Source organism: Streptopelia decaocto (assembly GCF_964273445.1).
Source record: "Streptopelia decaocto genome assembly, chromosome: Z".
In the NCBI taxonomy this organism is placed as follows: domain Eukaryota; kingdom Metazoa; phylum Chordata; class Aves; order Columbiformes; family Columbidae; genus Streptopelia; species Streptopelia decaocto.
In genome coordinates this window covers 38062292-38206470 of record NC_138657.1, presented here as the reverse complement: position 1 = coordinate 38206470, position 144179 = coordinate 38062292, and the positions used below count along the sequence as shown (strand labels likewise).

The 144179-nt window shown below is 40.8% G+C and overlaps 1 protein-coding gene across 4 annotated transcripts; it reads left to right on the top strand.

The window, feature by feature from the left end:
- The first annotated feature begins 34136 nt into the window (after positions 1 to 34136).
- Positions 34137 to 130511, top strand: ZNF462 (zinc finger protein 462). Of its 4 annotated transcripts, XM_082075103.1 has the most exons (13): positions 34137 to 34307; positions 76304 to 76555; positions 77147 to 82635; positions 83563 to 83727; positions 85526 to 85629; positions 88761 to 88879; positions 93124 to 93315; positions 108489 to 108753; positions 110939 to 111075; positions 116606 to 116829; positions 119184 to 119316; positions 124333 to 124447; positions 127746 to 130511. In XM_082075103.1, exons 2-13 carry the CDS (start codon positions 76336 to 76338, stop codon positions 127945 to 127947), a joined length of 7365 nt encoding a protein of 2454 aa, XP_081931229.1. In that variant the 5' UTR covers positions 34137 to 34307; positions 76304 to 76335; the 3' UTR covers positions 127948 to 130511. The 4 variants fall into 4 exon arrangements, with proteins under 4 accessions (XP_081931229.1, XP_081931226.1, XP_081931227.1 ...); XM_082075100.1 differs by lacking the exons at positions 34137 to 34307; positions 76304 to 76555 and having other exon boundaries at positions 77183 to 82635; positions 85355 to 85629; XM_082075101.1 differs by lacking the exons at positions 34137 to 34307; positions 76304 to 76555; positions 93124 to 93315 and having other exon boundaries at positions 77183 to 82635; positions 85355 to 85629.
- The last annotated feature ends 13668 nt before the right edge of the window (positions 130512 to 144179 follow it).

The window sequence follows — 144179 nt, the reverse complement described above, 5'->3', positions numbered from 1 at the left end:
GGGACAGAAATGGCAAATTCTTCAAATGGATCTGCAATTCCTGCAGTAAGTTTTTTTGTTTAACAGACGACTGTTCCAGCTCTCTGATGGCACACTCAGATGAATAATATTTCATGGGAAGCAAGCAGAAACAAATATACACTCATCTAGTCACTGGCTGCCAGTGAAACAGCATCTTCCACTCCTTGCCAGCCATGTCCCTGGTGTGCCTCAGCAGCTACATTCCTTGAGGAAACAGACAAAGAGGAAGGCAGGGAGGAGGATCCTCCCTGGTATAGTTTACAGTGATGCATGATTATGAAACTCTCCCGTCAGTGCCAGAAAAGTGACTTCAAGCTGGCCCTGACGGTTACTGAAATGTCGGCAGGGTGACCCTGCTCCCGTTGAGACTGAAAAGAGTTTTGACATATGCATGGAAAGAAAATAATAATCTCTTCATAAGAAAAGACATAGCCACATCTCTTTACAGAAGAGTCCTCTAGATGCAAGGCTGTCCTCTGTACCTCTAGGGTAGTGTTTACACGATAATTTGCTTCAGTCAATGGAAGTAGCTGCCATGCCCTGAATCCTTAGGTGTACAGACATCAGAAGAGGGGATATCTTTAGCTCACAGCAATATGTCCAAAATCTCTGGGGAACCACACTGGCTACTAAAGCTCATCAAATAATGGATGAGAAACCGGAGGGGAAAAGCTTTGGTACATGTACAATAGCTTTTTCTGACAACAAAACCAAATCCTCCCTCACCCATTCCCTAGCCAAACTCATTGTAACTGAATTTATATTCTGGTGACCTAAGCTGTAAATATTTATGGTTACATGAAAATTCCTAGTCTGGAAGGGAAATTTGCTGTTGGTTTAGGGCTCTCATCTCTGCTATCTCTCGCCTTTATCTTTTTTCTTGTTTCCGTTGTGTGAATTTTATAGGGAAAGTGGACACTGCATCTCAAGAAGAGGTGCTATGTGGTGGCATTTGAAATGGTGCTGCACTGTCTTGCCTGTCTATCAACAGTGCTTCTGCTGTGTGATCTGGACCTGCAAGTCTTGGGCCTAGCACTCCTTGCCTTGTTCACACACTAGGTCCAACCCACTCTCCAGGCTGGCAGTAATGGTGGGAAATGAGCTGTGGAGAGTAAAATGTTGCCAAAACCATTAAAAGGCAGGAAGAATTGGCTGACAAGTGAGGAGAGGCAGGCTTGGGCAGCTATTGAAAGAGGGCTTCATCTCCACTGCTTATACCTGGGGAGATTATGGAGAGGAGGGAAGAAGTGTTTTCTTAGGCTGTGAGAATCGGAACCAAGGGCATCAAAGCAACAGGGGAGCGAGAGCCAAATTTTCTTGGCAATCATCCTTCAGCTTTAAATTCACTGAGAATTATCATCCTCAGCATTTGTTGGCTTATTAATAGTCATCCTGTAGTTGGATTTAAATCTGCATCCTAGGTTATCAGGTCTGAATTAAAGAAGCAAGTGGAAGAGGAGAGATGGCTCATGATGGGCCCTGAGCCAGCTTGGAGGGATGCTGATGGGAGGTTTCATTGCCTCTAACATGAACTGGATCCTTTTGATTTGAGAAGCATCTGCCAAGAGTCAAACGGATTGGGCTCGGGATGTCTCTGTCTAAAAATAGCTGTCAATGAGCAGTTCATATCGGGGAAACTGCTCTTTGGTGAATTTTGTTTTCATCTGAATTTACTTCTTGGTTTTACTTACTCAGGAACAATTTCTGGTCATGTTTCAGCAGAGAGAGAGCAGACAATCAACCATCTGGGACATTTATGACATTTATTATATGTAGGAATAGAAATTGTTTAATAAATACCATCAGTTCTCTTATCTCTGCATCATCATTGTCAAGGGCCTTGTGTCATAGAATAAGGTATCTTAGACTACTTCCTAATTCACAGTAAAAAGACACCCATGCGTATGGGACTTAACCATCCATAAAAATTGTCCAGTGCTTGAACATAGCTGCATCATCATTGTCAAGGGCCTTGTGTCATAGAATAAGCTATCTTAGACTACTTCCTAATTCACAGTAAAAAGACACCCAAGCGTATGGGACTTAACCATCCATAAAAATTGTCCAGTGCTTGAACATAGCCCCACAGACTCAGGTGTTCAAGCCAGATTGTGAGCTTTGCAGCCCACTTGGTAGAGGGCACCAGGGATCTTTGTCCCTTAAATCTGCTAGGTAGGGAGAGAGGGAATGGCAGTAGCATCAGGAGACACATTGAAATGGTGCACACTGACAGAAACAGTACACTGTTTTCACTTAGAAGCCAGCCCTATGTTAAAAACTACAGTTTCCTTCTGATTCAGGGACAATGCAAAAGCCTTCCTCAGAGAGGTGTTTGAAAAGTCCTTGGAAAGCTTGTAACACAGTGACATTTAGAGGACATGTTTTAGTTTTGTAGGTAAAGAAAGAGAGACTGCTTAATTGCTAAGGCTCATGTCTTTGACTGAAAAAAAACTAAATAAACAAAATTTAAAAAACAAACAAACAAAAAAACAAACAAACAAACCACCTCCAAGCTAAACAACTTTCCAAGAAGTAAGGAGTAACCCAACACAATCAAATTAATTTGTTTGCATCTAGCAAAAAGGCAAAGTTTCATTCCTGACTAGCTGCATTCAGGATAAAATTACAAAGCATTGATCCTGCTAAAGAGATACTCCTGCTTTGGGAAGCATTGGAGGGAATGCCCATTGATTCAGGTGAAAAACTGACAGAATGACATTTCTTTCTTATCACAGCAGAGTTCCTTTGGAAGCCAAAAATTTTTGTTATGTTTGTGTGTTAGCACTGCAGGTTGGTCATTCCAGATGCATTTTGGTTAATTCAAAGCTACAGACTGCCAGGGTTCTGCTTCAGCTTTGTAATGTTAGACTTCTCTGACACAGGTGGGTATCAAACCTGACCTGAGTGATGTTCACTGAGCCAATAATTTTCACTCTGTGCTTGCACTCCATTTGATGGGACCTGGAGGAGTTCAGGGCAGGCAGGCTTGCTGAGCACAGAGTAGCTTATCTGTTTGATAGCATAGCTGCTTTTCAGTAACTCAAGAGAAAAAAAAAAAAAAAAAAAAAGAGAGAGAGAAAAAACTTCTCCAGGTTGAATGAAAAATTCTATTCAATCCAAAATATGTTACCTGAAATTTCAGAGTTTCTCTCACATTTGCCAAACCAAGAAAGAGTTGTTTGCTTGTTTTCACTTTGGGGCTATTTTTTCCGTGGGGTGCTTAGACTCAGGAGACTGAATGGAGGAATTACTGCTCCTGTAAATCTCTGGGACAGTGGTTTATCCACAGAGCTATAGGGTGCTTGAAGTGGAGCTGTCTGAAAACACAGTTCAATGAAGTTTTCTTTCAGTTCACCTTTCAGCTGCTCTCCTCTCCCTCCTAGCTGCTTCCACAGTTGTGCTATTACAATAGCTTGTGGGGTTAAGGGTAAAAAAAAATGAGTGGGGGTATTTTTAACTAAGACTGTTTTCCTCAGTCTGTTCAGCTGCAACAGTCTTGAGCTGGTACAACTGAGTAGGCAAGAGTAAGAGGTAAAAGATGAACTATGAACAAGTTGTCCTTTTTGGTAGGAGTATTCATGAAATTATGGCCTTAATTTTTTTCTGTTGAAGCTGTTCAGCAAATAGTTCACTGCATATGGGGACAAAAAGAGAGCGAAGTGCTTTGCAAGCTGGTGAGCAGGAAAAAAAGGTTCATTTTAAAGCCTTACTTGGCAAACCAGCAGAACAGGCACTTGACTGAAATGGTCTATTTCTGAGGAAGGAGTAACCTCTGGGACTCCTTTCCCTCTTCCCTGTGTCCAAGAAAGATAGAAATTTCCTGTGAGCAGCCAAAATAAATACATTGAGACAAACAGGTGTATGGAGACACAGATACCCAGAAGAAAGGCTGCATCATAACTTTTTCAGCCATGTGCAAAAGCAGGTAGGCAAGCCTGCAAGTCTCTCACCATCCAGTGGTTTCTGATGCTTTCTTTTACGTGGTAGAGAAGGCAAAAAGCAACGCTGAGTCAGTGGGATATGAAACTTGACAAAATTAGATGAGAAACATGGGAAAGGACATCAGTAGAATGACTGGTTTAGGAATTTGCTCATTTCTTCTTTCTCAAAATGTAATCTACAGTTCAAGTTATGGGTTTAATGGAGAGATGATTGGGATGGAGTCCTTGGATCACCTCAGGAGAAAGAAACAAAATAAGTGACTGCGCTTGTCCTTGTGTGCGATAACATCCATGAGAAGGGCAAATAAACAAATTCCTGAGAAAAAAAAAAGATTATTAAGAAAATCTTACCATTTTGCCAATGCTTTTTCTTGAAGCTCTTGGCACATATGTTTTCTGCTTATGCTTGACAACAACAGTGGAAACTCCAGGCAAGCTTATGCCTAAGGTATTGGGACTTTCTTGTTTCCACATGCATTTCAGTTCCTCCCTCTCAGCTACACTTCAGTAACCCATACTGCTGAATACCCAGAAAGCAAGTTTTTTGTTTTGTCTGGATATTTGAGTGGCCGAGGAGGATGGAGGAGGACAAGAAAGCCTTCTAGGGAGGAACTTGTGAAAGGTGGGTTACTCAGTCTGTCTAGAGGAGAGTTACTGGGTATATCTACTTAACAGACTGTAACAGCATGACAAGACCTCTGTGAAGATAACTGATACTAGAAAACAGAACTAGGCAAGGCCAGTGTGGGCGAGTTATATTTTAAAACATATGACAATTTAAGTAATCTTGGTGATACTGCTGATAGGAAATGTCTGATGATACCACTGATAGGGTATTTTAGTGGTCCTTGCCCAGGATGCAACTTTACCAGGTTAATGTTTGTAGCATCTACACAGTATCAAATGCAAACACAAAGAAAAGAAGCTGTCTCTTTGTGTCACAAGGGATTCATTTATGAAGAACTGCATTCCCCCCAAAAAACACATTGACAAGTGTATATTTCACTCTCATCTAGGAGTTTGCTTGCTTGTCCTTAAATGATACAGATAGATGTATTCAAAACTCCAGTTTCAGTTTTGAATTACTTGAAGCATATATTTATATTGTCTGACATTTCTGATGAATAATAAAATACAAAGCATAATATACTGATATATATTTATACAGTTGACACTGTAACGGAAAAAGTGTCTGATAAAGTGGTATATGATTATAAGCAATTATTAGTTACATGGTCATGTAACCAATGTAGTCAGTGAGGCTTTGTGGCTCACTGACTACAGTAACTCTGAAAGAATGAATATAAGAAGTCCATAGTGTCTGGAAGAGCTGGCAGAATATATAGGTAGAAGGACAGACCAAATGCAAGGCCTGTCCATGTGGGATATTTTGTTCCTGATTCCTGCACGACTTAAATAGGTGTCTATTAGACTGCTTTTACATGACCACAGATTTTTCAGGGAAGCTTACCTGTGAGCTGTGGGAGAAGCCACCCTGCCTGTGAGGTCCCTTTGTGTTGTGCCCACTTCTAGGCGCACCCTAGGAAAACAATGTACCTTTATCAACCACTTGAAGGAGAAGAAGTTATTCTGTGTAATTTGTGAGGGTCCTAATGCACAACAACCAAAGCATTACATTGGGGATTTTGACTGTCCCTTTTGTTTTTTGTTTTTTGGGTTTTTTCTACCACCTGAGGTCTTTGGTGGTGTGGGTCTGTGGGCAGGAGGACTCTCTAGAAGAAGAGTAGCTCAGTGGCAGTGACTGTTTGCTCTCTCTATTCATATCGGAGAGGATGAGGGATTTGCCTCTCACATTTTGTGGAACTCGGTGAAACACACAAGCCAGTCGCTTTGTTTTCACTGTTAGGAATGCCTTGCTGCTCTCAAAAGTTAAAGTAAACTATGAAAACGAGTGCTTATTCTGAATAAAAATGTTCCTGCATGGAGTTGACTTGGAAGAGTTGCATGCACAGAAGCTCTTAATAGCCTGAGGATACGAAGGAAAACAACCACTGGGAGGTGGTCTAATACACTCAAAAAAACTGTTTTTTCAGCAACACAACCAAAGAAAATAATTAAGTATCCTGACTTCCTGTCCACCTCCTAACTTCTAGCCCTCACTACCTTGTGGAATAATGAATCTCAAATGTTCATTTGCAAGAAGTTTTTATTAAAAAAAACAATATGGTTGTCCACAGTTGTCCTCCTGAGTAACATTAGATTATTTCAAATATGGATTCTTCTTTGAACCATGATGTCCCCACCTAAAAATGCACAGTTAACTGTGGCTGGAATTATATCCTGTCCTGACAGCAATCCCAAAGCTAACAGTCTAGCCAGCTCCATTCACTGCTTCTTTCACATCAGTAACTTCACAGTTAGCATGAGTAAGAATTCAGATATGGTCCCTCATAAAACCTATTGCAAGCAGTACAGAATGACTGATTTGCTCTGGATGTGGAGAGGAAGTAATTATAGTATCTTAGCAGCTCAAATTCTCATATTTACTGTCAGAAAACCTGGACTGAAAATAATTGGAAAAATATAAATAATAATTCTGCACCCAGGATAGGGGGTTGTTAACTCTGTAAGTTTTTTCTTGATTTTAAACAAGTGTTCTTTGCCCAATAAAGTCAACTGAAGTGTTTCTGTGGATTTTCCTGGGCTTTGCTCCGGACATCCTCTGAAAAATACTTCACTGGTACCATATCCCTGTGATATACAATGCTGTCCCTCCTAATATGTGATATTAACCTACTCTGTTGTAATACCAACTGGAAATCTCTGTTGGTGGGAATTGTTAATAGAACTGTGCCTGCAGACTGATTAGCTCTGTGAACAAACCCAAATCATGTACAATCTAAGAATTTGCCTGCTAAAAACAACACCATGAGATACAATTTGAGCATGAGGAACACAGCTCTGAAGGGACCCCTGATGAGTCCACTTGAAACAAATGATCTCTTGAGGCACTGTTGGGTTCTTTCCCCTGGTCTCTGGCAGGTAGTTTTGAGCTAAAAAGAAGGGATTTCATCTAATGCAAAAATTGATCTGTTCAAAATATTGGGTTTTCAAAACAGCATACTCCTTATATATTGTATACTAAGAAATCTCTGAGAATCCAAACCCATATGAAATTTATCAAACCAAATGAAAGAAATCATATAAAATACTGGTTCAACCCACAGAGCTTACCCATCTTAACAGTGGGGCAAAGAGGGAAGGATTATTTTATTTTAATTTTTGGGAAAGGGGTCTTCTTCTAAAAAGCAAGGAAACGTTAACAAACCTCAGTTAAAACTTCTTGGCTGGTCTCAGTGTGGGAAGAATTGTGGGCCTTTTCCTTTGGAGAAATTAAAACTTTCTATATGAAGCCAGGTGAGCTTGTTTTCCTCAAAGTAGCTTTATACCCCTCTGCTATTATAGGTGAATATTCTTACACATAGACAGAGCATTAGAGGGAGATGGCACACCAGGCTGTGAATGACAATAATTGCTGCAAACACTGCAGGACCAAAAGCAGGGATGATGGTGGTGTGGAAAGTCTCAGCATGGGGTGGAGGCTCTGCCACTCCTGGGTGCAGCTTTCCAAATCTCTGTTGCAGCAGGAGCAGCAGTGCTTTTTCCTGCCTGATGGCAAATGGAGAGGAAGATTTGATATCTCCTGGCATGTGTGCTTGAGGGATGGATTGCTGAGGAAGTAGCTACATCTTTGCCTTTACTTGATTTGGAGAGGCAACCATAAAAAAACAGTATTTGATCTTTTGAGTGATATCTTAAAACAAATACTTCCAGCCTTTGTGATTTTGCCTGTAAGTTCCTTGTTCCATTTCTCTGTCTAGGTTTCAGAGGCTCCTAGAGGTGGAGGTGAAGCATCCTGCAGATAACCTAATGGCCCTCTTAACAACCAGCCCCATCCTCTCTTGCCTCCAGATGGGTCATTCTTGATCCATTACTAAACTCATCCAGATGATTTTGTTTCACAGACCCACAGTGATGAAAACACAATACTTCCACAGTATTGCATTATTTCAGCTACACCAGGTATCACCACCCAGTAATCACCTTGGCCCTCTGATACTACAGAATGATTGGCTCATTATGGGAGCCAGTCTGGCATTCATTGTGAGAGAGAATTTGCAAAGCAGCCTAAGGGAATGTGGCGCCCCATTCGTATTGAATTACAATGGGATTTGGCCATTGAATTTCCTTAGTTAGTCCTTTTAAACTTCCTCTTCTTTTTAAAGTAATAAAGGTGGAGTTTTAATGAGGACTCTGTGTTGACTTAACTTTGCTTCTTTTGAAGTTGCTGGATATTTTACCACTTGATGATAACATCATTTGCCCAGTGCTATGTAATTTTAAAAAACTCACGGTGGAGGTTTTGAATTATTTGCTCCTAAATTTATGATGTAAAAGCTTTTCCAAAAGATTAATTTAGGAAAAAAAAAAGGGGGGGAAAAACAAAACAAAACAAAAAACTGAAGGGAGGAACTGAGCACACTGAAGAGAAGTGAACTTGATGAAATTAAATAAGTAAATTCCAAGGTGCTCTCTCCAAATGCAGCTTTGTCATCTCAGTCTCAAATAGCCTGGAAAGCCCTAATGTTTATTTAGCTATGGAACATATGAAGGGGTTTCCAAGATGCTTTCTAGCTATGGTACACCAGTATACTACAAAAACTGGCTTTGAAGACAGAGACCTAGTTAACTTTCTTCAAAATGGTTTATCAGCTTCATTTAGATATTTGTTAAAAACCTCTTTTAAACTACATATATAGATTATTACCCATTAGCTTAATTATGTGGCCTTTGGTAGACTCTGAAAACCAGAAGTCTACTGTGAACAAGAGTCTACTGGCACAGTTGTACATTTAGAAATATCTTGAACTTCTTATTAGTTCTGCTTGATAATGCAGGACTTTCTCTGGGAGACTGGAAACCCTGCTTTGCAAGTAGGCAGTTATCCCTCCTGGCCATGTCTTTACCACCATTTTGAACTGAAATTGCACAGGAGGATGACACATGATTAACAATGGGAGAACATTAACTTAAACATCTTCTGTTTATGTGAAAGAATTGGTAATGCAATGGCTGAGGCCGTGAGTCCATGCTGAGGGCAGGCTCCAGCCAGTGGAATTTTCCCGGAGCCAGAAAAAAGGAGACAGGTATCAATGCAGCCCTCTAAAAACAAGTAAGGGATGCAATGAAGGAGAGAAAGCTCCAAGATGAGGACCCCTGAGCAGGATGTACTTATTTGGCAGGTGTTTTTTGTTTACTTCCAGGATCAGCCAAGGAAGAAGAAAACTGGCTGGGCTGCAGAGAAGCTGCTGCACCATCCAGAGGAGGACTTGTGTGGAGGAAGAAACATCCTGAACTCCTTAATGGATGCCTAGGGCCAAAAAAGAACAAGAAGGGTGACACAACCAGGCATAACAGTGTTTGATTTGGTCTAAAGCTGTGTTTTCCTTCTATGAGATAAAGTGCTGGAACAGTGGCATGTAACTCCCAGAAAGAAGGTGTATCTCATTGACTCCAGTTATCTCTGGTTCTAAACAACACCACATGCTGGGAAGTCAGGACGACCAGCATTGCTCCAGGGCACCACTCTGGCTGGATTGTATCTCTCATTTTTATGGAGAGACAACATATGGAAAGCTTCAGCATTGTGCCAAGTAGAGGGGCCAAAGGACCATGTTGAAGCTCAGACCACTGTCATTTTATGAGATAAAAAGTCCAGCAATTCTATGAGCCCTAGGCAAGCAGCTTAATGAAATATCCAGCTCTGGAGAGTCCAACTGGGCTTCATTGATCAGTGTCTTCAATGATCAGAAAGTGAACTTGATGTCTAATATTGAAATAAACCCTCCTGCATCTATTCAATTAATTATTTTCTCTGAATCAGTTGTGGTTAGCATCAAAATGAACTGAGGCTCACACAGTGTCTTCCATTACATGTTCCTTCATAATTTGTATTCAGAAGTTATTGCTCTCAATTTTTTGAGTCCATTACCTCAGTGAACTATGGTCCTAGCTCTATCAGCAGATTGGGTTTCTGGTACAAGTAATGTTTGGAAACTGGACCAAAGCAGGAAAAAAAAAATCTACTTTCAGTATATGTGGAAATTTCTCTTCTTTGTAGTGGGCAGAAGCAGGCTCAATTCACAGAGAGGTGTTGTGTACGTTCCAGCAAATGCACTAAAAAAAAAAAAAAAAAAAAAAAGTGGATGTAAGTATTAATTGCAAAAAGATTCTCCAAAAAAGCTGAGATAAAAGGAGAAACCTTGAGAGGAAGAAGGAAAAACGTTTTAGGTGGGGTGAAGGAAGGCAAGAGAATGAGGTCTAATTTTATGCTTTTTCTTTCCTTAATTCCATGATGGTAAGATATATAGAAACAAACAAAAAAAAATATTTCAAGAGAATTTTAGAATTTAAATGTGGCGCCTCTCTTCAAGGCAACCCCTCAGTATTTAATGCTGCAAAAATATAGTCACGTGCAAACATAGCCAGAGGAAAAAGAACTTCGCACCTACTGGCTGCCTTTCAGCTAACACGATTTTGTTTATTAGACCCAGATGCATATATTTTCATCTCCTGTTTGGACTCAGCTCCAAAAGAGAATTTTCACACAGGGAGAAACTGCAATTCAAGCAGAGAACTCTGATTTGGCACTAGCAAACTCAGTTCTCTCTGTAGCTAGCACTGAGGCACATCCCTACTGAATGTGCGATATTACAGATTACACTGATAGCAGCTTTCTTCTTACATATTGCTAATATTCTCAGATGGGGATGCCTGAAATGAAGTAGTTGTGAATTGCACCCATCACTATGTGTAATTGTCTTATATTGCAAGTGTTGTGGCTTTATCTCTAGGTTTGTAAGAAATAAGACCAACTTTAGCTTTAGGAACAGTACTTGAAAAAAATTCCTTATGAACACTGACATTTGTAACTGCATATTAAGATGGAATAAGTCATCCTACCTTTGTGTGTGGAGTCCTGTCTACACTTCTTCTTTCTCCTCGAGGTTTCCAAAAGTCCTGATTTTAAGCCAGTAGTGAAAATGTTCACTCCTGTATCTGTGAGAACTTTCTACTGGAACTCTCCAATGGACTTTTCCATCAGTGGACAGCCACCATCCAGCCACTATTGAGAACCTGTTTTAATCCTCTTCGTATCACAACATCGTACCAAAGCTAGTTAGGGCAAACCTGGAACTTCCTCATGAGCAACCCTCCCTATGTGTTTCTAGACACAAAAAATAGACAAGCTAAAAGAGGGGAGGAGGACTACTGCATCATTGTCTAGTCCCTTTGATCCTTAGGTGTATTATGTGGCAGAAGATGTGCTTTTTAAAATGCTACTGCTTGCTCAAAAGGCAGCTGAAACCCATGTTGTCCTTTTAAGCATCTGTTGCAGCTTCTACTGTTCATCCTGTAGCTCATTTCCCCTACTTTCTTAAGAAATACATCATAAGCTTAACCCAACTCCTATTTCCAGACTCTAACCTTAAAGTTCAATGAGACTAGGCTCAGCAGCAAGGGAGGGCAGGTAAGCTGCACTATCGCTTTGAAGCCTTGCCCCTAGCACTCCACTTCCCATTCTTGCAGCACTACACCTTCTGGGGAAATGCCTTTCTAATGCTGCTGATTGTCTTTTAGGAGAGCAGACTTCATGGTGCCCCTCCTGAGCATCTGGAAGGGAAGAGCTGCAGCAGCAGCAGCCAGCATCTCCATCTGTAGCTCTCACCCAGGCCATGAAGCTCTCACTGTCCTGAGGTGGGACAGCACAGTATGGCATGGTGCTTGGGCAGAGAGCTGTCGCTGCATGCCCATAGACAGATGGAGCACTAAAGACAGAAGGTAAGACCTTTAAAGAAGTTGTGTTTTAGCACACTGCAGGGCTTGCCATCACCCTTCCTTAGTGCTGGCCCAAACCAACACACCTACATGATCCCTGTGTACTTAAAGATACACCAGTCAGGTGGATTATCCCATATGGTTAAGGGCAACAGTGCTCTTTGCCTGGTTTTGACATCCCAGTGTCATGGTGAGCACTGAAGTATGATGAGTAATGACTGTAGCTCACAGCCATAGGACTGCAGCAGACTGGGCGTATCACCAGCTACAGCTGAAATGTTAGCTGAAAGCTGGGTGAAAGGAATCTGTTTAACAGGTGTGCTAGGATTCTGGCATGGAGACTTGGGCTGGGGCCAGTACCACTGAGTATCTGCTGTGTTGATTCGCTATCTGGCTAGAGTTACAGCAGGGTGGAGGGACCTGAACACAAATGCTTCTTCGCCTGTAGCAGTTTCTCACTTGCTAGAAAATTCCCTTAGTTTTCCTGAGTCATCTACTGCTCAGGAGCTGCAGCCCTCTTTTTCTCTTGGTTTTCTTTTTACCTCCAAGAACGTATGCAGCTGTACTTTGCAAGGGGTTGCTCCTCTGCAGTCCCAGTTTAAAACCAGAAAACACAAAGCAGCAGGGAGCAACAGTCCTGAGATTTGACTGGCTCAGTGCAACCATCAAAATCTTTCAGATATGACTTTGACTAGTAACACTGGGCAGATTAATGTCTATTTGTTGGTGAGATAACCTCAGACTAGGGATTTATGAAGCAGATTCACCTCTCCTGTGTATTTACTCTTAGGATTGCCAGAACTACCTTAATCCTAGCAAGGAAATTACTCCAATTTCTAGACTGTCATTTCAAAGCTGCCAAGTCAGCCTTCTCACACTACAGCAGATAGTGATTGGAAGAGATCTAAGCAGGTTAGGTTTGATGGGTAGGGACCATTTTAGATAGCAAGCTGAGTAAGAGCTTTCTGAGCCAAAGCAGTATCCTCTGCACCCTCATGACTTCAGCCACATGTCAGTAGCTCTAATGTATGAATGTGCCTGACTTTGAGCCAGAAGGCTTCTTGATGCCCCATTGACCTCACTGGGAGTTTTGGGTGTGCATGACCAGGTAACAAAAGAAATGAGGGAGCTTTTTTTGATCTGGAGTTTTCAAACATGCCATTAACTATTTTTAAATAAAAGTTTGACTTTGTATGCCTGAGATAAATAGGAGCTTTTCTTCTGATCTCAATTAGCTTTTTGAAGAACATTGAATAATTTCTGTGCTCCTGTCCACCAATTACAACCACCACAGAAACTTTTTACCAAGTGTTAGCATTACATTGGGTAAAAAAAGAGAGAAACTAGAAAAGCAGAAGTTTGCTGTACAAATGGCCCAGTTGCCTCCAGAAAGAAGCCCTGAAATGGGAAGCAGAAAATACCCCAGTATGCATGAGTTTAGCTGATTATGGCTGGCCACAGTGTGATATATTCAGTCCGCTGAAAATCTTTGCAGGACAAGATCCATAATTGCTTCAACTCTATATGCTCTTACTCTCATTCTTACTATCCTGCTTCTTGACTGATATCCCAGAGTGATAAAGAGCAGCAGAATCTGTCCAGGAATTGTTCAAATAAAAGATAATTTTCCAGCACCTGAAAACCAGAAAAAATGGAACCAGAAACATAGGCTATACAGGTAAATGTTCCTAAATGAACCTCATTCCTTAATTCTTCATAACAGTAAGCATGCAATCAGGTTGGGTAACATTGCTAATCTGAAACAATAATTATTATTTCCCTTTTGTGATTTAGCAACTAATTAGCATATGACTAGTGAACATTAGGGTTATACAAGATTGCAAACCTGTAGTTCCAACCCCAGCTGGAAGCTCTGTTAGACTATACTACTGACATAAGTCTTAATAAGTAGATTGGTAATCTTTGTTAGGGGTTTCTTTCCTGTTCAGAGGGCAAGAAACTTCCCATTCCTCTAGGTCTGAAACACAATTAATTGATTGGTCTCATATGAACAAGAAAACCATTAAGAGCATGAAGGATGAAAAGCAATTCAAACTGCTTTACTACCATTTTCTAGTAAAGTACCAGTTTAGACTCTGGACCTACTGTGAAGCAGCAGGTTTCCAGATATTGACTGTGCTGGCATGTGCTTCTGGAAAAGAGGAAACAACTGATTCCTAAAAGCAGAAACATCTGCTCGAGCCATGAGCACACTCTCTGGCTGAGGCCAAACAGCAGGGTTGCTAAAGAAGTCCATGTGCTGCCAGCCCCATTGGCCAGAGTCACAGCAAAATGGTGGTGAACAGTGAAGCACATCAGCTCTTCCTATACCCTCAATACACTATTAGAGAAAAATTAGTTTTATGGGGCTCACTGTAGTCCTTACCATGATGACTTTTACAAGTAAGGCAAGGAGAGTCTTTTTTCTTGCCCTGGCATGGGTGGAGGAGCAGAACTGTTTGTCTGGGAGACTCATGAACTTCAGAGAGGCAAAACTGGCCTAGTTGCCAGCCTGGGCACTGCACCGGAAGAGACCATGTCTTTGCTTAGGGTGGTTCTCTTGCACCACGTTTTCATTTTATGGGCTGTTATATCCAGTTGTTTCTCCATTGAAACCAGTATGAATGAACTCTACTGAAGTCTCACTGATGGGATACTGTTACAAATAGAAGAGCATTTGGTCCAGTGAACACAACACTCATCTCAGAACTCTATTTAACGTGCTTTCATTGTCTGCACAGAGTTCAGTTTAATTGTCAGAATGATGGAAGTAAATAAGGAGAAGTGACCATTCTTACTCTGGAACACAGCTTTGCTCAAAGCAGCAGAGCTGCAAAAATCCGGATATAAATATCGAGATACTTTTAGTAGTTTAGAACCACTGGCAAGTGAATATGATTGAAAAACCTCACTAGCATTGGGATATCAGTCTGAGGATCTTAGTAGGAAAACTGTCCCCATCTTTTATTCTGAGTTAGGATGGTGGCTTTTTTCATTTGCATCAGAAGGAAAACATATTTAAAATCAAAAGAATGGTAGCAAAGTCTGAAGAAAAGGAAGTAGACAGTAAAATTCAACCCTGTATCAATAAGCAGTGTAAAAGCAGAGCGTAAGTTGAATTTTGAGCTGTGATTAGCTTTCCTACTGAAATCACCAGTTAGTGACCATAAGCATTTGCTGAAGTCCTTGCAGAATGAGGGTCACGGGATTGAATACAGCCCAGAGAGAAGAAAAGTGCACAGACAACCTGTGAGGCATGTTTTGCAGTTCCTAGTCCACCTTCCCTTACAAAGGATTTACCCTTGTTCTCTGTTTCACAGCATTATTTGGACATTTCCTGCTTCAGAGTTAATACTGCAGCCTTTGATCCTGCAGTGAGTCCTGCAAATGAGACCTACAGTAACTGGCTCTTTCTTCTTCTTGCTTCCAGCACGCATGAAACCATTTCTCCATCCACACTCCAGCAATGCACTCAAGCACGTGCTTAACATTAAGGTCATGCAGGACTTATGTATGTGATTAAAATTAAGCATGCATTTAAATGCTGTGTGGAACTGGGACCTCAATGAGGATGGCTGTTGGATCAACCTGCTATGACCTCTGCTGAGCTGATTATAACTCAGCCTTTGCAGCATTCTATTTTTCCCCAAAAGTCATACTTTATTCACTGTGTCTCTTAAGAGAAATTTAAATGGTATTTTTTTTTTCTATAACACTATGCAAATTACATGGATTTTTCTAGCCCTGTAAATATTTGAGATGATACAAAATACTTCCCACATCATCCCCCCCCACCAATTCTGTAACACCTTTTGTGCACCACCAAGGTATGTGAAGTGTAAAAATACTTCTGGTGCTCTTAGAGTTCTAGAAAAAAAAAAAATCAATTTCTGCAAAAATTTCAAATTTCTGCAGACCAAGTTTAAGAGGAAAAAGCTGGAAGCTGGGTTTGTGTCTGCAGCAGAACAAAGAAGAATAGCTAATCACCCAAGCCACAAAGATTCTTGTATTGTCTACCTTTTGGTCATTGAAAAATTTGGATGCATAAATTATGAAGCACATTTCCTTCACCTTTTCTTCTGAAGGAACATTCTTGCTGAAATCTCAGAGACAACTCTGAATATGCCCATAGGACTGAGAAGCAGAAGGAGATTTTTAATTTTTGTTCTGCAGATTCAGATGTATGGATTATGCCAGTCTGTTACCCCAAAGAAAAACAAACCAAACCCAAAACCAAACAAGCCATGAGATCATCTGCATCATTGCTGTAAACAGATTAGCCCCATGTCATGTGAAAACTCTTTATCACACAGCTGGGATTTAATGTATGAGGACTCACCCTTTACTGTGTGGCCCTGCATGTCCATTCACCCTGATGTTCCAACTGCAAAATATTTTTACAGTGCTTTTTCCAGTTTACCTATCACCCATATTGTGAACAGAGACAGCTGATCTTCCTTCTGATTTTTAATCCTTCCCCCTTTCTGTCCAGAAGGACTGCTTAACCTAAAACCTTAATCCTTAAGCTTGGAAAGTCTGTAGTCACTTGCCTTCATAACCATGTTAGCTTTATCACTGCATCATCAAAAGTACTTTTTTTTTTTTTTTTTTTTTTAACAGAAAAGTTGATGTGCTAAGACTCTCCTTCAGCATTGCAGCCTTCTGATATTTCATTCTGAGATAATACTAGCGTCTTTGCCCAGCCTCATAGCTGGGGCACTTTTTAATTTTAGATTATTTTAACTCATCCCCAGATAGTTGGAAAATGTTGGCTAATCAAGAAACAAAGGGCTATCAAACATCTAATATCTTACCCTGAAGGAAAAGAGAGAGGTGTTTACCTTAAGCAGACAATTAAAAATAGGGATGAAAGCTCAACATTCTAAAGGCAGTGAAATCTTTGCCGTTCACATCAGCAGGTCATAATTTTACCTGAGATGTTTTATTTGGTTCCTGAGTGTTCTTAGCTTTGGCTCTGCTCTGCTTCCATAGGCTTTAAAATACCTTCAGCCTTTTTTCTGCAGTAAGAAGCCATTCATATAACTGAGTGTATGATGCTTCCCTCCATTCTCCTTGAGAGTGGCTAATAACCTCACCCTTTATTAGAGATGGGGAAAAAAAAAAAAAAAACAACAAAAAAAAACAAAACAACCCACACAGGAAAGATATACTGAAAACCAAAATTCATTATTTCTGCCACTCATGGAGGACTTTTTTCTGTATAAAGTGAAATATCTTAAGGGCACAAGAGAGCTTTCAAATCCTTTTCCTCTGTTTCAGACTTCTGCTCTTATATCCTTTTGCCACTCCATCCCACAATGTCTCCTCTTACAGCACTTGCATTTCACTTTTCGGTCTTTCCATTCTGCCTCTCACAAACCCACCTCTCCACAGGACTGGTTCTTTTAAAGAGATACAGAACTTCTCTATGATCCACGATATGTCTCTGTTTATACATGATATGCAAAATATATGCTTCAATTTTTTTTATTCTCTGTTATCAAATTAAGTAATAAGAGGTTAAATCAAGTGGGAAACACAGGGATTTTCTTATTTAGCTCTGTGGTATTCATGCTAACAAAAAGCTGAAAACTCTTCTTTCCTCCCCGCCCCCCCCCCCAAATATTTATATTGCAGAACTTAAACGTATTTCTAGTATAACTGTTCAGAATTTTCATTCTTTCACTCAAGAAAAAAGCAATCACAGATGATATATTCCACTTGTTTTGAAAAATGTTGACTTTTCATTAAAACTAGAGGAAGTTTGGGATATAGCTAACAAAGAATGACGAGCTTAGATTTAAGCGGTTACTTCATGTGAACGACTTCATCTTGTAGAATTTCAATTTTTTAATTAAAAAGTCATGAGGGAAAATTATGGTCTAGTAGTTAGTATCTGACACCATAAATTTATCAAAAACCGAAGATGGGTCTATAAAAAATGGGGCTTTATCACAGGACTTCAATGAGAGAAGCAAGGTAGTTAGACGTCTGTCCTTGGCATCTAGAGTTTCGTGCCTAATCAATAAGGAAAGCATGCAAATACAGCCTTCATTTCATGGAATTTTTCTGGAATCACAAATTATCACGAATTGATGGCATAACTGCCTGTGTGCATCTGATTCCTGCAGCAGAACAGCTACTTTGTTGACCACTGCAATTAACCCAGCTCCATTGAAGGCAATGTTACCACATTGTTACATACTCGTCAAGGAAGTGGGAACATAAATGCAAATCTGCACATCATTGTTCCCCACAGCACTGCCAGTGTGCCCACAACAAACATGGGTGTCTCGTGTTTCCATCACAAGAATGCCTTGGATTCCTTCTCTGAAAGGATAACCAGCTTGTTAGCTGCCTGGTAAAACAACAACACAAGGCTCCTGTTAGCTCCTTGTTGACCTATATCTCAGCCTTAGCTAGAGATACAAAAGGACATGTTCTTTAGTTTTAAGAGTTTAAGAACAAAGAATTTAATCTGAAACGTAAGCACTCCTGATTAAGTAAATAACTAGGCATCAAAAAGCCTGTATAACTTCGATGTAAAAGTTGAGGCCTACTTTGGCTTAGTTTAATATATAGATCAGATTTGTGTCTCAGTTGTGCTCCTAATGCAGAAAATCCTGCTGTAGAAATGTTGTAGTGCCAAGACTCTGGATATAAGCTGGTGCCTTTTTCTTTACAAATATTATATTCTAGCAGCACCAAGCGAGATCAAGACTCCATCTTGCTTGACCATTCATCAAGTGAAAAAAAAAGAGAAAATATGCAATTAGCTAAGGTGCACAAGATTTGTCATGTTAGGACAGAGTGGTCCCATTTCTAAACATGAGCAATAGCAGACTCTTGAGGAAGGAATACGAGGCCAGAAGAGATACAGAGACATATTTTCCTGGTACAGTCTTCTAGATGATGAAAAAGACCCAAAAGATAAGCCTCTACAACCCTGAATGTATTACTATATGCTGTGAGAATTAAGTTGTGTATTTGGCGTGTGTCTGTATACTTAGTGTCATGTATGATTTTCTAGGAGGGGCATCCAGTCAATTTACTCAAGCCTTACACAGTAATTCCAACTAAAAATATCTGACATGCTACATCCCATAACAGAGCTTTGAAATGTAAGTATTTGAATTTGGTATCAGAGAATAGCACCTTGTGAATTCATTCATTCACATTTACTTGAACATAGCTCAAATTTTCAGCTCTGGCCAGACCAATTATATTTACCTCAGGAAGCTTGATCACCACCAAATCTCCTGGCCCCGCTCCCCCTCCCCCCATTTAATTGGGAATGAGCTAAAACTTACATCTAAACAAGAAAAGCAAAACCCACATGGAATCAGACTACTCATTGTGCAGTGGAAGATCTAAACACAGAGGAATCCGAGGGCCTCTGGGGGAGTTAACACCATGAGGATGACAGTCACTCTTAAACCCAAGTGTTACTAATATTCAACCCTGTGAGCTGTTTGGCCAAAATAGAACAGGCAATCCCTTCATTTCTGTAGAACAATCCACACTATATTGAGCTTGGATTGAGGAGCCAGGAGCTTGCCAAAACTTTGACTTTATCAAATGCTCTTTAGTAGCCCAGCCAAAATCAACTTACTTTGACTGGTTGAAGAGCTTTCTGTTCTTTTCTGCTTGGGGTTCATATAGCACATGGATCACTTGGGTCTCTGAGTATTTCCAGCAGGGTATAAAGCAAGCCAGCTGAGGTCTTTTACATGTCTGTTCTCTTATCCTCTTCCACAGGTTGGCTGGTCTTGCAGGTATACTGCTTACACAGCTATATGTGTTAGCATGCACACAGCCTTCACATGCACATATGCTTGTGGCTATGTATTTGCATCAGACAAACCAATTTGAAAGAAATAAGGTTTCCTTTTTATACAGTGGTGCAGTTTGCAATTGTCCTTATAAAGCCATTTCTGAGCATGGGCTCAAGCCCTGACAAGATCCTCTGTTCTTTCCAGCAGGCATTGGTTTTGCAGTGTGGGGATCCACTCTCCTACAGGAATGAAGGGCACTTCATTCAGTGGAAAATCTGATTGTGATCCCATGGGACATTGTTCCCTAGATCAAAATCCTTTCTGAACTTAGGGACTGATAGACTCTTTTATAAAAGAGCAAAGTGCAAGCGCTCCTAGGAGGAAGCATATTTTTTTCTCAGTTGGTCTAGAGTTATGGCAGGAAGGAGCTAATCTTTTGGAAAGAACCATCTGAAAATGCAAACAAAACTGTAACAAGTGCAACTGGCAGCTCATAAGCTCCTCTCATCCTGCTGCTTTGTGTGCTGAAGCATTCAATGGCTTGCCCTGCTAGGTGAGACTTGAAACAGGGTCATGGAGGAGAAGAGAGGGGAAGCATCCTGGCCCTGCTTGCTTTTGGCTTTAAGGCCAAAGAGGGCCATACTGCAAACCGGTAAGGATGCTGATCCCTCTCCACTCCACTCTCGAAGCAGGCTGTGCTTCCAGTCTACATGGCTGAAAGAGAAACAAGCCAGTGACGGGGCTGAGGAAAAGGTGGCAGAACCTGCAAGCAGGGACAGTGGGGCTACATCCAAGGTGGAGCACCACTCAGTGCAAGAGTTGATGCATCAGGACCTCAAGGTTTGAGTCAAAACTCATTTTGGTTGATGGAAAGCTTTCCATTTGTTTGAGTGGAGTAAATGAATGATTCACGGCATATGTTGTTTGGATGGTAGTGAGTGAGAAGTTCCCTAAGACAGGAATGAATCAGAAAGGTTCAAGCTCATGATGTGTATGAAGTGTTTTTAGATACAGATCGCACTACAGGAAGCCTTTGATCTTCAAGGAAAATCTTACTTTGCCTTCAGCAACATGGAATACCTGCACAATGCAGCAGGTATGCAGCAGCCATAGTTTCTGTTTTTACACTGACTTCAGTTCTGCAGCCACATGTGAGTGTCAAAATGGCAGGCCTGAAAAACGCTGAGTGGAAGGAGGTCAGGAGTGCAGGTCAGGACACTTTTATCTCTGAAACATGGCTTCCAGATTGATCAATTTGGAGTAGGATTCATTTTCTCACAAATTGTTTCCTATATTTGGCAATCCAATATCAGCAAGCATCCTGCACCCAATCCAACAAATTGCTAAAGGCCACAACTTGAAGGTACTTGGGTGTATGGGATTCATCAGGACCACGCATGTGTGAGAGGTAGCAACAGATAGAGTGCTTTGCAAAGTTGTACAGAAAGCAATGCAATTCCATTAGCAGCATGCAGATCAAGGATAGTTTGTGCCGCTCCTTGCTCCATGTAGTAAAAGTAAAGTGCTTACAGCTTCCAGAGGTAGAATAATTAGTGATTATTCGTTTCTTTATTCACTTAGCCAAATCTACCTGTGCTTTAAATTGAGTACAGACACTCTTTTCTGGCTAACTGCATGTTTCCTCAGGCAACAATGGTATTGAAAGGTTCAGTTTAGCTTCATGTTATTTCACCCTTATTCCAATTCAACTGCGGTCATTCAAGTTTTGGGTTGTTCACTTTCCTGTTTTTCTTTTCTCTTGTTATTTTCAATATACTAGTAAGCAATCTCATTTTGACAATGCTTGCCTGAGAAACTTGAGTTCAATGAGTATTAGTTTTCGGTATTTGCCACATCTACTTAATTTTTTAAGATGCTTCACTTTTATACTGAAGTTGTCATATAATGTAATAAAAATACTTGTACCAAATTTGCCATGAAATACAAATGCCATTTAAATTGTTCTGTAAATCTCATTTACTGTGGTTATAATTTTCCCAAATTCATAGAGTAAGGGATTAATCTGCTTAATAAATTGGGATGTTAATAACTTCTAAAGTGTCATGATAAAAGTGGTGTGCAAATATTCAGTCCATGTTTCTTAAAATTGCCACCTCTACATTCGCAAGAATTTTATAAAAAATGAAGATATTTCAATACAACAGTTCTTACATTCCAACCCCTGTTAGAGCTGACCATTTTTTTAAATTGATGTGGCTATCAGCAAGTTACTTGGATTCCATTTATATGTTGCTAATGAATTACTTTAAAAATTGGATCAGCTGGAATTATCACTAACTGCTAGACACATTCATAGATGCATACAAGAATTATTTAAATAACTTTTGAGTTAACAGTTTTCTTTGGAAAATATGGTTTTACCAAAATGTTAAGATTTTGGTTATTTTTAATCAGAAAATGGATCATTAAAATGAAATGTGTTGACATATTCATAAGAACTTTTGACTTCCTTTTCTGAATAAAACCAAAAAACAATTTAAAAATATATAAGCTCTCATGAAATCAAAGGTATGTTTTCCAGCCAACTTTACATAATGTTCATTAAACGTAACATAGCAATTTATGAAAGGTGCATTTTAAAGCCTTTCAAATAGGTTTAATTAGGTTTCATTGCATGGCTGAAGTGACCCAAAATATCCATGTTTCTCAGGAAGATCAATCGAAAGCCATGTCTTACATTTCTGAGGAAAGGAGAGCACAGAGATTTATTTTCCCAAGACCACAGAGAAAAGAGCCATTCTGCCAATGGAAGGGAATGGGATTAAATGGATTTCCGTCCTCACCTGCTAAAGTATTTCTTAATGAACCAAATAAAATGATGAACAGTATTCAAGTTTAGAAATTTTAAAGCTTTTTCACTTTTCATATGCACTTTGAGATAGGAAAGGGTTAGATTAACCTCTAGACATATAGTTCCTCATCTTTTTGTCATTTGGTTCCAACACTTTGTTCTAGGTAACTTTTTTGTCTTCAAGACCCTTTCCAGCCCTGACTTCAACCTCGAGTATCAGAGGATAAAAATAACCTGCCAAAGAACGGTTGGCAAAGCAGGATGAAAACTGTGGTTGGAAGCAGGAAGACACCACTTCCTTGACTTCAAACAGAGTGAGTCCCTCTTAGACCTTTGGGCTAGCCAGCCCTGTTTGAATGCAGTTCCTTATGAAGGGCAAGTGGAGGCTGCTCCTTGGTGTGATCCCCAAAGACTGGGACAAATAAGAAAGGAAGGACCTGGTTGGCAGCCCTAAGCCTGGTGGCAGTCATCTGTGGATCTTCAGGAGACTTTGGGGATGCAATGGAAGGGCCTGACAATAATATAACTTTGCATTACCTCGTAGAAATAAGGTTGAAATCGCGAGAAAAATAGCCAAGACTGTGTTCTTGATGTGGTAATTTTTTTTTTTTTTTTCCAGTGAAGGGACAAGCTGGCAGGCTATAGAAGTTACCACACTTAACTTTCTGAGAGAATTTGAGCAGTGGGTTTCTTTTGTTCTGTTGAATTTTACACAGCAAGAAGAATCACTGCTATGCAGTGGAAATTGTGTATCTATTGCAATCTCCTTTTTATAATGCATGTCCACAATGCTGAAATCTCCATTAAGCTTGCTCTTCTAGCTGGGAATCTAACAAAAAAAAAAATTAGGGATACAGTGTGAGACTAATTAAAACTGAGAGTTACACTTAGCCAATAAGAAAAATCCACTCACTCTTTGATGTGTACTTACATTTAGGTGTCTTCATAAGACACATCTATCTGCATCACTGCATATCTGTTAAGTATTTTGATGTTTTCTTCAAATAATTTAATAATGTAATGTGTAAAATAACCTAAAGCAAAAATAGTGGATTGTAGAAAACCACGAAATAAAGAGTGCAAAAGAAAGAATATAATCTTTGCCTGCGGTTTTCACAGAGGTAAGTTGATGAAATCAGCATCTGCTTTTTAAACTATGAACAAGATTAAAGAAGAATGATGGAATTTCTTGATTTCATCATGTAACAGTGGAGACAGTGGAGTGTATTGGTGCTTTTATATTGCATAACTCTCTCAGGAGCAGGGACCTCTATATCCATTGATGCAAAAGTTAGCAATGAGGAAAAGGAATAGACCTGTTCCACTTCAAACATGCGTTTTGGCCCCAAGCTGTCCATTGCACAGTTTGTTCATGTTTGAACAAGGTTAAATAACCACGGACAGAAGAAGAGAGACAGATTTTGAGCTTGGCAAAACCAGAAGCATCCTGGTGGCAGGATGTATGTGGCTTGGCTGAAGAGTCTTGTCTGATGGGCAAAAGATGTGGGATCAGATGGGTTCCAGGGCTGAAAAGGCAGGAAATCTTGAATGAAGTGGAAAGGTTCACCAGGCTTAATAATCTAGGAGTGGAATAAGACTCCAAAACATGTTCCAAGGTTTCTGCAACTGGGGCCATGGGTCAGGCAAGAAGATCAGTCTAAGAGCTTGTCTACAATGGACTTTTTTAATATTGAAATAATTATACTGCTATAGCTTGGCTGGTTAGTTTCGCAGTCTACTAAGCAAGTACTCAGCAAAGCAAAGAAATCCTTATGAGAAAGTAAAGATTTAAGGTTGTCTAGGCTTATCCATTAGTCTAAACTGTGACTATCTCAGAGATGGTTAGTTCAAAGATGGCTTTCAGTCCTGCTTGTTGGGGAAGATCAAGGAAAAAAACTTCTGACAGATGGACATGCTAGTGAGGAAACTGGAATACTTCTGGCTTGTGAACACTGAGACAAGAGCGGCACATTTCACAGGAATGGCAATGTCCATCTCCAGTGCCTCAGACTTCCTTTGCTTGTGTTCTTCAGTCTTCATGCTCAAGCAATGAAGAGCAAATGTTTAACTTGAAGGGAGAGAAGGATGATGTTTGAACAAACTTACAGAATGCTAAGGCAATTAGGTAGTGTCTGATGAAAGAAAACTGGTTAACACCAGCCCTCTAACCCAGAGAGTGTAAGATCAAGAGTGAGAAAGATATTTAGAGCTCTGAGCCTCCTCTCCAGCAAACCACACCTGAGTTGGTATGTCAAAGGATTCTTGTTGCCATGAAATAACATGGCAGCTTGATTTTACACTGAAGATATTGAAATCCATGATTAAGTAGCTATGAAGGCAATTAATCATTCAGTATCTTAATCCCAGGGACAATTAAGCAGGTAGGCAAACCAACTAATTTGTTAGAGTCCCTATGTTTTTTCTAGTATGCCAAGGGTTCTTGCACTGGCAATTCCCATCTGCAGCTTGAAAGTTGTCAAAAGGAAAACAGATATTACAGCTCTAGACTTTCTCACCTGGAGGCCACAAGAAACACTTTGAAATTAGGGAATAAAAACTTCAGAGGGCTTCTGTGAAACGATCAAAAGAGAAACAGTTAAAAATGTGGGGACAGTTCTGAAGCTGGTAATTTAAGTTAGAAGGTGAAGAATGACAATTTAAGAACACATTGAGATGAAAGAGAAGGTTCAAACCTCTTGGAGCTATTGCTCCAGGCTCTCTGCAGACTCGGAAGAAGTACCCGCATCGGCTGGTGTTCAAGGTACGTTTATCAGAATTTATGTTGCAGTCACAATGACTAGAAACACATTACACTACATGCACACCTGGACCTTGGAGAACAACTTAGCATCATGGAGAAGCTTCCATAGGCAACAGAACCTGCAGCAAAGATCACCTAAGAACAGAACAAGCAGAATGTGACAACTATGACAATACAGTCTAGAGTCAGGGAGTAATTTTCAGTGCAAATTCAACTGAACTGGGTCTAACTGGCTGCAGCATAGACCTTATTATATCCCCTGCACATGTAATACACCTACTTGTCTTTCTGAAGAGCTGCAAACTTACTGTTGCCCTTAACTTTTTATCTAAAACTTGAATCCTCACTGTTTTCCCTGAAGCTATTTTAATTTATTTGTGGCTGTTTTGCAAACCTTTGAGATTATTGCCTTTGTTACAGTCACTGTTCTGCTGGATTTCCTGATACCTGCTATTTCTCCTTTAATCTGTCCCAAATTCTACTGCCAAATATCAGCCTGTCATTACAGCTACCTCTCAGTGCTCTCCTAAATCCACTTCTTTGGTTAATACTTAAAATCACGTCAAATTTGAACCTTTATTCTTTCTGGTTTTTTTTCATTCCTTATTCCTTATTCCTTATTCCTTATTCCTTATTCCTCTCCTTCCTTCTTCTCTCCCCTCCCCTCTCCTCCCCTCCCCTCCCTTCCCCTCTTCCACCTCCTCCTGTCCCTTCCTGTTTCCCTTCCCCTTCTTCTTCTCCTTCTCCTTCCCCTTCCACTTTGCCTTCACTTTTGAACAGCACCCTGCTATTCTTTGGCACTTGTATGTTTTACCCCTGTCCTTCCCTTATTTTTAAGCCATGGTGGAACTACTCTCTGTTGCTTGCAGTACATCGCCAGAAGGACCAGGAAAGTGGAATTGGATCCTGTTGAACTATTAATAGCCACAGTACATATGTCATAACAACCTCTTCTATTTGGCTATCTAAAACAAGAGCATTCTCCCTACACTGGCCATATTTCCGTTGTGTTCCAAGTATTTGTGTGTATATATGTATGCACGTGAAGATTTCAAGACCCAGAGCAGAAATCATGCTAACATAACTAACATATCTGCTAAATCTCTGCTCAATCATGTAACTTCTCATTACATTCTATGTCAGGTTTTGATGCTCGGCATGTTTTACTATTAGAATAGTAAGTACCAGCTTGATTGCAGCAATATCTTTTGTAAGACTACACAGAAAAGAGTACCACCCACTTGCAGTTGTCAGATTTTCAGATAAATTAGTTCATTACTGAGGAAATTATGGCATTTTTCTGCCATCTTCTTTTGAAATTAATTCAAATATTAATATATTGATTGGACAGGTGGCATTTACATAGAGACTGATATGTATAAATAATTGTTAGCTTTCTGAAGACAGAATGGGATGATGAAATGTTTTTGTAATGATAGGTAAGGATTTTTGCAAGTGTACTTGTACTATTTATGGACTTCCTTTTGTGTTCTTTGCATCCTTCTTTTGTCCTACATTCTCCCTATTAATGGGATCTACCTAGTCATCTTGAAGGCTGACAGGTAGCCTGGGTTTCCATAAAAGAGCTTGAAAATTCTGATACTGAAATGATGCTGCCAAAAAATAAGCAAAATACATGAAGTCATTTGCACATGTTAGTGTGGTAACTTTGTTCTGGACAATCTCAAGACAGAGTGGCAATAGGTTATGAAATATATTTTGAAATGTACATTATAGCACCTGCCTTCTTACATATGTGGTTATCTTTTGTGACAATATGACTGCTCACCTCTGACTAGATCAGTATTTAACGGGCATTGTAAATATGAATTCACATTACAAATGGTGTCTCTTCAATTCTAGAGAACACAACAGCAAGTTGTAGAGATGGAAAGTGGCAAAAATGTCTTCAACACTAGTACAGATGAGATATAGAAGAAAGGCTCCTTTGAAACACAGCATATTGAAATAAATTAATGCAGAGAGAAACTCAACAAAATGCTAGTTTAAAATGTAGGTAGTCAAAGTGGGCATTAGGCAACTGAATAACTGAAGACATCAGAAAGGCTTGCAGAAAAGAAATATAAAGTTTAAAAACAGAATAACACTTCATGAGATACCAATGTATCGTAGTGAAAGCATCCATGGAGAAAAGCATGTAATTTCAGTATGTAACACCTACAACTGAAAGAGAAAAAGCTAAACTACTAAAAGTAATTGGTAAAGATTATTAACACAATTAGATGGAAGAATGAGCCAGGCAGAAGGTTTAAACTAGTGGTATATCCACCAGAGTCAATGAAGTCACACAAACTAGAGCACCTGAGGGTTTGACTGAGACATGAAACAGAAGAAAAAAAAATTTAAAAAGGCCATAAACACATGGGAGTAGAAAAAATACAGTCTTTTAACAGAAATAAATGGACAACAAATGGATAAGGAAGGCCTTCATTTTGTGTCGGTCACAAACTTAATATAATGGGAAAAGACTTCAACTACATTTGTCGAAACATCTTGAGACTAGCAGTAGCTCACAGGTAGGAGAGGTGTGACCAAAACAAATGACATTATTATAAGAACACAAGAGTTTTGGTGTGCACTTCAGCAGTGCTCAACTTTCTGCAGTGTGCATCATTGTGCTTACAGGGAAAATGAACTGGAATTGACCCATATGTACAACTGGGACTTCAGCAAAAGCTGCAGTAGAAACAACCTCATTAGGAAATAAACTGTAAAGTGAAGTAGTTCAAAAGTAGGAGATAAAATACATTGTTTCTTTTTTATATCTTCAAAGACATGCAAGATAGGAAATCAACTATGCCTGAAATGCTTCCACGGGAAATGAAAATACCTACAGGAGTTGCTTCAAAAAATGAAACTTGGGCTAAATTTGTAATGTATCAATAAAAATGTCATCAAACTGCATATACCAGACAGATTATTCAGCAGTACCAGACACTTCCCTACAAAGCCAGAGATGGCCTTGTTCAATTTTATGGTACGTCTAGAAAAATTAGATACCAGAAATACTGGCTGAGAAGTGGAACTCAAATCTGTTAGAGGCTGTATATTATACAGGTTGAATAGGACATACAGAATAAATATTATTTGTTTGGCATTTGAATGCTTAAGTTTTAAAAGTGCTGGAGTGCTAGAGAGAGAGATTAAGAGATGCACGTGTGGCAATTAGATCTTTAAAAAAGAAAAAGAGCAAAATGCATTTTTTCAAGGGTATACAAGTAAGAATAGCTTTGTATTGAATTGCATAAATCCAGTAAAATATAGAGGGTACAGGGACTGAAAAATGACTGGTATATACAGCCAGAGAGCAATCCGACCAATAAATTCAAAATCATTTCACAAATCACTCAGTACCTCTCTCTTCTGAAGACAAAATCAAACTGTTTCTCTCTTGCAGTCTTCTTAGTAGCGAGTATAATATAATGTTGTGACATAATGTTCCTGTACTAACCAGCATACAGTTGTCATGATCCAGAAGGTCATATGTTGTAAAGTGACTGTAGTTTCAATCTCATTGACTCCATCTAAAACCACACAGAAGTTAAATGAAATCCAGATGTGTCTTTGGAAGGACTGTGTTTAATAAAACTTAATTTGCACTTATAGCAAAGAATATTTTGCTTCTAAAGATTTCAAAAATGTAAAATGAATTTAATTAAGCTTCATGGTCACTGTTTTTTAACAGTAAGAAGTTAAGTCAGGATGTACCTTTAGTTGCTTTGCAAACCCTCGTCATAGTAATTACAGATTTCCCCAAAATCAGTTTGTTGTCTGTCTTCTGCCGGTGGATAAAACACCCTTTGGAATAGACTGCATTTTATTCTTCTGTTAAATCAAATCCATCATTGGAAAGAGGACATATACTGACAAATTACTTACTGAAGATCTAGGGCCATTTGTGATTCATGTTCAGTTACTAAGGATGTGCTTTGTTCTGTTACAACTCAGTTAATTTTAACACTGAAGGAATATTTTTAATTAACTCTACTGGGATCTTGACTGGGCTCTAAATACAAGGTTTGCCTGGACTTTTTAGGTATGTTCTCAGGCTGGAAAAGTGATGACCTGTGGTACTCACCAAATCTACCCTGAAGTCTACCATAGCCTTCCAACACCATATACCCATTATTCTTGGCTCACGCCTAAATTAAAAAGTTTGGAGCAGGTCTGGTTGTCTTTGTAAAGTGAAAACCTGGCTCCTAGTCCTGGTGTAAAGCTTCTGAGGAAGCTTGGGGACAGGTGTAAAACGTAACAATGAGTTTACCCAAATATCTGACTGCTGAAGATTCGTTTTTGTCAAAGGAGCAAAAATATAATTTCTAGCAGTCACAACCTAAATATCTGTCAGATAAGGAAGTGACTTCCAATATCCAACCTGTTCCTCACCAGTATACTTCTCTTAAGAATTACCAGCAACGTAAAAATATCTTTCCATGGGTCTTCAACACATGCACTACATTCTGAGGTGTCCTTGCAGATAGCAAAGTGATCTTATAGTGAAGAGATTGTTCTTGGATATTTCAATCTGAGCTCTGCCAGAAATAAAACATTCCGAATTTTATTAGCAGGCTGAAAGTTTTAGGTTTTAATAGAAGAATTTTCTGAAGGGTTCTTAAAAGCCTAGATCTGGGCTATTTACATGTAAACCCTGTTGAATCCACTGTCCTCTCTAAGAGTATTTGCTAAAATAAAATGTTGATGATTAGATACCCTTTGTCTTTCATGGACTGGAGTAGGATTTCTCTGCTTCCAACCAACCAGTTTCTCCTCAAAGTCCTTCACAATAAGGAAACCCATGGAGGTTAAAGAAATAAGAGTTGCCAGGGTAAAGGTCAGAACAGCACATTTCTAATCTTCTTAGATAGGAAAGTGAAATTCTCTCAATAGCTGCAGAACATAATATTCTAGAGAGAGAGTCATATTCAGTTCTCCAGTGAGCTGATACAATGCTTGCCTCTTGCAAAGGGACTGCAAACCTTGCTCTGGTAGGGTAAAATAGCCATGAAGAAGTGGAGAATAAATAGTAAGTTCACTCAAACTTGTTGCAAACTCTTCCAAATTTGGGGATTAAAAATAAATAAATAAATAAGCAGCCACTCTCAGTTCTGTAAGGGGACATTAACAACACTGCCTCACTGTTGATTATGTATAAAAGAGTGTGCTTTCAGTGTCTTATTTTGCACATTGCTTTCCTAATGTCTTCTGCTCACTAAGGCTATGCTCACTGCCCATGCTAAATGTACCAGTTTCCCATCCTGAGGAGCTCATTTGAGTCCATGGAGCAATGAGTTTGGCTGAAAAAATAAAAATTGGGAAGGCAAAATAGCACTGTCTTGAGCTTCCCATAGTCTGTTCGCCCCTCTGCCTGTGGCCTTGCCATCATGGGGCTCACTGTTCAACCCCATGGGCTCTCAGGGGCTGCAGGAGAGATGCAGATGTCAGGCAGGGCAGTGCAAACCTGAATCATCACATACCAGCAAAGACTTGGCCTGGGAATGAAAACATTTGGCCCTGTGTTGGTCAGATTTTCTGGGTGAGAGAAGATGTAGCCAGATCTGGGGCTAAAAAATTGTTTGTTTTTTTTTTCTTAGCCCCAGGCCCTCCTTCACCTGGCCACACGGTGAGACATCATCCATCTACCCCAGGTCGATGGATGTGTGTATGTGAGAATTTTTTCTTTAAAACCAAGAATACCCCTTCCCTGCGGCTTCAGCCAACACGGCGGTGGCACACAACCCCTGCTGGGAAGACGGAGAGAAGATGAAATCCCCTCTTGCCCCCCCCGATAGCACGGAGGGGGAGCGGTGTGCTAAGCCCCACCGTGGGCTCTGTCCCTGCTTCTCCGCCCCGGTCCGCAGCCGGGCTGCCTGGCAGAGGAGATGCCGGCGCCTTTGTCTACACCCCGACGTCCACATGCCAGCACCCAGAGAAGTGCAAACTATCTTCATTGACCTTAATGGGGCTGTTAACCCGCCAGGGTAATTAGGACCAGGGGGCTGTCAGCACTCTTAAACTCTCTTTTGCTGGGAACGGCACCGGTACGAGTCAGGGGGCTTGCCCTGCAGCTAAAACCCTCCCCTGCCCGCCCACCGCCCGTGAAGTATCTTGCACCCCCCGGACTTGCCCCCACCTCGCCTCCACTGGACTCGGCAACCAGAACCGCCAGTTCCTGCGCGAAACCAGCGGTCCGTGCACACGGCCGATTCCGTGGAGGTTTCCCTCTGTTTTCCCAGATGGCTGCTTCTTGGTGGGGGTCTCCCAGCCCAGCGTGTCCACCTGGTCGCTGGCTTTCCCTGGTGGCGCTCGGAGCACGGTGGAGATAGCAGAACGCCTGCAGGAGGAAGTTATGGACCACCCGACCTCTAGGGAGAAGTCTCCCGCCCCGTGGCCCCCCGGCAGTGCCCTGTGGCACCGGCATTCCGCTGGCCGCGCCGAGCTTCTTTCTGGGACCCAGGGTGGGTGCCTGGGCACCCGCGCTCCTTGCCGGAGCATGGGGGTGCCCCACGGCACCGGCACAGGAAGGACGCCCGCTCCGCCTCCCAACTCCAAAGGACGGGGGATAGGGCGTAAACACTTCCAAGCTATCTTCATGTCTATAAATTTTTTCTTTCTTCATCAACCCCTCCTCCCCCCGACGTTTGATGCCCACTCCTAAGAACCTTCATTTGAAGTGGGCTTGTTTTTTCCCTGGAGGGTGGCTGGTCAGAAGTCAGGTGTTTTGGGGTTTGTGACTGTGGGGTTTCTCTATCTAAAAAAAGAAGAAATTTTTTTTTTTTTTAATTTAAAATGTAATGCTGAGAGACAAAGAAGTAAATTGGCGTTGATGGTACGTCAAAGATTGCAAAGCCCAGGCACTCTCTTCCTGTGAAGAGGATGATTTATAGAAAATTGCAGGCAGAACACATGCACATTCTGGCAGCCGTAAAGACAGTCCCTCCCTTTTCCTTAATGTTCTTTTATCAGCTTCTTAGGAGGTGTCAGCTTCATTTGTCTGCATGAAACCAGTAGTCTTAGTAGGAATCCCCAGTTTTGATGTTTTTTCCCCTTTTCTTTAAGAAGGATTCTATAAATCCAACAGTGCTCCTTCTGCCCAGATATTATCCTTCCAAAGAGCCGAGAGGAGGAGGGAGAAGATCTTTCTCCTGTTTAGTGATTAACTTGCATGGCTCAAAGAAAGAGAAGATTTAATGGGAGAGATCCTGCCTGTGTCCTTTAGTCTCATGGCAGTCTTGTGGATTGGAAGACTGGAGAGTGCATCGGTTTAATATTTGACTACTACCTGGGCAACCGAATTTTCTTATTTTATTGCTATTGTTAGCATTTCTGCATTTGTTCTTCAGCTGAGCTGGGAGAGTTCAGACAATGAAGTTCTAACATGCCTGACTTCTCCTTAAGCCAGCAAAATCTGAACTCTTTTAAGAAGATCATCTCAGCTTCACCACTCACATAAAACTTCCTTGGAGCAGGGGAGGATTCTCCCGTCACCCGAACTGTGGTTCTAGCGTCTCTTCCACCCATGCAAACTGCAGTGCTTGAAGGCTTGAGAAACCCCAGTGATGTTCCAATACCAGCCATGCCCTTGTGCTCAAATTGATTTTGCCTCATTCCCGTCCCGTGTATTGATTTTCTGAGTCTGCATGTAACCCCTAATCCCCCCCCTCTACATACACTCCAGTGCTAGACATAACCCTAGAAAGAATCTGAACTGATGCTGTAGGAAGGTTGGGGGGGGGAGGGGGGGGCTGCTCTCGAGCAAAAGAAGTAGCTCAGCACAATGCTTAATAGAAACGAGTCTAAATAAAAATGCAGGCTACAGCCGCTTTGTCTTTGCCTGCTTGCCTTCATCACCAAGATACCTTTCTTTGTGAGCCTTGATCGTTAGTTTCCACGGTTTTAAATAATCAGTCACAAAGAAGCAGACAACGAGGTGTTGGAGGGCATAAAGTTATTTTAAGTAGAATTATTTATTTTATTTTGCAGCAAAAAACGTTTCACCAATGTAGGAAGTGATTTTGGTGCTCCGTAGTACAAGCTCTCTTTTCTCCTAAATGCTTGCGAGAAAAAAAAAAAACCTGGAGATGACTGTCTTTATTTCCGGGAGTAGACTTCAAAATACGTGCCAGAAATGGACAATTCGAGTCTCCTTTCTCCACATCAAATGCGAGCTGGAAGGGGGATTAAAAACCAACCACGTGGTAGATCTGGTTTTATACTTTGCAACCTCCAGCTCCATTTATGTTCTTTACCCTGCTCAGGGAAGATTAGCCTCTAGATGGATGTGTCTGAGGGATCACCTCAGGGGCAAATCTGCATGCAGAAACCGGTTTTTGCCATGGCTGGAAGAGAGCTATGACCTAGCAGAGTGCTCCATCCGATCGGCTCCCCGAGCATCGCAGGAGCTGCTGAGTACTCCTGAACAGGAAGCTTTGTGAAGGCAACAGCTTGGAAGGGGAAGCTCTTCAGATCTTTCCCCATTTTTCTCCTCCTCCCTGGCCTGTGAGTGATTCAGTGTCCCAAACCTTAACTTTTTGTTACCACCTTCCTTCTCTTAATCTCCTTCATCTTCGACACCTCCTCCTCTATCACTACCATCTTCTCCTCCATCTGCCTGCCTCCTGGATCTCTCTCTCGTTTGGTTGTTTTCCCCCCTCCTCTTCCACTTCCCTCCCTCTCTTTCTTCTTGCCTTTTCCTCTCTTTTCTTTCTCTTTTTCCTCCTCTTCCCCTACACGTTGTTGTTGTTGTTAGAAAGGATTCTTGCACCCCCTGGTGCTCTTGCGTTTTGTGTGGTAGGAGAGGAGATTGTCTTCTTTCTCTCTCTCCCTCTGGTTGCTCATTATTCAGAGAGAGACACAGAGGGTGAGTGAGAGAGAGAGAGAGAGACGGATATCTCAGGTCATCTGCAGCTGCAGCAAACCAGTGAAGGAGAGAGAGAGAGGGAGAGGGAGAGAGAGAGAGGGGGGGAAAAGCAGGGAAAGATGGCGATCCTCCATTGCTGAGACCTGGCAAGGAGCACATGAGACTCACAAAACAACTTCCACAACAATAACAAGAAGAAGAGCTAGGCAGAGAGGAAGAGAGGAGGCAGCAGCAAGAGCAGCAGTGCCGGGACGCTCCTGTAAGTTCTTGCAATTAACACCCATCTCCGGTTTGGCATTGGAGAGATCATCTCTCGTGTGTGTGTAAATATATATATTTTTTGTTTGGTCTTTTCTGTCTTTTTTTCTTGCCACCACCTTCCTCTGAAATCCATTCATTCGGTCAACGGAGGAAGGAGGAAGAAAAAAGGAAGGAAAAAAAAAGAGAAGAGGGGAGCGAGAGCGGGGTGTTTTGTTTGAGAGAGAAGTCTCTTGCATGGAGGAGGAGAAGAGGAGGAGGTGCTGGTGGTGGTGGTGGTGGGAGGAGGAGGAAGGCGGTTAATTAATTTTTTGTTGTTGCATTAAGGCGGGGGGGGGGGGGGGAAGGATATGGGGAGATAAGTGAGATATCAGCCGAGCTTTCGGGGTGGGGGGTGCCCAAGAGGAGATGTGTGTGTGTGCGTGGGGTCTGGATGGTGCTGTGCGTGTGGACTTGGATCAGAGACGGGAGAGACACGGAGGAGAGAAAAGCTCCGTGCTGGCACGACCCAGGCAATCGGGTGACCTCTTCCTTCTTTCCTTCCTTCCTTCCTTCCTTTCTTTCTTTTCTTTCTTTCTTTCTTTCTTTCTTTCTTTCTTTCTTTCTTTCTTTCTTTCTTTCTTTCTTTCTTTCTTTCTTTCTTTCTTTCTTTCTTTCTTTCACCCTCTTCCTCTTCTCTTTCTTGTCCCCTTTTGCTGCCCTCCTCCTTGTCGCTGGTGAGCCTGGTCCCTCACCCCGGCGGTGGTGCCCCCAGCGCGGCTCTCCAGGAGTTGGGATGCGGGGGTCCCCGGCGGCGTCGGGGCTGAGGGGCTGGTTGTGCCAGCAGGAGGTTGCTTGGAGGAGGACAGCGTTCAGCTGGAGAGCAGGAGCCATTACACACGCTTGTGCTCTCCTTTGAGAGAAAGAGAGCGAGAAGGGAAGAAAGGAAGGGGAAGGAGCCCACTTCTTCTTGCTCAGTTCTCCAATGTCCCTACCTTTAAACCAGGCGAGGGAGAAGGTGCTTTCTTCCTTGCCCCTTTCTCAATCACCCGGAGCAGCTTTCTTCCTATCTCTCCCCCTCTTTCCCTTTCTTTATCTCCCTGTCCTCCATTTGCAAGCTGTCTGCTTTGGTTCCAGTCCAGGCTCCACAACACAAAGCTTCTCCTCGCTCTCGCACACATGCATACACACACAGTCTACAGGCTCTTTATGTCTTCTGGAGTAACCTTCTTCTCACCCCCCCGTGCTCCTCTTAGCATTGTGGTTTCTATTCTCCACACAGAGAGATCCTCCTGGAGCTTCATGTAGTTGTGATCTGATAGGATTTCTCCCCCCCTCACCTCCCTCTTTTTTTGGGAGAAAAAGGAAAAGTTTCATTCGTTTTTCTGGTGTTTGGAAGGAGAAAGACCTTCAAGTTTGAGTGCTTTCTGCTACTGCTTTTGTGTGTGTGTCTGTGGGGGTCTGTTTGTCTCATGAAGCTGCTTGCATGTCTAAGAGGAAGTGACTAGTTTGGCGGAGAGCTGTGATCTGAGTCAGGTAAGCCATGTCATGTTCTCTAGCTCCACCAGAAAATGGAGGAGAGAGAGAGTAGACAAAGCTGAGATGGGAAGTGCTCCTAACATAGTGGATGTCTCTCCATGTTTTGAAGCTTTGCTGGCAGTAGCTGGTTTAATCATGATTTTTCCCCCTAAGGTTTCTTCAGTTTTTCAACATACAACATTGTGATGGGTCTTCTCTCTGACTTCATGCTATCAGGAAATGAGGATTGGAGGAAATTGCTCAGATTCTCCTTCACACAGAGAAACACATCCTCAGGCTTTTTTTTCTCTTATGCTATAATGCAAAGGTCACCTTTCTAGATATTTTTCTTCGGTTAAAGACCACAGAATTTAGGAGGTTGATCAGTTGGCCAAAGAAACAGTGTATATATGCATATATTTATAGATTTTTGAAAGCATTTGGAGGTAAGTGCATGCAGCTTGGTGCTGCTCAGGTTCTTCCAGAGAACATAATGAAATGTCATTTTTTTTCTAGGTGATGATGATGATGCCTGATTTTTGGGATTTTTAACATCTGATTTTCAAGAGCATTCCTTCTTTCAGATGTATTTTGAATTAAGATGGACTATATCTCCCCATTCACTACCTTGTATTAAAATGATACTGACAAGCATTTGTAGGTTTCTCAGAGCATCATAACATACACATTTTCTCTCGGAATAACAAAAACAGTTTTCACACCTGTCTTTGGTATCTTATTTTTTTTTTTTTTCTGAAAACTTAATGGCAACATTCTTGTTATTATTTTAATGTCATTATGGAAACCTAATATCTTTAAAGTGAGACAGCAGTTGAACAGGTATTTGTGTGCTTTTTCTTAATCCACCCTTGAATCTGAAATCATTTTGAGTGGAATCAATGTGGGCCTCACTTTTTTTCCACCAACTTAAATTTGCACATCAGTTGCACAGTAGATGCAGTTCCTCAAAAAATTCAAACTATGTGCTGAAATGGATGAGGGGGATACCAGAATGCAATCCTTCTGAACATTAAGTCATAGCTCCATAGAATGGTATTGATAATGTTAATACATAGGTTAGTCTGAAGAGTTTAAGAAGGAATGTGTTACATATGGGAGCTCTAAGTGACAGGATAGGGGACCAGTGAATCTGAATCAGAACAAGTTCCCAGACATGCAAAAAGAATAGAAAGATTTGAGGATTGCCATGACTAGCCATTAACTCGGGATCCAGCTGCTGCAAGGTTAAAATCAATGCCCTTGTTTTATTTTTCACTAGGAAGGAAATGGTTTAATATATAATCTAATATATATATCATCTGCATTCCTTAAGTTCTGGTTTCTGATGTGACACCAAATTACTGAGATACTGTGATTGTCTCCGTCTTTCAGAAGCAGGCCATGGAATGTACTGTTCAGCTATGTTCAGTCTTAGATTTTGACAATGTAAAGAGAGGAGTTAACTGTTTTTTGTTTGTTTGTTTTGTTTTTCCCTGAGGTCATGTTCCTTGATGGACTTTGCCATCTCTGCACAGGTCTAAATTGGCAGCCACTGAAGAAACTGAAAAAGCTCCCCACTGACCTTTTCTTGTTTGGGTCAGATCTTAAACATCCATCCCCTGTATAGGAAGACTGTATGTAGTCTTTTTAGGTATCTGCTTGATATCTCATAGCTCAGAATTGTGAATCTCCTCTTACTTCTTGAGAGGTCAACTCAGTGCTTGGACTACAATGTGCCCTACAGATACATTGCTTTTGAACATGGCATGTGCAATCCAAGAACAAGTTCGAGATTTAAGCTGAGGATCTTTATGGGAGGGTCTCTTAACTTCCTCCTGTGGTAACGGATACCTTAGAAAAACTAATGTCATTGCAATAGTTTGAGTTGGAGTCAGAGTGATGTTGTTTTTATGGGGCATTTCTTCACTATGAGACTGAAATCCCTTTAGAGAATGCTATTCTTGTTAATAATGTTCCTTGCTGTAGTTCTATCCAGACAGACTGAAATTCACGTTTCTGTTAAAATACCAGATGAGGGACTTCTTTTGTTTTTAAAAACAAACCAAACCAACCAACCAAATAAATAATTAAAAAAAACCCAAACAACCAAAACCAAACCCACACCCATATCAGTGAGTTTTAAAGGAGCTCTATAAAGATAATCTTAAGTCATGAGGTGGTGGTGACTAGCATGTTTCTTGTTATCAGGCACAAATTTCTTTATTCAGACAATGACTTTCAACTGCTCTTGGTTTGTGGGCACCCAGAACTTTTTCATGGTGAAAGCTCTAACAGAAACTGCATTCATAGCCTATTCTTCAGTATATAGACGTGCTTTCCATAGTCACTTTTCTCAACTCCATTAGACATAGCCTATGGACCACTGTTTTAAAAATGTTTAAACAGTGATTTATTTTCTGCATACATTTCAACTGGATTTATAATGGATTACACTGTTGAGAAATGTTGAATGTCACATGTAGGATTTCCTTCCATAATTTAAAAAGAAATATTTTGTTACAAAAGGAAAACTAAAAATATGTTGTGTATGCTCAGACTGTGAAGAATATAAGTACATAACTGGATGATGGAAAAGGACAGTAGAACAACTGCAAGTAGAAAAGGAGAAAAAAACTATTATAAATTTCACAGAATTGAAATTATAACAAATTCTTTAGTGTTGTGAACTTTGACTTAGAGGAGGATTGACTTTTTTGAAGACATGAGTGAATGAGAAGAGAGTTGATAAGTAGATAAATATTGGAGAAGAACTGTGTTCAACATAGATGTCTGGACATCTGGCAGATGTTACTCTGGGCCCCAAGGAATGGACAAGTTTAATTTTAGCTGTAAAGAAGAAATGGGAAGAACTGAAGTCTTACAATAGTACAACTTACAGTTTGAGGAAGGTTATTTCAGAAAAGCCCAAAGATGTCTCTTGAAATTTGAAACTCCCATAAACAAGTGTAAATTAGTTTTTCCTATTGAGTTTTCCTGTTACTCCACACAACATGTGTAGAGTTGCAATATAAATTGAGATTTCTCCAGCATGCTTTAACACTTTCTCTGTCTAGTGTTTTGGATATTTCTTAAATTGAGTGGAAGAACACATCTTTGTAGTAAGAAACTGCAGCAAAATGAGTCAAAAGTGTGAAACTGGTTAATATCTCTGTAGTATTAATTAACATTGCCCTGTTATGTAGGTAATCTCCTAAACTTAGGGATAAAACCTGTAGTATCAAAAAAACCTCAGTGAAATTCTGAAGAGTGATTTGAAGAAGCATACTGGTAGAGGAAGGAGATCCTGTTTTGACAGAGCTGGAAAGGTCTATGGAGGCCAATATGTCTTTGTGTGTCTTCATGTATTCTGTTTCCTTATCCTTTGTTATACTTCTAATCCATTGTAGTAGAAAAAGAATATAAATGCTCTCTTCACAGATATTTCTCTATTTTGAAATTAAATAGTATATTTTGTGAACTCGTCCTACATGAAAACAATCTACTACCAGTGCCAGAACTGTATGATTTGCTTAACTTACATACTTGATCAGGATTTGAGCAAGTATGAACTTCTAGTAGCTGGCTTCAGTAAAAATGTTGAACATCAGTCTGAATGCTTGCTTTTCACACAGTTGCTTCCTTCTAGAGTACCAAATAATCAAACAATCTCTCTGAAATGGTTTGTTTATTGGAAATCTTTCAGGTAGTCTTAAAATATAACATGGGCCCATAGGAGGTAAGCAGGAGGACTGTGAAGTATTAATTGAGGAAAGGACAAGAAATGCCATCTTTTTAAAGAGTGAGAATAATTTTGAAGGAAAAAAATATGATGAGTATGAAGGCTGCTTAAACATCTGCTAATGTCTCAGAGAGAGGAACTCAAATTTTTTAGTCAAGAGGTTATGGAGAAGGTGGTATGATGCAAGTCTTCAGCTGCTGGCAGAGACACAGTTAACATTGTAAATGGTTGAACTTCAGCATGGCACTTCTCCAAATGAGTTGACTGTTGAAAATAAAATGTTCCAGAAGAACTGGGAGAACAGGAAAGAAGTTAAAATAGCATGGTTTGTATGCCAGTGCTGAAAGAAGAAAAAGGGGGAGGAAGGGAGATAGCTCAACTTATGATAATTATCTTGTTGGTTGTAGTGGAAAGGCTTTAGTAGAAGTTTCCACATGAGGGGAATAGGTTTAATAAAATGCAGTCTTCATTTGTGTCCTGAGTTTTGGAAGTAGTAATCTGCTTTAAGCTTGTGTTTGGGAAGTTGAACATATAGGTACATAAAAAGTACGTGATATTGTTTTGGGTTTTGTTCCATTTTGTTCTTTTATCTTTAAAAACAACACCAAAGATCTAAAGTCTGCCCCTCATCTCTTTAGTTTAATGAAGCTGTGACAGATGTTGCAGTACAAACACAACTCTGAAGGGGTTTGAAAGAGGGGGTTTGAGAAAGGGAAAAGGGAGTCTTTATTTCTGATGTCTTATATTCAAAATACACAGTCTTATGTACTGTTTCAATTATTTCTGTGATCTCTTCAGGAATAGAAGATCTTGGTACAGTTGGTTTGTTCAGCTTGAGGCAGGATGTGTTACTGCATTAACTCAAAATACTCTTGCCTAGTCACTACTTGAAGGAACTTTTCCTTAGGAAGTGCTTGAAAAAGAGCCTTCCCTCACCATTGGTTGTGATTGCTCTGTAGCAATTTTTGAGACACTGGTTGTCAGAACATCAGTCCTGTACCTAGCAACAGTGTTATGACTCTTATTTCCACTTGATCTAAAAGCCTGTTCACTTTTGCCTTATCTATCCAATATAATGATGGACCTCCATGGCTGTTGTCTAGCTGGGGCTAACAGTAGCTTTTTGGGTAGAAGATGGTAAGATCCCTCAAGAAAAACAATTAGTTTATGTTTATTTGGTAATTTAAAGAAGATGGAAATGAGACATCTTGGGAAGTGCAGTCATTGTTCTTGAGTGGAGTCAAACGCAGTCACTTTAAAAATACACATTTATTAATGTCTGCATAAATAGCTGTAGGCACAGCATCAATGTAATGAGTGATTAAGATGGACCTTCTGAGAGATTATTGGGGTAGCAGTCATGGCAAGGCCAGTGTGTCAAGGAAAAATAATTGTGAGAAAACACTTGATTCACTGAAGTACCCCTGTTAGTTTTGAACTACTTAAATTAAGAATTCAGTTGTTGAAGTGTGTCACTTGTTACTTCGTGGTGGAAGATAAAACAGTTGAACTGGGATTATGCAGAAAATTGAAGAGTTGTTTCATGCCTCTGGGAGAAGCTAGGTGCTTTGCATTGTGTGCCTATGTTTTTCCTTCTTTCAGTGCCAGGAATATTCAATTAATAACTTGCTAGTGATTCAGATAATGGGTGGTCAGCAGCACTGGACAGTGTATTTGCAGCACTTGTTACAGGTAGAGGCTCTATGCTGACCTCAACATTAAGAAGTGAGATGTTCAGCAATGGCATTACTGTTGCTATTAAAAAGCTCTGGAAAGGGACCTGAGAACCCCAGCTGCCATCATGGTGAAGGAAGTCAGGCCTTCAAAGGATACAGGATTAGAGTGTCAGAAAAAGCAAATGGTAGCATCAGCACAAGTAGAAAATAGGCAGAGCTATTCAGCAAACAGAAAAGTAGGCTAAGGCATGCCATAATTATGTGTAGTGGAAACTTGCTGCTAATAGAGCAATTGCGTGGGGTAGAGAGGCAGGAGAACGATTTTTCAAGACAAAACAAAGCACACATTGCAGAGAATGATATAGGAAGACTGAGGATTCAGTGTGTTCGTGATAATGTGAAAGAAAATACTTTGTTTTGAAAGATGCTAAAAATGGAATCTTCTGATGTACATGTGGTCACTGTTTCCGTGGCCTGGTAGGACAATAGGGGCTTCTTTGCACTGCCTTAATGAGCAAACTCTTCCTTCCTGCTTGTGGTTCTGAAGGTTCAAATACTGCTGCTTCAGGGTGGTATCAGTGGTTGTGGAAAGAAGGCATCACAGGATATTCCTTTTGGAAAGAAGATAGGTCATACTGGATTGGATTGTTGTCATGCAAATGGATTGAAAATACAATTGCTACTTACCATGAGGCTCAGGCAAACACATTTCTCCTACACATTGTCCCTAGACCTCATTGCTGGCAAAGAGCAGAATGGGGGCATGTGGCACACAGAACTAGTGCTTCAGCAGCCCATACTTTGAATTTTCTTATTATTTATCAGAGAAACAAGGTAGCTAAGGGAAGACTACATGTCCTGGAAGATTTTGCCTATGGTTTGAAGGGATTGGTGAAGGTAGCTTATATGTGTGGTAGCTGTTTAACACCTTCCTCCCTTTTTTTTTTTTTTTTTTTTTGGTCTTTTTAGACAGAGTGGACACTCCAGTCTGGGCTAAACTTGTGAGGCAGCTTGAAGGAGTGCTGGTCTTGAGGTGGATGAAGTGACTCAGACGTGAGAGTTCATCTCTAGTTGAGCAAACTGCTTCTGGAGAGAATTTAGAACGGCCCCTGAATATTTATTTATTTTAATTCAGACTTGGATTCTTCAGTTGCAGTCAGACTCAGCTAGATTTGTGGGCTTGTGGCACTTTATAATGCATTTTAGGCCTCTGACCAAACACTATGGAGACCAAAGAATTAGTGTCCAGCCCTTGAAATCTTGTTCTTAGTTTTTTTAATTTCTTCAACCAGCCATCCCACTACCCAGTAAAATAGACATAATTAGGATTTAAGGAGAATATTGGAAATTAAGACCTTGATGCTTGATTCTGTTGCTGTCTATGTTGAAACAAACCAATATGTAGGTAACAAAATATCTCCTTTTGCACTGTTTCAGATGCGTTGCTGCTTGTGGTGAGTACGGAAGAAGAAACTGACTATATACACAGTATCCACTTAGTTTAGTTAGTAAGGCAGCGTCTGAAGGGCAATGGCCATAAGGAGTAATCCTGATTTCTTCTGTGTTGTGTGACAAGTGGTACTGTCAGAAAAATAAATAAATGTCAGTATGAACAAATTTGGAATGATTTCTCTCCTTATTTGATTGGAAGCTCTGATGCTGCATTTGAGTTTTTCCCTTCCTTGTCTACATCTGGGTGGCTCTGGCTGCAGGATATAGGACCTCCAGTAATGGTGGGCTCTGAAACTGTGCTTCTATCATTCTCAGCTAAATAACTTGACAAGTGTAAAAATGTTAACAATTTGGCTGATGGAAAATCGAGAGCACCCAGACAGCTTTCAGCCTGGTTAATTAGTTTCTTAACCGCTGAATTGTTCCTGCCCTCTCATATGGTTGTGTCTTTCAGCCCTACAAGAAAGCATTTGGGTTCCTGGCCAGGAGTGCATCCCAAAAGTTGAATTCATGTAACCTGAAGTCAGTGTAGTTTGGTTCCTTTTGGTCTAAATGACCTTTTATCTTTGTTGGGGGGAGGGCAGTGGGGAGAAAGCATATCAGCTTTCAGCTATGTCAGGTCATATAGAGGTCAAGTTCTCTTGTCTGTGACCAAGCATGTGATGTAAAACAGCCAAGTGTGCGAGAGCACCAAGACCTGGGGAGAAGAGGACTTTATCAGGCCTTATGGAGGTAAATATGATGGAAGGCCATGCTGTGAATCAGCATATATAATGGCTCTCAGATCAAGGCTTGCAGGATTTGTGTATTTAACACTTCAGTGGTGCTAGCTCCTGGTGTATTTCCAACCTGGTGGGTTGAGAAGAAGCTGTTGTTTCTCAAGAGCATGCAGATTTCTCTTGCCGTGTTATCCATGCATGTGTGAGACCTTCTGAAATCCCTGGCTCCAAGGGCATAACTGTATTACTCACTGGAGCTGCTGAAAGAGTGAGTCAATATGTTTGGGTCTCCCAGCTGCATGAATAAATGAGTAAACCTGAATTATTTTTAAATGATCAGATTACGGAGGTGATAACACACTACAATGAATTTTCTATTTCACGCCCTCTGCAAATGTGCTGCTCTCCTTCCACTGTGGAGCAGGAGAGGAATTCAAGATTTTCAGTATGTTGTTGTCCCAAGGAACCACATAAAAATTGCTGAAGTTGCACTCACAGAAAATGTCTTTCAGATCAAAAGCCTTGAATCAGGAGTTGTTTGGCAGGATGACAGACAGGTTGACCAAAGGTTGCATGTGGTGAGCTCTTGCAAAATGAACATGAAATGCTTGTTGCCCTCTATGGTTCTTCAGTGCTTCCACCAGTTCACCCATGTTACTTCAGTGGTGTACAGAAATATAATTTGCTTGCTGGTACTCTGGTCTTATCTCAGAAGATATTTATTTTAAGAATTCATGTCTACAGAGGTTTGTTAATACTGTACTGTAATATCAGATGGGCTGCTGAGACCTCAAAGGGGTGAGCAATCTATTTTTAGTGTGTTTGAAGGGTAGATGATGTTTCAGGTCATGGAATGACTTTCTGGGGGGCCTGTCACCATACACTGAAGTTTTGTATGTCATGGCAGTGGAGACCAGTCATATGATGATGAGGTAGTAACTTAAATGGGACATTAAAAAATCCTGCTCTTTGGGAAAATTTTAAAGATAGATGGAGCTAAAATGCCACACAGTCTGTTCTCATGCTTATTTCCTTGATGTGCTGAAGGCATCTAATCCTCTTTACAGGTGAAATAAGCAGCCTGCTTTATGAGCTGAAGGCAATGCCTGTTGATCTGTTGACATCCAGCTTGGAGGGTTATTCGTGTCTGAGTAAGAATTTTAGTAATGGGTGACCAAAAGACTATTGCCAAAGTGGTGTGAAGAAGATGGTTTGTGATCTCCTTCCACACTAGAAGTTGGGAAGTTGGATAACAGCAGTGCTGCCCTATTTAAACGTATTTGGCACCACAGCCTGCAGAGATTTGGAGCTTTAGTTTGAGAAGACTGCCTCAGACAAATGTGTGCATGCTGCAGTCTGAACAGTGAATCCAGCCTTGCTTTGGAAGCACTGCACTGTAGTGGTAGCCACGAGGAACATTTAAATGATTTATTATGGTTAGATTTTATGTGGATTGGCTTCCTCTTTTCATCAGAAGGCAGTAAAACTGAAACTTTTACAGGATCCTTCTTACGTTTCCAAGATTTTGTTTTGTGTGCAGGCATGTGTACTTTAATTATTTATTTAATAAACCCTTAGTGCTACTACTAGGAATATTAACAAATGCTTTTTAATAGGTCAGGCCTCAGCTATCACTGCATTTTCTCATAGCTGTAGTGCATTTGGCAGATAATAGAAGATGGAAGCTAAAGCCCTTATACTGTAAAAACTTATTCATGTGAATAGTTGCTGTGGACTGATTTTGAATTTGACTGTAGTTGCTCCTGTGAATAAATATTTGAAGATCAAGTCCTTAGCTACATAGACTAATTCATGTGGAGATTTCAAGGAGGCGTTTGGAAATTACATCTTGGATAGAAGATGCCCTTAGCTTTCAACAGCTACCACCCACATACATGAGATGTTCATTTGTGGTTTCAAGTGAGGGCATGGTTGTAGCTGACTTGGAAGAGCCAGTGGGAGCTTATGCATTAGATGATTCTTTCACTTTCATTCATGTGTGTCGTTCCTTTCATTCTTACTCTTTGTATTTTGACAGAGGGAGCATGTATGCTATAAATACTCAAATTTGACTTCAGTTAATGCTGGCATGTCCCTCAAATATGATTTCATATGAGTTTGTGTGTGTTATAGTGAGAACGTTCACGTTGTGTGCTGCCTGTGGATATTGTTAATGCATTCTGGAATGCCATCACTAACTGAGGTGGTTTTGAAAGCCACGTTTTTTTTCACACTTTTCTTTTTGATTAAGAGATTGGTTTGAATCAATACTAATATGGTGATTGCCTGTTCAAGACAGAGGTGCTTTGGATCAGGGGAAATGTAACCTAGGTCCTTTTACAATGACAGGAGTGTGTACCTTTGCATATATGTACATAATACAAGTTGCTGTACAAGTGGTTCATACTGCTCTCGTAGTTCATCTGGCAGAATATTTAAATATTTATTCCAAAAGACCTTGTTCTCTGCTGGTGTGAAGCTTCATTTCTAGTTATTTTTAGGTCCTTTTTACCTTAGCAACACTGTTGGAGATAAACCAGACACAAGTGCTGTAAACTGTTCCTATGTTTTGGTAGAAATTAATAAAATGGAGTTTAATGGTTTGCTCCCAAGGGGAGAACAGACCATTTGGTTAACAGAAGGTTAGGCCAAGTAACAGAGCTCTGAGAGTGCCACAGACCAACCCAGAATATCTGGTAGTGTGTCCAGTTGCTGCATGTATTAAGCATTGAAATGGTGCTTTCAGATCTGCAGAGCCAGCAGTTCTGTTACCACTGCTGTGACGCAGGAGATAATTCTGCTGGGCAAGCATCAGCATAGGGGTGGATCTACAGTACAGGATGTGTAATGTCAACATGAAGCATGGGAGCTGGCAGTAAGAAGGAAAGCAGCCATTTCATGCCAGTGCAGGAAGCCTAAATAGATATTTCCCTTCTGCACCTTGTCCTTTTATGCTGCTTTCATACTTAGTATTAAATGATTACCTTCTGCTTTGTCATCTGAAAACTTCAGCCCAGCAGGGTTTTAATTTCTTTCTCTTCTTGATTTTTTTTTTTTTTTTTTTTTTTTTTTTTTTTTTTTTATTAATGAAGAAGTGAAGTGCACTCCAAAAGCATGTCTGATGGATTAAAAAAGGCACTGGGGGGAGGCTGAAGGGCTAAGCAGATCTGGAGAAAAAGAACAGTTCTGTCATGTAGAAGTCCTGAGCTTCAGATGAAGTTTCATTGTAGAACGTTTTAGCTTTAGAGCAGAGGTTTGTTCAAAAGCTGTAACCATTTGAGAACATTGTACTTCAGCTGTGAAATGCAGAAAGGTATTAAATACCGCAAGTGCTACTGTGTAGACTTTGAAACTCTGTAATTACTAAGAAACTGTAGAAAGCTATTGTAATTGTTGCTGCTTTCTTTTTAGCAGGAATGTCCTACTAGAATTTATTTTCCTAGTTGGTTAAAGCTAGTGGCAAATTACCAAGATACTGCTTTTTAAAAGAGCCAAATACTGTTACATGGCTGTCTAAATCTGCTGAAAATTATTTTCTAAATAAGCTTGCTAGGCATTCTGTGGACTTAAAAATCCAATGATATGTCTTCTCTCAGCTCAGTCATAGACTGGTCAACTGGTTTGGGGTTTTATTTGTTGCTGGGTTTTTCCCCAAAACACATTTATAGATATCTTCCTGTGCCTGCAGCCTGGGAAGCTCTAGAATACCAGAACTTGTTTCCTGATGGGCATAGCAGAGTGGAACTTCATAATCAGAGCTCTCGTGGTTTCTGTTGCCTGTTCAGCAGGATTTTCAAAGAATAATATTACAGCTTCCCTTGAATGAATCCTTGTCTTAGATGCTGTTCTGTGGTAGCCCTGCAAAGGTATGACTTTCTTCATATGTCCCTAAGAACTGGAGTGGGAGTTGGGGAGTAGTCAACCCACAGGTATGTTTTCCCAGTTGCAATTTGGTGATGGGAGGAGGGGATGCATATAAAACGTGTCTTGTGTGTGAAGACTGACTGCTCTCTTTTGCAGTAACTGCATCCTTATGCAGCCTTCTTTGATCCATTTGCCTCATTCAGGAGATCTTTTGATTGAAGCTATGGAAGTCTAGCACTTCCGCATAGGGCAGTTGCAAAGAAATGGCACTGAAGATAATTCTATGTGAATTTGAAACTCAAACACCATCTCTCAGGGCAGAAATTTTTCTTGGTTTCATAGATAACTCCATGTCATGGTAGCTGTTTCAGCATCAGCAGTATTAAGGATGCAGGCAAATCAAGAGACTCTCTCTAAGGTGTGGTTGTTCTGTTGTGTCTGTCCATGTAATTTCTCCTGTAGGTTCTATTTTCTAGTAACTGGTGATCTTGTGGTTTTTCAAGTGATGTTTTTAGAACACACTGGAGAATATTCATCAGAGGTGTTTCTTCATATGCAAATGAATACTACTACATTTTGTCTGTACCTTTTCTCATAGAACATCTGTATGCTGCAAAGAAAATGCATTGTCCTTGACTTTTTCATACTGAAAAAGGTGCTACTTTCCGAACATAGTTTATTATAAATAACTACTAAGATGATAATCTCACCACAGCGTGCTTGGCAGTCTTCCACTGAGTTAGCCTGTTTCAGCAAGGAGCTGTCGCTTAAGATACAAAGCAATCTGCAGGGACATATGATCATACACACTGACTATTTTCTCTGTTATCATGGATGCCTCATCATTCCTTGTGTCTGATTAGGAAGTGGAATTACTATCTAGTAGACCAGCAGGATCTAGCAAGAAAAATGGACTTGAATTCCCATCTCATAAACATCAGGTTACAGAGAAGTTCTCAGTTATAGATGCACTAGTCAGAGAATGCCTGTTCGACATGGTTGTGGGGTTTCTTTGCTTGTTTTGTTTTTGATCTCACAAGGATAGATGTGAACTACCCAGGAAACTCTTTATATATATATATGTTTACAGCACACTTTCCCCTTAAAAATGGTGGAGAAACATAAGTCTATCACTGGCAGAGGTGTAGAGAGGATTTTTTTGGTGTTAGTTTTGTTTGGGTAAATAACAACTTCAAGATCTCCGAATATTTTGTTTTTTTTAGAAATATTGTCCAAAAGAAAGGCTATGATAAAAAGGTAAGAGGCTGTATCCATTTTTCCAAGGGTATTTGAAAACTGATTTGGTGGCTGGTCACAAGTAGTTTTCCCCAGGGCTCAGTATTGGGGCCAGTTCTGTTTAATCTCTTTATCAATGATCTGGATGAAAGGATACAGTCCTTCCTCAGTAAGTCTTCAGATGACACTGAATTGGGTGGGAGTGTTGATCTGCTGGAGGGTAGGAAGGCCATAAAGAGGGATCTGGACCTACTAGATCATTGGGCTGAGGTCAGTTGCATGAGGTTCAACAAGGCCAAGTGCCGGGTCCCGCACTTAGATCACAACAACCCCAAGCAACCTTACAGGCTTGGGGAAGAGTGGCTGGAAAGCTGCCTGGCAGAGAGGGATCTGAGGATGTTGGTCAACAGCTGGCTGAACATGAGCCAGCATTGTGCCCAGGTGGCCAAAAAGAGTTTCTTAGGGACATAGTTTAATGCTAGGGTTAGATTATGGTTGGACTAGATGATCTTGAGGGTCTCTTCCAACCAGAATGATTCTGTAATTCTATGATTTTATATATGTTTTATGTCGAGATTTGACTGTATTCACATAGCTGGATGGCATATTTTTGGAGTTTGAAAAGTTGATACAGCTTTGTGGTACATGGCTGTTGAGTTACCACGTTATTGCAAGAGTTATGTTATGGATATCACTGGCTGCTGGATCAAAATTATTTTCAAGTAGAGTACTGGCACGTGTTTGTGTTTTATTTGTTTAGAAACAATTTGATCAGGCCATCTCTACTGTTTTGTTAACAGTACAATGTAAGTCAGAACTTTTTCTAATCTCCATGTTACTCAGGGACCATGTTCCTTGGCACTTGATGCTTCTCAGAGTCCTAACAACTTACATTTCAAGTGTGGGGGGGTCTATGGTTGCTTAAAAGTATGGAATGGGATATGTAGTGGAAACAATTTTTAAGACTGAGATGGAACAAATTAAGGTATCAACAATGTTGTTGGAATTTTTTTTCTCCATGATTTGACACATCATGTTAAATCCTGTATGTATCTCAACAAGATCAAAGGGAAAACAGGCCATGAAGAATTTAGTCAGACACTGACTTGCAAACCTTAATACCAATCCTTATTTTCGAATCTTGTAATTGTTTGGAGTTGACTCTTAGCTGGGAAGTAATTTGCCATCCTCTAGAAGGAAAGCATGGAAAGAGGCAGAGAGATGGTAATTCTTATCTAGTGATGGTATACAAGCTATACAAAGGCAAATTCCTGTGTTCTTTGGTGAAATTGTGGGAATAGAGCAATGATGGGATTGGTTCTGGTCACTGATAAGATGAAGAAATCATTGGAACTGATTCCTGATGTTCAGTGATCCATGCATGATTGTTGAGTGTTCTTCATCTCTAAACATCTGACCTAGATGCCTTTACACTTCAGGATGGCTGTTCAGAGTCTGTCCTGTCCAGAAGCTACATAACTTGAGTGACCTTGTGGCTTTGAAAAAAAAATCCAGTGGAACTGTTAGTTTCCAGCTTACTGAAGGACACATTCTGAAGAGATAACTCATTAAGCAAGCTTTGAAGGGTGTGCTCTGCAGAGCAGCTTCCTGTTATTTCATTAATGGTTGACCTAGTTCTATTGCCATATGCCTCCTGGAACACATTCTAATATATTTGCTAAAGCAAGACTGGTATAATAGAAGGAAAGTCAAAGCCTTTATGAAACAGAAATCCTATGATGCTGTTGCAATTTGGAGGGTATTGTAGTTACTAAAAATGGCAATATCTACATGGAACTGTAGTGATTCTGATTACAAACTCAGGGGTGTTGCTCAGACCCATTTATGTATTTTTTTAAGACTGATCTTGTACAAAAGGTTTGTGTCACTAATTCCCTGTCCTCCTTAAGTAAAGCTGAAGTTAGGTAGTGGAGCACTCAGAGTGATATAATAGCTGTGAGGAAATATTAGATTAGATTTGGCTAAGGCAGGAGGACTTCTCCCCCATGGCAGGTGTTCTTTTTATTGCAAACCATGGATTAGTGATTATTTTCTCTATAAGTCCTGGCTAGAAGCCAGAAATGGGGATTCAAGTTTTACCTGGTATCAGAGATGACACAGCATACATATTTAGACAAAAATTTAAGAAAATTGGAGGTACCAGGTAAAGTTCAGCTTCCAAGCTGAGTAAGTACTTTCTGACCTGCTGAAGTTCTGAAGACCTAAAAGGCTGTGTTTTCTGCTTAATTTGATCTTCTGACCTAGGAAAAGGAAGGGTGTGTGATAACAACTGTTTTCATAAGTAGTGTGCATTATGGTGGAACAGGGAGAAGTGAAAATTAAAGCCATGCTTTGTAACCTTTTGAGAGCTCATGCCTCTATCAGTAGATGTTGTGATTTACAATTCTTCAGTCAGTTTGGGAAGCTGAACTGCTTACCAGACATACTGCTTTGAATATTCATATAACCTGGCAGTGGCTAACCTGTGTCTCTTCAGTTGCAGGTGCCTTGCAAGACGTCCAGGTGTAAATTCTGGGCAAAGGTACGTCATGACAGCAGTGGGGGTGGCTGGGGCCAGCCCAATTTGTCTGTGTGAGAAGTAAGCTGTCAGGACCTGTAAAGGCAGCTGTTGCTGATCAGCATGGGGAGTGCCTAACCTGCAGAAAAGTGGTGAGATGTCCTGGGAATCATAACCATCTTGTACCCTTGTAACTCCTTCAACTTGAGGCCCTTCATGTGCTTCTCACAACTCTGAGCTCACTTGGATAAGCTATGAATATTTTGGCTTGTTTGGCTAGGATACATGTAATGACAGCATTACACAGTTTACCCCTCTTCCTTAGTGCATAACACTGAATGATATTTTTGTATAACTCCTGGATGTTGGGGAAAACAAACTGCAACATTTTTAGTAGGACACAATGTGTTGCGTGAGCTGTAATCATATTGGTCATGAAAAAAATCTGCTCTGGGAACTGCCACAAGCACAGCTATTTGTGCAACCTGATCAGAACAAAGGATAATGCTTCTGCTGCAAGATCAGACAGATCTGACGCTCCAGCGGGCTGAGCAAATGAATGGAGGAAGTGGTCCGCCTCCTCTTATCCATTGTCTCAAAGATGCAGGCTCATAGAGAAGAAAGGGAGGTTGAATGGAGCTTCTGAAGGAATATGCTGCTTTGTGTTCTGTGGGAAGAGAGCAAGCAGGAGTTCTAGAAGTTCTCTGCACTGGTAGGCTGACAACCTTGTAATAGGAAAGTGTGGCAATGGACTGCTGGTATTGAACAAGTATTTTCTCTTCCGTAGCCTGCCTAGAAAATATTAACTGGTATTAGGAAGCTGATGAAATGTTCCAGGCTTGGAATATGGGACCAAGCCTGCCTTGAAGGAAGCTCCATGGGTGCAGAAATCCAACCAATTCTGACCTGCTAGTAAAGAATTAATTAGGACTTCTTCTGTACTTTAGCAAATTCAGAGCCTTTGCCTTTCCCCCTTTTGCCTTTCCCCCTTTTGCTTTCCCCCTTTCCCCTTTTCTCTTTTCCCTTTTGTTTCATTTTCTGTCTCCCCTGAATAACTTATCTGTGTGTTCTGGGACAAACTCAGTTGTATTCCTGATGGGATTTTTACCTAGGGAGAGTTTGTCTGATCAAATTACTGGGACAGTCAGAGTCACCTGCTTACGAGAATCCTTCTGCTTCTCTTGCCCCAATTGTCAAGCTGTCATAGCTAAATTAACCCAAGCAGGTTTTTAGTAGCAAGCTCCCCTTTTAAAGCCATAATGAGGTGAGAGATTGGGTGCAGGACAGGGATTTTTTATAAATTGGGCAGAATTGAGGGTTACTTCACATTCCAGAGCTATAATATTTGACTTCCAGCCCCAAGAGAGATTTCATCTGAGAAATGAATCCTTTAGAGGGAGGGGTGTAGAAGTTCTATCAGTTTCATAGCTCGTTAGATCTCTATGTATTGCGTTTTTGCATAGTCACTGAGAGTGGAAATTGATAGCCATTAGGTTTCTTATGATCAGGATACTTTCAGGTGGAATCAGTTTTCTTTAAAATCAAGCTTTTCTTGGCTCAGGGACCCATAGCTGTAATTTCTTTAGCAAGTATGCTATTTTTCTTTTTTTATGTTAATGGAGATTAGATTTGTGTCTGTGCCAACAGAACCAGTCTTGGTGATCCATGAGATCCCTTCCATCCTTTGTTCTCCCACATACAGTCTAGAAGGTTATATCAATCCAAAAGAGAGGTAATTTGTTCCACAGGATGCTGACAGAGTTCATCACTAGTGTTCAGTGGGGCTGAAGATGCTGCTTTAGGAGCTCGCTTATGAAAGCACATCAGAAAGTCATAAGACTCCTTGAGTGGAAGCCTGTATTGAAACTTTCAAATGTGTGGTGAATGGGCTGGCATGATTGGCATGTTTAGTATCCAAAAACAATTGTGAAAATTCCCTCTGTTTATTCACAGGAGAGGTTTAAAGCCCATCCTAGAGGATGTGCTATGCTTGATTTGACTTAACAGAACCCTAAGTCTGGGTTTCCAGCTGCTTTGATCTAGAGGGAGGGCTGGTAGTGAGAAGAAATAATTACACTAGTTGCATAGCGGCTGAACTCTAATGGCTACTTTGTCACTTTTATTTAACCATGGTTACACTATGTCTAAACTAATTGGTGTTATTTGGACAGGATGATCAAAAATGTGTGTATTCCAAAAATGTCTATTGGAAAATACTTCAGTGAGCTTTCAAACAATGCCTGGGTGTAAGGACAAGAGGAGAAGTCTCCAGGGTGGACATAAATCTCACAAATAAAGCAAGGAGCATTCTCCTAAGGGATAAAGATCTGTGTCCGAAAGCAACTGCTTTCTGAAAGAACAGTATCAGCCTGGTGCTAAGCAGAGACAGTCAACTGTCTATCAACGAAGGCTGCAAAGAATTTCTTATTATCTTTTGCTTACCTCTTCAGGAAACAGGAGGCACAGCAGATCTTGGCTAGTTTTGGAGATCTTCAGAAAAGCATCTTTTGAAGCTGTTATATTTCCCCAGCTTTATATTAAGCAGACCTTATCTTTGTTCCTGTGGGATGTTTTTACTATTTTCTTAATAATAGAAGTCTTTAAGGTATAAGACAGCTAGATCAATCTTCTGAAAAGTCAGAGCACTGTACCTATCATAAAGCTGATGTTTTTACAAAAAAATGCCATATCATGGTCTGGATAAGAGGAACCATGAAGGGCTGGCTTGCATGAAACTTTAAACCAGAGCAACGTGCTTGGTTTCTCAATCATCCATCAGATCAAGCACGATGGATATTTGAAGTTCTCGTGGCTGAATGTTGAATTTTGGAATTTACCCATTATACTTCAAAGACAACAGCAAATTTTAGGCTGTCATCAAATGTTCACAAAGGAGTTAATCTGAAGGAGGGAAATAATCAAAACATGTATTTGTACAACCTTTAGATCTAAATCTAACACATTTCATGCTTTTTTTTTTTTCCTAAGTAAAAGGGATTTAGAACTGGATCAGTTCCTCAGGGATCATCCAGATGGAGGCACCTGCTTTTGCAGCTCAAGGAGAAGGGGACTGTGGGATGAGAAAACCTCATGCAGAGAGTGCAGAGGTATCATAGATCTCATTGGCCATTGGCTTTTTTAGTGTATCAGAAAAGACTTTTGGGGCTTACCACAACCAAGGTAAATAACAACCTTGCTTTGATAGATTGAACAAATAACACTAGTGTTGTGCCATTGAGAGCCCTTGATCCCAAAGAGAAAAGTAAGGGTTTTCCTTTTTATTTTGGACCTGTTACACTGGAAGAAAAAAACAAAACAAACCAAACATCCCACAGGTCAGACAAGAAGGGTATCTGATTTCCGTCTGTTCTCTACACCAGTAGTTTGAATTTTAAAATATGTCAGACCTAAAAGGTCCTCATTCAGTCTATATCTGTAATGGATAGAGAATGTGGAACAGAAAATACTCTGTAAGAAAATACTTACTTGAGAAATGTCTTGACTTCATAGCCTATGTGGACTTTGAAAGTCCTGTCTTCCTTTTAAATCAGAAAACAGTGATCCTACAAAGAAATAATAATTCAAAATGGTTGGAGTGATAAGTGGTATAGCATTTAGATATATAAACACTGGAGATACTGTTGTACTTCTGCTGATCTGTGCAAGTACCACTCATGGAATACTAAATCCATTCCTGAAGTTGGCATGTCTGTAAAAACGAGTATGGAAATGCTTGGGATAGTAATGATTTGAACTCTGGAAAATTGTGCTTCACAGTGAGAGCTTTCAGATAGTCTGTTTCTCTCTTTCAGAGGTTTTCAGAAGTGACATTTAGAGGACTAAAAGCAGTTAATTTGGCAGGCTGTGTCCAATATTACAGGAATTTGGAATCTGTACCAAGCTGTAACAAGATGCAGTGGCTGGAATCTAAGACTAGAAAATGTTTGCTATATAAATAGTTCTTTATTTCTAATTTAATAGTGGAAAAGGATTAAGAGCTGTTGGAATGACTAATGGACTCTAGAAAGTCCTAAGGTGTCAAGCGCAAGTGTAGTTTCTCTTCAGATGCTGTGGTGGGAAACAGGCTTTAGACTGTTACCATTGAGCTGGATGTGGACAACCATCTAGTTGTGGATAGTGAACTTTCAGCAAGATGACTCCCACTGCCATTATCTCATGTTAGGTCAGAGATTAGTTGTCTTAACAGCTGGTGGGAGTGCTGTAACTTGGGAGGTGTAGAGTCTAAGAACTTGCAGGAAGACTCCTCACCTGGCAAAGAAAAGGGAAGCAAATAACCAAGTTAACTGAAATTATAAGGCTAACCTTGTCTGTAGTTAACAATTTAAGCTTGATTATCTGTAGCAGGTTTTCCTCCATTTCCCTGTCTTAGGCTTAAAACTATGGACGAAAGATTTGCATTTTGTTCTCAAAGTGCAATCTATATACAAGGTTGTTGGAAGCTGCCTTCCTCTTAAAAATTAGGTGTGTTTTCCTGTTTTCTTAGTAGAGGAAAGGGATAAATGGTATTGGGTTTCTGTAGTCCTGACAGAGCTACTGTAGACTTTAACATTGTGGTTTCTAAAGGACAATAAATGTTCCAAACAGAAGACTTCTGGTTTCCTCTGGACTCTACAACCCAGCACTTTGGTCACCCAGAACTTTAGTCCTGGTTTTACAGACAGGAACTAAAGACTTTGGTCCTGCAGCTACCACAGAAGTGGTTGTGGCATAAAAACCCAATCAGAATTTGTTAACATGTCAATTTCCTAGAGTAACCTAACTTTCTATTAGAGATATCTCAGCAATTATATTATGAAAGCATTTCAGTAGATTCAAGGGTCTCAACCCTCTGAGAAGAACCATTTCATTTTTTTCTTAGACACCTCTCAAAATTTTAAACTTTGGTCTGCTAGGATGATACATCTAGGAAACTTAGACATTAACTCTTTTTGTCTTCTGTGCTAATCAAAGATGTTAACAATAAGCACTACCCTCTCTCTTTGAAAACTGATGCACAAACAAATCAGTTTCTGAGGAAAATGGTATGTTATATTAGCTTGGTTTCGGAGGTCATGCTGCAGTAGAGGCCTCACTGTAAATGCTTTTTAACTTCATAAACCAGTAACTACAGCAGGATGAAGGAGAGTTTTGATTCCTTAATTGACAAATTGTTCTCAGTTCTTAATTTATAGTTTCAGTTTCGGAAGACTGCTTTCAGGATTCAGAATTCTGTATTGCAGTAGTCTATCTGAAGGAGCTAGAAAACAATTGGAGAACAAAGAGGTCAGGAATGAAGAATGTGAAAGAGACCTGAGCTGTTTCCTCTGTCTCTAGGTTTTGGAATGAGTGACTCTTTTAACCTGTAAATAATGCTGAGATTAGTGGCTGTCTTCCATCAGCAAATGCAAGTAGAGTTAAGAAGGTGACTTCCTCTTGGCAAAAACTGTTCGCTTTCCATTTATCTCCCATATTGTGTGTAAAATCTTTCTTCTCAGGCATTGATACAGAGGAGCCTTCTTGTCTTTAACTTGAATGTTTCCTTTCTTTTAGTAATCAAGCCTACAGATATAGTCCCTGTGTGCTCAGCTAAAAAGGAAACCACTTTTTTTTTTTTTTTTTTTTTTTTGACAGTGAAGCTTCACTGCCAGAATGATCTCGTACTGCAGGTGGCTAGAGGTATATGATACAAGTTAGTTTGTCAGCTTTGGAACACATCTGAAGGGCAGGCTCTTCAAGAAGGGTGAACTGTAGCATGAGTCCTATGATTAGCAAGTCTGGTTCTGCCTCCTTCAGCTTCTGAGACCTTGAAGATCCATTGCAGGTTCTGCTTTCAGGTAAGGAGAAACTTACTCCTGTTTTGACCCTCAACTTCATAATAAAAGGATTTTGTACTAAACCACATAAATGTCTGGTCTTCAGCCGAGAAAAACTGGCAGAACTCCAGCAAGTTTCTAGAAATAAAAACCTGGAGAAATCTCTGAAAGCACAGCAGTTACTGGGACTTGCACAATATTCTGCAGCTTGTAAGAATACAGGAGCAGGAAGTTGGAATGACATGGAAGACTTAATCTTTCTGTGATCTCTAGATTTCTTCTGAGGGAAAGAAAACCTTTAGGAGAGAACTTTGCTCCTGTTCTCTTGGTGGTATTGGCTTGCATGGCTTTGTTTTTCTTTGAAAACTGATAGCAGAAGACTATCCAGCCTTCAGGAGTGGAGCCATTATATGTGGGGCTGTGCAACAGGAGCCAAAGTTTAAAAATAAAATACCAGGCTGCCTTCCTGAGGATCCAGACATAGCATACACACATACATATGCAATATCTTGACTGACCACAGTTATATCAGTTACTGAGTTCAGAGCAATGGACAATGAGAACCGAAAAGGGAGTCTTGTTCCTCAAAAAGAAAGAGAAAGAAATGTAAGATGTCTGCAGCCTCAGATACCAGTTTCTGGATGGTATGGAAAGCTCCTCATCACCATTCAGGGCTGAGAGACAGTAAGACCAGATGACTGTCAGTCATTCCTGGTGGTCTCTGCTCCTGGTGGTGTCTGCCGTAGCCCCTTCACAGCCCTCCCTTTTCTCTCCCTCATTTTCTCTGCCCTACTAAGTAATGGTTCTGGGCAGAGCAGTCTTTTTTGTGAAAATGAGCTTTCATAAGAGATGAAAGCAGTGGCTTTTATTTCATACTGAGTGCTGAGGGACCAGCACATCAGACATCTTCAGAAGAAATGAAAGACCAACTCCATAGACTTCAGAGCTACTTTAAAGATAGACATCACCAGCATCGTTTTCTGCTAGGCTGCAGAAATATCAGATCATCTTTCTAGAAAAGTTGGAGAAGGAGGGACCTACAGAGGAGGTGGTAGACCAGGAAGGATTATTTATGGCAAAAAAGCAGGAATTTAAGGTTTAATGCCAGGAATACAGCTTGGAAAGTGAGCTAAGTTACAGTAGAAGGAATAATCTTTTCAAAGAAAAGGTGACACCACTCAGGCAGTCTAAGAAAATTACTAGATACAATTTTTGATTACTTGTGAAGATAAACAGGGGTGAAGAAGTTGAAAGGTTTAACAGTTTAACCCTTGTTTGCATGCTTCCTCAAAATGCTGATGTCATGTAAACTTCAAGACTTTGTTTGATAATTGTGAGCTGGGCTGACAAGGGTGAGCTGTCATGGTTCCTCCATTGGTTCAGTGTGAAGCAGAGGAGAGTGTGTTTCTCTCAGGTGACATAACACAAACTGTATGCAGGTAGCAGGTGTTCACAGTCTTACTTGCCTATAAGTTGCCTCAACCTAGTGTGCTAAAAGATGAAAGCCTATGCTTTTGACTGCATGGAGTGGAGAGATGCAGTTTCCAGGAAAACCTCTGATCCTCAGGTGCACCTCCCAGTAAATGCAAACCGGATTTTTAGCTAGGCTTCTTCCAGCAGCAGCTAGCATGTTTGCATAGCTCAGTTGACAGCTACCAGAAAACAACCAACAAAAAAACCAAAAAAAACCAAAAAAAACCCAAACATCAAACACACCCCCAAAAGAACCCCCCCAAAAACCCAAACCAACAATGAAAACCCAAACCAACTTCATATTACTGCCTAGGCAAAGTAACAGTCACAGCTGCCTATGACATACTTGGCTTTTGTCAGAGCTCAGGCTCTGCAGACATAGGATGAAGCACGCTCAGTATGCTTCCTTCAGCAGGAATGCCAACAGTGTCTTGGATTACTACAGAGGCTGCTCTGTGTCTGTGAGCAGCTGTGTCAGACTTTGAGTTCACATTAAACAGGATCAGGAACTGTTGGTAGCCTGTGCATGGCTCTTAGCACAGGCTCATCACCTTTTTTGGAAAGTTCTGTTTTCTTAGACATCCAGACTCTTAAACCGGAACACTGATTTTATTGAAGTTTTTCAGAAAAAAACATACTAGCGTTACAAACTAGTTGAACATACACTGAAGGGGATACTATATCCTAAAGGCTTTGTAGGACTTGATTCTCTTACAGTCTGAATGGGTTTTGGTCTTCTTTAAAAATCCATAGAGTATCTGGCTCTTGTTTGGGGTGATGTCCTAACAATGAAGGGTAGGTGCAACTGTCAGCACATGAAAACTAATTGCTCGGTTTGTTCTAATAAATTTTCTTAGCCAGGGTGGAGTGGAAGTGTGCACATGCTTTATGGCTCCAGCTTCCATGTGTGAAAGAGAGGTCTGATTAAATCAAACTTCCTCTTCTTTGGTCACGAATCTCTCTCCTGCTTACAGGAAACATTGAGGAAGAATTACAGTGTTCCTCTTAGACATATTTTGATAAAGGTACTATAAAGAAGATTCTCTTTGATGACTTCTAATCAGTTTTGATGTTTTTTTGTCCAGATATTTTCTAGAACTGAAGAATTATTAAAATGCTGCCCATTATTTAGAAGAGTTTGGGAAGAGAGTAGAAGGATTCAGCATTTGGGATAAAATTGTATTAAGAGAAAAGCCTCCCAGACCATGTAAGAATCTCAGTTTTTCTGGCAGTCAGTTCTTCAAAACTATTGCCTTCCTCACCCCCATATAAGGCTCCCTTTTTGGATGGCCACTCTTTTTCCCATCTCTCTCCTCCCACTGTGATCTCCAATGATATGAGGATTAGACTGTGTTCACCATCTCTAAACTCTCTCTCCCCTGGTATTCTTCTCTTCAGCTCTGTAGACATTTTGCTGAGTTGACCTAAATTCTTCAGCAAAAGGCCTGTATTCTGTGTAGACAGCTGGAAATAGCAACACCAGTTAAGAAGTAAATAGAAAGATAAATAAAGAGCATCAGTTAATATCCTTGTGTGTGGTGTATGATTTATACTTGCTCCTGAAATTTTAACTTCTGCTGTGCTGGAGAACCTTTCACTTGTTGTGGGAAATGAGCACTGTGATTTCAGGCACAGTGGCACAGTGGCTTCTGTATTTCCAGGTAAAGGAAGAAGGTTCTCCATGGTGAAGATTCACTTATCTTGTTTTTACACAGAGAGAGCCTGCAACAGTGTGACCTGAAGCTGCACAAGTCAAATAAATAGGCAGTAACTGCATGGAATAGAGTGTCAGTATTGCTACTTCACATATTTAATTTTGACTTTTCACAGAATCATATAATCGTTTCGGTTGGAAGAGACCCTCAGGACCATTGAGTCCAACCATAACCTAACTCTAGCACTAGACCATGTCCCTAAAACCTCATCTAAAAACCTTTTACATGCTTCCAGGGATGGTGACTCCACCACTTCCCTGAGTAACCTGTTCCAATGTCTGACAGCCCTTTCTGTTAATATTTATTCCCTAATATCCAATCTAAACCTCCCCTGGTGCAACTTGAGGCCATTGCCTCTTGTCCTATAACTTGGGAGAAAAGACCAATGTCCTCCATTGCTACAACCTCCTTTCAGGTAGTTGGAGACAGTGATAAGGTCTCCCCTCCGCTCCCCTTTCTCCAGGTTGTTTAGCCCCAGTTCCCTCAGCTGTTCCTCATCAGACTTGTGCTTCAGACCTCTCACCATCTTCATTGCCCTTCTCTGAACTCTCTCCAGCAACTCAATGCCTTTCCTGCAGGAAGGGGCCCAAAACTGAAGACAGGATTCAAGGTGGGTCCTCACCAACACCAAGTACAGTGGCACGATCACTTCCCTAGTCCTGCTGGACACTCTATTCCTGATAAAAGCCAGGATGCTCTTCTTATTGTTTTTTGTTCCTTACATACCACCTACAGGTTGCGAGTCTTCAGATTTTGTTCAATAATTTGAAGCTGTTTGAAAACCAAGGGAATACCTCAGTCTTTTCTCTCTCTGAGAGCCGGTCACTTTTGCTGACTTAAATCACTTGTTTGTGGTAAATCAATGAAAACCTGAAACATATGATATTGTCTTTTGTCTTGCTTGGTGTTCCATAAGCAGCAGAAGGAAAAAAATTCTTCAGGACTGATGATATACTTTAGGCATAGACTCTTCTATCAATGAAGACCTAAATTAATGTGAAACTTTCACTCTGTGTACATTCTTGCAAACAAGAACCCACACTTGAATGAATGCTTGTTGCAAGAGACAAAAAAATAAAAAAGCACCTTTTATTCAAATAAGCTTTAAAGGGAAGAAAAGTCTAGAGTGGACTACAAACCACATTTTTCTCTTCCATAGTGTTAAAGGTTGTTGGCTAACATAAATGAATTGCCTCAAAATACTCTTTGTATGTATTTTGGTGTCACATGCTTCATGAATGCCTCTTTTGAGATCAAAAAAGAGGGAGGAGATTCACCTGGCTGGCAAATGGTGTTGCTGAATGCTGTGTTCACTTACTGGGACTCTAACTAAAAAGAGATGTGTTGTTTATCTCTATGACTGTCCATGTCTCCTCTCCATGTGTAGCTGAAAAGATGCATTCTGTCCCTTTCAACCAGTATATATCTGAGGATGTACAATTTTATAACAGTTGAATCTATGGCCTTTGCAGTTTAGGGTTTTTTTCTCTTGCTTGTTTCCATCTTTGTTACCTCAATGAGAAGAAGAAAAAATAATTTCTTTATATGATTTGAATTTCTTTACTGTTTTGAAGTAATCCTGCTTTATTTTAAAACCTCATAAGCTGGAGGATTCAATGACACTTGTGTACCTCTTGGAAAAGCAATAAATTGGGAAGTTTGTAAGTCTCTTCCTTTTAAGTCAAACTTTGATTACTTCTAAAAGTAGTTCTATAATCATCAGTAAACCCAATTTCAATTATGTATGCCTTTTCTTTGGAACTGTAGAACAATGCAGTGTGTTTTTGTCATTACTGTCGCTGAATATTCTTCCCTTTGCTGAAAACATTGTGAGCCAGACTACCCTTCCTTTGCTTTCAGAACATTACTTCTGAAGTTTCCAGATTAATTAAATGGCATATTATATTACATAATTTTGTTATCAGGTTGAAAGTTCTGTTGGATGTTTTAAACCATCACAGGGCTTGAATCTTCTGCATTCTTTGGGGTATTTTTATTTTTTCTTTTTTTTTTTGGCCATCTTTGTTCACTTAAAATATATCTTATCCACTTCCATCTACTTTGCACACAGAGGAAATATCAAGGTTTGTCTATCCATGGAGTTATTTGGGCAGAGCTACTGCAGTTTAAAATAAAACCCCCATCAAGTCCAAAAGTATGTCCAAGTGTGGGTACAACCTCACTTTTGCTTCTTCTCACACACATGGCTTGGTGTGACATGCAGGATGACCTGGAGGCTTGATCACAGTATCACAGTATGTTTGGGATTGGAAGGGACCTCAAAAGATCATCTAGTCCAATCCCCCTGCTGGAGCAGGAACACCTAGGTGAGGTCGCACAGGAAGTGTTTGTAGGAATACAAGCTGAGGTCAGTTGCAGAGAGATTCTAGTGAGAACAGTAACACTAAGAGGATCCTTCAGAACAAAATGGATTTGCTCCATATGCAGATACACAACGACCTCATTGTATTTCTGTGTTCTGTATGTGGAACTGTTGGCAGTCAATATGTTCTGTTCCTTCCATTCCAGAAAGGGAATATCCCTAGAGCAGTTACTCTCTGCAGCTAAAGCAATGGCTAATTGCAGTGGGGAGAGAGGAGAACTACAGCTCAGACTGCTTTCCTAGAGCAAAACATGGATGGGATTTTGGTTGTAGCAGTCCTGAAGAGCTGCTGTCCCATGAATTTTTAATAACAAACCTGGATTTGCAATGAAGTAAAATCTTTTATGAGGACAAAGCTTATAAGAAGGCCATTTCTTGGCCATTTATCTGATGCTTCTCTTCAGGCTTCTCTTTGTCACTTCTTAGTATTTATGCAAAACTATAATCCTGAAGTCTAAGGTGCCACTAGGCTGCCTTTTCTTGAATTTGTCTAAGTATGTGTTTTTTTCAGGGCATTTTTTCCTATTTGGAGGAGGTCCTATTTTTGACTAGACACACACATGAACACTTTCTAAAACGTCCTTCCACCTTGAAATAACCCAAGAAGTCTCTTTTTCTAGGCCAGGAAAATCTCTTCCAGTGTTCAAGATGCTTTGGACAGAGTGCTTTCTGTGGACCTATGTATTCTACATACTTCCTCTTACAAAAATCAAGTATTTGGGTTTCATTTCTGGGTTACACTGGCTTCCAAACATTAAGGAAACTAATTTATCTGGAGACTTTCTCTGAATTGGACTGCTCTATGATCTTCCATAATTAAGATATGCCATTTTCTTTCAGATTGTTTGAATAAAACAAGATGGCCAGGTTTCAAATTGGTCATGACCTGAGGTAGTTAAAATCATTAAACTACCTGTAAATTATGATAGATTGATAGTTTAATTCACTGGGTTAATGAGAAGGAGTGGGTGACTGGGAAATACAAAAATATCGTGTTCATGGTCTTGCCCTTTTTTTTTTTTTTTTTCCCAAAGAGATACTTTTTATTTTGATTAACTGGTCTTAATCTGAACTTCCCTTAGGAGCAGAGACATTGTTTTCTTCATATGTAGTTTGCAAATTGTTTACATACTCTGGGATAAAGTTTTGGCAACTAGTTTCTCTTTTATCAAGTTTCACCCTTTACCTTTAGGCTAAAGCAAGAATGGTTCAACTTTCTTCAAAGTGAAAGTTATCTTATGACAATGGGAACTGATTGTTTTGTCCTAAAATTGGATTTTGTTACCTTGTTATTTAAAGTGCTTGATTTTTTTCATTGTTAAATAGTTAAATGTAAAGCATTTGCAACAGCAGAAAGAAACCAAGTTCTTGTTTAATGGATTTGCAGAAGAGAAAAAAGCTTCAATAGTTCTGTAATGTCTACATACTTGCAAGGATTGTAGTTTTTGAAGGACGCAGTTGGTTATAATCACAGCTGCTCTTAGCCATGGGGCTTATTACAAAGAAAGTCTTAGTTATTTTTTCTTCTTTATGATCCATTTCCTGTTTGGTTATTTCTTAGGAGGAATACCACTCAGCTTTAATAATACTTTTCTCCTTAATTTTAGTACGTGCAGAGTCATCAGGGGAAATGACTGTGTATTATTGGAAAGATGAGAAATAAGGATAACGAGAGGTTGTGGTGGTGTATATTTTGTGGGTTTGTTTTTGGGTTGGTGTTTTTGTTTTGTTTTGTTTTGTTTTATTTTGTTTTGTTTTGTTTTCTGATAGGGAGATTTTTCTTAATTATTACCTATATAACAATGTGTATTTCTTTTATAGACAGGGAATAGCAGATTTTTCCTGGTTTTAATGTAATACTTTCTAATGCTTCTTTGATCCAAACATTTTCTGGCTGGAGAACTTCCCTTAACCTTGGATTATTCATAGATATTTTGATCCATAATCCAAGGATCACCCTGAATTCTTTTCCCCCTCCCTACCCTTGAAGTGCATGGTAGATCACAGAATCACAGAATGGTTGGGGTTGGAAGGGACATCTGGAGATCATCTAGTCCAAGCCACCTGCTAAAGCAGGTTCACCCAGAGCAGATCACAAAGGAATGTGTCCAGGCGGCTTTTGAATGTCTCCGGAGAAGGAGACTCCACAATCTCTCTGGGCAGCTTATTCCAGTGCTCTGTCACATTCAAGGTAAAGAAGTTTCTCTTCACATTCAGATGGAACCTCCTGTGCTTCAGTCTGTGCCCACTGCCTCTCATCCTATTGTTGGTCACCACTGAAAGGAGTCTGGTCCCATCCTCTTGACCCCTACCCTTGAGATATTTATAAGCATTGATAAGGTCCCCTTGCAGCCTTCTCCAGGCTGAACAAACCCATCTCTCTCAGTCTCTCCTCATAAGAAAGGTGCCCTGGGCACCTAATAATCTTTGTAACCCACCACTGGACTCCCTCCAGTAATTGTCCTTCTTAGGCTGGGAAGCCAGAACTGGAAGCAGTACTCCAGATGTGGCCTCACCAGAGCAGAATAGAGGGGGAGGATAACCTCCCTCGACGTGCTGGTCACACTTTTCCTAATGCACCCCAGAATACCATTGGTCTTCTTGGCCACAAGGCCACATTGTTGACTCATGGTCAACCTGTTGTCAGCCAGAACTCCCAGGTCCTTCTCTGCAATGCTGCTTTCCAGCAGGTCATCCCCTAAGCTGTACTGGTGCCTGGGGCTATTCCTCCCCAGGTGCAGGACCCCACACTTGCCCTTGTTGAACTTCATCAGGTTCTTCTCTGCCCGGTCCTCCAGCCTGTCCAAGTCTCGCTGACAGCCTTCTGGTGTATCAGCCTTTCCTCCCAGTTTGGTATCAGCAGCAAACATGCTGAGGGTGCAACTCAGTCTCTTCATCCAGGTCACTGCTGAATAGGTTGCACAGAACTGGACGGAATACTGAGGAACTGCACTAACTACAGGCCTCCAACCAGACTGTGCACCATCGATCACAACCCTCTGAGCTCTGCTATCCAGCCAGTTCATGATCCATCTCACCTTGCATTCATCCAGCCCACACCTCCTGAGCTTGCCTATAAGGATGTTGTAAGAGACAGTGTCAAAAGCCTTGCAGAAGTCCAGGTGGAAAACATCCACTGCTCTTCCGTCTACCCAGCCATTCATACCATCATAGAAGGCTATCAGTTTGGTCAAACATGATTTCCCTTTGCTCAACCCATGTTGACTACTCCTGATAGCCCTCTTTTGCTGCACATGCTTGGAGATGATGTCCAGAATGAGCTGTTCCATCACCTTTCCAGGGATGGAAGTGAGGCCGATGTTCTACTTAATGTCTCCTAAGGACTCTCTGCTATCTGTGTATCACATAAATGATGGTGACTGAGACATTTTAAATACTTTGTACTTGAGCTTTACATATTACACCAACTGCAAAACCTTGTTTCCTGGAGGGAGCAAGTGGATACAGATGGAGATTGAAGGAGGAGTAAAAGAAGCAAGGTTCTCATTTGGACCCACGATATTGCATTCCAGTGTACATATAGTCCATTGCAACATGGAATCCAATGGAATATGTATTTTGGACAACATAAATGTTAGCTGCAACTTGTTGTTCCTCTTTTTCAACAGTACCACTTTTCAGACGTCAGTGATAAGACCAGCATCTTGCTGCCACCATCCCAAAAAGACAAAGGTCCCTCACTTCCACAGTTGGAAAAGATATTTTGGGAGGGGTAGCAGGAAGAAGGGTGGCAGCCTAGTGGTAACCAATAGTTTGAGATCTGTCAAATACTGGAAAAGTATACATATATATATATACTACCTGGGGCAGAGATGCTGGCTGCCGTACTTCAAGTGAGTCAGTAGACAAATAAAACTGTGTATTCTGTCTGGAATTGTAAATGGGTCAGTGATGGATTTGTATTACCTGAGGAAATGAACTGGCTGACAGAGAGGCTTCTGCTTGCTGCCCAGCAAATGTCAAATATAGCAGGAAGCTTGGGGGAAGGGGAGGGATAGCTGGAGACAAAGGCAGTGTTAAAATAGCTAGAATGTCAGTGGAACTCCTCAAAAGAGTGTTTCTGAGGAGCAGACTGGGACAGGAGACAATCTTAGATTTTGTTAATCAGTGTTTTCTTGTCCTCCAGTAGGGTTTCAGCCATGGATCCTGCTTTATAATTAGGGTTGTGCATGACGTGGGTTTGGGTCCGCATGAAGTGATGAGCTGTTCCATTCAGCTTTGTTTGGTGGTACAGATCATGACTTCTGGTGCTTTGGTTTTATGGGGTTAAACCCATTCATCTGAATGCCCTTTTTGTCTTCTCCACATGTCCTGTGCATGGAATTAACCCTTTAAAAGAGTACCTGTGGAGCATGTAAGATTTCTGGAGGGACTGAGTGAGGGTCCCAGGGTCCTTGCTAAGCTGAGCTTCTACTGGTTGCGAAAGGCAGGCAGTGGGCTTTGGTTCACTTGGATCTGAGCCATGAAACATCTCCCTTGTCCCTGACTACCCTGTGGATTTCTCTTACTCCTAAGCCTTGAATGTCTACCAAACTGCACACTGTATTATGGATATGATCTCTGGCTGAAAGATTACTCTTCTCACCAGCCAAGTTCAGTCTTTGTCACCATTGTTATGACATAGGTCCAGTCTCTGCACTTAAAGGAGGAACATGGGTCCAGCAAAGCATCTTTTCACATCCATCTTTCAAGATGGTGATAATCTGTCTTTATTTTGCCTTCTTGAAGACATTTTTCAATAGAAGTCCCAAAGCAGAGTTTTGCCATTAGGATTTGTGGTTTCTGAGTGCTAGTGACTTGTTTTCCACCTCTGTGACTACACTGAGAGTGCCTGCTTGTGTTTTAAACCAGCTGTGTTGGCTGGTCTAATCTCAGATCTCTAAGATTAAAATTCTGCGGTCCCTAAAATAATCCAACAATTCATGTGTTCCCATGGTTTAGCATGGTTTAGCTGTCGCCAGTTTATAAGCTGTATTTAGCCTCTGTAAGAACACCATGCTCCTTGCAAAGTAGCATTGGTCCTCTGTAAAGCATGCTTGCAACTCACCAGCTACAGCACTGTAAGTGACCATGGAATGGAGCAGGTACTTCAGGGCCAATCGCAAGACTGCTTTTAAAGGCACAACAGCCTGCACAAGTCTGTTTCAGGGTTCATTTAAGGGCAGATGGCCATCAGGAGATAATCTCTTCTGTCTTCTGTCCCAGTTTTGCTCTTTCCTACTTCATGGTGCAGCAGAGTATGTGGCTGAGTTTGTCATATCTGATTTGCTACTGGCATGACCCCCTTTAAAACAGCTCTGACTTTTCCTGGCAAGAAGGAGATCTTTGCTAGGGTTATGCCAGGCTTAGGAGCCTGCTCCTCCCCCTTTTCCTTTCAGGGTGAGGCTGGTAATGCATCCTTTGTGGAAAGAGCTCCTAGAAGATGTTATTTGCAATGTATGAGAAGGAATTAGGTTGTTTCTGGAGTACACAGGCAGAGTGCTGCTGTGTTCTTCAGCACCACCTACTGACATCTTCCTCTCCCAAGTCCATGTACATGGGGGTGTGCCCTTCTCTGAACTCACAGGAACTGGATTTCTTGAGGTAATTAACAATACACTCTTGGTTTGAAATTAGAAACCCCAGACCTGCTGCTTTCAGTTGCATTATGCCATATGGGGTGTGGTAAGGAGTAGGGTACAAAAGCCAAGTTTCTTGGCTCTGGTATCTGTTTTCCTAGTTTGGGCCAGCCCACTTGCCTCTTGAACATGTATGTCTGTGCAGAAGGGCATTGAGAGGTTGGGTTGTGTCAGTGAGGTGGATAACTTGGCTTGTTTCATGCGAACATACAGTATGAGAACCAAGTAGCAGACTACTATGCTGTTCCATCTTCCTCTTAAATCCTGGAAAGATTTAAACAGAATTTTCTTTTCAGATTTTGACTGTGAAAATGGTTTAGTGCTTTTGTGTGTGTGTTTTCGTTTTCTTTTTCTTCTTCAGCTTCTGGTACAAAAGGAAATTAAGTTTATTCTGTAAAATAAAGGAGCCCATATTATCAAAATGGGCTCCCCCTTCCTAGTAAAATGGTTGTTGCATCTTCTTGTTAACACACGGCCAAAGCAGTTTTCTGTTTATTGACTCTGGTGAACCACAGGACAGTTTGACAAAACTGTTAGCATATCTGTATTTGCACCTCCACAATTACTTATGTGCACTAAATTAAGCACTTGCCGTACTTAATAAGGGAAAAAGTTCTACTCCAACCATTTAGTTGTTCAGATTCTCACAATATTTAGAGTATTTTGATTTCTGTAGGAATTAATAATGTGCCATGAAAGTAATTCAGAAGATCAGAAAAACCCATCCTAGTCTTGCTTAGAGCAAAAGCATTTAACATTCGAGAGCCTTCTCACAGGTGAAGTTCTTCATCCTCAGACTAAGTTGCCCATGTTCTGTACCATGTAATGCCTCACATCCAGCCTTCTGGAAGGGAAGACAAAAAATGCCAGAATCATACTTTGTATGACTCTTTCTCAATTTGTCTTTTAATTAAGTTGTGGCATTTTATTTACAATCTTGCTTTTATTTTAGAAGTTTGAAGTTTGAAGCTATCCTTCAGGCATTTAGATGGCCTCTTCGTGTATTTTTTAAAAAAGAACAGATATGTATGTACACTCCAGGAGCCCAAAGAAAGAGGGAGAAACATTTGTGAGAAATGGAAAAGAAGTGGTTAGCATTTATGTAGCTTGAATCAATAAAGCCCCAACCTGATGCTCTTTGTAGTTTGGTTACTTATATCCGAATTGTCTTTGTTGATGTGATTTCCTTGCAAGTAATAAGTGGGTGTAAGACTATTCCATCTTGGATTTTTGTCTTCCTTGCTAGTGAAGTTTGGTTTTTCCTGCAGTGGGATAACTATCAGTTTGCGGTGTCTGCCTGAGGCTGCAGACTGCAGTCTTTTCTTCAAGATACCTCACAGAAGTTGACATTGTGCTCCTATCTGTGGTTCTCACTTCTTTCATACCACCTTGTAAAATCCACGGCGTGCCTTTATTTTGCTAGGGTCTTAAAGTGAGATGGCCAATATGCATTAATGTTCAGTAACTGAGCACCACGTGTTTTGGTGGTGGTGGGTTTTGCTTGTTTAGTGGGGGGGTTTGTGTGTGTTTTGTTGTTGGTTTTTGGTTTGTATTGTGTTTGTTTGCTTTGTTGTTTGCCTTTTTTTTTTTTTTTTCCCAATTTCTTGAAAAGTTGTAGTCCTGGAAAACCAGTTGAGCTAATAGCAATGTATCCATCACTTGGATCTGTTTCAGGTCCTTTATGTGTTTATGTATTTTAAATTCCCCAAAAGAAAAAACAAAAACAGATATTCTGTGAATCCTTGTTCTCTTCTTGAACTGAAAAACCCATCTATGCTTCTGGCAGCTCCTAGCATTATATAGCCTCTTCCACAAGTTTTAAGAGTAATATGGTTTATATTTCCTTTAAAGCACAGAAGATTTTGCAAGCTATGTGGTAGCTTTACAGTGATCCATAGTATGGTATCAGGTATGTTAAATGAATTCATGTATTCAGGGACATAAGTAAATAGTAACTGTATAGGGATCAAAAAAGCTGGTTGTCCTATTGTCCTTGACTGAGAGATTTCTGAAAAGTCTGGAATATAATGTACAAAGAATGTATACTAGGAAGACCTCCTTTTGTAGAATCTGACCAGGACCCCACTTCAGGTTCAGTCAGTCTTCCAGGTAGCTGAATAAGTACATTTTCAGGAAAACAAACAAACACACAAACAAACAAACAAACAAACAAACAAACAAAAACTTAACAAAAAAAGTAAGATCGTTCTTTTTACTGTGGAGTTGTAATGCATCTCTAATAGAAGTTATTTCCTGAAAATATCTCATGTTGTAATATATATTTCCATGTAGGTCAGCAGAAATATTTACTGGAAAAAATGGGCAACAGGATCACAGGATCAGCTAATGTGTTTCTCATGGATATAACTGTTGAGTTTCAAAATGTAATAAATTACCAAAATGGGACATCAGTATGGAGAACTTGATAGTAGAAGATATAACTGATGATAAAAGTTTACCTTAAGTCCTTTACATGAAAATATGAACCACAAAGTAGATATATCGAAATGGCCAGTTGCAACCCAACCCATGGAGTTTCATCAAAATGCAGTTCCACCCAGATTAAAAAAAAAAAAAAAGCTATTTCCTTTTAGTTTACTTTTATACCAGCTTGGAAAAGCAACTCCAAAGACCACCCTAAGACAATCAAGAATCTCAGTAGCTTGACTAGAATTTGGCCATTGAAAAAGACCCATGAGTTGTAGTTGAGACTTGAATTTATTCTCTGAATTCCTCATTAATTATGTTTGTGGGTTTTGTTTTGTTTAGTTTTTGTTTGTTTGTTTTGGATTGGATTGCTTTGGTGTTTTGTTTTGTTTTTTTAAATAAATGAAAGATGAGGCTGGCTTCCTCCAGTTAGAATAGCCTTCAGGTTTCCAGTCAAACGTATACATTTTTGTATTGCTCCTATCATTTTTACTTGTTCAGTCCTTGTTTTCCCTGTTGTGATCTTATGTTATAAAAAGTGTTTTTGTTTTTGTTTTGTTTTGTTTTGTTTTTTAAAAAAGGGGGCAAAACAACCCCAAACCCAAAGACATCAGAGTAGCATCCTTGTCGTACATGAGCAGAACCTGGCCAGGCGCCCCAGTGGCATGGCTGGAAGGTCCTCACTGCAGCTTCAGGCATTGGTGCCTCGTAAAACCCAGGCTTGTCTGGCAGAGAAAAATGTCTACGGTGTAACTTATGGGAATTTTGAAAACTTGTTCTGTCTGTAATTAGTTGTGTGTGGATCACATCATTCGGTAGCGTTCAGCAGTTTATTTTTGGTAGGTTTGTCTCCAACAGCAAGAAAAAGGCACTAGGGAGATCAAACCAACACTGAAGCTTCCTGTGTGTTTTGAAGGAGAAAGATGACTCTGGTGTGCGATTCCAGCCTCTGCTAAGACCTTTTGGTCGTACTGATCTGCTTTGACCCAAGGTGCCACATGAGGGCTGCTGGGGCTCCCCATGGAAAGGCAGGTCAGGGCCTGGTAGCTAGAGCCCATCCCGCCACCCCAGCGAGGGGCAGGGCAGGCCCAGGGGCAGCCTCAGCCATGGGCACTGGGAACCTCCGTGGGGTATGACTGGGCTGTGGGCTTGGTTCTGTGGGGCTCAGGGCATGGGTCTGTGGAGCTGGAGTCGGGCCTTGCTGTGGCAATGCTGAGGTGGGGACTGATGGTGCCGGGGGGGAAATGGGGTCCTGGCCTGGGGAGGAGCCCCAGGTGGGCTGTTCAGGAGGAGTGAGGCCCTGACATACTGCATCTCCAGGGGGACTTTGTGTCCAGTTGAGAGGGGCTTGTTTGGCAGTGTTTCTGCTGGTGTGATAGGGTGTGTAACATCATAGAATCATTGAGGTTGCAAGAAAACTTTAAGATCATCAAGTCCAACCATTAACCTAGCACTGGCAAGTCCACCTCTAAACTAGGTCCTTTAGTGCCACATCTGTACCTCCTTTAAATACCTCCAGGGATGGCAGCCTGTTCCAGTAACGTGGTAATCCTTTCTGTGAAGAAATTTCTTTCAGCTTCACCTTAGCACAGAGTAAAATGAAAGCTGTGTGTGTAACCTGCGTGTATGAGGTAGGGATGAAGATGCCTCTGATCATCTGACTGGAGGAAGGCTTGGAGAACTGGAGATTCCTTTGTTTGACATGCTAAGTTACTCTAATAATACTGAGCTGGAAGTTCACATAGTGTGTGTGGTCTGACTGACCTTTTCAGTTGTGGTTGTGCATATACATATTCTTAACTTCTAGAAGCTCTGCTGACTCACTCTCAAAATACAACGTATGGGTAGTCAAACCACAGAAACTCAATTTTGAGGTCAGTGCCTTGGGCTTCACAATTAATTTTGTAGTTTCAAGCTTTAAAACCAAACTTAATGATTTGTACTACTTTGACAGCTGCCAAATTCTGTAATGACTGTTGTTCAACAAGCACAATTATCTTTTTGTTTGGATTTTTAAAAACCTAGAAATTTAATGCAACTGATGTCTCTGATCTTCTCATACATTTATGAGTGTACAGGAGGATGTTGAAGACAATTGGAGATTTCACCTTGGGTCTTTAACACTGTGACTTTGAGAATCCCTTTTGCCCAACATTTTGGAAGCTTTCTGCTCATAAGGAAAATGAAAATACCTCTTCTCCATAACAAGCATTAAAGCCATATATTTTAATAAGAGGCTGTAAATGTAAATTAGTCAGACAATGGCCTTTTAATAATCTGTTTGGCGAGGTTAGCATCGCATTAATAAGACTATTTTAGAAGTCACATTATCTGTGGGTAATGTGGTCTCAAGAGACTGGTTGTATGTTGGAGGGCTTGTGGGATTTATGGATTTGTTTCATGGTGGTTGTGTCTGGTTGTTTTGAGTTTTTTTTCCACACTTCCTCTTCTCCTTTTGAGTTAGTGGATTTGGTAACTCTCCCCTTACTCCACCTCCATTCCCTTCTAAATTTTCTTATTGTGTTATTCAAAAATTTAAAGGATTATGGAATGTGTTGCCTTAAATAGTCATGATGGAAATCTTGTGCAAATCTTACTTTGTCTCCTTTGCTTGGGGTGTATGTGTTGCCAGTGTATTAACATCTGCACTTGAAAATGTTCTTTGCTGGTGGGTAGGTGGGTCTCAGTTCCATATCCCATGCTGACAAAAAGAGAGAAAGACACACATTGTGTTTCAGTTTCTTTTGATATATGAGTTCAAACTAGCAGTTTGTTTTTCTTCACCCTTTGTGCTATGCCTGAATTTTAAAGAAAAATGTGGAAATGGCAGAGCTGAATTCCTTACAAAATGCTTCATCCTGCTTACAGTGTGATGCATGGTGAAAACGTCCAATTGAAGTCCTTTCAGCTGCAACTGATATTTGTTCCTCATAGCTGCAGCAAGATTAACCTCTTTTCTGACTTGGTGCTGCCTTTGTGATATAGACCCTCCTGAGATTTAAGGTGGAACCCATTAGAAAGTCTCCATCAGTTTTTGTAATCGGCAGCTGTTCATGATCTCTTCAACTCTTCCTTCTGATTTGTAGCAGAAGCATACTGCTGGTTTAAGACTGCCTAGACAGCAACCAGCGTTCTTGAGGATACCCTCTCCAACCATCAGTGTATTGTGACTGCTAGAGATGCTGTTGTTGGTGGTTTTTACTTCCTGAAGCTGCCAGGATTATCTTGATTCAGAAGCTCAGGTTTGCACTCTCTTCTAGTTACCTATTTGTAAGCTGGTGTGAAGTTTCCAAAAAAGAGCGGAAAACGTTTTGCGGTGATGTTTCTAAAGGGTCTGAAGTTGGGGCGGGGGGGGGGGGAGGAGGAGCCTGAGGGGGGAAGAGCGCGATGTGTGTCTGTGTTGTTTTTCCTCTGTTCTACACAATGGAGCTTTGAGAGAACCTCTCTTAAAAGGCATAGCTACAGCCTTTGTGTGAAGGGTGTGTCTGCTGGCAGGGTTTGCTGATGCAGACAGGCTGGCTGGTGATTAACAAAGGTCATTAGACTTTGGAATCTGGCAGGGGAGTGGGGTTGTGTGTCTTCTGCACCAAGCAGGAGGGCTCCCCAGGGACACGGCAGGCTGGAGTCCCCCTGCCTGCCACCCCCCCTCCACTGCTGGGAGGCTCAGCTGTGTGTTGCCTTTGCCTGTAGGACAGCTTGGACCAGTGTCTTGATACTGTAATGCTTTGTTTCTGGATTGAACTGTCACATTTGTCATCAGTGGGACAGGGGAACCAAGCCTCAGAGATGTTTGCAGACGATCTGCTCAGAGAGGGAAGGTGCTGCTTGGGCAGTGCAGAGGGACAGCAGCCACATGACTTGTGGGGCAAGTCGTGCAGGAGAAGGGGAGATACGTTCTGGGGATGCTGATTTTTCAAGTGTCACCCAAGGAGGAGGTGGAGGAAAAAAGGGGGAAGAAAAAGCCTGGCGTGCTTGAGATGCAGCTAAGTGAGGCCATGTTGTGCACAGGCAAGAAGCTCAGAGCCTGAGTGCATAGTTGTCTGAGCTAAAATGGCTGCTCCCAAAGCTCAGAGGACTAGGGCAGCTTAGTGAGTCTTAAAGCTTCAGTGACGCAGGGGCTCATATCTCTTGAAAGTGTGATAAACACATTCAGCAGAGCTGTGGCTTGTTTGGCTGAGATGAAAGGACTAAGCTTGGGGGATGGGTAGTGAAAACTGGATGATCTGCTTTTCTGTGAAGTGCTCTAAATGCAGGAGTCGTCTGCTCCATGGAAAAATTCGTTTTCAGGTCTAATGGACTGTGCTAAAGGAGACGCGGGGTGGGGCTTCTCTCGCTGCTGTAATTTGATCCAAAGCAGATAGCAACCTCTTCCACACAATTTGGTCTGGTGCTTGCACATAAAAGCTTGAGTACCTCGATTATTTTAACTTTGTTAGCTGAAAAGAAGCTGGTGCAGCCTTCATTTTCTTTAGTGGTGGTGGGAATGAGGAGAAAGAAAGGAGACATTGCAGCCTGCAAAGTAATGTAGGTAAATATGGGGAGAGCCTGCTCATACTGTCCAGAATCGAACTTGCTAGAAGTTTATTTTACCAGGCTATCAAAAGAAGCATTCGTTCATATAAAATCCTGATGCAGTACCATCTCTTGTTTCTGCACCCTAATGTTTTGGAGCTTTCTCTGCTCTGTGGAAGTAGCTTCATACTCTACATACAATAAACATGGAATTTTCCGTGTGTTGGGCTGCCCTTGTGTCTAGGACCTCTGAAACACCCAGTTTATTATCCTTTCCCAGTGCAGCACATGGAAGCTTAAAGAAGTAATTCCTCTATTAACATAGGAAGGTTGCTCTTGTGCCTAAGTACTGCACAGGGTAGGCAGGTCTAAGGCTTTTGTCTTGCTTGTGCTTTGTGTGTCCTCTCCTTCATGGCAGTGCAGGAACATACAACTCTGTTGCAGGATTAATTGGTCACAAGCTGAACCACCATGCTTCATGTTACCGTATCTTATTTTGTTTTATACTTCAACAGTTTTTGGATAAATCAAGGAAGCCACAAGTCTTTTTTAACTACTGTTTCCATTGTGCTTTTGCAGTATCCCTATTCCCATTGCAGTCCCTCTTTTCCTCCAGCCCTTTCCATTCTCCAGACTAATGCACAAAGGTCATGTCCCCAGAACAGGCTAAAATGAAACTGTAGACATTCTAACAAATAATGGAAATGCTCATAGAAAGCTTGTAGGGCATAGAAAGAAGTAGGGCAGAGGGAAGCATTCTACCTTGGGCTCATGCAGCTGCATCTCATCTTGCAGTTATGTCTAGGTTTTCCAACAGCATCAAGACTGATAGGATGTTAAGAAGAAAGGCGAATTTCTTCCTGATCTATGGTAGTGAAACAAGCAGGATTTGGCAGCTTCCAAGGATGTTAGAGTGCTTCTCATAAAGGCAGAAGCTGCTGTCTTCTGGTTGTAAATTTCAGTGCATGACTGGGAGTAATATACTGTTTCTCTAGCATATGGGTTGTGGTCTTTGAAGAAGACAAACTTCTGAACAACAGCCTTATCCTGTGCAATGGAAGTGCCAAGAGGACAAAGTCCATTCAATCAATACTTGTCAGAAAGTTGACTGTTAGTAGTATTGAGTCAGCAACTTGTGAGCTACCTAGACTTTTTGTGAATCTGAATTGATGCCTTTTAATATGGTAAGCAAAGATTGAGTTTTACACTGCAGTATTTGTGGAACCTGTGGAAATTATTAACTCATCATAAACCTGATATTGCCTATTTTCAGGATTTGCTACAATGGCATTGCTGTGAAATGTATCTCCTCTTCTTCCCCTGTTTTCTTGCAGGATTTTCTAATGTAAATGATCATTCCTGAACCATGGAGGTGCTGCAGTGTGATGGCTGTGATTTTCGAGCTCCATCTTATGAAGATCTTAAAGCTCACATTCAAGATGTTCACACTGCTTTTCTGCAGCCAACTGATGTCTCTGAGGAAAGTCCTAACCAGCCAAGGTCTGGTTCCATGAATGCTAGCAACCAGACTGAGGTTGAGTTTTCTTCTGTAAAGGATGAATTTACAATTGCAGATGAAATAGCAGGTAAATCCCAACTCTAAGATTGAACTCAGCTCTTAACTCTCTATTTTACATGTGGCTTATTTCAGCGTGTTTTAGTTTGTACTTCTAATGTGATTTTAAAAACTTGCATTCTCTTTATTACTATGTCAACAAAGCAGATGTCTGGCTTCAGCCATATTGATTCTGACCACAGCTTCTTCTGTAAGTGCAAACATGGAGGATGATTTTATTTCCCAGCTGCTTTTCATGTATTTCTTCATATTGCTTTTTGATTTTCAGATTTTCATGGTTGTTCTTCGCTACCATGAACCACCTCCAAATTTTCAACTTTCCTAGTGTACTAGCTTTCTTTTTTCCTCAAGAAGATTATTTTGGAAATTGTCTATCCCAAACTGTACACCACAGTCACGTATATGTAGACACTATGCATAATAGCCATTTTTCTGACCACTGTCAGATATCTAGATCTCACCATAAGCAAGTAAGGGATTCCTGGTGTGATTATTATATATTCAGGATGTGGTTGCATTCTTATGCATACCGGGTGGTTGGAGAAAAAGCCTCTTTATTTGATTTTATTTATTTACATATACACCTTAATTCTCATTTTAGGGCAAAATGCAACAAGTCAGATGGGGACTGGAAGTTACTATAGCCAGAGCCAGACTTTCTATGGTCAGCACATGGCTCCAAATCCTAAACCAGCCAACAAGTTTTTCCAGTGCAAGTTCTGTGTGCGCTACTTCCGTTCTAAAAACCTCCTCATAGAGCACACACGCAAGGTTCATGGAGCACAGGCTGGGGGAAGCTCAGTGGGCCCACCAGCTGCTAGTTCCCTAAGTTACAACATCATGATGCATGAAGGGTTTGGCAAAGTTTTCAGTTGCCAGTTCTGCACCTACAAGTCACCCAGGCGTGCAAGGATTATTAAGCACCAGAAAATGTATCACAAGAACAACCTGAAAGAGAGTTCAACTCCTCCAGCTACTACTGCTGCTGCTATATCTGAATCAGCATCTGCTTCTGTGCCAGTGCAGGAACCATGCAAGGAGCTGCCTGCTGAGGTGGTGGAGCGGAGCATTTTGGAATCCATGGTCAAGCCTCTCACAAAGTCTAGGGGCAACTTTTGCTGTGAATGGTGCAGCTACCAGACACCTCGAAGGGAGCGCTGGTGTGACCACATGATGAAGAAGCACCGCAGTATGGTAAAAATACTGTCAAGCCTGAGGCAGCAGCAAGATGGAACTGGTGCACCTGATGTACAGAGTAAGAGTGCCCAGAGTACCTCTCCAAACTCTAATTATATCTCCATGAATACAACAGGACGTGAGATGTCAAATGCTAATGTCTCAAACTTCAGGAGCTCTATGAGCAATTCTCTTATCAGGCCCAACTCTTCTACATCTTCCAAGTTTTCTTCTGTGTCTTACCCTCAAATGAAGCCTAAGTCACCTCATAACTCAGGCATGGTTAATTTGTCTGACAGATCCCGCTATGGAATTGCTGATATGACAAATTCTTCTGCTGACCTGGAAACAAGCAGTATGCTAAATGACTCCAGCTCGGATGAAGAGCTAAATGAAATGGACAGCGAGAATGGCTTGAACTCCATGGATCACCAGACCTCAGGAATGTCTGCAGAGCAGCTGATGGGATCTGATGGCAACAAACTATTGGAAACAAAGGGGATTCCCTTTAGAAGATATATGAACAGGTTCCAGTGTCCTTTTTGCCCTTTCCTGACGATGCACCGCCGAAGCATTTCCCGTCACATTGAGAACATCCACCTATCTGGGAAGACCGCTGTGTACAAGTGTGATGAATGCCCTTTCACCTGCAAGAGTTCGTTAAAGCTTGGTGCCCACAAGCAGTGTCACACAGGAACAGCATCAGAATGGGACACTATGAACTCTCAGACTGAAAGCATCGCATCTTCTTTGAATGAAAGCACAGTGTCTTATGAGAGTGGAAATATAAATGGCAGGAAGTCAGGTGGGATGATGGAACCAGTGCAGCCTCAGCAGCAACAGCAACAGTCACCCCAGCCCCATTCACAGCATCCCTACAAGTGCACGATGTGCAACTATTCCACCACAACTTTGAAAGGCCTCAGAGTTCATCAGCAGCACAAGCATTCATTCTGTGACAACTTGCCAAAATATGATGGACCACCATCAAACGCACCACAAGAGAGTGAGGCAGATGCTCACCCTTCTGCCAGCACAGTGAAGAAGAGCCAGACCTCCATTCTTGGGCTCTCATCTAAAAATAACTTTATAGCAAAGGCCCCTCGGAAGGCGTCAAATGACTTCCCCTTAGATCTCTCTCCAGTGAAAAAGAGAACTAGAATTGATGAAATAGCGAGCAACCTGCAGAGCAAAATCAACCAAAACAAACAGCAAGAAGATGCTGTGATTAATGTAGAGGATGATGAGGAAGAAGAGGAGGACAATGAGGTGGAGATAGAAGTAGAGTTAGACAGAGAAGAGGAGCAAACAGAACCAATGATAGAGGTTTCCAGTTCTTATGCACCCCAGCAAATGTGGGGCAGAGAGGCTAGTGATTCCCAGAAGGAAACAAACTTCAGAAGCATGCAGCATGACTACAATTCCTCCAATGGAGCAGAGATTGAGCTCACTTTATCTGAAGATGAGGAAGACTATTATTCTTCTGTGAGCATGAAGGACCACCAGAGCCCTAATGCCTCTGTTCTGGGGAGCCAGTCAAACATGTATGGCACTGATCAGAACAATGAGAATTCAGAGTTTAATGACTCAGGCAGGCTTTACTATTGTAAACACTGTGATTTCAGCAACAAATCTGCCAGGAGTGTTAGCACCCACTACCAGCGAATGCATCCCTATATTAAATTCAGCTTTAGGTATATCCTGGATCCAAACGATCACAGTGCAGTGTACCGGTGTCTTGAGTGCTACATTGACTACACAAACTTTGAGGACCTGCAGCAGCATTATGGAGAGCATCATCCTGAAGCTATGAATGTACTGAACTTTGATCATTCTGATCTGATCTACCGCTGCCGCTTCTGCTCTTATACAAGCCCAAATGTTAGAAGCCTGATGCCACATTACCAAAGAATGCATCCCACAGTGAAAATTAACAATGCAATGATATTTTCAAGCTACGTTGTTGAGCAGCAAGAAGGGCTAAACACAGAATCTCAGACACTGAGAGAGATCTTGAATTCTGCTCCAAAAACTATGGCAACCTCCACCCCCATGGCTCGCGGGGCTGGTGTGCCAGCTGGTTTCAACAAAAGTGCCGCCAAGAGTTTTAGTCCTGAATGTGAAAATCAGAAGGAACCTTCAGTCAATAGTGTGGTTGTTTATGACTGTGACGTGTGTTCATTTGCGAGCCCTAACATGCATTCAGTCCTGGTGCATTATCAGAAAAAGCACCCCGAAGAAAAAGCATCATATTTCAGAATTCAGAAGACTATGCGTGTAGTCTCTGTTGACAGGGGCTCTGCCCTGGCTCAGATGTCTTTTGAGTTGGGGATGCCTGTCTCCCCAAAACTGTCCAACTTGGCTTCTCAACCTCCACCTCCCCCGCCACCACCCCCAGACCTTGCTTCTGAACTCTATTATTGCAAACACTGTTCATACAGCAACCGCTCAGTTGTGGGAGTGCTTGTCCACTACCAGAAAAGGCACCCAGAAATAAAGGTCACTGCCAAATATATCAGACAGGCACCCCCCACTGCAGCAATGGTGAGGGCTGGTGAGTTGTCACCTGGTATTCAGAGGCCACCAGTATCAATGCAGCAGTTGAGCCGGGGTGGATCTGACACCTCTGTGAATCCTCCGGAGAATGAAATGTTCTTTTGCCAACACTGTGATTATGGAAATCGGACCGTGAAAGGCGTGCTCATTCATTACCAAAAGAAGCATCGTGACTTCAAAGCTAACGCAGATGTGATTAGGCAGCATACAGCCACCATTAGAAGCCTTTGCGATCGCAGCCAGAAGAAATCAACTGGCAGCGTGCCTGCTCACACCTCCAGCACTGAACGGGACAAGTCAAAGCTGAGAGCCCTTAAATGCAGGCAGTGTAGCTACACATCACCTTACTTCTATGCATTGAGAAAGCATATTAAGAAAGATCACCCGAGTCTGAAGGCAACGGTCACATCCATTCTGAGGTGGGCATTTTTGGATGGCTTGATAGAAGCTGGTTATCACTGTGAATGGTGCATTTATTCACACACTGAGCCAAGTGGTTTGCTTGTGCATTACCAAAGGAGACATCCTGAACATTATGTTGACTACACATATATGGCAACTAAACTCTGGGCGGGTCCTGATCCTTCCCCTCCTGCTCTAGTGATGCCAACAGAGATGAAGAGCTATAAATGCAGAGACTGCATTTTTGAAGCATCTTCCATTTGGGATATTACTAATCACTACCAAGCATTTCACCCTTGGGCCATGAATGGAGATGAATCTGTGTTGTTAGATATCATTAAGGAGAAAGATGCTGCTGAGAAATCCCTCCCACAGGTTGATGAAGCTGCGGCCAGGATGGATTCTGAAGACCAGATAACAACATCACAGCTGGATCAGGATGCAGAGTGTGCAGAGGATCCCAGCCTTTCCCAGGAAAAAACTGTCCAGCTGGCTTCTGCAAACCCTGCTATCTCTTCCACTCCATATCAGTGTACAGTTTGCCAGTCTGAGTACAACAACTTACACGGTCTTCTGACACATTATGGCAAAAAGCATCCTGGCATGAAAGTGAAAGCTGCGGACTTTGCTCAGGATATAGACATTAACCCAGGGGCTGTATACAAGTGCAGACATTGCCCATACATTAATACACGTATTCATGGTGTTCTCACACACTACCAGAAACGACACCCATCAGTAAAGGTCACTGCTGAGGACTTTGTGCATGATGTGGAGCAGTCAAATGACATTTCTCAGAATGACGTGGAAGAGACTAGTAGGATTTTCAAGCAAGGCTTTGGTGCTTATCGGTGCAAACTCTGCCCTTACACCCATGGAACGCTTGAGAAGCTGAAAATTCACTATGAGAAATACCACAATCAGCCTGAATTTGACGTTTTTGCCCAGTCACCACCAAAGGTGTCTGCTTCAGTGGAGCCAGACATGGTGACTGAAATCAAGACCTCTCCAGAAATTGCTGCTGAGGATGTTGGAGAACTCTCTGTGCCAGCACCTCATTTCTCCAGTTCTCATTTAGTGTCTCACACAGTTTTCCGGTGTCAGCTCTGCAAATACTTCTGCTCCACCCGGAAGGGGATAGCAAGGCACTACCGCATCAAACATAACAACGTCCGGGCACAGCCAGAGGGCAAGAACAACCTCTTCAAATGCGCTTTGTGTTCGTACACCAACCCTATCCGTAAAGGGCTTGCGGCACACTACCAGAAAAGACATGACATTGATGCTTACTACACTCACTGCTTAGCAGCCTCCAGGACAGTAAGCGACAAACCCAATAAAGTGATCATTCCATCTCCTCCTAAGGATGATACTCCTCAGTTAAGCGAGGAGTTGAGGAGGGCTGTAGAGAAGAAGAAGTGTTCGCTTTGTTCCTTCCAGTCCTTCAGCAAAAAGGGTATTGTGTCCCACTATATGAAGCGTCACCCTGGTGTTTTCCCTAAGAAGCAGCATGCGAGCAAGCTGGGGGGTTACTTCACTGCTGTGTATGCCGATGAGCATGAAAAGCCAGCTCCAGCTGAGGAGAGGAATGACTTTGAAAAGCCTGAGGTGGAGACTGAGGCTCAGGAAATTGAGTGGCTTCCCTTCAGGTGCATAAAATGTTTCAAACTGTCTTTCAGCACAGCAGAGCTGCTGTGCATGCATTACACTGACCACCACAGCAAGGATTTGAAGAGGGACTTCGCCATACTGGGAAGTGGCACACGCTCTCAGAACCCTGTCTACCAGTGTAAGCACTGTGATATGAAGTTGCATAGCACGGCAGAGCTGACTGCACACTTGAATGGTCACAACGAGGAATTCCAGAAGCGTGCCAAACGTCAGGAGAGGAGGAAGCAGCTTTTGAGCAAGCAGAAATACGCAGATGGTGCTTTTGCAGATTTCAAACAGGAGAGGGTAAGGATTTGTGTGTCTGGTCTCTTTCCTTGCTCCTTGCTCCCTGCCAGGGGAGAGAAGCAAAAACACTACCTTTCTTTCTGTACCCCAAGAGGCTGCCTATTACTAATGCCCACTTGCATGTTCTCTTTGACGGTCAAATGATCACAGGCTAATCAATGACTCAGCGTGTCAGTGAGCTCCATAAGTCAATTCCACATTCCGCTTTAATTTTGTCACCCATCCTCCACCCATCGTTAGGTTCTGTAGGAAGCCCTGTTCCTTCTTACTCCTTCCTTGAGTATTTTGTCTTCTTTCCTTCCTCCCACCCTTCTGGAAGGCTAGCTGTATCTGACAGTTACTTGTTCTTTTGTGGCAAGGCTGCTATGTACTTCGTTGCAGATTCTTTAGGAAATGTGCCATCCCCCCTCTTCAATATACCTCTGAATAACAAAACAGTTTCATTCTCAACCTGTCTCTCTCTCAGTACTTTCTCTCATTAAGCACTCAATATTTACATTACATGAATCTATCTGTGACTGAAGCTTTGGGCAAGTGCCTCATAAGCACAAAACCAAACTTTGTTTTTTCTTGTCTGCTTACCCCCTTCCTTCTGCTTTAGTTTGAAATATACTTGCTGTGGACAAGCTGCACACAGCTGTTGGGGAAGTTGTGGTGTCATGAAAGAGCATAGTTTCAGGCCAAAATGAATGGTCTTCTAGAGGACCACTGTTCTGCAGAAACTGAACTTTTGTCCTGTCACAAATGCCTTGTCCACTTATTCTGGAGGCGTTAAGAGATGTCAACAAAAATTGACCTTGCAGTTCTGCAAAACAGGACATGTGTACATCAAGCATGATTTCCCTTCAGGTATAAAATCTGGTCTGTGTTCTTGAAAATGAGATAACAAAGCATACTTCAGTGATTTATGCTTGTGTACTCAAACAGGCTTTTGGACACTTGGAAGATGTTTCAAAACTTAAAGAGAGGAAGGTGGTTGGCTACAAATGCAAATTTTGCGTGGAAGTCCATCCAACACTTCGAGCCATCTGTAATCACCTCCGCAAGCATGTCCAGTATGGGAATGTCTCTTCTGTGTCAGCTACAGTAAAGGTAAGAATTTGAAAAAAATGACTAAAGGTGACTGCAACTTCTTGCATTGTTTAAAATAAAGGGCTCATTGAAAACCTATGGAGGCTTCTTGTGAAGTCGGATGGGTTTTGAACTGGGTATTCCAGTTCAGCATGATATTTTAATCTAACACTAAATTTCTGAAGTGCATTTGGTTTATTTTAAGATGTTTTAACTTTTTTCCACTCTTGATCCAGGGGCACGAAGACTATTTAATTCTCATTTCTTCTCAGCCACAGAGGAGTTGATGTCGTTGATGACCGAAAGACTTGGTTTATGAGCAGGAGGCTTTCTCTCAGCTATCTGGGCTACTTTTCTGCTTAGTTAAACCCTGAAAGGGCTGCTTGGTGGTGTTTTTTTTTCATTTTGTTTTGTTTGCTTGTTTTTTAAGAAGAGGATGCGTGCACATGCAAATGTGTGAAGTTGCTTGTGATATACCTTCCCGTATTAAATTTGCACACTGGATCCAAACAAACCATTCAATGACCATCTCAGCCAGTGGTCCTGTGCAGGTGATCAGATGTAAAAGTCTTGTTCCTTTCTCCCTGTGAAAGGAAACGCCTTCTGGGACATCTCCAAGGGTAGGCCATGCTCCAGAGCCCAGTTGCCAGGATAGCGACAGGGGTAGTGAAAGTAAAACAAGGCTGCAGGAACTAGCAGCGCTGCAGTAGGCTCTTGGCAAAGACTCCTGCTACAGGTCTCAGTGCCTGACTAAGGGTGTTGCTTTCATGACATCATCTGCTTTTGAGGAAGCCAAGTGCTTTGTAGCCTAAATTATGCTACCTGGGAGAGCTTTTGTTGCCCTGCCACTGACCTTCCTTTGCCTTACCAGGTACCACTTACTGACTGATTCAGAGGCTTCCTTCCCAGCAGACCATTTCACGCTCTCCCTGCTTCTCAAGTGAAGTTTATGTAGGGTCAGTGCATTATTTTGAGTAAATAGAAATATTGCAGCAAGAAACAAAAGACGAAATCTGTGGCCAAAAGAATGTGATGGAAATGCTTTTATAGGTTATATAATGTTGCTGCAAAAATGCATGCTCTGTTTAGAAAGGGAAACGAGGAAAGTTAGCAAAGGGAATTTTAAAAATTCTTTTTTGTTTGCTTTTTATTTTTAAAGAGGACTCTAGGGTCTTAGGGCACCATCTTTCTTATGAATTTGATGCTGATGGACAAGTATACTGTAGACTAGACTACTGATTTAGTCTGCAGAGTAGGTACACTATAAGGTAGAGCAAAATAAACTAATATGAACTTGCTCTATACCTTACTAATGTTTATCTGATCAAGTTTATAAGATTCATATCAAGGCAACTGGAAGATAGTTGATTCACTTTCTTGTCTTTTTGCATTATCTGACACAAATTAGATCAAGGAGTGAGATTCTTTTTTTTTACATATGCATGCATTTATATGTCAGATATAATTACATTTTTCCCTCTCAAGACTAGGCCCTTTTTCCAGAAAGCCATTGATGTGGAGTTCACATGGGGATATATTTAGACAAAAAATGCAGTGGGAAACCTAGGCATTATAATGAACACACTGGAAGACTGAGGGGCAGAAGGGAGAGAGAATTGATGGCTTTGGGGGGGTATGTGTTTTTTAGCAGGAAGCTGAAGATTCTTCAAACACAACTTTGATGGAGGGTTGTGAGGGAACCAAAGACCCTGGCATTGTGGAATTTACAGAAGCTGAATCTGGAGCATCCTTGGAAGATGAAACCAGGCCTGGGGGCTACCACTGCAGCCAGTGTGACCGGGTTTTGATGTCTATGCAGGGTCTGCGATCTCACGAGAGGAGTCACTTGGCACTGGCCATGTTTACCCGGGAAGACAAGTACAGCTGCCAGTATTGCTCCTTTGTCTCTGCTTTCAGGCACAAGTAAGTTGTGGCTTTTATTTTTGTTTTCAAAAGAAACACGAACTATCACTAGTGTTTTGTGGGTTGACACTGAAGAGCTCACTCAACTTGATCTTGAGCAACACTTTTCTCAGCATTTAGGTATTTGCCATGCTGCAAAATCTTTGGCTGTTAAGAGTGGCTATTTATAAAAGGTCCCATCTTTATATCCACTTGAATTTATTTCAGCCCTTTTTATCATGTAGGGGAAAAACATGTAAACAAAAGAATAAGACTTCTTCCAGTAGGCAAACAGTTGAGGCCACCACTTAAGCAACCTTGTCAAATGCATGAGACTTGCCAGCCAAGAAGAGGAGAGAAAAGTATTTTCTTTGTTAATTTTTCATATATAAGGAACTTCTGCTGCATATAACTACCTTGTTTATAATTACTACAACTCTTTGATGACTGAGTTTTCATTTCTGATGTTAAATAACTGTCATAAACTTGCATCAAAATTATATTTTTTTCTTAATTATGGTATGCAATTTCAGTCTACAAATATTTCAAGTTCACACCAGTGTGGCATACTAGTGACTCTTTCAGCCTGTTTCATTGTTTGATGTAGCATGTGAAACATACATAGTAATCATGAATAGTCACATTTCTTGTGATTTGTTTGCTTAAGGCTGACTTTACCTGAAGCTGTGTAGTTTTAAAAATATTTTAATCATAATCATTTATATATGGTGTGGGATGAGTTTGTGGGATATTTTCCACTAGCATCTTGGACTGGCTCACAGTTTCATGTTTCCTCTAATTTCTGGAGAGAGAGCTGCATTTTTACTGTTTTAACAAAAGAGAGATCCAGGTGCTCATTTGATTTAGGCATTCATAGCACTGTTGGTAGAGCTTTTTAATTTGGTGAAGATGTTCACTGTTTTCGAATCAAAAGCATGTGGGAAAGCATGATTGAAAGCCTTTTAAAAACTCTTTATGTTAAAAAGCGAGATTTCTGCTTTTCTGATTTCTAGTGCCACAGTGTTGCTAATTAATGACAGAGTTTCCTGTGCCTTGTTGAAAAGGTCCATGAGATTGAGCAGCCAACAACAAAAAAGGGACTGGGGAAAGGAAGGGTACTACTGGGCGTATCCCACCCTGCTTTGGCAAGGCTGACAGTGGGGGATGCCCCTACCTCACGTGGTTTACACAACCTGCTGGTTGCCTAGAAAGTTGGTTTGCTTCCAAAATCAGACTTGTGTTGAGTTTGGAATCCAGTTACTCTGTTTCCTATCTAGGAAATGAATGAAGTTGTATCCTACAAGTAGAAGGATGGTAAGTCAGAAAGTGGTGTATGACAGGGAAGAATACTACAAGTATCATCACCCAACTTGGTAATAGATGTTGTCGCTGTTGTTGAAGTTTTCTGTTTTATCTTTTATTTCTGTTTCTAATGCAATTACTCTCCTGGGAGAGTCTGTGAAAGAAACCAAATCAAACGCTTAAACAGTCCACTGTTCTCTCAAATGTGACCAAAACTTAGAAACCTGCCTTTAGAAGAATTTTTGTGGCCAAATATGTGGTTGTGAATATAGTTTTATTTATTACTGTGTAGAATACCTCGAGGTATATATTTATAATAGCTTGATATGTATTATATAAGTCTTTGGCAGTCTACTTTAATTGTTAATAAAGCTCATTCTCTGACAGCTATTTAAAAGAAATTTTGTTCTATGAAGTATTCACTGCAAGTGTGCAATGTGTTATTCATTTAGGAGACTTTTTCCCATTTGTTGGAGAAGCTGTACATTTTATCTTGCCATGAACTCCATTCTGGATTTCCATTAAATTGTGTCTGTATGAAATGGCCCTGAGAGGAGACATAAGCTCATTTTTTATTTTTTTGCTGCCATCAGATGTTTGAATACACAGACTTCAGTGTTAGCTCTTGTAAACAGGGATTTTCTGGCTCAGGCTCTTGTCAGTGTGGGACTAAAGATCCCGTGACAATCTTGTGTAGTGTGAGAGGGCTGGAACAACCACCACTTGATCTATGTGTTGATATTCAGTAAAAAAAAAAAAAAAAAAGACAATTTAGGAAACATAAAAGGAAACAAACCTCAAATATATCTAGAATTAAGGTGGCAGGTGGGGGTAGTTTTGGCAAGTTGCCAATCCTTCAGTATGTGGTGTCTGCCCTGTTGTTGTTCCATCACCATGCATAAAATGACTCAAACTAAGACTAGATCAAAAAGCATGCATGTGTCCAAAGAAGAGGCTGTACTGGAAATATTTACAACCCGAGCTGAAACTACCTGCTTTCCACATAGAGACTGTGAATTCATGATTGTCAGCCACTGTGTAGGAACTGCAGAGCTCTGCAGGAGTCACTCAAATAGAATTAATTTGATCTCCTGTTAGAAAATGTGGAAAACATCCCTTTTTCCCTTCCAATCTTTACTGAGCTTTTACAAGAAACTGTGGAGAGTGCAGGTTCTGTTTACCACCCGGTATTTAGTCTGTCAGTAGCTTATAGTTTTCCTGAGGAAAGTAGAATCTGGTCTTTGCCACCTCTTCTCTTGTTGAGCAGAATCTTCCACAATGTTGCTTCTGAAACTCTGCTGCCTTTTAATCCTGGAACTCATCAACTGTAGCCTGCTGGCATCCTCCCCAGAGCAGGATCTCTAATCTGTCTTTGCTGCTGTAACAAAAGAATGCTTCCTCAGTAGAGGTGCTCAAAACCAGTTTTGTTTTGTTGTGTTTTGTTTTTTTCTCGCATCATCAGCAGGACAAAAAGGGGCATATTTTCACAACAGTGTTGACCAGGAGAAAAATTCTGTTATGATAATTTTACTGTTCTTGTTTCTTCAACTGGTCCTTCAAGTCTGGATCAGGTATAATTTGATTTGTACTTATCTTGCCCTATAAGTTTATTTAAGTGGCTTGCTTTCTGCATAACAAAATTGGTGTCAGCTCCTTTTCCTCAGATTAGATTCTATTTATTCTGTAAGAAGACCTATTGAATTTTAAGAGAGTATGAGAAAGGATAGTGGAGCCTGGTCTGCCTCTTATTTAGTTTATTGTTACTTTTAAGTGTTTTGCCTCAAAACTGAAGGAATAGTTGAAATTATTTACTTTTTTGTATATCCTTTTTCTGTCTTTCTCTTTCCAAGTCTGGATCGTCATATGCAGACCCATCATGGACACCATAAGCCGTTCCGTTGCAAACTGTGCCCATTCAAGTCCTCTTACAATAGCCGCCTGAAAACTCATATACTCAAGGCTCATGCTGGTAAGTTTTCTGTCTCGGTTTTGCAGTGCAGCAACCCAAATGGCCCATGTGTTCTTGTGGCTGATCAGAGATGCTGGTTTGAATCACATGTTTTGTCAACAAATTTGGGTAAGGTTTTCAAAGGCAAGTCACCGTTGGCCAGCCTACACACTTGTTGTAATCAGTGAGAGCATGCATAGCATTATTGGAAGGACAAGAGTTTAAAACTGTGATGAGTACTTCAATAGCTTCTTCCTTTCTTGTATTCTTTTATTTGAACGAATTATTATTATTATTATTATTATTATTATTATTATTATTATTATTATTATTAATGCTTGTTTCCAAGAGAATTTAATCAGTTCATTTGTACCATTAGTGTCTTAATGGATTGGTGCTAAGCTTTGCTTTGCTATGTTTCTATTTATGTTTGTGCTTTAGGTGACTCTGGGAAAAGAATTGTGGATTGCACCTTGTTTTTTGTATAGTCTTACACTGGCTTTTATGTTAAAACCAAACAATGCAAACTTTGGGAGTCAAGTCTGTGTCCAGCAGACTGAGAATGGCATGATTCTATTATTATACACGGAAAATTTTCTTGCAAATTTCTGTATTGCAGTACAGAATTCTTACAAGCAAGCAAGCAGACATGCTTCTGATGAACAGGAATTGGGAAGGTGGTGTGTCATACAGGATAAGTCAACTTATCGTGTTGCACCTTTGAATATTAAAAAGTATGAGACTCAGAATTTCCTGATCTCTAGTTCTTCGCCCGAGACTTTTGACACCATCACTCCCTAGGCCTTGAAAGGTTGTCAGAAGACTGGAATCAAAACCTATTGCTCTGTTGGCTAGAGTTGCATCTTTGTGGTTAAAAGGACAAAAAAGTAGCCCTGGAACCACAGTCCAAACATGCACTCTAATGCAAATAACAGAACATTGACCAATCTAAAAAACTGCAAACTAGTCCAGGTGTTAAAACTTGCAAGCAGAAACTCCTGGAACATGTGACAAAAAGGTTCCTTTATTATTTGTTTACACATTCACATTTGTCATATACTGAGGTTAGGGTGGAGGAGGCTGATGGGAAGATGGGGAGAAAAGGCAGGATGAATTTATAGCTGTCTGCAGATTTTAAAAAAAAAAAAAAAAAAAAAGGTAATTGTCAACATTAATCCAAAGGGACTTTTCATCTACAAAAATATAGGAGGGATTGATGGTCTCTTGAACTTAATTTCCTGTATTGATTTCAGATTTCGCAGAGCTTATGCCAGGACCTTTTTCTGTACTTGGATGGGTATTGCAGATTAGCATAACTTTTGCCAACTTCCTGTTGTATGGGACCATGGCATTGTGTCCCTTCTGGGAAATCCAACTGTATGCAGCAGTTCGTGTTTACAGAGTCACAGACCCTGTGTGCCCTGTATGGAGGTTACATGGTTCTTCATCTTCACCAAACATAAAGTAATGTTTTCTTTATGCTATTGTACAGTTGGGCTACTTTGTGTTACCTTGTTTGATCCTGCCAGATTTTTAAAGCCAAAGTTAGCATGCAGCTAATATTTACTTCACACTCCTTTTCATGTAAATCATCGATTTATTTATTATGAGTTCACGCTCTTGAACTTGATTAGTGGACACTTCTTGAAGGACTGTGTTTTGCATCATACAAAACCACAATTTTATGTTTGCCTAGATAGTGCTTGCACAATGGCTTGTGTAATAGGGTTTCCAAAGGCTGATGGTATTTCTGCCTCAGCCCATTTCTACCAAATGAATATTCACATCACAGAAAAATTGGTTATATGTTTTTCAGTCAGAGCTTTGCTGTGTTTTGAGTAAATCCTGCAGAAATATATACTACTGAATAGAGATGATATGAAGACTTATCCTCAGACTCCCAGATTTTCAACACTGTGGTTCTCTGAACTTCTCTTTTGTTACCATTTTTTTGTCTCTTGTCGTTCAGCCTATTTAGAAGTGGAAACTTCAGTCGCCCCTGAATTTTTCTAACGTCCCCCGGAGATCTTTACAATTCAATACAATCCTGAATTCAGTTTGCATCTCTCCCTTGTTTTCTGGAGATGGGTCAGAATTCAGTGGGCTATAAAATGCATTCTTGCCTAATAGCTGGTACCAGTCAGTGTTTCTAGCATTTGTTTTTCACCCAGTATGTGCCTTTGGCATGGAGCATAACAGTTTGTAGTACCTCTAAATGGGCTGTCTGTTGTTTTCATCTGGACTTTTTCACCTGTTCTTTTTTTTGTTTTTTATATTTTTGAGGGGCCGTTGTTAGCATTTTCTAGTGTCCTTGCTTTATTAGTCATGACATTGGATGTGCTGCATGCACAAGTGGATGGTTGTAAGACAGAGTATTGTCCCTGCTTAGTTTCTGTGTAATCTGGAACATAATGCTTTGAGTACATATTGGGTGTTGAGACACACCACATAATTTTTTTTATTTTTTTATTTGTAGGTGTTTTAGTATAACTGTTTTATGAAATGCAAAACTGGCAGTCAAAAATGTACAGAAGACCTCTGTTAAGCCAAACTGTAGCATCTCCTCTGCAGTCAAACACATTCGTTCATGCTGATGTCCACCTGAACTGATATGGCTGAATAGTGTGTATATTTATTAGTTGTGTCTAGAATGCTTAATATGTAATTGTCCTTTATTTGTTTTAATGTCTTGTGGTGCTTTTAAGTTAACAGTTGTTCAGTGCCTACTGTGGTCCAGGAATCTCTTATACTGACAAACCATGAAGGTCTATATCTGTATCTCACTGGTATCTTTTACACTGGAGTTTCCTTTGTCCTTATACTATCCTGTTCCATTGAACAACTTGTACGTGCCGTACAAAAAAAATCTTTTATTTCTATTTGTAAAAAGGTAATATGTAACTGATAAAATATGCAGGTGAGGAATTCCATATGAAAAAACATATGGGACAGTTTCATGTTTCACCATTCCAGACTCTTCAGTGATCTGTTCTTTTTCAGATGTACCAAAAGGAGGGGTTTTCAGAGTTTGTACTTTCTCCCCATGATTAGCATAGTTTTTCTGGAGGAGAGGGGTTGGAGTTATTTTTTATGTAGGATGATTACTACTCTTTTGAGATGTGCTTACTCTAACTTGCTGCAATACATGTGTTTTCACATTCTCTTTTGGTACACTTATTTCCAGTGTTGGAAACAATGCTGTTTGAGAACCTTGTTTGCTAAATTTGTTGAGAGATGGAAAACATGTTATACCTCGTTCGTTACCAGAACTCTTGCGCTTCTGTTACTGTTCATGAGTATTTCACTCTTCCATTAGTTTTGGCACTTTATGTACAACTCATATGTGGCCAGTGTTACTCTTGTACCTGGAAATGGCACTTCTAAAACAATAACTTGGCACCTGCATAATATCATATTGTTTATGTTGGGATAGTTTCACTTTATGTTCCAGTTGCCTCTGTGCTTGATGTAAAACAAATCTTGTTTCAGGATTTGTTTCCCCTTGTTTGCTGTCTCTATGGCTTGAAATGTATTCACAATTAAATTACCTACTGTTCATTATTTCTATTCTTTCACTTCTTTTGGTGCTTTTTTATGATGCACTTTCACATAGCCTTGCAGATATGCACTGTTCTTGGTATTGCCATGTTCACTTCTTGTAGTAAACCAACCCTGACTTGGTTACCAGTTCTATGAAGATTACCCCTGCCCATTGGTAGGTTTTTCATAATGAAAATGCGACCTTCCCCATACGTAAATGTTCGCCCTGCTCTTTTTTTCTTTTCTTTTTTTTTTTTTTTTTTTGAGGAGCCTTTATTAGCATTTCGTAGTGTCCTTCTTTCTTCATTAATAGTGATGCTGGATGTGCTGCATGCAGAAACAGATTACTTCACCCTCTCTGGTTGCTGTGTTCCCAAATAAATTTGGAAGTGCTATGGTTAAATGACACCATTTTCATCCCTGAGTCTGTTTTCTTCTCATACCATGCAACACAGGCATGCTAAAAGTCTGGTCTCATTTTTTGGCATTGGTCACTTTACAAGGATCTGCAGTTGTCAGGAGGCAATACTTTGGTCCAAAGCAGGTGTCTGTACCCGCAGACTCCAGGCTGCTCCAACAAGGAGACACACATAGCTTGTTCTCTTTGGGATCAGTCTGTCACTGAAGAGCCCATGGGAGTTTTACTGCCAAGTTCAGTAGAAGTATGGGAACCCCATTTTGTTTCTTTTGTGAGCTGATGACTTGCCTGTATTTCGCTCACCCAGGTGAACATGCCTACAAATGTTCCTCCTGCTCATTTTCCACCATGACAATCAGCCAGCTGAAAGAGCACTCCTTGAAAGTGCATGGGAAAGCACTGACACTACCAAGACCCCGCATTGTCAACCTTGCAGCCTCACACGCCCACCACACCTCCAAGAACCACACTCCTGCTGAAGAAGTGGAGGACTCTAATGGTAAGAGGTGCCTCAGAGCAAGAATTTCACTGTCTAAGGTGCCACTTAAAATTTTTGTTACAAAAAACGTTACAGCAGGTAACTTGCCCAAAAAGCAGCTTCATTTGATCATTAAGAAAAGCTAGAAGTTGCATCAAAACCAAGAGTAAACATGGTATTGTAGAAAGTGACCTGCTTTAAATCCTCACCAGTTCATACTACATTAATTTGTCCTGTCACCAGTTGACTTTGGATTATGTCAGTGCTGGCTTCTTAGCAGAGATTTAAATTGTAGAAAATTTTCAAAGTCAGAGCTGCTATTGATAGCAAGTTGGGAAAGGGATTATCTAATTCATCTGTGCTCCTGAAAAACACCCTTTTACAGTGAAACCACATGATTAAGCTTAAAATATGAACCTGTAATGATAGTAAAAGTAATTATTCTTCTTGTCCTTGCTACGAAGGACACCAAAAGTACCTTCAGATACTAAGCTCCATCTGCAGGAAGGAGAATCTGAGAACCATTTTCTTTTCCATGCTTTCTTTGAAAACTGTTAAGCCCTTTGTGCTGGAGGGGTATGAAGAAGATATTTGGAAAGCAGCAGAGAAAGGGACACTGTTAACAGAGAAAGTGCAGACTCATGGGAGAGGGGTTGTGTGGTATCACAGCAAGTGTTAAGGCTTTTTAAATGATAGCTTATGAGAGCTGTTTTAGGTGTCACTTCCTGCCGATTAAGAGAAGACCTGGTGTTTGGGAAGAAAAATATTAATTCCTGGATGAGTTGCATCAACACAGGAGAATGTAGGTGACTATAAATAAAAGGTTCAGACCTGCAGATGTTCAAGGAGCTGGGAGGGATGAAGTGGCTATTAAAAGAGGGAAAAAATACCTTTTATTTCAGAACTGTGGGAGGTTCTTAGTGTTTTTGTTTTGCTTGGGTTACAGGCAAACTGATGATGCAGGTAAATATTATCAGTAATCATTTTGCAACATTTTTGGTCTCCCCTCTTCCTTTCTTCCCTTTCTTACCAGAAAAGATGTGTGAAATGAGAGTGAAAGATAAGAAATAAGTTCAAAAAATGGCAGAAAGTAATTTAAAGAAAAAAACTAATCAGCATAGAAATACTTTACTGAAGGCAAAGAGAGTCATGAATAATATTTTTGTCATTCCACAAGTCACTCCTGGGGTCAGATTCAGAATCTTATCAAAAGATTTTTACTAGCTGCTCTCAGACTACCTTTTGTCAAATGGTTGTCTGGAACAGTGCAATGAAGACATACTCTCTGAACTTTTATTTTTGCTAATGCTATCTTAAACTAATACAACAAGCATAGTACATCTTGTATTCTGCTGATTTTTAATTGCTTTGTTAAAAAAATATCCTGTTACTGACTAAGAAGTGGAGAATAATTTTTGCTAGTCTTTCCTGTGTGTTAACAATCTTTTCGTAGCAATGGTGTGTTGAGAGATACAGAACAATATTTGAATTTGGGAAGGGTGGTTCATTTACTTGTTTTTTTAATTATCCCAGGAGCTCAGAGACATGGTTATTGAAGTTAAAATTTGGGTGCAGATTTCTTTGAAGATAATTTTACAGCCTTTAGGAACTCTTCCTAAAAAGATGTAATATCACACTCTGTTAACGTTTCATGAGGCTCACTCTGTTACCTAGATCAGTATTGCAGCCTGAAATCAAGGCAGAATTTGTCCCAATTAGCTTGTTCATCTTTAAACAGGGTTAATAGTTAAGTCACTTTGACAATAATAGAAGCCACCCACTGGGGAGCTAGTCAGACAAGTACATGTGTTAAAATAATTGTGTTAATGTTTTCAGCATTGCTTGAGGAAGGATAACGCATTTTTAGTAATTTTTTTACATTATGAAGTTGGTTGCAGATCAGATTTATGACAGGTGCTCTTATGACATAATTTATTTTTGATTTTTAGAAGGGAACTGTCAATGTCTCTGTGGCTTAGGCCTGCAAGTTGCAGGTGATATGCAGGACTAGAAAAAGCTTCATGTCAAGAATAGAAAATGCAACTCTGTACAGGCACTGTTATATTCAACTGGAGCCAATGTTAAGTGGGGCTCACATGTTGTAGAGTAGTTGGATTTTGTCTGTATTAGTGTGTATAAATAACATAGATTGCAGGTTATGATCAAGTTAATTCACTGGGGATGCAAAATTGAAATAGGGCTCGGGTAAAAGGCAGACAAAAGGTTGCCTCACATTGCTACTAGCTTGTTTTGTAGGTTGGTATGTATCCAGCAGGCTAGTATAATTGAAATGGTTGCAGAAAGGGTCTGTTCTTGTCTGTAGATTAGTATTGTGGTTGGAATAGGAAACAGAACAGTATGACTTGTGGAGAATTGGGGAATTAGCAGAACTCATCTTGCCAATTTTTGAGCCCTGTAAAAATGGAGACAAGGGTAATGAATTGTTATAGCAGAGTGCATGTCTGAATAGAACTGTTCTGGGACAACAGCCCAGTGGAACTTCTGCTGATTTTTTGGTGGTGTTTGTGTTTGGTTTGGTTTGATTTGGTTTGGTTTGGTTTCCTGCAGAGATTTTTCCTTGAGAGGCCTTGCTTAGAACATTTCTTGTATTATTTTAGATTTATCCATTCATTAAAAGATGAGAATAAATTCCTGTGACTCATCTCTTTTTAATTCTGTGTTGGTGGCAGCAAGCATATCTAAAGTGTTCAACTGTATATCCTGGAGATGTTTCGGGTGCATGATATGCCTTTAATGGGAGTCGATTTGAAGTGGAGTAGGTGCTGAACATTTTAGGTAGCCCCATCCCTGGCAACTACATCATCATTAGAACGCATAACAACTGATTCCGTGCTTGTATACCTCTCTTGGGGCAGTAGTGTAAGAAGGTGATTGTGTGAGTTAGCAGAGATTACTTTCTTACAGAGGCATTGCAAGATGCTGCTTCTTGTATTTTATCTCTCCTTGCATGTTGGGTGATATTTTGCTGTGCAAGGAACCTGTTTTCATTGTATCCTAATCTAACTAGAGATAAAGCACCAGTTTTTGGGGGGGCTGGGGTGATGGGTTTTTGGGAGGTGTTTTTCTTACAAACAGCCACAAAAAAACAGTGCAAGATTTTTCTGTTTGTTTTGCATAGCACAGGGACACTGAACGATTTGTGGTATCCAGGTCTTTTAGAAACGGTAGGATTACCATTGTGGTAAAATATTCTTTTGCTCTTCCAATTGTTTACAAGTATTTTTCCTCTTGGAAGAAAGAAATTGAGGTGTTGGACTATTCATTTCCATATGTGTGACTGGCTTTTTTGTTTGTTTGGATTTACCTACTTATTTGCCCTTCACACTGAAGTGTGGCTTAACCCTTTTGAGAACTTAAATGGTAAGAATGCCATGTAAATTGAAATATTACAAACTGCTAGGAGGATTGGTTGAATCCCCTAACAGGATCTGTTACTGTGTTTTTTTCAGAGTCTTTGTGAGAACCAGAACTTATATTGATGTTAATCTCTGCCTAGAAGGGTTGTATGGATTTATTGATGATACTGTTATCCTATGGGGCTGTATGTGTCACAGATAGGGGTTTCAAGTGTTGAATTGTGCAGGGTCAGCTATGTTCCTGTTGACTTAAGTGCAAGGCAATGGAATCCTACAGTCTACATTGTCAAGGCATAATATTAGAAGACTACCATCTCTTTCAATAAGGAAGCATTGGAAGCAAGGCAGAGACACAAAAAAAGTGTCACTGAACACTACAAAACAGGAATAGGAACAATAGCAACAGGTATTATCTGTAACATGATCATCAGCTAAGGAGAAAGCACATGGCAACAGACACTGCTTGTGTACATACTGGTGGACTGCCTTTTTTCTTATAAACTGGAGAAATCAGTGAGTGCAACCTATTGTCCAAAAGCCCATGAAGTAGAATGACTCAGTAGATTGATAAATAGTTTCATGTTTTGCCTTCATCCTCAGCAGAAGCTTCTTGGGAGCATGTAAAATACTTGCCCTAAATTGTCCTGGCTAGTACTGCTGCTGTTCTTAGTAGGTCTTTATTTTGTGAAAACAACCCCTTTGGCTTAACTACTTTGTAGAGCAAAGTAGTACCCTTTATTCATATGGCTGGCAGATTTGGAGCCTCATAAATTTGTTTGTATCATGACTGTATGCAGTAGTTCAAAATAATAGTTTCTAAATTTTATTAAGAGTATTAAATTAGCAAAATAAAGTATTAAAGTGAAAGTGATAAACCAGACAGATCTGGATGTGGCTTCTACTGTCTGCTCAGTCATTTTGCTATTGTACAAGATCATTCCTTTTTAGTGGCAACCAGTTCTTGAAGTGTAGAAAGCAACAGGCTTTCTGTGTGCCCTTGGAGCTCAATAATCATGCTTTTCACTGTTGTGCAAACCAAGTGGGATCTATCATTAATACCAGCACACTTCACAAAACACATGCAGGGTCAGAACTTGAAGATTTTTTTTGAGTTTCCTAGTACTTGATATGTCAACATCTTGATTAAATTTAATTACTTGCAGCAGGAAATGCGTTTAAAACTGCTAAATGAAACAGCCAGTGCCCTGTTCCATCTTATTCTGAACTTTAGCCTTTGCCAGTGGAAAAGAACTTGGCCTCATCTAGAGACTGAAATATAAATACATTTGTTTGCTTTGCCAGAGCTAGGCCAGGTACAAAGCTGCTTTACTAAGACCAGTTTCTGGGATTGTTGCTTAAGAACTGTGAATCCCTTCCCATTTCTGTATGGTTTTTCAAAGTGGATAATGCATAATCAGGATGTGTGTCTTCTACGCTACTTGACAAATGAAATCCTGAGGGTGCAGAGGGCCTTTAGCAGGTTTGCTAAAGCAATTTCATATACTCCTATGATGAGAGGAGAGCAGTGGGAAGCAAGGAGCCTTTTCAACAAAATTGTCTGGGCTGATGCCAAGAAGGTAGGATTGTTACAATGATTCACTCAGCCCTAGAGTCACGTATCTCTGTCTTCCTTCTACCTTTCAGAACAGAGGCAAGCCTTCCATATCCTCAGACATACTACCTTTGATTTTTTTTTTTAAATCCATACCATAGTTTGTAGCTGATTTGTTTATTTCTATTCACATACACTGCTGCTTTCAATAAGGGATATTTTTCTGACTTTCCAATCAGGGCAGAAGGTTCCTGTCACTCTTCATCTTTGGTGCTGTTTCTCTCTCGTTGTTGCTACAGTGTCTTGGTGGTTTATGGCTGCTGCTGTTTTGGGAAGACCACAAAAGTCAGAGTCCTAACAGCCTGGAAACCTTGTATTGGAGCAGAATACCCTTTTCTTTGTATTTAGTTCGGGATTTGTGTTCTTTCAGGGGGACAGGCTTAGACGCCTCAGTTTTAAAGTTTGAGACCTTTTTATTTGACTTTTGTTTGACTGGGGAGGCAAAGGGCCAGTAGTGACTACAGAGCACAGTCAGGCAAAGCAGCTTCAATACATAATTGCTTTAATTGCAAGATGAGTTGGAAGGATAGCATCCATGTTAAGGATGGAAGATGGTGATCTGCTTATTGCAGAACAGAAGATGTGTCTGCATTTGTAGTTACAGTCAGACTCGTCCTGTGTGCTGTAGGTGCCCTGTAGGAGTGATGCTGCATGTATCTTCTCACTCTGAAGTATCAGATTAACCCTTCTTCCTTGCAGGCTGCTTTTTTTCCCCAGCCGTGTTCCTTCTTTCTCTAAGCTAGACCAAGTTCCTGCTTTACCCTCAAACTTTGCCTGTCTTTCCTTCCCTGAGGTGCTGCCAGTGGCCACACTGCCTGTTGGTGCTTGTTAAAAATCTCCAATACTTGTTGGTGTGCCTTACTTCTTGTGGTCAGTGTTAAACTAATTATCAGAGGTTAGATGACACTGGAATTTTTCTCCTGCATCAGATCGGCAGGGACTGCTGGAACAAGTGCAGGACTTGTTCACCTCCAGGTTTACTGATCATATTCCTCACTGTTTTAAGGACCTAGGGCACTGGGGATGATGTTGTTCTCTGCAGCTATCTTCCACTGGTGTATAGCTGTTTGGCGTCAGGCCTTTTCCTACAGCGTGTTGAGAACATCTTTGTGGCTAGTGAAACAGAGGAAGATGTTTATTCTGTCACTGGCTGTGATCAAGGGGGTGTCAACTTGCTGCTCATTGTGCTCATTTCTGGTCCTGAGCTTTTTGTGCTTGAACTGAATAGGTAAAGACAAAAATTGAGATTCCACGCGATGGAGAAAGGAACTCATGCACTGGGAGAAACTTGCTGCCAGTCTTTGTATGGATTTGGCCAGCCTGCTCTGATAGAATTGATGCCATACTGAAAGACTTGCCTAGGGCAGACAGAATACAGAATAAGTTGTTTGGGTGGATCAAGTAATAAATGAAGGAAGAAACATCTTCTGGATTTCTTCTGGACAGACAGAAATGACCTGATTGCACCCATGGGGGAAAGAAAGAAGCATACCTAGACTTCTGTTTTTTTTGTTTGTTTGTTTGGGGTTTTGTTTGTTTGTTTGTTTTGTTTGATTTTGTTTGGCTGGTGTGGGGTTTTTTGTTTATTTTGTTTTTTGGGGGGTTGTTTGTGTTTTGTTTGGTTTTGGGGGGGAGGTGTGTGGGGGTTTTTTTGCTTGTTTGTTTTGTTGATTTTCTTTTTTTTTTTTTTGTTTTGTTTTACCCTGACGATTTTACTTTCTTTTGACTCTGATTTGTATGTTCAGGATAGGGGACAAAGTGGTAGGGGATGCTCTCTTAGCTGTCACATACTTTGGCTGTCCCTGGAATTTGTGATCAACTCTACGCAAAGTAAAAAGGATGCTATTGCTGGAAGGGATATGTAGTACGTCTTGACCAACGCTATGCAAGACAGCATTCCTGTAGGCTGCCATTCCCATGTGTTACTAGCCTTCTTCTTTAAGTTAACTGATACTGTTCTTGTCCCCTGAGACTCCAGTTGCTTTCTATTGATCTAAAACCTGCTAGAGGGATTTGGTGCTTGACAGAGAAGTAAAACTCCTTTGCTGGTTTAGCTCTGTTGAAATTGACATATGTCATCATCATACCTGATGGCCTGAAGTTAGATGTATAAGTAGCTGGTTTTATTTCTTCTTTAAGGGACATTGTTACTACATTTTGGTACCAATATTTGAAAATACTGCCCGAAGTGATCTGAGATCACTCAGAGCTGGTGATAGAAATTCAGTCTGTTGGCAATAATAATGATAATGTCAAAGTGCATGCTGAAGGTCTCCAGAACAAATTCCAAGTTTCCAAGCTTTATACTTAGAACAGGTCCTCAGTATCCATATATTGTCCCTGTAATTTTAGGACTAGTTTTAAAGGAGAATGCAAAAATGTAGCAGTTTATGAAGCTGGTTTTCTTTCCTCTCTTCATTTCAAGCTTAGAGGCAAGCGAGCATTTAGGCAACAGCAGCATGTGTGTTTGTGGTTATGTGTTTGTATTAATACAGATACTTAAAAGGACAGAAAAATATAGAAGGAAGTGTTGCATGCTCCTGAAAAATATCTGATCAATTGCCCTTAAAATTGAGAAGGAAATCATGGAGCGTAATAGCATGAGGTTGGTTTGGTTACTGGTGCCAAAAAAAAAAAAAAAAAAAAAAGCTCAGTAGATTATTGTCTGGAAGAAGAATCAATTGAAGTAGGAAATCTCTGTAAATTCAGAACATAACTTGTGACCAGTAAATCCTTTTGGCAGATGGGTTAAATCAACATCTTGTTTAAAGCTCTTCACAGGTCTGTTTGTGTTCCCCTCTTCTGTAAGTGTGCTTTAAGTGTGCTTCCATTTATGAGTTTGAGTTTAGCTCAACAGAATAAGGAATAGCTAGAGAACTTTCTGGGGATAGGTAAGCACATGAAGATCCCAATGTTTGACATGTAGCACAATTCTTGGTTTTTTTGTGCCACCTATTAGACAATGGAAATTTATTCCTTGAATAACAACTGATAAGAATATACAGTTGAAACATGACCAGCAGTTTAAACTGTTCACCATTTATAAGCCAGTGGCAGCAGATTATCAGCCTGCAACATTCTTGAAACAGAAGGCATGGGCAAACAGAGGTAAAATAACATGAATGGCAGAGGAAGGGAAACAGGATGCACTTCATTGCATTATCTCTGTGTTGTAAGCAAAAATGGCAATGGGCAAAGCAACCAGTGGGGTTCAAATGCTGTAGTAGCTGGCACTGATGTTGCAGAGGTTGCAAGTGGTAGAGCAGCTACTGAAAAGAGGCTGGTTTATAATGAGAGGGTTGTGTGCAGCCTGAATGTGAATAGTAAGTGGCCAGGTCACCTAAAAAACTGCAGGAAAGTTAAATTGACATGAAGCCAGGAAAAATTATGTTGTGGGGAGGATGGATGAAAAGAAGGGATAACTAGTAATTAAACAGCTATTATGATGAAGTGTTTCCTGACCCCTGAAATGGATCCTTCCAAATCACAGCATTAGCAGGGCAGGGTAATGATTCAGGCAGTGTTCATGATCATGTTGTACCTGTCTTGAACAGTGATGCTTATAGGAATTCCTGGAAGTGTTGAATACTCAAAAACAGGAGGGCATAGGAAGATATTTCACTGATCCTTCTCTTCTGATGGACATAATATGGTATAACTTACTTCATCAATTATGTTACTTCTTCCTAAGTCCTGTAGAATTCCTACTGCTTTTATTTGCATCATCTTATACAGAGAATTATAGACATTCTGCCATTGCATAGCGTGTATCCTGTCTCAGTTCTATTCAGAGATAGATATGCACATAACTCAAAAGGGAATTTGAAGTTATAAAGAAACATAGATATAGTTTTTCACCTCTTTTGAATAAACAAGATTACATAGTCCATGTATCTTTCTGGTTATCCTTTTCTGAGCCTTAGACATATGTGTAATAGCTTTCTCACAAAAGCTGGTCCAAAATTATCCAAGAAGTAACCTTTACAGATAATGATGAAATAAATTCCTCTAACAAGGTTTGGTATTGGTGTCTTTTGTTGTTGTTGGGGGTTTTTTTGGCATAAATCCTTCGAATGGCAATTTTATTCCAGGATTTTTATTTTCTTTCTTCTGTGATTACTCTTTTCTTTTGTGTTTGGGAGTGTGTGAACAAGGACACAAATTTTGTTTCTGTTACATCTCATTCACAACATTTAGCAATGTAAGGGTTCTTCAGTAAAAATCAGAATTTAGTTAGAAGATTAGGTTCATATTCGGTTATTAAACATGCAGTGATTAAAATTTCCTTGCACTGTATGGTTCCCTGAGCTTCTTCATGAATGCTTTGTTGCATCCCTCTGAATCTTAATCTCTTCGATCTTCCCCTCCCCTAGTTAATTTATTGCCAGAACATTTCACCCTCCCACATATTCTTCCTTCCAGGTCAGTGCTGCATGGCATGAAGTGAACAAATGTGTGTAGTCTTGACAATTTTTGTATGACACCATGATTTGCCACCTTCCCACTTCTCAAGCTGTTGCAATTCATTACTATATGCTATCCTACCACCCAGTGAGCTGCTAATTTTGAGTCCCATCAAATTTCAGAAGGGATTATGTTTCTAAATCTCATAAATTCCACTCTTAGCCTTATCTTATGCCTTTAAAAATAATTACTAGTTCTATCCTCCATGCTTTTGTCCATACATTTTGTGTTTGTTGATATTTGTTGGTATATTTTTTGGCATCTTCATTTGGTTTCACAAATATATTTCTATCCAGAGGAAACGATTTATCTGCTGCTTAATTCCTTGAAATTTATCTGTCATTCTTCGTAGAAATCTTCTCTTTATGTGAATGAATTCAGAGAAAAATAGCATTCCAAATATTTTCCTTCTAGTTTATTTAGGACTTTGTTTTGCAGATCCATAATGTCCTAGGCCTGTGTTGTTACAATGTTACTTCAAAAAAAAAAAAATTTTTTTAAAGCATTTTTTGTTATTTATACATTCTCTTTCTTCCCCCCCCACCACCCCTGCTCTCAGGAGCCAAACGCTCCCTTCCCCAGTTTCATTTGTCATACAAATGCTGATCTCTTTTGACTTTGGTTGATGTTTATCCCTTGATTTATCAGAAAAGCATTGTGAATTCATTTTTATCTCCCACTGCCTTCTTCTGGTCATTGAGCTGTTCAATTATTAGTAGTTTGCAAATACAACAAGCTTTCCTGCCAATGTACTCACACAGTTGCTTTTCCTGAACAGTGTTTTTCCCTCCATCTCTATCCCTCATTGTGCAGACATGCAGATACTTCTATTAGGTGTGTCTAGTTCTTTAAAAGGATGAAGCAATGGTTTGATTTTGTTCCCCTAACAGACAGTTTTCCTCTGGTTTCTTGGGTGCTGTTCAGTGTCTCTTACTTAGAATGTCCCGGTGTTTTTCTGGTCTACTCTTGTTTAAGGTCTCTTGTTTTAGTGTGTTTTGCTGTTGCGTATGCGTTCACCAGTAGCTCTGAGAATACCTACAAATAACTAAAACATCGTTTAGTATCTGAGTAAATTTCTGTATCTGGGTCAGAATCTCTAGTTAATATTTTCTTCTGAAAAGATGCCAAGTTTTCCTGTTTTTAGGTGTCTGAAACATGTTACATGCTGCAGATGATCCATGAAAACTTGGATTTTCATTTTGCTTCTGTGGTGTGTTTTCATTGTATATTTTTCCCCAGTGTATGATCCCAGGCTAATGCAGGTGTGTATCAAGCTGCGTTTTCATGATTGCATTGCATTGTAGTGGAGACTGTGAATGCTTTTTTGAATGAGGTAGTAACTTTCAGTATTGTTGATAGACTCTGTGCCATTCTTTGTGCCTGTACTCTGAATAAAGTTTTGAGGTGGCAACATCACTTACTGGGCATTTAAGTTGTTTAGGCACTGTGGAAATGCTTTCTGTCTTCACCCCGTGGAGAGACACTATGAGACTTACGTATGTATTATTACCAACACACAGTAGTTATTTAGATATGGCTGTGTAGATGGGGCACCATGTGGACAGTCATTTCTACTGCTTTCCTTTCAACTAGTCATTTCTGCATTTGGTTATGAGAATACTGTTGTGTACTGAGGGTAGATTCTGTGGTCTTTTAGATCCATAGGTGCTGGCAAGGATTACAGTACTTGCTAACCTTGTTATTCTTCCTGCACGGGTAGTCTGGAGGTAGATGTGATATGTGAAATCTCAAAATTGAGATTTGCAGCATCGCTGCTGTTCTTCCATTTTTTACTGCATCAATTACTGTTAATTTTTGCCTCTTAGCACCATTGTAGGTGTCCTTCCTTTTATGTCAGATCATCCCATGCTGTTACCTTGCTTTTGGAGTTCCATAGCAAAGTCCTTCCATTCAGTTTGGATAAAATTACTGTTAAAAATGGACCTCAGTGTTTTTGGTGTGGGCTTTTTATGTTTGATTGTTTTAAATCAGTCAGGGCTAAATATTCAGTTTTCTTTCATCGCATTGCATATATGAACATCCTGTGTTTTCTTGTGCTACCTCAGGGCTGTTCAAAGAAAAAAATCCCAATTTTTTTGCTTAAACTTATAAGGAATACTTCCCAGTTTACATTTTTCTTAATTTTTTTCCCTTTTGTGTTTTTTCTTTGTCTTCGTGTTTTACATTGCTTAATACAGATTCGCTAACTCTTCCCTTTGCTTATTTTAATGTCTTTCATCTGCTTTGTGACTTTGATGTGGGCTTCTCGTGCTATTTTACTTTTTTCAGGCATGGATGGCTAGACCCTCTTCCTGCTACAGGCCAAGGTTGTTAGCACTTTCCTAGAGTGCTCCCAATCCTTTGCGTGTGGGGTGCAGGAAAAAGACTGAGGTGGAACTTGCATGGTGTACAGCCATGACTCAATTGTTGGTCAGTTCTGAGGGAAAAGCTCTGCTCTCATCTTCATTCTCCACTCTTACATCCAGGCATCCTGTTGTTGTGCCAACACCACCAAAGGGTGTCCAGCCTTTTGGTGCACAACAGCTTGAGGCTTGTGTAAATGCTAAGGACTTGATCAACATCTTAAGTCAGCCCAGCACTGGAGTACATGCAGAGCTGTTTGGAACATCAGCCTGCTCTTCCAGGAGAAACAGAGAAGGTGCCTATGTAGAATTGCTCTGCCAGTTTAAGGCAGTGCTTTTGCTCCTTGGCTGTGGGTTTGCCTCCATAGTCCTTCTCTTGGGTACTGCTTTTGAAAGGTAAATAAAAGTCCGAAACCTCAACCCCATCACCTGTTTCTTATTTGCTGGCAGTTCATTCTGTGCTGTGTGCTAAAACACATGTTTGGAAACAAACTCAAGTCACTTGCTGTCTTTCCACTGTCTTCACTGGTTTTAGAGTGAACATGAAAAAGAGTGGTTCCCTGAAGCTGGTGGAAAACCTTCCATGCTGTTAGTCAGCTTTGGACTCTGTCCGAAGTGTTCCTGGTGGAGCTGGATTGCACTGGCATGCTAGGGTAACTGTCTGGCAAGCAAATTCTCAGAAACCAACAGAAGCACTATATACATGTTAATCCTGGGTGTTTTTCTTCACGAAGTGCTAAACCTTGCACTCCAGAAGGACTGCAAAATAATGAAAGCATTTGGCAAGGGAAAAGGGGAAGAATACACAGGCAGAACTAGGGACATGCATGCTACCATTGTTCAAGTGTAAGACTCTCCATATAAACTCTTTGGATGGCTTTTTTTTCTGTAAATATCATAACTATCTTAATTGTAACAGAACAATATGCTAAAAATTGTAAGATTGCCAGCATGAATCCTAGTTGAAAGAAAGTAAGGATTCTAATATTATAGGCAGAATTTGCTTTTGGCTATTGCTGATGACAAGAAAAGCTACTTTGTGTAGTTTTCTTCTGTGGGAATAGACATGTACATGTCTACTTTTGCAGTTTTCACACACCAGATTCCACGAAAGTATGTATATGTCCAATTGAAAGTTCAAAAGCTGGAATAATTGACACTAGATGACAGTGGAAGTAAAAACTTCTGGAGTACAGTAGATCTTACAAGCAACAACAAAACCTCCTTCTTCTGAAAAGAACAGTTTTTAAAACTTAGCAGTGGATATCACTGAGGCTTTAGCTAAGAACCTTGATGATGTGGTGGAATTGCTTGATTTTTTCTTCCTGATGGAAGGAACACTAAGCTACAAACTAGACTGTAATCAGTACCCTACAGTTAGTTTGGCTAGTAGATCTGTTTCCAGTGCTATGAACTTTTTTTTTTTCTTGTCAGGAAATCTGTCTAACTGTGTTTTGAGCTTTTAGAAGCATTGAACAGAGTATCCTAGACACCAGGCTGCAGGTATGCTCTGAACCATGCATCCTTTTGGAACTCATGGCCTGTTCTAAAAGAAGGCAAGCATGTTGTTGCTGCCTTTGAAGAAGAGACTTATGCAGAGGTTTGCAGCTGCTCAGGCCTGTCCTGTGCCAAAGTAAAAGAAGCAGGGAGCCTGTTTCAAATGCAAGGAAAAGAAATCCTTGACATATGAATGGGTGGAGCTCACTATGAGCCCTCATGGTGGGCAAACCTGCTGTAGAAGAGGTGGAAACAAGAGATGGTAAATGCAGCATTGTAATCCAGCCTCGGTTCACAAGGCTCAGATAGGAAAAACAAAAAAGTAGTTCATTCTTTTTACCAGAATCTTTCATGTCTCTGTCTTTGTCTTTGCTGTACACCTGGTGATGAAGCCTGGAGACATTTATCTCTTGCTTTGCTTTTGTTTTTGTGTTTGTTTTTTTTGGTGGTTGATAGTTTATTTTACGTTTCTCAGGCATGTATAACCCCTTTTTGTGGCAGTGAAAAAAGAAAGCAAGTATTTTACTCTTTTAAAGACAGGTGGAGAAGTCCCCACACTGAGTGCTCTATAGGCCTGCTTGCCTTTTGTTTCTCCATACTAATTGGCTAGAATGTATGGTGTTAAGTTCCCACAAGTGTCTCTGTTAGAGAATTCCTACATATCCAGCCTCGGGGAATTAAGCTTTGGAAAATGAAGTGCCCATCAAAGCAGGAGGTGGCTGGTACAGTTTGTATCCCACTTCTCCCCCTCCTCCACCCCCCCGCCCCCACCTTGCTTTTTTTTCCTTTTTCCAGAAAGCTTAAGAAAAGAGCCTTTTGTCTTCTTTCCTGAAAAGTTACACTGAAATTCATCTGTGCTTTATTCATCTGCTTTCATTTGTGCCATTCATGGGCAGCTGCGTGTTATATAGGACAAAGCAGATGAATTCCTAACCTCCATTCAAGCAGTGTATTGGGAAAGTTTCACCATCACTCTCCCCTGCCTTGTTTTTTGTGGGGGTCCAACTAAGTATTATAGCTTTCAGTTTAAGTACTGAGACATCTCTGGACTGTGTTTCTCCACATGCCATTAAAACAGTGTGACAGAGTTCTGCTGCATTGTAAAAGGAATGCATACATACAGATGTATCTATGTAAAGATATCCCTTTCTCAGTATAGCAAAATTTAGCAGCCTCTAAGGAAATGTGATTTAGAAGTTTACTGAAATTTATGAATAAATATATCTTCTTCCAATGATAACTTCATTTCAGGCATCATCAACTAGGAAAACTTGAATTTACCTTTTGTGAAGACGGTTTCAAATGTGACAGAATTGTATCATTTCACCAAAGTTTACTTTTGATGTGTAGTTCTTAAATAATTCCATGAATGAGGAGAAAAGAGTACCCATTTATTTATGTGCCTCCTTTTTTTTTTTTTTTTTTTTTAATATAAGCTATTTACATGTATCTTGTGCCAGATCTTCGTCTGGTGTAAAGTAACAGAAGATATTTGAAAGGATCTGGTTTGATTTATGCACCAAACACATAAACACTTGACACTATGATTTATGTGCTCTACCTCCACAAATTAAAAGTGTCTTAAACCAGACTTCTTTTTAGACTGCTTTTCAATCAAATCTGTCACTGCTTCCCTTTCCAAATCAAGATCTAAAAAGCATAATTTATACTGATTACCTTAAAGTTGTAGAATACATATTAGATATGATTAAGAAGTGCTACACCTCTTTTACTTAATTTCTTCAGAAAGATATCAACGGATTTCATTTCCAACATCTTTATCAACCCACTCTGAAAGCCAATAGGTGCTGGAGCAGACCTCAAACCTTTCTAGATTTGTTGATCCACCTGGAATAACAAGTTCCCTCTTTTTCTCTGCAGACTCTTCGTACTCTGAGCCTCCTGATGTTCAGCAGCAGTTGAACCACTACCAGTCTGCAGCTTTGGCCAGGAACAACAACAACATCAGCCCAATCCCACTTTCTGGGAGTGCTGCAGGAGTGGAAAAAACGGAAGCCATCCTTAACTGTGAATTTTGTGAATTCTCCTCGGGTTACATACAGAGCATTCGGCGTCATTACCGTGACAAGCATGGAGGGAAAAAACTCTTCAAGTGCAAAGATTGTTCCTTTTATACAGGCTTTAAGTAAGTACTGTGCAAAAGAGATAAACTGAACTCATAAGGGGGTTATTATTATAGCACTTGAAAAGACTTCTGAGATCTTTGAGAGCTGGCTGTAGCTATCAGTAACGTGGCCACCGCTGACCAGGGAGAGGAGCATAGGAAATGCCATGCCAGATCACAGTAGCATCCATGTAATCCATTTTCCTCTCTTCTAAAACAGCTGGTACCATCTGCTGCAGACAAAAGCTCAATAAGACCTTGCAGCAGGTTTTACTTGCTGCAGGAAATGGTACAGGTAGTACTTTTTCCTCAGCCTAGGCATTTAGAGGGCTATCCTTATCCTTAAGTGTGAAAGTTTGCTCTGCAAAAATAAGGTCATTTCCTGGTGCCACCAGCATGAAGCGTGGGATAATGAAGTGTCCTAGGGAGACAAGAGAATTTTTATTACCTTTCTGAAGAAACCTCTCTCATGTAATTTTATTTCTCCTGCCATCTGTCTAGCTGAAAGGCAAAGCATTCTCCAGCATATCTGTTAGCATATAGAGACATTTCAGAAAATCCAGTTAGATGTGCAAAATTTAAAAACTTGGTGTTGCATGTGCTTCTGTGTGTGTTTTTAGCTGCTGTTCCATAAGGGGAAAAAAAAAGGCCTGTGTACCTGTATTGTTCATCATTTCCTCCTGGTATGCTGGACCCTTGAGCATAACACCCTTAGCTGACGTTTGAGGTCTCAAACTTGTTCAGTTCATAGGAGACTGGTGACAATGAGCAGTATGACTTGATAAAGGGGATGAGTTTTGTGGAAGTACAAGCCTGAGAAAATCCATACGAGAGCAAGCTCTAGTTACATGTCTCTAGCTTCTGTTGCTTCAGCCCCTTGCTGCCTCTCTGGTATAATTTGCTGCTTGTGCTTTATATCCTGATTGCTGTCTGTCTTAAAGATTACCAGCCATTGCCAGGTCCACTCGGTCTGTTTGTATCTTGCGACTGCTATTTTCTTCTACCTGTATGAAATGAAATCATATTAAATCAAGCAGGATTTAAACACATTCATAGTTGCATAAGGGAGTAGTGTATTTTCATATGGTGTCACAAACCATCAGGGATTTAGTCCTTAGAAGCACAGCATATTTTTTGTCTTTTTCTAAAAAAATGGGGGTGTCAAAAAAATACCACACAAATCTTGTCTTCAACTCACCGTAGAAAATTAAATGCATGTAAGCACTCACTGGAGTTGCTAGAAATACACCTGTAGAATTCAGTGATCCCTGGGTTGGGCCTGAAGCCAATTTTGTTGGTAAGCTGCTTTGTCTTCAAGCTAAGAGTCTTGAAGAACTTCAGTGAAACTTCTAACTCTGGTTCAATGTGGCAAGCTCCTTAGCTTTTGCTAGCTTTACCGTTGCTTTAGGAAAAAATGACCAAGTGCCCTAAGTTTACACATGCCTCTAATTTCAGTGGTTGAGCTTATGGTTTGGTAGGTGTACAGTTAAATTCCTCTGTGTGCATGTCTCTTGCAACTTTTGAGTGTGCAGCCAGTATAATGCCAACATGATTTTTTCTGTTCTGAAGTACTGTGGAGTATTCATTCATTCCTCCACATTAATAAGTAGAGTATTCTTAGTCTTGGGTTTTCAGGTCCTTGTAGCTGATGCTTTAAAACTTAACGATACAATGCCAGCTCATTTTGAACACAAGTCTGGTTTGAATCCTGAATCTAAACATTTTAGTTGGTTCTGGGCTTGTCCTAGAAAGACAGAGCTGCTTACGGACGTTATCTGCCTCCAGAAATAAGTCTGTCCTCACCTCTGCAAGTTCAGAACAGTTGATAGATTTTGTTCAACTTGCTAAAAATTTAATCTTTGCCAGAGGAGGTACACTGAATTTTTCAGCCTGAAGACAAATTAGCATGAAAGATGGGAATTCTTTTACTACCTGCCCTATAGCAATGTAACTATAGAGCAATGCATGCAAAATAATATCTTGTCAGAATGAGTGTTTTGTTACTTGAGGATACAAGCCTGCAAATACCTCTCCTCATGTGTTACTCATGTGAGTAGCCCCACTGAAATGCCATGTGGCACTGTGAAGACAAGGCTGAGTGGTATCTGTACCATTTTACACAACGCATCCCTTATAGAGCTGTGACACTTCATCATTCCCTGCACACCTCTTCTGACTGCTTCCATCTCTCCCTCCCGTCTCACAGATCTGCTTTTACTATGCACGTGGAAGCTGGGCATTCGGCAGTTCCTGAGGAAGGACCCAAAGACCTTCGCTGTCCTCTTTGCCTCTATCACACCAAATATAAACGCAACATGATTGACCATATAGTTCTGCACAGAGGTAACAATATCCCTGTATGTGTCTGTATCTGATGAGGGGAATGCTGAACAATGCCCTTCTCTTTTAGACTGGTTTCATTAATTTTTTCCATCTCTGTACATCATTACATTTCCCCCTCTCTGTACCCGAGGACAAGTATGGTGAATAAGTCATCAGCCCTTGAGTATCTTTTTTTTTCATTTCTAATTGATGCATCTTATTTGTTTCCTGTAAAATTCAAAGTTACCGTGTGCTGAAACAGGGCAGATTTAAAATTGTTTAAGCTTTTCCTCTAGAGAGGTTAACAGTGATCAAACACCTGTTTAGTGAGAGTTGCCCTAATTTACAGCTCTAATCTAGGCAAGAGTTGTTTCCTGCTTATGTCCTTGTTATCATAAAGTTGTTGCTATCATCAGCTCCGTGGCAGGGTGTATCAACTGACTAGAGAGGCCCCAAAATATCCTTTGATTACTTGCTTGAGTTTTTTCTCTTTAGCATTCTTAGGATGAAAATACGAATGTTCATATTTTTGTTTTTCTTTAAGTCTCCTTTTCTATCTCCATCTCTCACTACTTTTTTTTTTTTTTTTTTTTTAAAGCCAGCTAAGAGTGGGATTAGGGATTTCTATATTCTATTAACTTCAGGCTTGCTAGCTCAGAAGACACAGCTGTTTGGGCTCTCTGGGCTGGGATTCCTGCCCATAGCTATCACACTTGATGCTTGTAGATGGTCTGTTGGCTGCCGAAATCCAAACCCATGTGTCGGAATGGCACTCTGCCTACTTGAAGGTTGGGCAGAGTTTCACAGTAGGGTGTTGGTGGTGAGAAAACAAAAGTTTTGCATGCCATCTTTTTCCTGGAGCAGATCCTGGTGTGACAAGCACTGTCATAATTCCTTGTAACATACCACTTTTCAGTGTTGGTAGCTTAAAGTCCTTCTTGCACAAATTTCTGTCTGCTAACAGGGGAACATCTGGGAAAAATGACCTGCCAGTGATTCAGAAAGCCTGTTACAAAGCTGCCTTAATTGGTTGTAAGAGTTTGGCAGATGCTTTAGCTTTTAGTTTTTGTCTTTGAAGGTGTTTTTCAGCTTCAGGGCATACTCCAGAATTAGCTCTCTTTAGGGGAGGGCAGGGTTTAGTTAACCCCTATGCAGGGGACAGTGCAGTTCCAAGTGCTGCCAAGGTGTGTTCTCGTTTTTGTCTGTGCCAGGGCTCCAGTGGACACTCCCAGACCTTTAAAGTACAGGTAGATAGACTGAGCAAGAACTTGATGGGCTTAGTTAGGGTATTTTCCATCATGCATAGACTTGACACCTGGAATATCCAGTTCCAGATTTGAAAGAGCTCCTCATGAGCTCAGGCAGCTGCAGTGCCTGTACAGAGCTGTATCTGACCATTACAAGGAGATGGTTACCTCCTGCGTAGGTGGTACTGTGGATCTGTTCTTCTGTAGAGCTATGGCTTTGGTTGCACAAACCAACCTTGGGCCTTTGTGCTGCTGAAACAAAGCTGATAGCAAAGGACATCATGATACACCTTCTAGAGCATTGGGAGAGGTATAACAAAGTCAAAGAAGTTTTAATGCAAATAGGGTTTTAGTTAATAAAGAATCTCAGAGGCCACTGAAAAGAAGGACAAGGTTTTTCCATGGCACCAAGCATCCACGTAATAAAGGAGGTAGGGTCCTTGCTTAAAGTTCTTTCTGGTGCATATATCTAGCTAAAACAACCCTCTACTGTTGTATTTAATTATGTGGCAGCTGAAGCAGACAATTTTGACAAGATTTAATATCCACTGAAAGGGAGACTAAGTGACAATAAATGTAGTCTGAGATAGCCTTCCTTTTTTATAGCCATTGTGTTGGTAAAATAAGGGAATAGCCCTGATCTGTGGTCCAAGAAAATTAGTTTTGAGGTAGATGGAGTGGTGCAGTGTGTGAAATCAAGAGTGAAGGATTTGATCCATTTCATAGTTAATGTTCCTCTTGTGTAAAAGGACATGCTTACAGATGCATGACTCTTACATTACTTCCAAGTTGCTGCATCCCTCATCCTTGGTGAAACAGCATGTGCTTGAAATGGAGAGTTTATTTGCCTCTTAATCAGTGGCTACAGAAGCTTGGGTTTACAGGTCTAAAGCATTATCAGCTAGAAGGCTGACTGCTTAGCAAGAAAAAATTAGGCAAGGAATTTGCTTCTCATCAAGAATGAGGGTAAACAGGAAGCCTTCAAGAGTCTCCTTCTCTGTATCACCTGTTCCTCATCAGTGTGAAAGTGGCTCAGCATCCCTTCTGCAGTCACAGATGGAGGTCAGACTCATTACAGGTGGCCTGTAGCAGGGAACTGACACAGACAGAAGCTGCTGTGCAGGTAGATGAAGAGAAGAAATTTGGCTCTTGGGTTCTTCCTGGCCTTCAGGACAGGCAAGCCTGGGGAGAGAGGAGGAGACAGTGAAATTTTGCTCCATGGCTGCAGAGGTGTTGGCCTTTAATTTAGTCTGGACATTGCAATTAGTTTTCATTATTCCTTCCAGTTCCATTCCCATCACACATTTTGAAACACATTGGTATTTTTTCAGGGCTAAATACAACCTACCAAGATCACTATTGGGTCTACTTTAAAATCCTTAGGGCAATATTTTTTTTTTTTTCTTTTAGCGATCATTTTATTCTCTTTCTGATAGTAAGAACAAAAGAGTGACTTTGTTCTTCCATTTAACAGAAATCACACCAAATTATTTTGAATTGTAAATTTAGGATAAAAAACTCAAATTTTCAAATTCGTCTACCCCCCCAAAGGCTTCATGGCTACATAACCTCATTGCTTACACAGCGTTATTTTTGGCATTATTCCTGGTATGCACAGCTTCATTGATGTATGCAGAACCCTTATGTTGTGCTTGCTTTTGGCTACTGGAATGCATATGCAACATGTTCTGTGACTGTAGCTTGGATTTTCAGGCAAAAATGCATATTTTCAAACACTCAACATGACCAAATAATTGGTCCATGTCTAGATAGTAGGACTGTTTTGTTTGTACTTTGTTTACCTTTAAAGGGAAGGAGGTAACTTGTATCTGCTGTGGTGTGTTGATGGGCAAAGATTATTTCCTTACAGCTGAGGACTGAAAGGGTCATGGGGTCTTTTATGCCTTGAGCAATAAAATGTGTGTCTACTTTGAGCTACCATACTGCAAATACCTAGTGCATTAATGACCTTTCAGTTTTATCTCTGCTCTGCATTACAAGTAGCCTGAATATTTCACTGTAATAGAAGGATTTGGTTTCTTAAACCAAAATGATGCTTTTAGGTGTTTATTTTGTTGTTGATTTTTAATAACTCCTCTCATTAAATTGTCCCACAATTCAGGACATTTTTTGGTTAGGTGTATGCAATAGTCTTTGTTTAGACACTGCTGAACTTTGAAGAAGTCTACACATGGATAAAGAAGCTACCTCTTTCAATTTGTGTGTGGGGCTTTATGGTTTCCTGTAATCTTGTCAGTTGCCCAGATTTAAGTGCATTCAAAAAGAGTAATTAAATGAACATAACTTTGTAGGAGCAAAGTGGAGTTAAGGGAACCTATGAAGGTTCTGGATTCAAATAACCTGCAAGTTCCAAAATCATTGCTTGGAGGAAGCTCACATCATGTAAAAGTTTTAAATCATCCCCTGAAAGCGAAATCCTTCAGGCTAGAATTGATGTTTATGTTTATTTTGCCTTTCTCCCGTTATTGTGATGCCTTTGATTTGGGGAGTATGTGTGTCTGATTGTGAGATAATAAGTTTTGCTAACGTGAATTAGGGAATGCTGCATTAATCCAGACTGGTAGATAAAAAAGTTTTATACCAGACCACGTTTTAGCTTTTTAATCTGTGTCAGGTGCTAGAGGAAAAGTGAATTTTCAAATATTTTAATGAGTATTTCTCTTTTTGAAAACTTCACTTGACTTTTTCACTTTTGAAACCAGCTGTGTCACTTATTTCAGTGAGTTCAAAAGCACACAGCTGCAACGACCTTGTAAAAAAGTCTTCTTATGACCCCAGAATCATGGCTTTAAATTCTGTTGTCTGTTAGACCCTATTCTCTCCCCTTTTCCCACTCTGAATGGCCACAACTTGGTGTCTTTATAGCTAGAGAAGCTGTTGTTGGTGTAGAAGTAAGTCCACAGGTTGTTTTTCTTAAGGCATAGCTTTGGGGAAAGCTTCCACTTTTTGAAGAGGCCAAAGAGGAAGGTTATGAGAAAGGTTAACTTTTGTGTTCAGGGAGAAGCTGAGCAGGATGGAACATTTTGTTGGCCTGTAGAAAGAAGTCTTGTGAGCAGCAGTAGCATGTGGATTGGCCAAAGGTGAATGAACAATGGAGCTTTTGCCACCTTCCAGAAACCTTAAGGGGGTTTCTATTTCTGTAGTTGTCTTTGGATGTGATATTACCATCCTCACTAAAGAAAAGGGCCCATTGGCTCAGATCCATGTGTGGATTGCAGTGTCTCACATTCCCCTAGCCTTTATGTCTACCTTCTGAGATTCAGGCCTGGTTTTTTCATTTGTTTGTTTTAATCTGTCATTATGGATGAACCTGCATGAGGAGGACCAGACTCCTTCTGTGATCCATAAGGAGTAACAATACTGAATGTCACTGTTCTAGATCAAAAGACCACTTGAGTAACAAAAGCCCATAATAAAAATCTTCTGGTGACACTCAGCTGAAGAATCAAATTTGGGGTTTCCCTTGTGCACACAGCTCATGGAACCACAGTGGATGAGTGTTATGTGCACCCAGTTCTGGCTCTGTCAAATGGCTGACAGTGATTGCCACTTTGTTAAGGGTCAGTGCTTTGCTTGAGAAGTGGAGAGTTTAATAACTCAGCAAGAGCATTTTCAGTGCATGCCTGTATCCATGATTTGAACTGTGGGAAGTGTGACATGACATGCATACAGATTTTGCAAGCTTTCTGAAAGCTGTGGGTGTGCTGGGAAGTTTCTGCCCCTGACTGACCTGCACAGCTTCTTCCAGGGAAAGGTGCCACCTTGCTTACCCTCTCAGTCCCCACAGAGTAGCCTTAGATGTAATGGTGAGGATACCCACTCTGATTTTTATAGAGCTGGCAGGGTGATGCATTGGGAAACACCCTGCAGCTTCCCTGTTTATTACATTTCTAGCTGGCTGCTGTCAAGTGCTGAGCCAAAATGAACTTTTGATCTGGCTGTTTTATAGCTGGTTTTGTATTCCCAGGCTCTGCTACTCTGACTCACAGATAGAGCCTCATTTGCCCCAAAACCTCCATTCCCATTCTCTTCACCCAATAAGCAGTCCCATTTATGAGGACACCTGCATTTGTAGCCTTGGAGAATTATCCCACTCACTGAAGGACAAATTGTTGTCTTGTGTTTTTTGTGTCGATCCAACTTAGCTCTCATTCTTTCATAGACAGACTGACAACCCATATGGAAGATCCTGTTCCTTGTGTGGGTGGTAGTGCCCAAACTGTTGACATGTGGGCCTGCTATTTCATAAAATTTGTTAAATGAATGTTGTCCTTTCCCTACAGAAGAGCGAGTCGTTCCCATTGAAGTCTGCCGTTCGAAACTGTCAAAGTACTTGCAAGGAGTTGTTTTCCGCTGTGATAAGTGTACCTTTACCTGCTCCAGTGATGAGAGCTTGCAGCAGCACATAGAGAAGCACAATGAACTGAAACCTTACAAATGCCAACTCTGCTATTATGAGACCAAACACACAGAGGAGCTGGACACTCACCTTCGAGATGAGCACAAGGTAACATCCAAATAGTTTTAATTTGTAGTGATCTACTCTTTGCAAATGCAGAATCAGTTTACTTGCATGTCAAATCTGAGTAGCTAATTTGCTGTTGGGGGTTTTTTTCCTCCCTCCCCAAATCTGGAAGCTAATCCTGTGTTGACCCTCACTTTCTCTTTTTTCTTTGGACACTTAAAATTGATGGTTTCTAAAGCTGTTCAGATTGATCAGACTTGGAAAACCATTGTATGCGGAGTATCATTACCTGGAAAAGTCCCTTGCGTATGCTAGGTTTATTTAAAGAGGGGGGAAAAAGGGCTGTGAAGCAATATTAAAGCTGTATGATTCAGCCTCTGTAAAAGGCAGGAGATTCCAAATGTAAGATTACTCTGGCTACTTCAGCAGCGTGACATGCCATGCATATTTTAATAACAAAGAAGGCAATACTTCCCCGTTTACATTTAACAAGGGAAAGGTAAACAGCAAGTATAACCACATCTCAAGGTAAGCCTGCTTTGGAGTTTTTGTGGAATTCCTGAGTGTAGACATGAGCAGTCTCTGAAAAGTTATTAGAGGCTTCTCACAGATTGTTAGCTTTTAATTTCTGTAACTGTGAGCTGTGTAGCTGAGATACACTGAAATTCTAGAACTGAGATGTGTTTTGGAGTATTTTTTAGAGTGCTTCCTTGTCACATTTCCAAGGGAGGCAGCTATATGCCTCTGCCTGTTGGAGTTGAGCTTTGCAGGTCCTCACTGAAAACTCCTGATTCATTGCCTGAATGACACTCTTCTTGCAGCCAAGTACGTTTATATTGGCAGTATTAGCAGCAAAAGTCCCAGCAAAGCTTTTCATGCTTAAAAAATATTTGGCTGTCTTATAAAAACCAACTCAATAAACTTACGTTGGCCTGATATGCTTATCTGCCCTCTTCTTTATTACTTCCAGAGAGCTGTCTGCAGTTCACAGGATATGTGAGATGCTCCATGCCTCCAGGTCACCATAGCAAGGCACCTGCTGTATCCAGGAGGCACTGTTCCTCATTCTTTTCACACAGTGCATCAGGCTGGGAAGATTATTCCCTTACTTACTTCTCCCTTCCAATCCAGACATGCAGTGATGGTACTAGTAGTTTAGGGTATATTTTCCCCATTTCTCTTTGGTAATTTACATCTCGCTTATTTGTGTCCAAGTTCTGGTCTCAGATACCCAAATGATATTGCACCTTAAAGAGTTCCTGTGCATGAGCTCAGTTGAATTAAGTGCTTTGCATATGGTCTTGTTTGTTTAAATCTCAATGGGTAATGTGTTAAGTCAGGGAACTTCATCACAACTGTCTGTACAGAGTAGTGCTAGGAATTTGAACAGCACAGCATTTAGAATAGTTTGCTGTTTGGAGATATACTACAGTCTCATTCACATGCTGCGTAGGTTCATTCACATTCCCTTTCCCACAGAGGGATAAAAAATATTCAGTGGGTGTTGATATTTTATTCAGCATCCTGCAGGAGCTGTTGTACCATGCTTGTTCCTCTGTCTCCATCCTGTCTGCCTCTGTGGCTCAGTGCCTGAGCTGCTGGAGGGCTGTCTCTTTGCATGAAAGATGAATCCAAAATCCTTCTCAACAGCGATCAATGAGCTCAGAGGGTGCTTGTCATCCAACAAGATGCCCTAGCGTCCTGGTCACGCTCCATGCTCTCTGCCTCTACTGTAAATCTGGGCTGCTCCTCTGCTGTTTCTGTTGGATGTAATGGAGTTCCTGACTTCTGTGCCCTAAGCTGCTCCTTTTATACTGCTGCTGTGAGCTGTTAAGTAGCTGGTGCATTTCACCCTGGGTGAAGTGTTCCCATTATAGTCTGTGTATCAGTTTGCAAAGCACTTTGCAGCCATTCGTAATGAAAATTAATCTGTTATTAATGAGTGAAAGTGTATGCAGCACACAGCAGCCATGTGCTTAGTAAAAGACCCATCCTTTCATGAATGAAGCTGAATGAACCAGTCACAAAGAGTTTTCTTTCAGTGTGGATGTGCAGTGTTTGATCACAGCAGTTGAACATTCCCATTAAAAGAGACTACAACTTGAAGTGGTTTACATTTCTTGGACTTTTTGTTTGTTTGTTTTAATACACCAAAACTGGGAAGAAATATAGGCATTTTACTGAATGTCATTAATTTTTGAAAACAAAAAATGGGAAATGCAGAATGAACAGCAAAAGAAGAGTAGTTGAAGTGAGCCTTAATTCGACTGGGTGACTGTATGTCCCCTCTAGCTGAGTAGACTTTGATGTGTACTCGATTTCGTTTTGCAAATGTGATTATTTTTCTGAGTAGCAGATGATTGTGCTGATTGCTGACAAAAGTGTATCTTTCAAAGGTGAGTCGTAATTTTGAGCTTGTTGGACGGGTTAACTTGGACCAGTTGGAACAAATGAAGGGGAAGACAGAGAGCTCCAGCAGTGATGAAGAGGAAAAAGAAGAAGAGTTAAGTCCCCAGACTGAAGAGAGAGGTCAGTGCAGCTCTTCTGTTTTTTGGGGGGTTTTTTTGGGTTTTTTGGCACTGCAACATGCCCCACCAGTCCCACAGAGCAAGGTCAGCTGTTGACTCTACAGTACATTCCTGTGGAGCCATGAAGGCATGCCAGCAGGAGCAGAATGGGGCTTTTGTGAAGACACTGCTCCTGGGGGAATCTTGTTTTTCTAATCCTTATTACAAGTTTTCTGTCTGTTAAGAAAATTTGTACTATGAGAAAACACAGATAGCATGTGTGACTTATCTTCCTACGCAGATAACATCTGTAAGGGCTTTGAAAACTACGTAAGTGAAGTATTTTAGTCGTCTGTCATATTTTCTGTTTTGATAATGAATTTTCAGCTTTTCACTCAGCATTGTTCAAGTGAAGGATGAAGGGGTCATGGCCAAACTTTTTTGTGGGCTGTTATTAACTCCATGCCCAGCATTCCTTGTCAGACAGAGTCAGTCCTGTTGCAGTTGCTGCAGTTGGCAGCTCTGGAGCCAGGATATGTCCATGCCCCACCTGTACTGCTATGTATTTAAATATGTGCCCGAGTTTGTGTTTAAGACTTGTTCCACTGACTTCAGCAAGGCTACACCATCTGCTTGCTAATGCTTTTGGTTTGGTTGAAGTTAGATCAGCAGAGAAAAAGTAAGTTCTCTGTAAATTGAACTAAGGGTTTCCTGCCCTTCCCTTCCAACAACGTTTCCCCATGGAAAACAGGTTATTGCATTATCTGGTGTAAACTGTGTGTTGTGTAGTCTGCTCTGGTGCACAGTTAATCAGTCAAATACAGCATGTTCACAACTCTTTGACATCATTAGCCCTTGATGTCTGAATGTCAGTTTCCTGGGGTCAGCCACCCTCTTGATGCTGACAACCGCAGTTAGCCAAGTTCTGTGTACTTTAACTAATGGTATGCCACCATGTTTATACCTTTTGCCTCCTGAATTTTCAGCTTTCAGTCTCACTGAGGAATTGTTCACAAAAAAAAAAAAAAAAGTCTCCCTACATCTTTTCAGACCTTGAAAAATTCACACTTCTGGATGCACAGGTTGTTGACAGAACAGAAGGGGCTCAGATCATGCTTCTTACCTTTTAATAGAAAAACCTCAGTGTCTTGGCCTTTGTTTATTGTCCCTGCAGCATGAATTTGGTCTGCACTTGTCACCAGCGCTTCACTTCAAGTCTGGTTAGTGATAGCTTTTATTTAAATGAGAAAGGAAGCAAGTTGATTAGGAAACCATTTATGTTTTAAAGAAAAGTATCCTTCAAAAGATCTTAGGTAGAGCAGTAGAAAAATCAGAGGAGAACCTAGAGGCGTGTTTGGTCTATGTGCATTTGAAAGCTTAACGTTAGTAACTCGTATGCAAAGGTGCTTGGGTGTCGAGGCACAGCGTTATCCCTCAGAGCTTCATGGCCATAACAGTTGTGTAATAACTTGACCAGAGGACCAGCTTACCTTAGTAGCAGATGTTACAGGCTGATTAATGTTTTGTATAGACCCACAGCTAGCAGGGGATGAAGAGTCATGCCGTCCTTATGAGGATTACCTTAGCATTACATACAAGCATAGGTGCTGAAGTGACCTTGGAGCCATGGTATCTAGATCAAGGAGAAGAAGCTGATATCTGCCAAGCCTTAAAAATCTACATAAATGCACCATGGTGAGGGGGACAGGCCAGAGTCAAGTTCATAGTAAAAAATGGCTTTAGGTTACACAGTGAAAATGTAAAAATATGACTTTCTATGCTGGAGATTTAAATTTGCAGAGAAAATAGATGTGTTATCCCCATGTTTCATGTGATCAATAGTTAAACAAGGGATAATATCTTAATAATTCTAATTTCTATTTTGCACTTTTTTTTTGGCTGTATCTGTGTTTTTTAAATCACTGGCTAAAGTGATTTCTGCGTGCTTGTTCAGATGACCAGTCTAAGAAAATCATGCATATTTCCAAGTTTGTTTTGCAGCTGTTCTTTCCTGACTGGCCTGTAGGGTGGATGTTTCAACATTGTTATTCTTTTTCTTTTTTAATCTGTAACCATTTCCAATATATTACAGTACAATAGGTAGAAAATGCAGAAACCCCTTATTTCTACTACAGCAAGGGTATTTAGAAAAGATCCAGATGTATTGACTATATTTGTCTAGACAAGTTGTGGATTACCACTATAAGGTGCGAGATGCAAGGTACACTTTCGAAGTGTCCTAGTGAGACAGGAACTGAAGGTGTGGTTGGATGCTGAGCTGCGTGCTGACATCTCTGTATGTACTTTCGGAAGGTAGTTCTAACACAGAAATGGTTTACCCTGTTAGCAGATGACCAGACTTATGGTTTTAAATAGAGCCTGTCACAGTGGCTAATGTTGTCACAGCTTTCAAACCACATCAAACTGTGTAATCCCGTATGCCTCTCGTGTGCTTTTGACAATTCTAGTCTTTGTGGTGTTAGCAGGAAGTGGGATTTACTGAGTGCCTCTGTGCACTCCAGGTGTCTGGAAGCAAATGCTGTTTGAACCCTCTGATGTCTGTGACTTTGGCAGAACCAGGATTTCTTCCCATGAGTCAAACAGCTGCCTAAATTGGCCACTTTGACTTCAGACTGGTGTGGGCAGTACTGAAGGTGTGAAGAAGAGTGTGGTACTTCTCCAAATGGCCTGTTGGACAGCAAACCAGAGAAGGGCTGTTGCCCATGTGAACAGGCAGACCTGGGCAGCAGAGTTCAGCAGAGCTCGACTGCTGTTTTGTATGGAGAAGAGAGATTGGCTGCTGGTAAAGGATAGTAGAAAATATATTGACCTAGGAGGAAGAAGATGATGGGGGAAAAGAAAGTGTCTGGCATACACCATGGAAAGAACAGCTCCTCGTTGTAGGCACTGTATCCCAGAGGGTCTGTCTTTCTTTACTGACCTTTATGTTTTTGTCTTAGCAGAAACTGGAATCAAGAGGTGTTTTTCCCCAGTAGACAAAAATAAATGTCCATGAGTGCTTGTACATGTGATGCAGAAAAACCACAGAGAGGTCAGATGTCTGTGCAGTCTGTCACCTCTCTTCTGCAGGCCTCAGAGAAGAGCAGTTTCTGATACTCCTTTGGAGAAGCAGTCCAGATTCACAGCCCTAAAAGCAAAACTGATGGGGAAGTAGGGTCAATATGATAGTGTTTTCTGAAGAGGTGATGGATTTACTAGAGTATCACTTGCTAATCTTAATGGGAGTTGCAAGGATAAATCATGGACTGGTTCGGGTTGGAAGGGACCTCTAAAGATCATGCAGCCCAACCTCCCTGCCATGGGCAGAGACGTCTTTCACTAGATCAGGTTACTCAAAGCCCCATCCAACCTGACCTTGAACACTTCTAATGATGAGGCATCCACACCTTCTCTGGCCAACCTGTACCAGCATCTCAACACCCTCATCTTAAAAATTTTCTTCCTTATGTCCAACCTAAACCTACCCTCTCTCAGTTTAAAGTCGTTACCCCTTGTCTGGTCACTACAGGCCCTGGTAAAAAGTCTCTCTCCATCTTTCTCATAAGCCCCTTCTAAGAACTGAAAGGCCGCCACAAGGTCTTCCTGAGAACTTCTTTTCTCTAGGCTGAACAACCCTAAACCCCTCCATGTTTGAGCAAAACATCCTCTATGTTTTATGCTTCCTTTCTGCAGAGACCCAGAAAAAACTTCTTATTTTGTACTATGTGGTAAGCATGTTCTTGTACAGAACAGCAGCATTTACCTCTAAAACTTTTACCCTCCATAAATATTATACTGGTGTGTATATAAATTTATTCTGCACATAAGGTTTTCAAATCCAGATGTAAACTGAACTAATGGCATTGACTGACTTTCTGGTATTCCCCTTGACACAGTACCTCGCTGTGTGATATTTAAGCACATAATAAATCCCTGACAGTAAGAAATACAAAGTGGTTTTTTTTTTCTTTTAAGGGGAAGAGGCAAAAGTGGTGTTAAGAACCATTCCACATTGAACTTTAGTAAAGGCTAACTAGTGAGAAATGTGTCACAAAAATACATTTACAGGACTTACATACAGATAATAGAAAATGTGTGGGCAATTTTAAGTTCACAGGCTGATCATAAACAGAGTAAATATAAGAGTGAAGAAATCAAGGGAGCAGAGATCAGAACCAAAATGGAGCAAAATCCTTTTTATTATGTAGTTTGGGAGGAGTCAGAAAGACATTCTGTTGATTTCTTGCTTAAGATAATCCCTGCTAAGGAATTAATGCTCTGAGCAGATGGTGCTGTCTCATTTCCAGCAAAGAATCAAGTGAGATAGTTCATGCAATTATTTTTAATGACTTGTGTGGTGATCTTCTTAATTTGTGAGAAAATGTTTCATCTTTTGTTAAAGCTGGCTGTGTTCACATGGAGCTTGACTTTCAGAAGTTCTGCTCCCTGAGCTGCCAGTGACTTTAGTCATATTATTAGGTGCTTGACACTTCCACAAATGAGGCTCCAAGCACTTTGTGTAAAAGATTAGGATGGGATGAAATACCTATGCAGTTAAGATGCAGGACTTAACCCATAAGACTTAATGATGAAGGGATATCTATTAATTATGAGGATCATGTGTTAAATATACCAAGTCTTTCTTTCCTAAAATTCATACTACCAATTAAAAATTATAGATAGGCTTTAGTGGCTTTTTTATTTTGCTTTCAAGCCATTTCAGCCCTAAACCTCTCAGTTTTGGTTTACAGTTAAAACTCCACAGTCTCTTCATTTGTTGAAATACAGGAACCGGGAGTAGTAGGTAGCTCGTTACCCTTACTTGCAGGGATGCTTTAAGACTTAGAATAGGATTTGTTGCTTGCAGGGTCACTTTGCTTTGAGGGAGTTGCATTTTCACAAGCAAAGTTATTTGATAGGTAAGTCCTTTCGCTTCTCTTGGGTGAGAAGGTGCAACAGAATAGATCAAAGTAGGATAACAGTGGTCCCTTCTTGCCTAGTCACTTCTGAATTCACAGGCTGTGCTGCCTTTTTCCAGATTCCATGATGTTTCCTGACAGCGGTGCTCCAGAGAAGCGCTTCCCATGTGAGTTCTGTGGCCGATCATTTACAGAAGGCTCTGAGTGGGAGCGACATGTGCTGAGACACGGCATGTAAGTTGCTTTACACTCCTCTGCCAAACCAACAAAGGTAACAGTAAATCTCTGTGCATTCCCCCACCTCATTCCTCACCTCCCAAAAAGCCCCATGATGAAGGCACAGTTCTATGAAGAACAATTCTGTCTGTCACAAGTGTGGATACAGACATCAGGTGTTGCTGCATGGGAAGTTCCTGTTAATCCTTTTTAACTCTGCTGCTCAGAGTGGCTGTAGAATGTAGGGTTTAACTATGATTCTAAAACTTAAGATTGTCCAAAGGTGAATCACAGAATCACAGAATGTTAGGGATTGGAAGGGACCTCAAAAGATCATCTAGTCCAATCCCCCTGCCGGAGCAGGAACACCTACTTGAGGCTACACAGGAATGTGTCCAGGCGGGTCATGAATGTCTGCGGAGAAGGAGACTCCACAACCTCCCTGGGCAGCCTGTTCCAGGCTCTGTCACCCTCACTGTGAAGAAGTTTCTTCTCATATTTAAGTGGAACCTCTTGTGTTCCAGTTTGTACCCATTGTCCCTTGTCCTATCATTGGTTGTCACCTAGTAGAGCCTGGATCCATCCTCTTGACATTCACCCTTTACATATTTATAAACATTAATGAGGTCACCCCTCAGTCTCCTCCAAACTAAAGAGACCCAGCTCCCTCAGCCTTTCCTCATAAGGGAGATGCTCCACTCCCTTAATCATCTTTGTTGCCCTGCCCTGGACTCTCTCCAGCAGTTCCCTGTCCTTCTTGAACTGAGGAGCCCAGAACTGGACACAATATTCTGGATGCGGTTTCACCAGGGCAGAGTAGAGGTCAAGGAGAACCTCTCTCGACCTATTAAACACCCCTCTTCTAATACACCCCAGGATGCCATTGGCTTTCCTGACCACAAGGGCACAGTGCTGGCTCATGGTCATCTTGCTGTCCACCAGGACCCTCAGGTCCCTTTCCCCTATGCTGCTCTCTAACAGGTTGTTCCCCTACTTATACTGGAATCTGGGGTTGTTCCTACCCAGATGCAAGACTCTACACTTGCCCTTGTCATATTTCATTAAAATTTTCCCCTCCGAAATCTCCAGCCTGTCCAGGTCTCGCTGGATGGCAGCACAGCCTTCTGGCGTGTCAGCCACTCCTCCCAGCTTCGTGTCATCAGCAAACTTGCTGACAGTGCACTCTATTCCCTCAACCAAGTCGTTGATGAATATATTGAATAGTACTGGTCCCAGTACCAACCCTTGAGGCACTCCACTAGATACAGGCCTCCAGCTATACTCTGCCACATTGACCACAACTCTCTGGCTTCTTTCCTTCAGCCAGTTCACAGTCCGCCCATTCATCCAGACCACACTCCCTCAGTTTAGCTGCGAGGATGCTGTGGGAGACTGTGTCAAATGCTTTACTGAAGTCAAGGTAGATCACATCCACTGCTTTGCCGTCATCTGTCCACCTGGTTATGTCCTCATAAAAGGCTATGAGGCTGGTTAAGCATGACTTCCCCTTGGTGAAGCCATGTTGACTGCCCCTAATGACCCTCTTATCCTTGATATGCCTTGAGATGGCACCAAGGATAAGTTGTTCCATATCCTTCCCATGGATGGAGGTGAGGCTGACTGGTCTATAGTTACCTAGGTCCTCCTTCTTGCCTTTTTGAAGACTGGAGTGACATTTGCTTTCTTCTGGTCCTCAGGCACCTCTCCCATTTCCCTTAGTAAAGATGATGAAGAGTGGCCTAGCTATAACTTCAGCCAGCTCCCTCAGCACCCACAGATCCATCCCATCCGGACCCATGGATTTATGGATATCCAGATTGCTTAATTGCTCCCTAACCCAGTCCTCATCAACTGAGGCAAACTCCTTCATTGTCCTGACTTCCTCTGCGTCCTCAGGGGACCCGGCAGAGTAGACAGAGACAAAGAAGGCATTCAGTAACTCTGCCTTCTCTGTATCTTCTGTCACCAAGGCACCCACCTCGTTCATCAGTGGGCCTACCTTGCCCCTGGTGTTAGTTTCATCTGCCACATATTTAAAAAAGCTCTTTCTGTTGTCCTTGACCCCTCTTGCCAGGTTTAATTCTAAGGAGGCCTTAGCTTTCCTAGTTGCCTCCCTACACCCTCTGACAACAGCCTTATATTTCTCCCAAGTGGCCAGTCCCTCCTTCCATGATCTGTAAACTCTCCTCTTCCACTTGAGTTTGGCCCTGTTTAACCACACAGGTCTCCTGGCTCCCTTCCTTGACTTCCTACATGTCAGGATGCTCTGATCTTGAGCTTGGAAGAAGTAGTCCCTGAATGCTAACCAACTATCTTGGGCCCCTTTACCTTCAAGTACCCTTGCCCATGGATACATCACTTGGTCCAGGATTAACTTTACTGGAGTGTACTGTTGATTTTGACTGCCTGCAGAGCAGCATAAAAATGGCAGAAGATTATACAGGATGTTCTTGGAAGGAACTGGGTTTTTTGCCCTTTGTTGTTTTATCTCTTTCTCATGCTTGCAGCTAAGCTTGCATAGCAGTGCAAAGAACTATGTGAAGAGGAATGTTAAGACCTTCCAGGAAAGTAATATCAATCTGAATGAACTCCTCCTAAGATGTGCATAGTGAATTTCACTAGTTCATCTTCATAGTGAAGATCTTTGCCTTTCTATAGCAGTTTGCACACTGAGGGATGATACACATCACAGATAAGATAGGCATCTCTGAAACAATAGTTTTCCTTCTTTTGAGGAAGGTCTCATCAGTAGCAGAGATACCTTTGCATGACCAGAGTTTCTTCAAAGAGTAGATTTCATACAAGGTTGCTGACATTTGGAAGACATTTGAATACAATATTGTGTGTTAACTGTGATAGGATGAAAAATGTCACTTCTCTTACCCTTGTTTGCCTAATACAAGTACTTGAAATGTTGCAACTTTAGAAAAAGTTTTATTGGATCTTCAGCTCTTTGGGAAAAGTACTCTTTCCTTCTGCCTTTTTTTTGGTGCCTTTTAAGTCTTGTTTACAAGGGACTGGGAAAAGAGGAATAAAGTTTTACAAGTCAGAGTTGAGCTTTTTCCCTCTCATCTCATATCTGTCCCAGTGTAGAGCAAATAAAGATTTGGTTTCAAAGCTAGAATGTCATGGGTAGCACTAGTGGCTTCATTCACTGCCTGTCCTTTTGAGCTTGAGGTAGCAATGGCGTGGCTGCGTGTGTCTGCCTTTTTAGAAGGTGATCTGTTCTTCTCCCTCAGGAGGTATTCATAGGTTGTCTTTGCTGTTCTCTGTATCAACTAGAAGTGTTTCTGTTTTCTGCCACTTGGCTTTGCAGGGCACTGAACGAAAGCAAGCACAGGACCAGTGAGAACAGCCAGCCCAAGGAGGATGTAGAAGAAACTGTTAGCACACTGCCAGAAGAAAAAGAGTGCATTGAGCAAATGGTGGTGGACTATTCCCACAACAGTGAAACAGCAGTCAGCGTGGTAGCTGCTGACAAACCTCTCCAAGACAACTCGGAGGCCAAAAACGAATAAGTGTTTGGTGTGATACGAATCAACGTACTTGAACAGTGATGAACGGAGTGGGGCGGGTGGATGGGATAGGCAGAAGGAAGAAATAAAGCTGCTTTTAGGACTGAATGATCTATTTTCAAAGCACTGGTACCTGTGTGTGTGTGTGTATATTAAAGTTATTTAAGTGATGGAATAAGTGGCTCCATTACATCACTGCATCTCTTCTTCTGGATCTTGACCATGGGAAGTTACATTCATCTTGGACTAATGAAGCAACTCCCTGTATTCCTACATTACACGTCGTGCTTTGCAGTGGAGACTTGGATTGTTTGTGAATGGAAGCGTCGTGAGCGTGGAAGAAGTAGGGGGATAACTTTTCAACGCACAAATTTGTGTGCGTTTTTCTAGTTTTAATACATAATGCTTTTCCAGACTGAATGCAACTGCTTTAGAAAAGAAAAAAAAAAAAAAAAAAAAAAAGGAAAACAAAAAAGAAAAACAAAAACAAAACAGAAACTACTTTGCTTAAAACAGTCACCTGTTTCCTAGTACCTCAGAATTAACCAAGGGAAATCTCTGCATTTGTCAGTACTACCTGTTGTTATTGTGGTTAAATGTAGAGAGACTGTTGAGCAAGGTGGTGAATGGAGGATGAAAAAAAGTTTTAAAGAAAGGAAAACAAATTGTGCTTAAAATCCCAGTGTGGGTTTTATTTCTTAAAATACTGTGATTTTTTTAATTATTTTAGTAAAAAAAAAAACACAAAAAAAAGAGAGAGAGACTTTAATTCCTAGATAACTGTTTGTGAATTGTCATCCTTTATTCCAGGTAAGCTGTTTGTTAGTGTTCAGTTATAATTTTAGGATTTAATAGATTTCATGTGACTGATTGTGCAGTTTTGTTTGCCACATGTTTATTTTCTGTCAGCCTGCGGTGTTACAAATACAGCACAATTAAGTTTCTCATGTAAAACAAGTATTTCTTTTCAAGGGGGGGACAGGGAAAGGAGACTAGATCTTGTGAATAGAACTTTTTGTTGTTGTTGTTAATTTTAAACATGGAAATAACAAAGAAGTTTTAACTTTTTTTAAAAAAACTAAAGAACCAAACTTACGGCACAGCTATGCAGCTCACGGGCCAAACACATAGGTCCTCATAACCATTCTGTTGCTTGTCATATTAACATTTATCAGTCTCACACCAGTAACTTTTTGTTAAGATTGGCAGCTTTTTTTTCTTACGTTTGTGGTGTGCATGTTTTCTTTTCGTTTTGGTGTGGTGGGAGGGAAGGGTGTCCGTTAACACATCTTTTTGCAAGTGGAGGTGAAACGGTTACATACGACCTTGAGCCTGGAGAACTACTTTTACTCGATTCAAGAGGGAGTTGCTAAGTTTTTCCCCTCCTTAGCTTTTAGCGTGAGGGGAGCAGTGTAGGATGAATAGGAACCTGCATACCTAAGTGGCTGATCCTGCACTACTTCTCAGGTGGAAAACCTACCAAACTCAACAGGAATTTTGCCTGAGCAACAAGTACAGGATTTGGTGCCCATGGTATGTTATGATTGTGAACAAAATAAAAAAAAAAAAAAAATAAAAAAAAAAAAGGACAAAAAAAAAAAAAAAAGGACTTTCTTTCCAAAAAGTAGAAAGTACTTGACTGAAACCTAGTTTTAGAAATGCATGTGTCTTTGTTTGTTTTTTTTTTGTTTTGGGGGGGAACTGTGGGAGGGGGAGGGGGGAAAGTAGGAAGCTGCTGAGGAAACGGTGTCCTAGAGAGCTTCACATAAAATTGATGGCAAAAATGTTGCATTTGTGGAATAAGTGCTACTTGAGAAGCATGGTGTTTTGCTTTTGGGGATTCATCAATTGTGTGCTAGGGGGATTCTTTTGATTTTTGTTTTTTTGTTTTTTTTGGTTGTTTTTTTGTTGTTTTGTTTTTTGAAGTAGGGAGGGAATGTCATGGAAAAACACATTTGAGGGATAAGTATAAATACACATTTTGTGTCTGTATTTGTTTTTTAATTGGCCTCATTTCAAATGTATTTAAACAGTTCCATACCTGGATTGGGTGTTTGTAATTGTTACCAAAAATGAAAAAGAAAAAAAAAATGATTGTGACATGCTTTTATCACTACTTTATTTTTCAAATAACATGTAAATATTGTAATCCATTGGATTTTGTTTTGCTAACCTGTTAATAAAAAATACGGGACCATTATCCTTTTAACAAACCTAGAATGTCATATTATTTTTCCTTTTTTTTTTCTTTTCCCAAAAATGTATACCTGCTATATTGTGGACACACATTTTAGATGCATTATGATTCTGTTGACTGTAATGACATAGAATTGAAAATAACATTTTTTTCATTGTTTAATTTATACAGAGGACTTTTTCAGAGTTTGACAGAAGGAAATAATAGCAAAATGCTAACCCATTGGCTTCAGCACTCGGTATTTCCTGATTTTAAAATTACTGCTTACTGATGGGGGATAGGAAGGGGATACTGAACTGTTGCACTGACGGGTTTGTTTTTTTTAAGAAAAAAAAAAAAAGAAAATTAATAAAATCTTTTTAAGAGTGTGCACTTGTGTGTGTGTGTAGTTTTGTATCGGCTACTCTGATGGTAGGCCTGTACAAGAGACCAGTCCTACAACTGGTAGCTCTGGGAGGGAGCAAAGCTTGACTTTTCCCGTCTGCACCCTTTCCTCCCCTCTTTCACAGGGAAATTTGGATTTACAGGTAGGGGGAGTGATTTCCCCTAGTTCACATAGGTCTAGGGTCTGCCACATCTTCAAAAAAAGCCTTGACTATTGTCGAGGGTTAAGATTGCGGGGTGACAATAAAACCCTGGCAGATGGATTGTTAACCCCCTCTCCCCCCCACTTCCCCCGTTTTGCCCCTCCCTCTCCCCCCTTCCCACTCAGGACAGGCGATCGGGAGGGAAAGAAGGACAGAGAGAAGAGAGTTGGAAAAATTGAAGATGTTTTACTAATGCTACTAATAAGAATATAGAAAATAATACAAAATATACAAAACCAATCTTGAAAGTCTCAGCAACTGCAGAGCCGGCACCCAAAGTCCTGGATTGGACTCTGCAGCCAACCGGAGCTGGATTCAGTCTGTCACTAGGCCTCAGTTCTCAGGGACGACTAGCAAGATCCTCTCCTAATGTCGGCCATAAGCAGAAGGGAAAAGAAGGGCAAAAGGGACAAGATCCTTGTGATCTCCCACTTTTATATGAAGTATTCACGTGAATGGAATGTTATACACAGTTGGTCAGTTTCTTAGTCACTTGTTTCTCGTCGCCCCTCTCGCGAGATGTCCATCCGTGCTTATCAATAAGTTTGCATTCCATTGCTAGGTTTACCAAAACATGTGTCTGGTTCTCCAGGAAAATGCAGTTAATATGAAGGCTTTAGCTGACAGGCAAAATTCACTGAAAGAGAAACTTGTTTTTAACAAAACCAGGACAACTATCCACCAGCCCAATGTCCTTTAAGAGGTCCAGGGCCCACTGCTGACTCCTCCTGAATCCAAACATAGAAATGAAGAAATGTTACAGGCTGTCTTGAAAGATCAAAATAGATGGAGACAGGCTGGTATTTGGATTATCAACTTAAGTCTTTTCACGATTTGGGTATGTTCCAATATATGATGACCTACTGTGTTGAGGCTGTGCTTAACTGGGGTTGCTATTTTTTTCCACTTTCTCCATTGAAAACTTAAAATTATGCTTGTAGTGTTGTCTTGGAATCTTTCTTTGCTCAATTTAGATTTTTAAATGCACATACAGAAGATGTCAGGTTTTTTCTGTGTGTGTTTTAATCAGATCCTGTTTCCAGTTTAACTAGTTTTTTGATTGTACTGGAACTGGATCTCAGCTGAATGTGTATGATGTTAAACAGTGTCCTTGACAAACAGTACGAAAGCTTTGACCACCTGATAGCTTTACACATTTCCACCTTCCACCCTTCTCCCTAAGAGTCAGAATATTTCTCTGACAAAATACTTATTTCCATATTCTATGTTTAAACGCACAGGCACACACACGAAGGTGCACTTTAGCCTGTTAGACATTGCCTTTTTTCAGTGGTCTCTGGAAACATTTGTTCCTGTGGGACACCTACAAATACTATGTGTTCTAGCCTAGAGCTAACCTGTACTTCCACTGCTTTAAAAAGAGAAAGGGTTGCTCTGTTGTCTGTCACTAACCAGAATTACGTAACAGAGGTAATGGAAGACATTGGGATAATTTCTAGAATATTACAGTTGCATTATTGCATTCACCTCAGTGGCAGGATCGTGTGAGTTTGAAACAAGGCCCTCAATCTTCCCAGTTTTATGTTTTTGGCAGAACGTGACTGGTTAACCTGCCTTGAGATTCCAGTACTGAACTGAAATACAACAACGGAGTGGAAGGGAAGAGGCAAAGGAAATCGTTACTAAGATGATCCTTTACTCAGAATACTTCCCTGCTTTGCCAGACAATTCCCTTTCTTGTAACTGAGAGCTCGGGGCTTCACAGGGAGCATTTGTGCCGTGGGACAACTGGTGTTCTGTATACACTGAATTCCCAAGCTCATTGTCCTTTCTTTTCTTAAGAAGTCTGGGTAAATGTTTGCCACATTATTGCTAGCTGACTGCTGGCATTTTCTGTTGGTCTAGAAGTGCCATGCCTGAATGCCCTCCGTGCAAAGATCTTGCCTTCATATTCACATCGGTGCAAAGGCTTTGCGGGAGTTGCTAGGGGAAGGGAGACTGCTATCTCTCCTCCTTGCAAACACGCAACTTCCCTGGAGAACAGTCAAGCAGCGGAGGTTGCCCTGTGACTCAAGGACCAACACTGAGGATTGGCAGGGTCACAGAAATTAATGTCTGGAACTGCAGGGTTTCCACTAGAACATCCACTCTTTGGAAAGTGAGAAGGACTATGTGAAATGTTGATACTTGTGGCTCAGTTACCTCAGAAACTGATGCTGCACAGAAGACTTTGTGTGAACTTAAACAGCAGCAGTCAGTCTCCTGGCCTCAAGAATATATCTAAATACAATTGCAGATGTTCAGTACCTTGCAAAGAATACTGCCCCAGGTTTCTCCGCTTTTCCTCACCCTAAAGTCTTTCTTCAATATTTTTCTAATAACACAGGACTTTTCCACCATGCAAGACAGCTGTCTGTCTCCAAAGCAGCAAGATTACTGAATAAGAAATGATTTTGAGTAAAAAGATTTTGGAAAAGAGAATGTTTTAGTCCAAAACAGGCTTAAGATGTTAGAGAAACCTTTATTTGCAGCATGGTTAATTCCACTACCCCCCACCAACCACTGCTGGAAACAGGGATTTCAGTTTGAACAGTTTGGAGTACAAAGTTTGGCCTCGAATGCTACAATCCTTCCAGTATGCAGCTTGGAAACTTTTGGTCTTCTCACCTGTCATGTACCAAAGTGTCCTCCAATAAATGTCAGGATATCCAGTGAACAAAGGTGGGGCTGAGTGGTAGTCAATGGAAAAGCATCCTGGCCAAAGCCTTGGTAAAGAAGGCTGATGCCTATTTCTGTCTCCTGATGTTTGAAGAGCCTGGCTGAAGGCATTTTCTTTCTTGTTGCATTACCTACCCTTGTGTAGAAATATGGTGCATATTCTACAAGGGTAAATGGAGAGAAGGAAGCCTGTTTCATCAGACATGCAGGACATATGCATGTGTGGCTATAAAGTGAGAAGATGTTCAGGTAGGACAACAGGAGAGTTTTCTTATTGGGAGACTGGTGCAGCACTAGGGCAGGTCACTCCATGAGCATGCGATATCTTCACTGTTGGTAGATTTTTGGAATAATACAGACAAAACCATGACTGACCTGGTCTAGTGTCAGCAATAGTCTTGGTTTTCATCAAGAGGTTGGACCAGAGACCTCAAGAACTCTCTCCCAGTCCCATTTCCTATTTCAATTTTATATTTTCCTATTTCTTTGAAGTTCTCTTAACCTTCAATTTCCCCAGCTTTTCTTTGGCTTTTTGCAAGCCAACGTTTTTGATGAAGTGTGAGCTACTTCAGGGACATGCTCACTGACTTAGAGACTCTCCTCTGACCAGTATTTCTGCCTGTCCTATGTCCAACCATTTTTTACCAGAAGGCATGCTTTCCATCTAAACATATGCTGAGTGCCATACAATGTACCTAAACAAAATGACCTCTTGGCAGGTTCACAGCAAATTTTTAACCGATTTTTTCTATGGGTTTATATGCATCTTTAGCCGGGGACAGCACTAAACAGCTCTTAGATGTAGAAAAAGGTTATCACTTAAGAGAAGATATTGATCTGAATTTCTGTATTTCATCTTGACTCAAACTATTTAATTAGTTCTGACTTGAATCCTACAATCCCATTTCTCCAACACTCCCACAATATGCTACAAATCATGTGAAATACTCAAAAAGTAGTGTCAGTGTGGTGAGGTTCTGGTTTTGCATTGCTTCTGTGATTGAGCCAGTATTCTCATTTATTATAACTGGAGGAATCCAGTCCAAAGTGCTGTCAATTTGGCAAAAAAATAAAAAAAAAATTAAAAAAAGAGAAAAATGGCACAAAAAGTAAGCAAAACAAAACAGCTTCTCATGCAATGTACCCCATTGTATTGCAACAGAGGGAGTGTGCAGCTAAGTGTCAGGTAGCACTATTGGCTTTTCTTATACTGGATTTGAGAACAGTTTTGTTCTAGCAGAATATGGGAATTGACCAGATCAGGTCTAGTTCAGTGTCTTGACTCTTGAAGGAAAAAGCAGGAAATTTGAGGATGAACAGGAAAGGAATAACCTGTCCCTAATGAAGGTCTTGTCTTAATCTATTTTGATGACAGCTTTATGCGTAGAAGCAGAAGGAGTCCTACATCTTTCACATTCATGTTATGTTATAGTAATATAAGTTACAGTACTTTTGCTACCAATTCCATTTTTACTTTTACTGAACTCTTGGTTTCTCTGATGAAAACTGATACGTAAAATATATTTGTGTTGAAGAAAAAAGAATGTTATTTTATTATCCTAAAAAATAAAATCTTCCTAAAAGTTAGTTATGTGATCTCTGTTATTCTTACTTTGTTCATAAAATACATTTTTCATGTACAGAAAATAATCTGTCAGGAATTCCAAGTGATTCATTTCAGCTAGGATGCTCAGGAAAAAGTGAGGTCAGCTGCTGGAATGAAAAGAGACGTCCTACTCTTCTTCTCAAAAAATTTGCCTCTTTGAATAGTTGGTGTAAAAGCAAATATGCCTCAGCTTGATTCTTGAATTCTCTGTTGAGTTTACACTTCTATTAATGAAGAGCTTAGCTCAGTCTAGCCAACTGTACATGCATGACTTCCAAATCTAAGTGAAATGTGTCTCTCTGCAGCTGTTCTGTTGTGCTCTCAGTAGTGTTTAAAGAAAGCAATGTATTTACCAGCTATGCCTCAGATTAATTTAGCTTCAGTTGAAGATGTTGGACTGAAATTTTAACTTTTCTCTATGACTGAAGGAAATCAGGTTAAGCTACTGGGTCAAATGGTGCTTCAAGTCTTTGTGGACTCATTTATACTGAAGTCACCAAAGAATTTCAGCAGAGATGCTGCTGTAAAAGGAGTGGTGGTTTTGGTCTGTATGAACTGGAAGACAATTAGAAGGCAAGCTCCGTAAAGCAATGAGTCTTTGATGTGTTATTTCCAGAGAAGATGTTTTCCTCTGCTTAGACTCTTGAAGACCTCAGGTATGTGATTGTTGAAACCACATGATTTAAGTAAAAATAGTCATGAAGTAGAAAGGCTTTGATTTCTCATAGGTAAATAAATATATGACACTCAAATAATGTTGCCTGCAGAAAGAAGTAAGGTCTTTGAACCATCTTGCAGCAGCTGCAAGGTATTTCTTGCTGTTACTATAGGAAATGGTATATTCCAATTCGTATACCTCCTGGAAAATAATTTAGAAAATAAGGTTTGCTTCCCCCATTTCTCAGCTGCTACACAGTCACCTCTTTTGCCTTCCTTTGCAGGATTGTTCTCAGTAACCAGATGACGAACTCTGGCCTTGCTGCAGCAGGCAGGAGCTGGGCTATTGTATTCAGGAGACTGAGAACATCATTGTGGTTATTGGTGCTAGAGGAAGCCCAGGCTCATGTACATGCAAGACTGAGACTATGCAGACACCATCCTTGCCTGGAAGGGAGGAGCATTCAGCAAGGCAAGAGCACAGTGTCTGCTAGGCTTCAGTTGGGACCAGACATAATCCATCTGGTGATCAACAGAGTATCTTTGTGCTTGCCTTCATCAGTCCTTATGATCTGTTCTGGCAGGGAAGCACAAATGGGATGTGTGCTTTTTTGGCTCAGTCGCAGAAAAAAACTCTTTTGGGGTGAATGAATTTAAATGTGCCTGATCCTTCTCTGAGGAACTAAGTGGTCTTCTGTCCTGTTTGTCAAAAGCAGGAAGGACAAGTGATCAGATGTAGATACCATGTCCCATGTAATTAACTAACAGCAGAAACAAAAGTGTAATTGTATTCTTATCATCAGATTAAATGTATGTTGTTATTTAATCCATTTAAAAGACACATTTAGCTATTAGGACCTCATTCTGCAGAGATTCATGCTGTAACTTAGATTTTTTTCAATGTAATTTAATTGGAAAGCTGAAAAAAAGATTATTTTTTCCCATTAATTTATATCAAATGGTTGTTGTCCCTGACTGACTGGGCTGTTCCCAGAGACACTGTGCAGTCTGGAAGAGGCTTAGAGAGACATGGAACAGAGGAATAAGGGATGAGGCTCTCCAAACCAACATGCTGGTTACATGTGTGGTATCAAAAGTAAGAAAATGCATTACTTCCCTGGCAGCCTCCTCATCTTTCAACAATCATAATGGCAGTGTGGAATATTTAGAAGTCTCAGGGGGGCTTGTTGACATCCTTGGGCATCTGAGAGGTTTTGAAAACTTCTGAAAATCATGCTTTCCATTGCAATATATGTGAATCGTGGACTTCATATAGGAGATAGTTTTATAAATGTGCTGGTGACCAACAGGATCTCCTGGCACTTTTTTCTGATTGCAGACATGAGGAGCCCCCGTTCACCTGGAGCAGAGGACTTCAGTCATCTGCTGCAGATCTTTTGGTCTTCACATGAGAAAAAAGGTAGATCTCCTCCTCAGCCTCATCCTTGAGAGCAAACTCTGATTATACGCTCTGCATTCAAGTAAAAGCATGATCAGGTACTGCCATCAATAGAAAAGTGCTGTGCATACAGGTGGTTATTCTGTTCAGGGAAGAGGTGATTTTCTTCAAAACTTGAACCCTGAATAAGACAAGCCTCCAATATTTCTCAAGTTAAAGGAGATATGGACACTAGCAAAGGCTATAAATGAAATGGCAAGGGTATAATGCAGATGAGTTGTTCTCCAGCACTCAGGTGAGTTTCTGCTTTATGAGAGTCTACTGACTGCTTCTGTGTTATAGCCATACTTTCTGCAAATAACAAGAACTTTATTTCGTGGTTGTTTCTTATGCACATGTAGGTGGTTTTCTTTTTTATCAAGGCAACTTAAGTATCTCAGCCCTGGCCATTATGCTTAGATTGTCCAGATGTCTAATGTCATCTGAAAGCTAATGATGGAAAAGGGAAAGTGCAAAAGCAGAGATACATGGTACAAGCTTTCTTCCTAATTTTTTTCTGTCTGCTGGTTACCTGTAACTATCCTCTGACATAGTGCTTTTCCTCACAGACTTCGAAGCAGTGGATGATGTGAGGTAAAATGCACGTATTTCTTTTCAGTACTGAGGTGTCTGATCTTTTGGAGCTGGAGGTTGATGGAAGCTATCCTGTCAGATCCAGGTTGTGCATAAGCTTTGGAGAAATGAAGAATTGAATCTGCCCAGTCCCTATGGTAGGTCAGAGTGAAAACTTACAGAATGTCTGAATCTTGATCAAAACTTTGTGGCTCAGATACATCTGTAATTTGGACATCTAAATGATGGTTCCTAAATAACCTCTCTGTACAGCTGTTTCAGTGTTGGACTGCTTTGTTTTGCACAAAGTTTTCCAGATGTCTCTAGTTGTTTGCGTGCAGTGAGGAATCTTGTTTGCTTCTTCAACAGCAGGTTTCTAGCACAGCTTTTGTTAGTCAAGATTGTGTCTAATTTCAGGCTGAGATTTCTTTCTTTTAAGGGCAGTGATAGTCCTGTCTTGACTAACTTTCCTGTGTAGTGAATAACATTCACTACATTCACTATATCTATAGTATTTAGACTTGTATGAGTCCTCACAAAGCAGCAAGAGTTGCACAAACTTGCATTCAAATTTCCTAAGCCTTAATTCATGTTTATATTCCATTGACAGACAAGGGCTTATAACTATTTATAAATGTCTTCTATCACCATTTCAAGGTCTCCTTCTTTGAGAATCCACAGCACTGGGACAGCTTCTGTTGTTAATGAAGTATTTCAATTATTTTAATTCTCACGTTACTTTTTACTAATGTGCATCATAATATGAGCAGAAGCCCATCGGTATTTCATGCTAGTACCTTTTGTCACTAATGGTCTCTCAAAGAGAGTAATTTATATTTAGAGAATGGAATAAAAAATGGAAGAAGATAGTAACCTTTTTGTACATGACAACACTATAAGGAAGTCATGTCCACACAAGGATTTTTGTAGTGCTTGCTGCAGTATGAACGGACCACAAACCTTTCACCAAAAAATCTTACCAAGAGACAAACAAGTTGTGGCTTACAGTTGGAGCCGGAGGAGCTTTTAATATCTCTATTTACTAGATGGAGGACTGGTATAGGAAGTAGAGGAGATTTTATTGTCCTACGGAAGTCTATCATAACAGGAAAATAAGTTCTGGTAGGTTGAGTTCTTGTCCATGGCCTTAGCCTGAAGACCTTCCCTTCTCTTTTACCAGAATAAGAATGCAAAACCAGAACAGACTGTATGCATCATGCAGCTGGATCCTGCCAAACTAGGCTAACCATAAAATTGTTTCAGCCATGACAAATGCACTGAACAGCTGCTCCTGTGCATGGGACACTAACCCCACCTCAGTACTAGGCAACAAGTACCAGAATAACACGCCCTAAACAAAGAGTATAGACCTGAAAATGCTGTGTTATAAAGCAAAAGATCAATTTTTCTCCAATTATTTTCAAGACATGTTCCAGTCCAGGAGAGGGGAAAAATATGTTCCTTTCACAAACTATTTGTTTCTTTTGAGCAGCTTTGTACTGTCCAAATTCTTGGTAAGGACACAAATTATTTACTTACAGGTTAGATGATATCAGGACTGCTGGTACTCTTGCTCATGGTTATTGAAGACATAAATGAGTTTCCAGGAATTGAGAGTGTATTGGATGTACATGGCAGAGGTTTTGGTAGTGGGGGGAACCACAGGGGTGGTTGCTGTGAGAAGACGCCAGAGGCTGTCTGCATGTCAGACAGAGCCAGATCCAGCTAGCTCCAAGATGCACCCACTGCTGGCCAAAGCTGAGCCCATCAGCCATGTTGGTATCATGTCTGTGGTAACATATTTAAGAGTAAGAAGTGCTGTGCAACAGCAGCTGGGAGAGAAGAGTCAGAACATGTGAGACAACTCTGCAGACACCAAGGTCAGTGATGAAGGAGGGCAGGAGGTGCTCCAGGCACCAGAGCAGAGATTCCCATGCAGCCTGTGGTGCAGCCCACGGTGAGGCCGGCTGTCCCAGGAAGGACCCCACACCAGTGCAGGTGGGTGCCCGAAGGAACCTCTGGAGCTGGAGCAGGTTCCTGGCAGGACCTGTGGCCCCACGGGGGACCCAAGCTGGAGGAGTTTGTTCCTGAAGGAGTGTGCCCCATCAAAGGGACCTGTGCTGGAGCAGTTAATGAAGAGCTGTACCCTGTGGAAAGGGCCCATGTTGGAGAACTTCACAGCAGACTGTCTCCCATGGGTGGGACCCCATGCTGGAGCAGGGCGAGAGTGTGAGAACACATGGTCAGCTGTCCACAGCACCATTGCCCATTTCCCTGTGCTGCTTGGGGAGAAGCGGTGAAGAAATTGAGAACGAAGTGGAGCCTGGGAAGACAGAAGGGGTGGTGGGAAGGTGTTTTAAGTTTTGTTCTTATTTCTTATTGTCCTACTCTGTTTGATTGGAAATAAATTCATTTAATTTCCCCAGGTTGAGCCATTCTGCCCATAATGGTAGATGGTAAATGATCTCCCCATCCTTATATTGACTCATAAGCGTTTTGTCATATTTTATTCCCCTGTCCTCTTGAGAAGGGGGAGTGATGGAGCAGCTTGGTGGGCATCTGGGAGCCAGCCAAGAGCAACCCACCACAAGAACCTATCCACTCTTGGTCCCACAACTGTGCTAATTTAAATCTGTCTTCTTGCTAAGTGCACAGATGTAGTTATATAAAAAGTGAAAATGTTTTAAGTTAAATACTTGCTTTAAGATAGAGCTTTGTGCATGAAAGGCATGCAATATTTTATTTTCGTATGACATATCTTTAAAGTTGCTAGGGTACAATAAATTCATATTTACTATCAAGATGAGTAAAAATGCAATCAGATAGAGTAAAATAATTTAGGCAAAATTAGTCAGTGAACACAGTTTTTCTGAGGTGGAACAGATCTTCCCACCACCTTGGGGTCTGTTAAAGGACACTTCAGAGGAAAGGGAGGTTTTTCTACCCACTCTGGTGAAAAGCAACCATGCACCTGTTTGTCTGGGGCCAAGAGATGGCCCTCACTTGTTGGACTTTCTCTTTGACCAGGCACTTTCACTGGTGCCCTGCAGAAGTCAGGGGGCTGGTTCAATGTCCTTCCTCTACCACTTCCATCTGCAAGCCGAGCAGCACGAGATCACAGGTCGCCCTCCAATAATCCATCCAACTTGCTGGCAGCTCTGCCTTCCTTTGCGCTGACTGTTAGCAATCCTTCCCTTTCTCTCAAGCTGTGGTGCAAGTTCACAGCCTTTCTCTAACCCACAAGAGCGATGGGCTACAGTGGCTGCATGCAAACCCCTTCCACACCCGTGCCTCTTCTGTGAGTCCGCACACAAGAGCTGAGAACCTCTGTGAAGAAACTAGTCCCTTGCCTGCATTTGGCAACCTTAAGCTGTGTTGCTGAGGTGATGATGTTATCTTGCCTGGAAAATTAAATTTATCCTTTTAAAACTCATTGTGGTGGGAAGGATGGTAACATCAGCTTGGGCAGCAGATGGCTTTTTCAGGAAGGCGTTCTGGGAACGTGTTCAGGTTTTGCCTTTCATGTGGCGTATGTGCATACTGGCAGCTGATTTAGACTAAACAAAGGGTAATTCTATGTTGTGGTTTCCTTCTGTCAACAGACCACGTGATTGCATGAAGTTCCCAATAGCATATATTAGCTGTTATTTTCCTTTTCCCTGAGATGCCTAGTAAGCCTCCATCTCAACTGCAAGTCAAGTCTAAGGTGTGTGCCCACCACCCTCTTGTTTTTCTACTTTTTCACACTCCTGTTGCAGCATCTACTCGCTTGCTCCCTTCCTGGCGATGCCGGAAGCCTCCAGCTCTCTGGTTTTGGCTCCCCTCTTTCTTAGCCTCTGCCACAAGCCTGCCTGATGGTATCATTTACCACTAATCTGCTCTTCCACGTGCAGACCTTCACAGCAGATTTACTCTCCTCTCTCTCCTGATGTGCTTGTAGCTACTCATGTAGTTCTCCACATTGTGAATTGCTATCAACCTATCTTTTACTGGCCAGGTTTTTAAACACAACTTTAAGGAGATGATGAACCTTGCTTAGGAGGATCTCTTCCTGCTGTCCCTTCTTTGTCTTCTGGCCTTCTCATAAATGTCTTGTATTGTAAGAAAGGTGATTCTGGAGACAGAGCATGGGACACTGCTGTTATAAAATCACTGAACAGTAGCTGAAAGCACCTAACTGCTAGAACGACCCGAGTGCTGCGTGTTGGGGGGCTGTTTCACATGGTTAATGAAGAGCTCAACAGTATTTTAGTGATAATTTGATACTTAACTTTTAGCCTGTTATGTAAGTGCTAATTAAATGTTTTAACATGCTGTACGTATTTTATGTATTAATAAGCAATAAGTGTACAAGTTACAATTTTTATGTGATTTAGAATTAATTGCAGGGTGGTGAGATTTTCTCCTTTATATACCTATTAAAGCCACATAACTGCTGTTTTTACAGTTGATTGGTGTTCAGTTAACATACAGTAATTGCTCTTTAAAGGCTTTAGTGAGTGCATATTTTAGACAATTTACAGTGTTAGCAATTTCCTGGTACTATTCCTCAGAGGTACAGGGAAGCTAATCACGTTCAACGCTGGAATTCGCTGTGAGTCTGCCACACGTTCCCCACCATGTACCGTGAGATCCGCATTTGGCCATGAGGGATTCCACTTTCAGGGATGATAAACACATGCAAAGAAACACTTTATTGGCTATAAAATCAACATGCTGCAGTGAGTTGAGCAGCTGGGAGGTAGGGACACATTGTTAGAAAAACAAATCAGGAGAGGCATCACTCAGTGTTTTCTGGTTTATCCTGTGAAGCCGCAGAGAAAAGCAACTGTGTGTCCTCTTTTCTCTTGGTAGATCACACAGTCCCTCTGTGTTTGCCTCCAGTTTAAAGGTAATGAAGCTGTAAGCCTGAATCCCTGCTTTTTCATGCACTCTTGGTGTGACCCCAGGCTCTGGGGCCTCTGTGCCCTACTTACCCCTCCATGGATTAAACACTCTGCCTGTCTTTACTCTGAGGTAATATTGTTCATTTCATACCAGAGGCTTCTCCAACACCAAAGAGATCAAACGCATATTTAAGATGGATTTAAAACCAGACAAAGAGCACCACCCTCCTGCTCCATTAATTTGGAAATTTTGAGGGCAACAGCAAACTGATTGCAGCTTCCTAAATGACTGAGGTAACAAGGTGCACAAAGTGCCTGCCATTGAATTGACACAGGCCTCTGAAATCCAATCTACCAGGCAAAGCAAAGGAATAATATCATTTTAAATCTGTATGCCAGTAAGAGAGAGTGCATGGACAAGAAAGCATTTTTTTGTGTTCCCTATCATTTCTTTTGCATAATGTTATATCCTTTTGACAAGGCAGGATAATAAAGCTTAGCTCACTCTTTGCTCTCCACCCTCCAATCACTGACTTAAAAGAAAACAGAAAAGCCCTATCTTTAACGTCAAATGAACAATGGGCACTCTTCCAGCAAAAAGAAATGAGCAGCTTCTGATAGAGTTGTGGAGGAAAGTGCAAAATGTTCTGACTTCTCGTGAAATAAATCTTTGAATGATAGTCACTTGGCTCATCCTCTAAGATGTCAGTGCAGGCTTTGCACTTTGGGTTTAGGTAAAATATTGGTTGGAGCAGATAGGGGGACCAAAAAGCCCATATTGCAGATAAGAAAAGACAGAGATACAATAACATGAAAGATTTCCACATTCAATACACTTCAGAAACAATAACTAATTAATATTTCAACTACAAGATGGTATATTTCACCCTGTTTGACTGATGAAGCTTGGCCAAAACTTACCAGGCAGCCTGGAGGATATTGAGACATTGATTTTAACAAGACTTAGGAAACTCAGTCCCTTAGGCAGCAATGCATATTTCAGCAGAGGCTCAGGGCTATGTCACTCCAGCTGACATGAAGCTGTAGGAAGTCACTCAGCACAAAGCAGCAGGGAAAGTGCTTTCTCCTGCAGGGTACTGAAGACTTAACAAGGAAGCATGGACTGAGACCAATCAAGAGCCTGTTTAAGGAAGTTCAGGACTTGATCTGATGTTTTGCTGAAGCCATGAGGCACTCATCAAGCATGAGGAGCTGCCTCCACAGAAACAGGGAGAGCCTTGGTGCTTCAGTGCTTTTCCCATTCTGTCTCTTTCCTTTTTTTTTTTTCCTTTTCTCCTTCTTTTTTCCCTTTCCCTTTCCCTTTCCATTTCCCTTTCCCTTTCCTTTTCCCTCTTCCTTTTTCTCTTTGTCCTTCTCTTTTCCCTTCCCTCTTGCTTTCCCTTTTTCTTTCTTCTCCTTTTTGTTTTCTTTTCTTTCTTTTTTTTTTTTTTTTCCCTTAAACTGTTCAGCATGGAAAAAATACCTTGTTTACAGTGTTTAGACTCCCGTTACTGTTGTTGAAAGCTCATAGAAGCAGTTAGAAAAGCTAATCTAGAAGAGGTTCTGCCAGGCTAAGGACTTGTGTAATTCCCTGTATTATCATGCTAGATTT

Bases quoted from the DNA above. Each gene is read 5' to 3' on its own strand.
- ZNF462 (XM_082075103.1), top strand. From the start codon at position 76,336: ATGGAGGTGCTGCAGTGTGATGGCTGTGATTTTCGAGCTCCATCTTAT. The intron at 83,728-85,525 runs GTAAGAATTTGA...ATGTCTATGCAG, and splicing joins CTGTGTCAGCTACAGTAAAG to GGTCTGCGATCTCACGAGAG. The intron at 119,317-124,332 runs GTCAGTGCAGCT...GCCTTTTTCCAG, and splicing joins TCCCCAGACTGAAGAGAGAG to ATTCCATGATGTTTCCTGAC.